We start from the raw sequence: 127,338 nt of genomic DNA on the forward strand, positions 1-127,338 counted from the left end.
AGAAGTCTTAAATTAATTTTTAAATTTTGTTTTGGTTATTTGATACTTTCACTGATATATTTTTAAATTTTTTAATGTTTATTTATTTTTTAGAGAAAGAGAGACAGATCATGAGTTGGGGGCAGGGGTGGGCAGAGAGAAAGAGGGAGATACAGAATCCGAAGCAGGCTCCAGGCTCTGAGCTGTCAGCACAGAGCCCCATGCGGGGCTTGAACCCAGGAGCCCTGACGTCGTGACCTGAGCCGAAGTCAGATGCTTAACCGACTGAGCCACCCAGGCACCCATCACTGATATTTTTATAAAATATTTTACTCAGTATTTTTCCTTGTTTTGGCGGGAATATTGATTCAAATAGCCTAGTAGGCCATATCACCACAAATTAAAGTCATCAATAAAAGTAAAAAAAAAAATATTTTCAATGTTAAATTTGCAAAAGCATTAAGGAGTTTAGAGCTGGGTATATCTGGCACATTGATACCCACCCCCTTCACCTGCCTCCACCCACTCTCCCCATTATTTTAATTATAGCATCTGATTTACATGGGACTGACCAGCCAACTTGAACCATGTACACAAGGTTCAAATAGAGTTTTTGGAGTTGAAATCCCCATGTGGAATGTTAAAAACTCAATGGCTCTTGATTACCAGATATTTGATACTTGAATATCTCTGCTCCATAGCAAAACATTCCTTAACTGGATATCAAAATAAATCTCCAAATGTGTCCTAGATATATTTTGCTTGATGATTAAAACCTTTCAAAGACCGAAATATGACAAAATGCATGAGGTAATTATAACAGAAAGATTAATAAAATGAATGTGTATCTTAAGCCATAAATATCAAAGAAAATGAGGATCCTCTTCTCAAAAGTACATAGTGCATAGTTAAAATATTAGTCAATGAACAGGAATGGAAAACAATCCCAGTTTTCCTATGAGTACAATGTGAAGTTGTAATATTTGCATGTCCTGTTTCTTTCTCATTAAGTTCTTCCTCTAAGACAATTTACAAAAGAAATTCTTTGTACATGATGTCTCCTTCATGGACTCTTAAAAGTATTGGCATTATGGACACAAAATGTGCAGTGAAACATTCCTTTGTTTTTTACATAGTTCCATGGGAAGGAACTTATGCAAATTACAGTCACAGACAAAACATATCCTGATGACATCATGATTTCCAACTGAAAACTTTCCAACTCTAGAAGAAAAAAATGTTTCTTCCAACCTTACCCTCCCCCACTAGTGGCAACAGGCACATCCAGCTGTTGTTTTCACAGAAGGGAGTCTGTCGAAGCACCACCCTATTGTTGCTGGTCTCATCCTTCAGCAAATTTGCAGAATGCTAAAATCGGTTCCTCATGTTATGGTCAAGGCTGGAGTTCTTTGTTCTGTAACTCCTTTCTGATTAAGATTTTCAAGAAGTTATTAAAAATAATAAACAAAGAAATCAGAGCAAATGTTATTAAGGGATACACATAGTCTTGCTTGCCATCCTGACCAAATACTAAACAGTTGCAAGCTGTTATAAAAATGAATGTATAATTAAAATCATAAGCCAAAGAAATTAAAACCTTTAAGAATTTCATCATAATAAGATATATCAATTCAAAACAAGATTTTAAACTGATTTTGGTGGGGAAGTTGAAAATGTCATACTTTCTAGCTTCATCATTATGGTTCAAGCAGAAATCATTTTGGCCAATGCAGATTAAAAATAGTAAATGCAAGTAGTGTCTTCTTAGAGGGAAATATCCCTACTAGTGCTATCATTATTATAGTGCCTGGTATCAAATCATTACATTTCAGCCCAAATCCTGGAGAAATTAGTTGAGGTAAAAAAAAAAAAAATGTTTTCTGATCATATGACCAGGTATTTGGTACCATACCTTCCCAGGGACAAAAGAAGTTTCTGAACCCCCAGAGCAGAGGCCACAAGTGCCTAACACAGTGTCTGGTAATATAGTTTTGCAATACATGCCATTACATAGATAAATCATGCACCCTAATTTGAATGTGTAGGATTTTTGAAGAAATAGATACAATGTAGGTATATGTTATACCATACTAATGTTTTTTGAGTAAATGAAACTTTAATCCAAAATAATGAGTCTGTTGTGAAAAGATATTTTTTACTAAACATATATCATATAGCAATTAATTGGACTAAAATTCAGGAAAGGAATTCCTATTCCAAGCCCCTTACTAGGCCCATCGCTTTAATAAACAGTCATAAAAACTTCCTCTCAACCTGTTGGAAATTAATTAGGAAGATGATGGATGGAAATGCTAAGACAAATAAATCAAAACAAGGCTAAGCCTCTGATGTGCTTTTGGACCTCTTGTCAATTCTCTGAACTTTTGCTTGGTTTCTTTTTCTGTACAATTAGAGAGTTAGACTTGAACTGTTTGTTTTCCAATTCCTTTAGCCCAAGTGTCTGACAGAAATGCTCTGATGGTGGAGCTTCTAGGACTCAAGTGGAGCCCCCTCTCAGCACTGGCTGTGAGGCCAGCTTCTCTGGGTCAGGGCTGAGGACTCCTCAGAACACAAACAATGCACCAGGCAAGGAAAAGAGATTCAAACATTTATAATTTTAGAGAAAAAGAAGGAAGAGGTGGAGAGAAAGGAAAAAATGCACTAGTTCATGCCTAGCTCCAAGTTTAAAATGCCTCAAGTTTACTTTTTTACAGTATTTTGAAAAATGGTTGACAATTTTTCATTGTCACTTTTTACATGTTTTTGGTTTGTTTGTTTTTCATAAAATAGAACCAGGGGATTTTTATCTTCTCACAATTGTAGTAGTTTCTCTATATTCATCCTAGGAGGTGGCTGTGATACCACTACTTGATGCCAACCAGTATCTATTTCTCCCTCTTCCTTTCTAGTAAAACGGTGATTTTTTTTTCAGGCTGGCAATGTGCCCAGTTGAAACTAATTACTTACCCAGACTCTCTAGCATGTTGATATGGTCCATGTGTCAGAATTCTGGCCAATGACATGAAAGCAGAATACTAGGTGGGAATTTCAGGAAAGCTATTGATTTCTTGATTTAAAAAATACTTATTTGCCTTTGATTTGCTGAATAAATTATTGGCACACATCCTTTGCCCTCCACCCTTGTTACTTATTTCTGCATGGAACATGGGCATGATACTAGAGGCACATCAGCCATTTTGCAACCATGAGAACAAGACTCATAAAGTCCAGAAGACAGAGAAATGGAAAGAGCCTGAGTCCCAAAAGGCATTGTGGCACTACCATATTAGCCTTGTTCTAAGTGAGTAAAAAATAAACCCTAATTATTTAAGCCAAACTCAGTTCTTAACTGATATAGAATTCAAGCTTTTCTTCCAACCATCCCCCAGCCCTCTCCCAAATCCTTGGGGTACATGAAATAGCATCATCAAAGCCAATGGTTAACAACTTTTGGGTTACATGAATCAAAGCCAGTAACGAAGATGACAACACTCAGCCTTATATGGAAGGGATTCAAAGCTGAGTGAAGCAGAGATTCACAAAAACAAAGGGACTAGGGGTGCATTGTGGGAGAAGGTGGTGGTGGGTCAGAGACCAACACACAATTGTGTGAGGTACTGCATAAGAGACCGTGGCAGAGTGTCTATAGAGATTGGGCATTAAGAACTATAGCTGGTAGAGAAGCACTGAAAGTAGCTATGAGCACATCTGTAGGCAAGGGAGTAAATGGATGACTCAGAGGAACTTACATGAATATCAGTAGAGCAGACTGCTTGAGGAATAGCTGAAAAGCAACAATGGAAGCACTTTCAGTAACATAACGAATCAGGGAAATGATGGAAACCTCCAATTATTACAGACTCAGACCTATTCCTAGGCTCTTAATAACATAAGTTTAAGATTCTCATATGATTATGCAAATTGAGTTTTGAGTTAGGAAAATAGGGGGTATGTGTCTCAAAGAAGACTATATTCGACTGATCAAATTAAAGGAATGTGACATGTCATGAACCCTAAAGGAGACTGTTTTATATTAGACTCACAAATGTAACACATAATTACTCCTATTTGCAAAGGAAATGTAGCTTTCTTATTTCACTTTAATTAATCTAATCCTCATCTTGCTGTCTCATGCAGCCTCACTGGCAGTCAACAGTAGGAGATGGGAAGGATAAGAGAAGCTTCCATTTACAAATGAATGAGATCTCAAAATCTTCACATTTAAACAGTTTAATGTTCTTCAATCTCTGGTGTGAGGTTGTGGAGAGGGAAGGGTTCCCATGTGACCACATAGAAGCACAGAATAGAAGGTCTTCAATTTATGTGTGCTTTCCTTTCTCTGTCAAGGAATAGCTACACTGATCTGGTAGGTAGATCAATATTCACTGGTGAGCAACTAGTTCTGTCTGGCCATTTGGGTAATCTACTTGATTTTGGTAAGGCAATCTTACCAGTCTGCTGTCTTTGAGTCTGGCCTTAGACCAGCCTACCTACTCACTAAGGAGTCCCTTTAGTCAAAAGCATTAAGAGCAACAAGGGATGAACCTAAAATCTGTGTTTGAACTCAGGGTTCCGGAAATTCTCATGTGTTCTGATACTTACCTGAGACCAATGTATTGTCTTTGAAGACTCAGACATTGACACTGTCAGAACCTAAGACAACATTTGAGTGACTGAAGCACAATATCCATACTTAAGAACAAGTTTAGACCATGTAGAAAACTTGTGAAACGGAGCCAGAAGCCTTGATACAAAGTCTCCAGCTATGGAAATCTTTTATCCAAGCAAAGTGAATCAGGTCCAAACAAAAAGGCAGAGGGAGGGCAAATTTGCTCTCTCTACTTGAGTTGAGATAGCCATCTTCTCCTGTATTCAGACATCTGTACTCTGGGTTCTCAGGCTTTGACTCAGACCAGAACTTACAGCATCAGCTGCCACCACTCCCCACTTTCCCCAACCCCATCCATCTTTGGCCTTTGGACTTACACTTACATCATTTGCTTTCTTGGATGGGACTTCCTGGTCTCTATAACCACATAAGCCAATTCCTATAATCTCTCTCTCTCTTTATTTCATATATGATATGTAATATATAATATAATATATATAAATATACATACATACAGTAGTTTCACATTTTCTCTTTTCTTATGTGATTATTTTTGCTTAATTATTACAATTACTAAGAGGGTTGTGTTAAAATCTCCAAATATGATTTTAGATTTGTCTTCATCTCCCTTTCTATCTATTAGTTATTACTTCATGTTTGTCAAAACTCTGGTTTTAGGCACATACACATTTAAATTAATTCTCCCGATCTACTCACCCTTGTGATGGATCTTATATAGCCATTCAGCTTTAATATGAATAGTATTTGCATGGCATATAATTTTTCAAGCTCTGTGTGCCTTTTCATTAAAATGTATCTTTTGGAAACAGTATATAGTTGGGTCTTGCCGCTTTATACAGATTGACACTCTTTGCCTTTAATTAGAAAACTTAGCTCATTTACACTTAGTGCAATTATTGATATGATTAGTTCTAGATTTGCCATTTTGTGACTTTTTTTCCTTTTTTTCTCATATTGTTGTTTGGTTGTTATTATTGCTCATCCATTTCTTTTTGCCTGCCTTCTTTTGAGTTAATTGTTTTTAGTATTCCCTTTTTATTTCTCTATTGGCTTTTCAGTATATCTCTTTCAGTTTTTTCTTTTTTAGTGGTTGCTTTAGGAATTACAATGTCTATCTTCAAGTTATTTCAAACTCTGTAGAGTCAGTAGTGAACTATTACATGTAAAAATATATAGGAAACTTATAACAATGTAATTCAATTATCACCCCATGTTCTTTGTGTTTTTTGGGTATATACATACATACATATATATAATCTTCAAAATTGATTTAATTTTTGCTTTATATGGTAACAAATCTTTTAAAGCAGTTGTACTCCACCAAGGGCAATTTACCTCCCAGGAGACATTTCACAATATCTACAGACATTTTTTATTTTCACAACTGTGAAAGAGTACTGTTGACAACCCGTGGATAGAGGCCAAGGATATTGCTAAAAAGTTTATAATGTACAGGACAGTCCCTCAAAACAAAGACATATCCAAAGACATATTGCAAAACATCTAGCATGTGAAGGCAATAAAGTTTAAACATATAGAGCTTACTTCAGTAGCTTAGGTTTCCAGCTAATTAAGGACATTTCTTTACTGTATTCAACATTCCTCCAAATACAGCATTTATATTCAAACCTGGAGCGTTAAACTCTCTAATCTTATAGTAGGTACTTATTAGCTGATGATCGATCACTGAGTTTGTTGAGTGAATTAATTGTGGTGTGTGGTTCCACACGAGGAATTTAAAGACAATTGGAACGAAACCAGAGTTCTGAAGAGGAGAGTCTCACCCACCATTTGTCTTCTTCTTCTTCTTTCTTCCTGGTGTTCCAAATACATCTAGTAATCATTGTTGGGGTTATTTTCATGTACAAGGAGAAGAAGAGGAGGACATTTTTAAAAATCTATCAAATTATGTTTGCATATTAAATAAATCCTAAGAGTTTAAACCTTTTTGAATAAGATTATTATACATTTCTTAAAGTGTAATCTGGTTTCTTTTTTCAAATAATCTCTTTCAGTTTTATTGGACACTGATAAAATGATAATAGTCAAATTTGTCTAAGAGCACAGGATTTCAAGCTAAACCCAGGTGTGAATCTCTAGATTTATTACTTCCTAAATTTACTACCTATCCCTCTTCCAAGCCTCATTTATTATCATTTTTTAAATCTGTAAAATGGAGACAATACCTATCTCTCAAGGCAGTTGAGAAACACTTTGCACCTAGTCTAGCAAAAAACATTTAGAGTGTCCAAGGCTTTGTTTCATCTTGGGAAACTAGTTTGTCGGCTCACCAGCTTGGCCCTTGTGCCTGGAGAATACATCCCTGGTAAACTGGAGTCAGCTGAGCTATCTATTATGGGCGACAACCCTCATGTCTCTGTGGACACTGATCAGCACTACTGAGATAAGTTCCAGATGCACCCTGTCACAGATCACTCATTTCAAGCAAGCCTATGGAAAGGCAGGGAAATGGTGAAGGGTGGCCACTGAACTCTTTCACCATCTTCCCAGGGAAATGCTATGAATTCATTCTTGGAAGAAGCTGAGTAAGCTGCAACCTGTAGCAAGTCAACTCCTTATCCAGATGTCACAGAGGCCTGCAGCTCACAGACTTTCTGAAGACCATAGGGGAACAAAGGCTTTAAGTCCAGACAGTAGGCCTTCTCTTTTACAGCCTCAAAGTTGACAGCAGTACTAACGTCACTTTCATACCAGCTTCAAAAATTGACCAGAGGGGACTTCTTTAGTCCTGGGAGAACCATCAAATCAAGACACACTTGCACACACACACACTTGCACACACACACACACACTGTCTCTCTCTCAAACAAATGGCATATCTTCCACCTCGTACATTGACTGCCACAGCTGCCTTCCCGACAGGGTATTCAATCACACAAATGTCTTCTGTTTGAAGGCTGTTTCCACCTCCAGTCAGGCAGGTTGTTTTCAGCACATCTGACAAAATAGGCCAGATCTGCACAGCAATGTTTGAGAGGAAGTGCAACAAAAGACATCCAGCTGTGCTGAATTAAAAGGTCTTCATTCATCACCTTCCATCAGTCCAAAAGCAAAAGGAGGCTGACGTTATTTGTAAGAAATTTAAGGGTGTTATTATTCACCTGTAATTAAAAAGAATGGTTTGATTTGGCTTACAGCCTGGAGGAGAATGAATACTTGTATTTTGCCAGGTTATGAATTTTTCCAAGTACTGAATAGGCTCTGAGAATGAGGCAATGAGATGGAGAAACTTCTTAAGGTAGAATTTTCCTGTATTCACTTGTCACTTGCTTTTTTTTTTTTTTTTTTTTAATCCAGCGTTTCTTTACCTTTGCTCTTCTGCTTTGGAGAAGTGTTCCCAGAGAATAGAAATCCAGGGGATTTTGAGTCCATCAACATTAGGAAGTTCATGTAGAAGGTTTTAGATATCCCAAAGAGATGGTATGTGGAAACTTACTACAGAGGCACAAAGTTGCATTTCTCGGATACCCTACATATTCAGGAAAGATAGAGAAATGAGGCTTTCTATGGTGTACAGTAAACAAATATACATGGTAAGAAAACTAGAGATGGTTTTAAAATATTAAAATATTTCATGCATCCAGAGGCACATGTATTTCTCAAGCATGTTAGCGTGGTCTGACAGGCCTATGTTTTGGGGGTGAGGGGAGGGGGGAGGTTCCCAATTACATGCTGGGAAACTTAAACATTTTCAGTAACAATTATAAGTTTTTGTACTTTCAGAGAATTCATATGGTTTTATTCTGATATCACTAAGTCTAAAAACAAAATTTTCCTTAGGACTGCCAAAATTGTTGTTGGAGGTTAATAGAGAGTAGGTGGCCCGAAGGCAGGTCTTGGCCAGCATGAGCAGCACATGAAGACAGCATTGGGCCAGGACCTGGGAGCCCAGCAATTTGGGGCTTCACTGTATCCCACCATGCTGAGCAGTGCAGGAAAGGAAAGGATAGGGCAGCTGAAATTTAAGCTGCTTGGATGCCCTATATAATATTTGGTATTTTGAAAACACTTTACACTTGCCAGTAAGTAAATCCAGATGGAATTCAAATAAGTTTAGCCAATATTATTATCCTGGCTTGCTGATGTGGAGAGTCAGGTCTGATTGATTTGCCCAAGGACTTTCAATTCCTACAGAGCCACCATACAGCTTTTTACCGCTTCCTGTATATCCAGTGGGCCAAAGAGAGTCCTGGAAGAAAACAGAGACTTTCACATTTCCTGTTCTTGGCTCAACCCAGCAGGTCACAAAAGCTTCTGAACAAAGGAAAAATGTCCATCCTTATAACTTGGCTGGCTCCTCTTTCAGTACTTTCTTACAAAGCAACCATGGTCAGTTTTTTCAGACCTACTGCCTAATTTCTGTTAGGCCATTTTTATTAGGCTCAGGATATTCTCCTGAATAGTTATGAAAAACAACTTTCCCCAGCTTACTCATAAGAAAGAAAGCTATCTGGGATCCGGATAGCTGGAACCCAGAACAGAACATATACAATTTTAAGTTTGCATTGATGTATTCTCATTTCTAAGCAAAACCTAAATTATTGTTAAAAATCTCTCCTTTTTCTAGGATGGACATTACACGTTTATTCACTGGGTAAGTTTCCCAACTTTTACTGATGAAAAAAAATCACCTCATTTGGGCGGTTAAATACACACACACACACACAAAACAAACAAACAAACAACAACAGAACAGACTCCCCAGCCCCACTCAGACTTGCTAAGTGAGAAACTCTTGGGAAGCTGCATGGGAAATTATAATATCAAAGACTGTGGGATCTCATGTAGTCTCAATTCAAATCTCGCCTCTGCTACTTAGTAGCTGTGTGACCTTGGACAAGAGGCTTATCCTCTCTGCACTTCTCATCTCTTCATAATGAAATGTGAAATGTGAACCTGCTCTTTGAGAAACCTCCCATTAAAAGGCAGTTTAGTAAAAAAAGGGTTCAGCAGAGGAAATCTAGGAGGAGCCAAAGATAGTCTTTAGATCGGTCTATTTCCAAAAAACTGGGTGATGTTAAAAAAATTTACCTACCTTTATTTAGATTCATCCAAGCTCTAAAACTGTGAGAATGAAACTATGATTTTGAAAACAAGGATACATTCTCAGACTGCATTTAGATACCTGAAAAGAAGTGGCCATCCACTCTAATCACACCAAAATCTGAGTACAGTTTAGGAAGAAGAAATTATAAATAAGCCACTCTAGCATTCTATGTTATTCAAGCTTCAAATATGCTCAGTCTTAAATACAAACTTATTAACCTACCAACAGCGGGACTTTATGAGATGTTTTAAGTAGCTCATTCCTAAATAGCTTACCAAATTACCTAAAAGACTTTTGTTTCATACAAAAAGAATATGCTACTCCAATGAATGACAAAATTGTCTTAATTTGAAAACCCTTCTCATAAAGGACATGCTCAAGAAGACACAGGCAGGATCTTGATCTTGACTAATCAGTGGAAACATTGGGGAAATGTATCAAAATGAATAATAGAGCCAGGGTACATAAATAATGAGTACATTTCTTAACTACTTCGCTAAAACTGGTTGCTGACAAGCCAGATGGCACAAGTCATTAGTGCCTTTTGGCTTTGGTGTCTCTGCTAACTAACTCAGGAATGGGAACTCAGGACTGGAACAGCACCTCTATTGTTAGGGCCCCTCAAAGCGGAATACACTAAAAGGCCCTCCTGTAGCTGAGGAACAATGACTTAAAATTCTTTTGTTATTCTGCAATGCCTCAAAATTCGTTAAGTCTTGTCCTCTATCACCCTAAGGCACTTTGGGGACTTAATTAAGTTATTGTTTGCAGACATGGGATAAATTCAGTCACATCACAAAAGAAACAAATTCGGTTCCAAATGTTATACATACTTCCCTCTCAACTGTAAAGCAAGATTCGAGACCTATCTGAAAACAGTAACGTAATTGTGGGTTTCTTTCTAAATGAAAGGGCCAGAATAATGTATTAAAAACAAAAACAGGAAAGTATAAACTATTAATTTTATTATGGAACTTGTTTACTAAACTCTGATGGTCTTTTTAAGTGTAAATATAATTGGTGCTTTCACATATTTGTTTACAAAATATCAGTCACTTTAGGTGGAATAAAGTGAAATGCTAAAGATAAATCAGGACATTGCTGCTCAGGTCATTATGAAGCCTCTGCCGTTATACTAAGCCCTGATCCCCTGGGTGTCCTTCACTGGCGGTCAGTGAAGATTGTGCTGCTAGAAAAAAGCTCCAAAAAAACCTCTAAAATGGATCAAATCACTAAATGATTATAAAGTTTTTGCTCCTTTTATTGAGTTAGTAATAAAATCTATCACTTATTTGAGAGAGGTCATTATTTGTGTCTTGAAAAATTCCATGCCATGGTTAGAGCTTATGTAATGAACAAATCCGGAGCAATGTGGGACTTTGTAATATGAAGTGATTCTTGGGTCAGTACAGGTCTCATGAATCCCAGACTATTCTTTTCCTGTTCTCTCTCTTGGCTCCAAAGGCAGGTCAAAGCAATAGCAAATAGTGCCTCCTACCCAGAGCTGGCACTACACGTGTCCTGCAAAGTTCATTGGAAAACATAGCCAACACAGCCAATGGTGGCTAAGCTCCTGATAGTCTGTGAATGAAGACCATTTTTGTATCCTATGCCTGCTCATAGTTAGTCACATATAGAACACCTGACACCATGTTGATATTTTGACTAAGGGCTACATTGTTCTTGCAGTTTTCTTGAGCTATCCCAGTCCTCTTGGCCGATGTTATCTGAACTGAAGCTCTCAAGACACATCTATGTTTGCATAGTCCTCTGCCTTTACTGAGGCCTACTCCTTTGCTTAAGGCCCACCACCTCTATGGAAATCTATGGAAATTAATACTTGCCAAAGGAAATGTTCCTTACTATAAGCTGCAGTGGTCTTTAATGGTGATATTTTCATAGGCCTGAGCCTGAATCCTAACTCCACGTGGAAACCCAGCCACACTCCACAACATAGGCCATAGCACATTATTCACATTGAAGGTACACAGAGTGTCCTAGTAAAATGCAAGGCTCAAAGTCCTGACTCTACCCCAGGTCTCTCCATATGTATTTTTATCTACAAATTATATGCCTTGTCTTCTGTTTCACAAGCTTCCTAAGGAGTCTTGCCAAGGAATATGCCAAGATGAGGGTAAAAGTGGCATAATACAAAGCAGCCTTCTCATCTCTCTAGGGTTTGTACCCATTGTGAAATAAAACAAAAGTGTCAGCAGATGAAGACCCAAACTCTCATATTATGAATGGTAAGTTGGAAGATATTACTTGATGGGGTAGAGCTAGCTTTCAGTTTGGCTGCTTTGGTCTTGGAAAACGTACCCAAAGGAAATTTTGAATTTGAATAGCAAACATACTTTCCCAGGTCATTTTGTTTCTCTGGACCTGATAGAGAAAGGAGAAGCAAGAAACTACCTCTGCCACCATTTGCAGCCCCATCTGACTGAGAAGCAGTGTTCAAAGGCCAGTGCCCAACATACAGGTAATTCCTTTGACCACCCTGGGAAGAAAAATGGCAGGCTGGGGGACTAGAGAGCTAGGAGTGTTATACAAATGGACATCACTCCATATGGATAGAACATTAGGCATCAACATAAAGTATTTCTTTTATTTATTTATTTATTCATTCATTCATTCATTCATTCATTCATTCATTTAGAGATAGAGAGAACTCAAACAGATTTATTTATTTTGAGAAAGACAGAGAGAGCACAAACAGGGGAGGGATAGAGAGAGAGGGAGACATTGAATCCTAAGCAGGCTGCAGGTTGTCAGTGTAGAGCCCGACTACAACTGTAAGATCATGACTTGAGATGAAATCAAGAGTTAGGCACTTAACCAACTGAGCCACCCAGGTGCACCAAAGAGTGAAGTATTTCTGCCCAAATACTCAAAGACCCATTAAAAAAAGTGTTTCTTTCCTTCTGATAATCAGAGAATCAATTCTGTAATCTATTTTAATTTTACATTTTGCAGGGCTTCTAAGAAGCTTAAAGCTAAGTGTATTTGCTCAATTATAATAGTTTCTCTGCTTTATTTATTTGTATTTAAATGCAAATAATGCATTAAATAAATTCAGAATCCTTCCTTTATTTTATAAAATGTAAGCCTTCTACCTTTCAAGGAATTATAAGACTGTTCTACTCTTAGTTACCAATCAAGTGATTTACCACGATGGCACATTACAAGACAACCCTTCAGGACCATGAGTGCTTTGCCAATACAAACATAGTTCACTGATTTTACAAAAAATATTGTAGACAAGTCCTAAAAGTAAACAGGTGCATACATTTTTTGAAATTCAGACCTTGTGTTTCATTAAGGGGGGCTACAGATGAAGAGAAAGTCAGGATAATCAATAATTACAAAGTAAAAGTGAAATCAGTTTCAGAAGTGTTTTCTGACATGAAATATAAACAAAGTTTTTTTGGAGAGGATGGGAAAAAAAAAGATTAATTAAAGGTAGAAATCTCTTTCATCATAGGCCAGTTTTTTTACACACCATTAAGCTCATTCTTTTTCAAGAATGGTTCAAAATTATTTGACTAAAATCAGTAATAAAAATGGAATGAAAAGGAAATAGTCTTGGAATAAGTATATTTTATTTAAGTCCTTTGTATTGATCAAATGTCAGTGTGGATAGCAATATTTAGTCTTTATAAAGCTCTTCACAGCTTGATCCACTGACACCACAGTTTTCTTAATTTCCTGACCAACGGCATTGTATGGCCAACAGCTCGTGCCTTTAACCCAGCAGATGCTTTTGTGTCTCAGTTGTATTCATCATACAGGCAGCGTCCAGGATTGTGTTTTCCTTCACACCCTTCTCCCACATGCAGAAACTTCCTTCAGAAGACAAAGGGAGTGTGCATAAAAACACACCACAGGGTGTGGATGAGTTTAATAAACACAGTCTCCCGTGTATAAAGAGCCTAACTCTTTCCTAGTACGGTAGGATTACACAACAGCCACTGAAGTAATTTGAAATGGTTCCTATAAGACCAAAATCCACAGCCAAAGGAATCACATAATCATAGAATATTGAACTTGGATGGAATCAGTACAGTGTATCAAAGCCGAGTAATATATGGGTGCTTTTAAAGGAAAAAGTTATTTAAGCTCGCACTCCCCCCCCCATGTTTATTTAAACCATTTTTGTTATAAAATTACTTAAATATGTAGAACCAGAAATCAAAGTATAAACTTATCATATATCTAGCTTCTTCAACTCCCAATTGGGACAGATACCACTAAGTTTAAGTGTCAATGTAGGTAAGTGCCATATAAGTTGTAATGAACTTTCAAGGCGAAAATCATGCCAAAGTGTCAGCATGTTTTCATGTGGCTCCACCTCCACCATTTACTGACTGTGTCACTTGAAACAGGTTACTTAGCCAATCTGTGCCTCATCTATAATAGTAGAATCGACCATATAGGTTATAAAATTAAGTAAAATAATAAAAATGTAACAGGGCATACCATAAAGTTAGTGTTCAGTAAATGATCATGATCATTTGTTTTCAAAACCATATAGTCACCAAAATTCAAAGCTTATTTAACTTAATGATATGATTTTTTAATGAATATATATATATATATATATATATATATATATATATATATATATAGTGAGAGTAAGTTCACAGACCATTTTTTGAACAGAATGATATTAAGAACTTCAAGAATGTGTTCTCTAGTTCAGAATAACCAGACTTCATAAATAATTAACTCTGCCAGTTTGCAATTTTAAAACCAAATTTAATAAGGTGACACTCTGAAGTTATTCTGTCACTGCAAGATAAGGTATTATCATGTTATTGAAATCTGCATTAAATGCATTGTTTAGTTTAACCATTTCTCTAATGAAGAAGTAGATTATACACTACTGGTACTACCTTTAGGACCAAGGAAAATCGAAAATCTCTGATAGATTTTTCAATTAGAGTTTGGTAGCCTGAAACTATCAGCCATATCAATATCCGAGACCTTGAAAAATCACAAAGAAGAAGTTTAGAGGAGCCCAGGTGGCTAAGTCAGTTGAATGTCTGGCTTCAGCTCAGGTCATGATCTAGGGGGTCAGAGTTCGAGCCCTGCATCAGGCTCTGTGCTGACAGCTTGGAGCCTGGAGCCTGCTTCGGATCTGTGTCTCCCTCTCTCTCTGCCCCTCCCTAGGTCGTTCTCTCTCTCTCTCTCTCTCTCTCTCAAAAATAAATAAAAACATTAAAGAAAACTTTTTTTAATTAAAAATAAAAAGAAATTAAGAAGTTTGGTTCCTTTCCAAAGTTCTTTGTTCTCTATGAAAGTGTGAAAAATCTGCACATCACAAAAAGAAATAGCAATTTGATAGGTGTGTCCCAAAATAATCAGGTTGCTTTCATGGTGGTGAAGAAAACATTCTCAATTATCACAAAAGTGGTAACTGCACGGTTTTAATTATACTTATTTCTGTGTCTAATATCTTCCCTTGTTAAAATTTATTATGTGTGAAAATAAACATACATGTCAGATAGACATCACAACTAACATTATCTCAGATCTGTAAAGAATATATTTCAGAGGACAGAATTTTCTCTATTATTTGTGTGGGACCTTAAAACCAATTTGAAAGCTAATATGAACCCAGTACTTTTTCCTGCATTCAGATACATAAAGCATTCCTTACATTTTTAGAAGTTTCCATCATGTCAAGTAGTTGTATTACAGTGTTCAGATTTATAAATAGATGTTTTAAATTAATAACGATATGCATATAGGATTCTCACATCAAAGGTTCTCAATAAAATCTTTCCCTAGCTACTTAGACATATATATGATTTAAATTTTGAAAGCATTTTTCATATTTTCAATCAGTGACACGTGCAACTGATTTTTTAAAATCCTTTCTAAGCACCAACTAAGAATACAAAACAAAGAAAATACAAACCCAAAAACCTCTATGCGGGGATGGGGGTGTGGGAGGATATTGTAGTATGTAAAAGATGAATTAGGAGGCAAACCTTTGAAAGAAAAAACTTTTTAGGCTAGTGGAATTGATGTGTATAGAATGGGCTGTTAACTAGATGCATTTAGTTGCAGTTGAACTACTCAAACAGGAATGAGAGGAGATAGAGCTTATACTTTAGGAATCTTCATATAGTATCCATCTCTTTAAACATATCAGTATTTTTCATTTCATAGACTTCTTTCTCTTTCACATACAGTACCAGTTAGAATTTACTGTGTAACAAACCACCCCACAACTTTGTCAATTTAAGCAACGACATTTATTTAGCTCGAATATCAGTTGGTCAGCAGTTGGAGCTGTGTTCAGCCTGATGGCCTTTGGGTGTGGCCCAGGCTGACAGCTGTTAGCTCAGCTTCTTCAAGGACCTTGGCTGGAACAGCCTGGAGTCTCTTGATGCATGGTTTCTTATCCTCTAGCAGGCCAGACTGATTGTGCACGGGGTGCAATTTTAAGCTCAGTGCGAGAGATCCCTAATATGCAAATGATTTTTAAGACTCTATTTGCTGCTGTTCCATTGACCAAGGCTGGGCACAAGGCCAGTTTACATTCAATAGAGTGAAGAAAGGCTTCACTTTTTAGTGAGAAGACCTGAACATATTTGTCACTATTTTGCTATTTATCATATCCATAATATTTCTTAACTCATGTCCTTTCAATTTAGTGCCTAAATATCTCTGAAATTCATCCATTTCTCTCTTAAGCAACATTCCTCAAGGTCAGCTACCATTATCTTTTATTGGACTACTGCAGCAGCTTTCTAAGTGACTCCCTTCAACTATGCTTACTGCCTTCCAAGAAGGCAGCCAAGCAATCTTTTTTAAAACCTAGAAAGTATTTGAATAAGAATATCCAATTAGCCAGTGAAAGTCTTTTCATTGCATCAACTTAAAACTCAAGTCTTCACCAGGCCTATTAGGTTCTCCATGGTATAGTTCACACACCTTCAGTCTGTGTGGCCTCCCATGAGAGTGAATAAAAACATGTACAATGACAGGAGGGTGCCTGACCTGGCCATATCTGAAAGCTTCTATCAATAAAGGAAGTTTGGACTGGGTTTGAGTAAGAAGTGACTAGAATGAGTTGGGAAAAGGGGATGAATATTTATATAAGTTGCAATTTCACATTAAAAAAATTTTTTTTCAGTGTTTGTTTATTTTAGAGACAGAGAGAGACAGAGTGAGAGCCAGGGGAGGGGCAAAAAGAGAGGGAGACACACAATCTGAAGCAGGCTTCAGGCTCTGAGCTGTCAGCACAGAGCCCAATGTGAGGCTCAAACTCATGAACCGTGAGATCATGACCCAAGCTGAAGTTGGACACTTAACCAACTGAGCCACCCAGGCGCCCCTCACATTGATTTATATGATTGGTTAATTGTTAAAAGCTGAGATGACATCTGTTTTTCTCACCACTAAGTCCTTGGTGCCTATCAAAATGACTGGTTTAGAAACGTTAAGACAAGATTAACTTTCAGATACCTAAACAGAGACTAAATTTTGGACTTATTATGAAATCACAATATTTCAGAATGACACTTTACCAATGTTTGAAGCCATTATTTTTAGGGTCTATGACATATGTTTCTGGGCTTTATATCAGGAATAAGAAAATTTGGGTTCTAGGATTAGTTCAGCCATTACCCATCTGTTAAATATTCTTGGTCTCAGTTTCCTCATCGGTAGGGTGAGAAAGAATGTGTACATAGTATCTATCTTTCCAATTCTTTAATTATGTGATACTATGATTCTGAGACTTGAAATAAGCAGAAAATTTTAGCATAAGGATAACCTCCTTTCAGAAGTGAATGTATTATACATTTATTTATCTGAATTTGCTTTGGACTTATGATGTGTCTTCAATTTAAGTAGCCAGAGGATCTAATTATATATAAAAATCAAATTGCTCAAAATGTTAAACGTAGAGACTTTTGAAAAACCCAGAGAAAATAAAAAAATAAAACACAGAAGAATAAACATATAATATGTAAACAATAGAATGAAATTAAATAGCAATAGCAATCTCCTCATCGCAGCTAATAGAGTAACTGTCCTAAATTTGTGGACTACTTAGATGCCTCATATTGAGAAACATGCTGAATTTCCAAAAATTTTAACACATGGGACCTGCTTATGAAGCATCTGGAAAATCCCAAAATCAAAACATGCACTTCAGCAGGACAATTTCAAAAGAGTATAACCCAGAGGCTATGCCCCCCAAGCTGAGTGTGGCAGGAAATAGTTGGGCCCCCACATGTCAGGACAAAATTTCTGCAGCACTTCTCAATAGGACATTTAAAAAGAGAAAAGCAAATAGGCAACACAGCAGTAGGTATTTTTTAATATATTTCAGATTTTACTCAAACAAAAACAACATATGGGATTCTGAAGTAATTCACAATTCATTATAATGAATCAAATAAGAGATTTTGAACCTCTTGAACCCAAAGTAATAGATTTTATTCTCATGATTTTGTGAGGCTTCTGAGGTAAATCCTAGTTTATTGAGAAATGTATCTGACCTAGGACATCAGAAAAACAGAGTCCAAATTCAGCTATGTGATGTGACCTTAATCTCTCAATCTGCAATGTATATGAAAATAGGGCAAAAGAATGGCCTCTGGAGGTTGACTGCTGGTTTTTAATCCCAGCTCCTCCTCAGGAAAAAAAATATATTAAATATCTTGGCATTTGATAAATGAAGTGTCATGTATTTTGTAGGGTAGCCACTAAGAATAGAAAGTTACAAATTCCAACTAAAGGGTGGGAAAAAATGCAGTAACAGAAATAACACAATTATAAATAAAGCAGGGAAAAGATTAATAAACAATATACAACAAGTTGTACAAATAGCAAAAAAAGGTGGCAAAAGTTAACCCAAAATATATCAGTAATTATATTAAGTATAAATGAGCCATATGTTATAATTAAAAGGCAAAGATAAACTAGATTAAAATACAATACTTTTTTTAAATGTACATATAAAAACAGAAATACAGAGGATAAAAATTTTAAAGTTTGTGGGGCACCTGAGTGGCTCAGTCAGTTAAGCATCCAATTTCGGCTCAGGTCATAATCTCGCAGTGTGTAGGTTCAAGCCACGCATCAGGATCTGTGCTGACAGCTCAGAGCCTGGAGCCTGTTTTGGATTCTATGTCTCCCTCACTCTCTGTGCCTCCCCAACTCACACTCTGTCTCTCTCTGTCTCTCAAAAATAAATAAACATTGAAAAAGAAATTTTTTAATAAAAATAACATACAATTGGCCAACTTCTTGAAAGATTAATCAAGTAAAACAAAAGAAGACACAAAATAATCAGTATCAGTAATATAAAAATGGACCATAATTATTACTGATATGTGTATTTCCTCTGTCTAGAACACTCTTCTCAAAATATCCAAAAGGCCAACCTTCTCACCTCTTTCAAGTCTTTGCTCATATGTCTGCTTTTCAGTTACACTGACCCAAATCAGCCTCTTAAGGTTGGAACACTGCCCACCCAGCAACTCCTCTAACCTACTCTCTACTTAGTTTTCCCCATAAAATGTATCAGGCTCTAAAAGATTATATGATTTACAATTTATTATGTTGGTTGTTTATAGTCAATCTCTCCTTGCTACTAAATCAACTCAGTAAGAGTTGAGGCCTTTGCTTTCCCTATGATGTATCCCATGTACGTAGAATAGTTCCCAGCCCATGGTAGGCACTCAATAAATATTTGCTGAATGAATGAATGTGTGTGAAAGTTCACCTTTTGGGGAAACACATGAGTATAAGAGCTTTGAGAAATTTTTGTTGCCCAAATAATAATTGACTTAACTTCATGATGTATGGAATTGCAGATAATTTTGGAAATATTCATGCAAAAATATTCACAAAAATAGTTTATAAAAATAAACAACATTGACATTTATAGTCTTTTCTTTAATTTTTATTTGTTAAGTTTATTTATTTATTTTTATAAAGAGACAGAGACAGTGAGCAGGAGGGAGACAGAGAGAGATGGAGAGAGAATCCTAAGCAGGATCTATGCTCAGTGGAGAGCCTGACGCAAGGCATGAACCCACAAACCATGAGATCATGACCTGAGCCAAATCAAGAGTTGGATGTTTAACCAACTGAGCCATCCAGGCACCCTGACATTTTATTCCTTTAATTTAACTCCAATATAAAAATGAAACTTATGGAAGAAGACAACTTTTGCCTAAGGGACTGTGACATATATCAATGAGCAGCCCTGTTTCAGAATTCCATGCTATCAACAACAGAGGAAGGTGGTTCAGGATGTGTACAACCAAAGATGTTATACATGTGCCTAGTGCTGAATTCTCAAAAGATTGCTCCAAGTGTCCCAAAATAAATGGTATCTGATAAGTTCTAAATTAGTAGGTGATAAGTAATTGACTCCATCAATATGGTATTTCCAGAAGATTCTCTAGATAATTGCTATAATAAGTATATTAGATTTGTGTCCTCTAACCAGCCAACAGGAAAAATGTTCTCATAAATTTTTGCCCAGGTGTTGCACATGTTTTATTTGTTTGCTTGAATACACACACACACACACACACACACACACACATGCAAACACACACACACGTACACATATAAATATTCATGTTATATATATATATATATATATGTATGTGTGTATATATATAATATTCATGTCAAATTACATTATGAAATGTAAGTATAAAAAATAAATTTAAATGGGACAACCTACTTTAATTTTAAACAAGTGTTTGAATCTCATCCCAAGTTTGGAGAAGTGGGGACAAAGCTGGCAGTGATTACTTGGTCACACCACTTGCAGTGTGGCAGCGAGTGCCTAAGTCCTCCCAGCACATGTGCTGCCACTCAGGCACTGCTCTGCTGTACCCTGTCTTAAGATTCTGCAAAAAGTCCAAGCATCTTGATCTTATTCATTTTTTCTGCTTCTAACAGCTGTAACAATTAGAGATGCCCTAATGGCTGAATCAGAACATTTCCCAGTCAACAAAGCAAACAATGGTGTAGCAATTCAACTAGAAAACTTTTTGGTCTGAAGTATGTTCTTTTCTAGTTCAAGCATCTGGGAAAGGTACTGATAATATTGAATTGAGGGAAACCATAAGCCAGTAGGAACTTTAAGAACTGACATATCAATCAACGTCTCTATAGGACTCTAACAGAGGTAGGGTTTTTCATTCTACATGTTTCTCAAAGTTAATCATAGTTTTAATTAACTTAGAAATGAAATATGTTACTAAGTGATGTAGGGAGATAAAAAGTAAATAAAATATGTATTCTCTACCATTAGCATATGTTTAGAATCTAGTTTGAGAGAAAGAACATGGACATATTTTTTAAAAGACAGCATCCGAGTAATAGTTTCTAAATAAATCTAGAGGTAATCAACAGAGAGACAACAAAATGGACTAGACTGTTTTGGGCAGGATTTAGATTGGAAAGGAGGCAGCAATAAGAAAGATATTCCATGTAAGGTGTGGATAAAGTGGCAGAGGAAGGATAGGCAGGCTGGGATCTGACTGCTATAAGGGGCTGGTGCCATGGGGATTAGAATCATGTACTCTCAGGCTTAGAGGAATTATAGAATTCTGCCAGAAGTTGCTTTGTTTATGTTGTATATGCACATATATACCAATTTTAGCTGACCCCTCCTAATAGTATGTTGATCTCATTTTGCCTATCTCCAGCTAAAGGTCTGATTAGCAACTTCCAGGCCCAGATTCCCACCAAACCCTTTAAACCATAATCACAGCCCCAGAGTAAAAAATATCAGTGCCTTCTACTAATCATGGGTCCCAGAATTCCACACTTATTTTTTAACTCATAAAATAGAAAACAAATGTTCATTAAACAATGAGTTTGATCTAACCAGCATAAAAAGGAATGGAGGGAAAGGCAGCCCAGTGTTGTGGTTTGTAACCTGGACTCTGGAGCCAGACTTCTTAGATCCAGAACACTGGATCTCCTACTTCGTGGAGGCCTGACACTGGGCAAATCTATACCCCAATGCTTTCATCTGTAAAATGGAGATAATAATGATACCTCAAAGCATGATTCTGAGCATTAGATTAATTAATACTTCTAAAGCATTTTGAGCAAAGCCCCATATAAGTGGTCATACTACTAATATTAATAACATTAGTTTCATTACTGAGTAAGCTGAGAAAATAGTCATGTGACTTATACAAAAAAACACAAGACTCATACCTTAGGAACATTTTTAGTTTTTAGAATTTATGATGTTAGTTTTGTTTGCCAAAAGTAATTACTTTAACATGAATCCTCACCATATGGCAACAAATAGCTAGAACTCAGGGAGACCCTCAGCTCACTAAAAAGTCAGAAAACTTTTTAGTGGCTTATCGGGGGGAATGAGACTCTGGTCATTGTCATATAGATCTGGTCAGTAGAGGGTACAGTGTTCTCAGAGGTTGTATGGATTCCTAAGACCATTAGGCACTTGGAATTTGAAGATGTTCTTTTTACTACCTTAAACTTTGGGGAAAAAAGAAAAAAACTAGAGGACAGGGGGCAGGAGGATGGGGCAGAGTAGGAAGACCAGAGGCTCGCTTCATCCCATAAACACAACTAGATAACTATCAAATCCTCTTAAATATCTCAGAAATCAACCTGAAGACTGACAGAACAAACTCCACAACTAAAGGAAAGGAAGAAGCCACATTGAAAAAGGTAAGAAGTGCAGAGACAGAGTTTAGGGGAGAAAGTGATCACAGCTGCTGTGGAAGAGAGGAAGCCGTGGTTGCAGAGAAAGGCAAGAGAAACAGGAGTACACCAGCGAATGCACGAGGAGAATGTTCCCCCAAAGCCATTGGCTTGGAAAATCAGAGGGACTGAATTTTGTGAGTTCTTGCTACCAACAGTGTTTAAAGCCTAGAGTTTTAAAAGTCAGTGGGCTTGGCTAAGATAGAGCTCAGAGGGCATTGCATCTGTTCCTGAAGAGAAGGCAGGCAAACAACCTGAAACAGTGTGGAAACAGCAATCTGAAGCATGGCTGGGAACACAGTGGGGAGATTATTCACTTTTATCCAAGCACATACCTAAGAGGTAGAGTTAACAGAGATACCTCTCCAGGAACAAAGATTCTGGCAGATGCCATTTCCCTCTCCCTCCCCTCAGCATAAACACAGAGCCACCTGCAGGGGTGCAATGCTAACACTGGCTGCCTAACTTGCTTATACCAATCCCCACTTTTGCTGTGCTTTGGTGGGACTGCCCCTCTCAGTTAAGCTTGCTTTAGTGCTAGTGCAGCAGGCCCCTCCTCCAGAATACCAGCACAAACCCTACACTCACCATGTCTCCCAAGAGACTCCCAGAGTTCTGCAGGGCCTCAGATATCTTGGAAGTAATGTCAGGTCTAATTTCACAAGCAGACCAGAGCCTACCTAGTCAAAACTTGCCACATTCTGGCCAAGGACCAAACACTGCCTATAGGCAAAGAGAGCCTCTACTGACAACTGGCCTGGAGGATAGACCAGCCAGAACACAACAGCAGAACACATGCAGCACACACTGAAGACATTCCCTAAAGCACCAGGCCCTAGGCACTACATGGCCTCTTCTTCATAAGGTCATTACTTTCAGGAGGAGAAGACATAACTGGCTTCTCTAACACACAGAAGAATGCAGAGAGTTAGACAAAATGTGAAGAAAGAGGAATTTATCCCAAATGAAAAAACAAGATAAGGCCACAGCCAGAAATCTAATTGACACAGATATAAGTAACATGCCTGATGGATAATTTAAAGCAACAACCATAAGGCTACTCACTGGGCTTATGAAAAGAATGGAAGACATCAGTGAGGACCCTTCCCACAGAGATAAAAGAGTTAAAAAAGAATCAATCCGAGATGAAGACCACAATAAATGAGATTAGAAACACACTTGATGCAACGAACAGCAAGCTGTAAGAAGCAGAGGAATGAATTAATGACTAGAAGACCAAGTAATGGAAAACAATGAAGCTGAACAATAGAGATTAAAGAAGAATTATGCAACAAGAAAATAGACTTAGGGAGCTCAGTGATGCCATCAAATGTAATAACATTCGTATTATAGGAGTCCCAGAAGATGAGGAGAGATAAAAGGGGGCATAAAATTTATTTCAAGAAATAATAGCTGAAAACTTTCCTAACCTGGGAAAGGAAACAGAAACCCAGATCCAGGAGGAACAGAGAACTCTCATCAAAATCAATAAAAGCAGGCACACACCAAGACGTATTGTAATTAAATCTGCAAAATATAATGGTAAGGAAAAACATTAAAAACAGCGAGACAAAAGCAGTCATTCACTTACAAGGGAAAACCCATAAGGTTAGTTGGAGATTTTTCAACAGAAACTTGGCAAGACAGAAGAGAGTGGCATATTCAAAGTGTTGAATGGGAAAAATCTGTTCAATTTTACTCCATCCAGCAAGAATACTCTATCTAGCAGAGCTATCATTCAGAATAGAAGGAGAGATAAAGTTTCCCAGACAAATAAAAACTAAACCACTAAACCACTAAACCAATTCTGCAAGCAATATTAAACGGGACTCTTTGAGTGGAAAGGAGAGACCAAAAGTGACAGTAAAAAGGCAGCAAACACAAAAGTAGTAAAAACGAATATTTCTGTAAAAATCAGTCAAGGAGCTCACACACGCATGAAGGATATAGAATATAATAATATATACCTAATGTGGGGAGAGAAGAGAAAAGAATGGGTTCAAACTTGAATGATCATCAAATTAATATAGACTGTTAATTTCAGGAGAGGTTATATACAAATCTACTGGTAACCATATATCAAAACCCAGTAATAAACATGCAAAGAATAAAGAGAAAGAAACACAAATATGTCACTAAAGAAAATCAGTAAAACATGAAAGAGAGAAAGACAAGAAAGAATCAAAAAATGTCTCCGGAAGAAACCACAAAACAAGTAATAAAATGGGAATAAATACGTATCTATCAATAATAACTTTGAATATAAACAAACTACACACTCCATTCAAAAGGCATAGGGTAACAAAATGGATAAAAAAACCCCAAAACTTATTTATATGTTGCCTACAAGAGATTCATTTTAGACTTAAAGACACTTGCAGATTAAAAGTGAGGGGATGGAGAAACATTTATCATGCAAATGGAGGTCAAAAGAAAGTTGGAATAGGAATACTTATATCAGACAAATTGGAATTTAAAGCAAAGACTGTAATAAGACAAAAAGAAGGGCACTACATAATAATAAAGGAGACAATCCAACAAGAAAATATAGCAATTTTAAATATTTATGCACCCAACACAGAAGTACCCAAATATATAAAATAATTATTAACAAACATAAAAGAACTAATTGATAATAACCCAATAATACTAGGGGACTTTAACACTCCACTTACATCAGTGGACAGATTGTCTGAATAGAAAAATAAACAGGGAAACAATGGTTTTGAATGACACACTTAATGGACTTTACAGATATGTTCAAAGCATTTCTTCCCAAAACAGTGGAATACACAACCTTTTCAAGTGCAGATAGAACATTCTCCAGAAAAGATCACTTAGTTACAAAACAGACCTCAACAAATAGAAAAAGACTGAAGTCATACCATATAACTTTTCTGGTCACTACACTATAAAACCAGAAGTCAAGTACAAGAAAAAAATCTGGAAAGACCACAAATACATGGAGGTTAAGTAACATGCTACTAAATAATAGAAGTGTCAACCATGAAATCAAAGAAGAAATTTAAAAAAAATAAATGGAAACAAAAGAAAATGAAAAAGCAGCAGTCCAAACCTTTGGGACACAATAAAAGCAGTTCTAAGAGGGAAGTTTATAGCAATACTGGCCTACCTCAAGAAGCAAGAAAAATACCAAATAAACAACTTAGCCTTACAGTTAAAGGAGCTACGAAAATAACAACAAATGAAGCCTGAAGCCAGAAGAAGGAAACATATAATAGAGATTAAAGCAGAAATAAATGATATAGAAACTAAACAAATATATAATAATAATAGAACAGGAGCTGGTTCATTGAAAGAAATTAATAAAATTGATTAAAACCTCTAGCCAGATTTATCAAAAAGCAAAGAGAAAGGGCTCAAATAAATAAAATCACAAATGATAAAGGAGAAATAACAATCAACACTATAGAAATACAAACAAATATAAGAGAATATTATGAAAAATTATATGGCAACAAATTGGACAACCTATAAGAAATGGATAAATTCTTAGAAACGTATAAATTACCAAAACTGAAACAGGAAGAAACATACAACTTGAATAGACCAATAACTAGCAATGACAGTGGGTGTGTAATCAAAAAACTTGCAAGGAACAAAAGTCCAAGACCAGATGACCTCCCAAGGAGAACTCTACCAAACATTTAAAGAAGAGTTAGTACCTATTCTTCTCAAGCTATTTCCAAAAAATAGAAAAGAAAGGAAAGCTTTCAAATTCATTCTATGAGGCCAGCATTACCAAAACCAGATAAAGGCACTACTAAAAAAGAGAACTATAGACCCATATCTCTGATGAATATAGATACAAAAATTATCAATAAAATGCCAGCAAACTAGGGAACTTGGGTGGTTCAGTCCGTTGAGTGTCTAACTTTGGCTCAGGTCATGATCTGGTGGTTTGTGAGTTCGGGCCCCACATCGGGCTCACTGCTGTCAGATTGTCAGTGCAGGGCCTGCTCTGGATCCTCTGTCCTACTCTCTGTGCCCCACTCCCCCCAACTTGTGCTTTCCCAAAAGTAATTAAATATTTTTTATTTATTTATATTTTTTTAATGTTTATTTTTCAGACAGAGAGAGACAGAGCATGAGCAGGGAAAGGGCAGAGAGAGAGGGAGACACAGAATGTGAAGCAGGCTCCAGGCTCTCAGCTGTCAGCACAGAGCCCGACATGGGGCTCGAACTCACAGACTGTGAGATCATGACCTGAGCCGAAGGCGGACACTTAACCGACTGAGCTACCCAGGCACCCCTTAAATATTTAAAAAAAAAAAAAAAAAAAAAAAAAAAAACAAAAACAAAAAAACACTAAAATTACTGTGGTTAAATAAATAAATAAATAAATAAATAAAATGCTGACAAACTGAATCCAACAATGCGTTAAAAAAATCATTAATCGGGACGCCTGGGTGGCGCAGTCGGTTAAGCGTCCGACTTCAGCCAGGTCACGATCTCGCGGTCCGTGAGTTCGAGCCCCGCGTTGGGCTCTGGGCTGATGGCTCAGAGCCTGGAGCCTGTTTCCGATTCTGTGTCTCCCTCTCTCTCTGCCCCTCCCCCATTCATGCTCTGTCTCTCTCTCTGTCCCAAAAATAAATAAATGTTGAAAAAAAAAATTAAAAAAAAAAAATCATTAATCATGATCAAATAGGATTTATTCCTGGGTTACCAGGGTCATTCAATATTTGCAAATCAAACAATGTAACACATCATATTAATAAAAGAAAGGATAAGAACTATATGATCATTTTGATAGATGCTGAAAAAGCATTTAACAAAGTGTATAGCATTCATTCATAATAAAAACCCTCAAAAAAGTAGATTGAGAGGGAACATACTTCAATGTAATAAAGGCTATATATGAAAGTTCCACAGCTAGTATCATCTTATTTGAGGAAAAACTCAGCTTTTCCTCTATGGTCAGGAGCAAGACAGGGATGTCTACTCTCACCACTTTCATTCAGCATAGTACTGGAAGTTCTAGCTATAGCAATCAGACAACAACAACAACAAAATCAAAGGCATAAGTAAATTGCAAGGCAATGATAAATAAATTGGCAAGGAAGAAGTAAAACTTTCACTATTTGCAGAGAACATGATACATTATATAGAAAACCTGAAGGACTCCACCAAAAAACTGCTAGAACTGATAAACAAATTAGGTAACGTCACAGGATACAAAATCAATGCACAGAAATCTGTTGCATTTGTATACACCAATAATGAGGCAGAAGAAAGAGAAATTAAGGAATTAATCCTGTTTACAATTGGACCAAAAACAATAAGATACCTAGGAATAAACCTAATTGAAGAGGTGACAGACCTATATTCTTAAAGCAATAAAACACTGACGAAAGAAATTCAAGATGACACAAAGACATGGAAAGACATTATATGCTCTTGAATGGAAGAACAAATATTGTTAAAATGTTTATACTACCCAAAGCAATCTATACATTTAATGCAATCCCTGTCAAAATACTACCAGCATTTTTCAGAGTTAGAACAAACAATCCTAAAACTTGTGTGGAACCATAAAGGATCCCGAATAGTCAAAGCAACCCTAAAAAAAAAAGCTAGAAGCATCACAACTTTGGACTTTCAAGTTATATTACAAAACTTTAGTAATCAAAACAAGATGGTACTGGCACAAAAATAGACACGTAGATCAGTAGAACAGAATAGAAAACTCAGAAAGAAACTCACATTCATAAAGTCAATCTTCAACAAAGCAAGAAAGAATATCCAATGGGAAAAATAAACAAATAATCCAACTAAAAAATGGGCAGAAGACACAAATAGAAATTTTTTCATAGAAGACATACAGACCATCAATAGACACGTGAAAAGATGCTCAACATCACTCATCATCAGGAAAATGCAAATCAAACCTACAATGCAATATCACTTCACACTGGTCAGAACGACTAAAATCAGTAACACAAGAAACAACAGGTGTTGGAGAGGATATGGAGAAAGGGAAATGCTTACGTAGCGGTGGGGAGAATGCAAAATGGTGCAGCCACTCTGGAAAATATTATGGAGGTTCTTCAAAAAGTTGAATAGAGAACTACCCTACAATCCAGCAATTGCACTGCTAGGTATTTATCCAGAGAATACATAAATAATTCAAAGGGATACATTCACCTTGATGTTTATAGCAGCATTATTTACAATAGCCAAACTATGGAAACAGCTCAAGTGACTTTCGACTGATGAATGGACAAAGATGTGATATATATGATACACACACACACACACACACACACACACACACACACACACAATGGAATATTACTCAGCCATAAAAAGAATGAAACCTTGTCATTTGCAATGACATGGATGAAGCCAGAGAGTATTATTCTCAGTGAAACAAGTCGGTCAGAGAAAGACAAATACTACGTTATTTCACTCATATGTGAAATTAAAGAAACAAAACAAATAAGCAAAGGGGAGAAAAAGAGAGAGAGGCAAATCAAGAAACAGACTCTTAACTGTAGAGAACAAGTTGATGGTTACCAGAGGGGAGGGGCATGAGGGGATGGGTGAAATAGGTATGGGGATTAAGGAATGCACTTGTCATGATGAGCACTGGGTGATGTACGGAAGCGTTAAATTACTATATTGTGCACCTGAAACTAATGTTACACTGTATGTTAACTAACTAGCATCAAAATAAAAACTTAAAAAAATTAGAGGGGACTGTTTCTGACTTTCCAAACTGAAAATCCACTGAAAGGTGGAGAAGATTTCTCTCCAATGCATTTTGGAGTTAAGTGTCATGCTCAGGTTGTGGAGAGACTGCTATTGTCCACCAGATATCTGTGATTTTCTTCCATCATGTGCTGTTGTCATGGAGAAGCAGCTCTCCAGTAAGGAACTACACTTTCCAACACCTTTTATATTGGGTAGACCCCTGACACTCAGTTTCAGTGAGTGAAGAGTGAGCCAAAGTAATATTTTTTTAAAAAAAATTCTGCCATTAGATTCTCCATTCTTTCTTCTCCTCTCTGCAGGCTAGATTTGAGGCTGAGAATAGCCACCAAAACCAAGTGTTTCCTAAGCCTGGTCCCTACATGCTGTAGGGAGGAGAGCCCATGCTGCCTCTTAGACCTGATAGGAGTGGGAAATAAATTTCTATTCTGTTTAGCCACAAAAAATCTGGGCTTTATTTGTTTCAGTAGCTAGCATTACATTGCTAATAAAGGGGTATAAATTAGAGAGAAGTTCTTGCCCAGTAGCAATCATGGTCAAGCCACCAGGAATAACTCGACATCTGACCCACAGCCTTAAACAATAAACATGTAGATGTCTCATTAGACAGTACGATGAGAGAGTATCAGACTACTGTGAAAAATTACCAAGAAGTCAGACTTCCAAAATGACCCAAAGCCTTCCAAAGTGACCCAAAACTACAAATCTTCCAAGAAACTATTAAATGTTCATGAATTAAAGTATTTTCCAGACCAGTGAGGTTCAGATAACCCTTGAGTAAATATCTAAATGTCTGGGTGCTTATTTAAAAACAAAATAAATCTCTAATCCTTTGGAGGCCTTGATATTAACAATGACTATTACTATAGTGGTTATGGGATGAAATCATCTATAACTAGAGGAGTTATGAAGCAGTAGCTATAAAATTTCTTAGTAGAAAGGGAAGTTGTTGGGTCCTCCTCAGGCCACTTTCTCTTTGTAATTATTTCTAAATCATTACCTTATGTCAACCGTCACTACAGCAGAAACCCAATTCTCCATGACTTTTAAAAGAGATATAGAAGAGTAACTGCCAAAAACAATGATTGCGCTTGAGAGAGAGAGAGAGAGTGAATATCTGTTTTTAGTCAGAGAAAATGTTTATGTAAAGGAAAAAGACTATAAGAATTTAATAGATTTAGTACTATAATAAAGGATGATTATATAAGACTGATGTCTGCGAAATCCAGTAAAAACATGCAGTCCGCTTTCCTTAGGAGACCCTGTCTCCATATAAATGCTTGGTAAAAAGTCAAACCACTTGAAAGGAAGGATTTTACTGTCCTCTGTGAAATCAGCTTTATGAGCCATTTGCTCAGCTTGTCCTGTGTCCTGTCAGGTGTGTCTCATGTTTACCATACTTGTCAGCATTTGTTCCCACCTTTCACTCAGTTGTACCTTTTAATGCACTGACAGCTTCCTTCATCAAATTTAATGGCCTCTTTCAGACAAAGGGATAATTGACTAATCAGATCTTCTTATTTGCAATAACCCTGAGGAACGAATTTCCCTCAGACAGTTAAAAGCATGTCCCAGGCCTATAAATGATGGCAATGCAGAAGTCATCAGGTACTTGTCATTCCCATGGAACAGAGGACTGCACACAGGGGTGACCTTTTGTTGAAAAATTCCACTACAAGCCCTCCGCTCCTAACCTTCCCCTTGTTGTTTCTTAACTAATGCAAATTGCTTATTACTTTGCAAGTTAAAAATTAGTATTTTTCTTGAAGACTATCCTAAGATTTAATTATTATAATGTAAAAAGGCAACAATCTTAAAATATTTTGCCAGTGGATGCATTGACAAATATTTCAAACTTAAGCTCTATATTTTATTTCTAGAGAACAAGAAAAGCTCTAATTTCCTGTCAATGGAACATAGAATCAGACCTCTACCATTGTATCGAGTGGCCATTTGTTGTTTTACATTCCCTAGTTCTGCCAACAACCTCTCAAATGTGTCTTAGAGGAATCGCACCCCTTCCCCCACTCTCCATCCATAGAATTCACATAAAATTGACACTGTTGCGTTTCAAGGAGGGGCTGAGCAAAGTGCTATAGCTCTCTATTGATCAATATTAGTTAGCGCAGCACTTTCCAGTCTTTGTTCATGGTATGGGCCACAAAAACAAAGAAAAAAATATTGTTAGAGTGCACGTTGAGATAAAAGAATGGAGCAAATCTAAGCCAGAGTTGACTAGCCCGGGTCTCTGCCTGACTGTACTCCAAGACAGAAGGGACTTGATACCCCAGTGCATATACAACATATTCAAGGCATGCCAGTATTATTATAGTAGCCAGTGTGCTTGGGCATACCAGTTGAAGCTCTAGGTTAAGGCAGGCATTCACCAAACAAATTGGGCCAATTTGATGATGAAATTTGATTCCAGTTTTGGCTATCTTTAACAGTCTCTATTTTCCTATACACGGGCTGATAATGGTATGAGCCTGGCAAAGACAAGACTACTCGGATATGACTGAAGATGAGGATCCATGGGCGTGTATTTGTGCATACAGTGAAAGACCTCCCCCTGAACATTTCATCTCTAAGAGTCAATAAAAGCCATTTTGCACTTACGCCACTTTCTGTGATATACAATTGAAGCTCTAAATTCTGTTACATACAGATAACCTCTGTATGTACTATAGTATACTGCAACTTATTTTTCATCTGTTGTCTCCTCCACTGGACTGTTAATTTGTTGAGAATAAGAACTGTGTATTAGTTAGATTCGTACGCCGAGCAAAGCACATGGTCCATATGATGAGGTACTCCATCAGGATATATGTGTGTTAAAATGAATACAAGAATGCATGTTTTTAATTAAAAAACTATGAATGAAATGGAATCAAGATGTGTCCTGTTGTAATCCATACACCTCTGAATGGCTTTATAAGCAAAGCCTTAAGAATTTGGGCACCTTGGAATATAACACGTGGAGGAAAAGAAAATGAGTTAAATGACTTCACTTAAAAATTGTATTTTCTGGGGTGCTTGGTGGCTCAGTCAGTGAAGCATTGGACTCTTGATTTCTGCTCAGGTCATGATCTCATGGTTCGTGAGTTCAAGCCCCACATCAGGCTCTGAGCTGACAGTGCGAAGCCTGCTCGGGATTCTCTGTCTCCCTCTGTCTCTGCCCTGCCCTCTATCTCTCAAAAATAAATAAATAAACACTAAAAAATTGTATTTGCCAAATTTATTTTTCGGTAGTTCAAAGCTGTAAACACCCCATTCAAGTCAAATGGCCTTAAGGTTCAAGGAAACAAATAAGTAACAGAAACAGAAATCCTAAAATCCTTATCCTTCAGTTCTGTTCTCTGGTAGTTACTTATTCTAGCTCCTTTCCCTAAATTATACAATCTAATTGCTTCCTTTTCTCCCCCATCTCCTGAAAGAGAAATCAGTTCTTATTCCCAAGTCATGAAAGTGAAGGCAGGTGGGCAGGATAACCACAACAAACCAGGGTACAAATCAAGCCTGTTGCATTTGATTTTTAGACCTTCCCCTCAGCAAATCTCTAAGACTGATCTGTCATAAAATTATCCTTAGGTTCGCTTTGGCGATTTTGAAGTTTATTCAAAGGGAAATTAGGAGAAATTAGACCTGACTTTCTTTCACAAAAAATAGGCTGAAGCTCCACTGAGAATTGGGAACTGGGGTCAGACTGGAAGACTCACGCCATTTTTCGTGAAGCAGGATTTTATTCACAGTGCTCTATGTTAACTGGACAGCAGGTTAACGGGAAAAGGAGAAAGATAGGAGATAACTTTTTTCTTTTGTTTCTTTCTTTTTTAAAAAAAATATGGAACACTCCACGAATTTGCGTGTAGTCCTTGCACAGGGGCCACACTAACCTCTGTATTGTTCTAATTTTAGCATATGTGCTGCCAAAGCCAGCACAAGGTTACCTTTCAACATTTCTCTCTGCAGGGAGAATCATAAGCTGAGCCCTGTAATTTTTTTTTTTTCCCTAGACCTGCACCATACATTCCCTGAGTTGTCTTAGAGTGGTCCCCGCTGGAAAACCATTTAAAGCCCTTAGGTTTCAAGGCTTCAGTAAAGGTGTGTCAAGCCCTGGACTCTGTCACCCTCTAGTCATCCCCTTGAAAAGAGAATCTCATGCTGAGTTAGCTAATGAGTAAGTCTCTGCTTTAATTTTTTTTTAATGTTTTCATTTTATTTATTTTTGAGAGAGAGAGAGAGATGGAGTGTGAGCGGGGGAGGGGCAGAGAGAGAGAGAGAAAGACACAGAATCTGAAGAGGCTCCAGGCTCTGAGCCTTCAGCATAGAGCCCAACGCAGGCTCACAAGCCGTGAGATCATGACCCGAGCCGAAGTTGGATGCTCAACCGACCAAGCCACCCAGGCGCCCCGAGTAAGTCTCTGCTTTAATCGAAGAAACCACAAGGAAGGCCTGCTTCCCGCTCTATCTAGGCAGAATACCACGGGCATCACCGTGAAATGGATATTAAGTAGGCCGTGAAAAACTCTAACTTCTGTCTCTTCCATATCAAACTAGATAAAATACCTTCCTTTCATCCTTCTTTTAAAGTCTTTTAACCTCTGGATACATATCAGTAAAACAAGGGTGTGCCTCAAAGTCTACTTTTTGTACAATTCAGTGATTCTATAGCACTGATATAAAGGAGTGGCAAACGTCTGAGACTATGCTGTATGTCAGTTATTTCTGGAATGTTGACAAGCCTTCTGGTTGAGGTTCATTTGGATGCTATACATCCGTGTGTCTACTACCATGAGACATATGTTCCTGTTATGAGCATGAAGTAGTGATGGAACCAAGGAAAAAGTACTCAATTGTACTAACTTACACATATTAAAAGCCTAATCACCTAATTAATATAGAATTTATTTGTCAATCCTGGTAGAACATCTCCCAACCTCTCACTAAATTATCTTTGTATACTATGAAATTAAAGGAATTAATCAAAGCCTAGGACTAACCATCAAATATTTGCCAGATTATAAGAGCAATTTCTACTCATTGTAAGCTTGATAGAACTAGAGTGAACAATAATAGTAATATGTCCACTCATATGGAAATGACAATACTATTAAAAAGAAGAGATTAAAAAGAAATTAAGAGAGGAGCGCCTGGGTGGCTCAGTGTGTTAAGTGTCCAACTCCTGATTTTGGCTGAGATCATGATTTCACGGTTTGTGGGATTGGATCCCGCCCCATGTCAGACTCTGTGCTGACAGTGTGGAGTCTGATTTTCTCTCCTCCTCTCTTTTCCCCACCCCAGCTCATTCTCTCTCTCTCTCTCTCTCTCTCAGAAAGAAAGAGAGATTAAATGAGAGAGAATGAAATGAAAAAAGATCACAAAGAAACAAAGAATTCAATATTCAAAATGGGAAAGGAGAGACCCTTCAATAAATGGTGTTGGGAAAACTGAATAGCCACATGCAGAAAAATGAAACTGGACCACTTTTTACACTATACACAAAAAGCAACTCAAAATGGATTAAAGGTTGGAAACCAATTTGACAATAAATTTCATATTAAAAAATGGATTAAAGGCTTAAACATAAGACCTGAAACTAAAACTTCTAGAAGAAAACATAAGGGGTAACTTCCATGATATCAGTCTTGGCAGTGATTTTTTAGATATGGTACCAAAAGCAAAGGCAACAAAAGCAAAAATAAATAAGTGGGATTACATCAAACTTAAAAGTTTATGTGCAGCAAAGAAAATCATCAACAAAATGAAGAGGGGATGGTGGGGAGAGGGGAGATGTTGGTCAGAGAATATAAACTTCCAGTTTTAAGATGACTGAGTTCTGGGGATCTAATGTACAGCATGGTGACTATCTCTAATAATATTGTGTTATATACTTGAAAGTTGCTGAGAGTTAATCTTAAATGTTCTCAGCATAAAAATGAAGGAGTAATTATGTAAAGTGATGCAAGTGTTAGCTAATGCTGTGACAATAATTATTTTGTCATATACGTTTATCAAATCAACACATTGTACACCTTAAACTTATACAATGTTGTAGGTCAACAGTATCTCTATAAAGATGGAAAAAAACCCAAAATGCAATATTCAAATAAAATGAATATTGGAGACAAATTTGTTTTGAAAAAATTGAATTAATGACATGGAAGACAAAATTGAAAAGCCTTCTAATATACAGAGGAAAAATTTTTTAATTTTGAAGATTCAAAGGAAAAATTCTCAAGCATCTGGAAGAAATAAGATAACAAGCTATCAACACAGAAACAAAAATTGGTGGAGAGTCATACAATTTATCCGAGAGACAATCCAGTTTAAACTGGAAACTCTCCATAAGTCTCAAGGTGCAGCAGAATTGGGTAACTTTAGAAGTAAAGTGAAGGGTGTGATATTAAAATAAGGTGAAAGATGGAAGAAAGGCATTTAAGGAGCAGTTAGATCCCTAAAGCCAAAGTACATTCTCCTACTCTATGACTTCAGGTGGCTACTCTTTCTGAAGAAATTCAAGTTTTATTGTCTGGAGAAGATAAAAGAGTAATTATCTGGAAAGGAAGATTCCACACATGGTTAAACTTTAAGTACCCAATGAAAATAAGGAATTTACCCGGCATGCAAACCATTATTAGCTCTCCTAGATCACCCTATACTGAAGTTTGAGGCTGGCAATCTCATCCATATGTCTAATACTTCCAATCACTTTTTTTTATTCCTTCTTAATCATGACCAGAGATCCCAGAACTTCCATATGAGAAAAGCTTCTCTTATATGAGATAGAGATTAAACCAACCAAAAGGAATAAAAAAAAAAAAATTTGGAATGAATGGACACTAATCTGACATATTTTTAAAAGATAGCACTTTAAAAAGAAATCATCATTGGTATCAGCAGAGCAGTAAGACAATAAAGCATAGTCATGAAGCAAGATGTACATCCTCAAAAAAAAAAAATTTAAAGAACAGAACAAGCTCTTAAAATGTAAAGCATGATAGGAAAAAAATATTTTGAAATAAAATATATAAACAAAATAAAATAAATTTTAAAATTTAAAAATAAAAAAATACCATAAAGTTAAGGAAATTAGCCCCAGCATATAGAGCAGAAGAACACAGAGATGAAAAATAGGAGAGGAAGATAAGAAAATTGGAAGACCATTCTAGGAGATTCAACACCTGAACAATACGGGTTGCAAAGAGGGCAAAGGAATATAGAAAAATGGAGTGATGAGATTAATAAAATAATTAAAGGTAATACCACAGGATTGAAAGACATGAGTTTCTGAATGGAAGGGTCTATTTAGTACCCAACACAGTGTAAGAAAGCAGACCCACAGTAAGGCACATTACTGTAACATCGTGCAAAAATGCAGACAAAGAGAAAAACTTAATAGCTTCTGGAATAAAAGGTAAAACAAAAGCAAAAGCAAACAAACATCAGGTTGCATACAAAGAATTAGGAATCAAAATGGCTTCACCCTCTAACATCACCGCTGGGAACTAACAACACAGCAATGCTTTCAAAATGCTGAAGAAAAATTATTTCCAATCCAGATTCCTATACTCATCCAAAATAACAAGCGAATACAGGAAGATTACAATAGACACATTTTGAGACATAAATTATCTTTGAAAAGTTATCCTCACCTCTTGCTCCCAGAAAGCATTGGCAAGATGCTCTACCAAAATGAAGTTGACCATGAAAGAGAAAGCATGAGCAATAGTAAACATGGTCCAACACAGGAAGAGAGGTGAGGGAAGAGAATGCCCTGGATACAGACTATAAAGGGAGCAACCAGTCCAGATTGCATGGGAAAGCTATCCTCTTTTTACATGTGCCAACATTCAGGCAAGTAAAAGTCAATATTCCTCTTTGTTATTGATGAGATTCATATTAGCGATGGTCTATATCTGAGATTAAATGGTAGAGAATAAAGAATGGTCTTTATGTGTATGGTGTGTATGGTTGCAATGATTCCCGCTATCTCTTTTAAACAACAGTTAGGCAGAATCTTTTGATCCCCAAAGATTATAACACATAAGAAAACACAAATATTTCCACGGAATGAAATTTTCTTACATAGCACATTTCATCAAATTTAAGAAACTTTCAATTGCAATTTGCAATTTATATTAGCAGGAAGGACAAACAACAAAGACTGAGAATCTAATTAATAATACACACATACAGCTGAGTCACCAAATTGCTACATCCTCACTAAAGGTTAAATGAAAAGTAAACCCATCATATGGGGAGATAGCAGGAAACTAGCATGTCTCAAACTTGACACTACTCGGAGAGAGAAAAATAATCTCTTCCTGGAATTTGAACCATAAGCTAATATTCACACAAATTTGTGGAGTCAATTCACATTCTCGATGTAGTTCAACAAAACAGAAGAGTTTTAACTTAGATAATTTAATTTGGAGTAGTCTCTGGTTGGTAGGATTTCAGATGACTGGCAGAAGCAAATACAAATCCTCTAGAAGGACTCAGTTTTGAAAACCTTTGATTCTAAGATGCATCCTAATTGCACATTTAAAAAAAAAAAGGAAAAGAATATGTGCCTTAGAATCCATGACATAATGTATGTAAATACTTATAAATGCACAGAATGTCTCGGAAAGCATGCCCAAGAAGGCGAAAATGATTCCATCTGGTGAGAAGAATGAAATAGTTTACTTAGGAGAAGGGGAATGTAGATAGTTATTCTTATCTTTTCCCCTTTATTAGTACTCTCTGATGCTTTCACAAATTGCCATAAAATTCAAAGTTTAAAGCAAAATAGGTTTATAACCTTGCAATTCTGTAGGTCAGAAGTCTGACAAAGGTCTCACTGAGCTAAGAGCAAGGTGAGCAGAAGGCTACATACCTTTCTGCATACCTTTCTGCAAGCTCTAGGGGAGAATCTATGTCCTTGCCTTTTCCAGCTTCCAAAGGCCACATGTCTTCCTTGGCTTGCAGTCCCCTTTCTCCATCTAGCAACACAATGTCTCTCTAATCTTCCATCTGTTTTCATGTCTCTCTCTATCTGTAGCTGGGAAATGCTCTCCAATTTAAGGATTAGATTAGATTTGGCTCATCCAAATAATACAGGATAATCTCCCCATCTCAGGGTCCTTAACCCTAGTCACATCTGCAAAGTCTTTTATTTTATTTTATTTTATTTTATTTTATTTTATTTTATTTTATTTTATTTTATTTTATTTTTTGGTAAGGTAATGTATTGTATTCACAGGTTCTGGAGATAAGAATGTGAACTTTTCTTTTTTTCTCTTCTCTTTTTTTTTTTTTTGAAAGGGGGTCATTCTGCCTACTTTGTTGTTTCTTTTCAATTATGTAATGTGTGGTGTATTACATACTCAAGATTGAAAAAATTTACATTCCCCCAAAAAGAAATTATAAATGCCCTCTAATCTTGCAATTCCAGTTCTAGTATTTTACAGATATATTAGCGATGCAAAAAAGGGTGGTATGTACAAGGTTATTCACTGCAAAATTATAATATCAAAAGATTAAAAACAAGCTAAGTATACACCCATGGAATAGTGAAATAAATTGTACCTACATACAAAATGAAATTCTATGCAGCCATCTAAAAGAATGAAGAAACTTATTATGTAGTACTGAAATGGAACAATCTACAAAGTTAATTGTTAAGTAAAAAAGGCAAGTCACAGAAATAGTACATGTGCCACTGTGTGTGTGTGTGTGTGTGTGTGTGTGTGTGTGTGTGTCATATGTACAAAAATGTATGCCTTTATACACTTGCTTATATGGTCACAAATTATGTCTGAAAAGATACACAGGAGGGGCACCTGGATGACTCAGTCAATTAAGCCTCAAACTCTTGATTTTGACTTAGGTCATGAGATCAAGCCCCAAGTTCAACACTGCACTGGGTGTGAAGCCTGCTTAAGAATCTCTCTTCCTCTCCCTCTACCTCTCCCCCTTAAAAAAAAAAAAAAATAAGAAAATGATAACAATGGTTACTTCTGAGAGGGAAAACCTAGATCCAGAAGACAGTAATATAAGGAAGGTTCTTCACCGTGGTACCATGGTACACATTTTTGTTTTTCTGTTTTTTTAAAAATATTTATTTATTTGTTGAGAGAGAGACAGAGCGTGAGCAGGGGAGGGGAAGAGAGAGAGGGAAACACAGAATCTAAAGTAGGCTCCAGGCTCTGAGTATCAGCACAGAGCCGGACATGGGGCTCGAACTCAACAAAGTCTAAGGTCATGACATGAGCTGTAGTCGGATGCTTAGCCGACTGAGCCACCCAGGTGCCCCAATGCATTTAAATAATTTGCCTGAGTATACACAGGTAGATAGAGCTAGAGATTCTTACCCAGTTCCAAGTCCAAATACTATAATTTTCCTTCTTGAATCAATCTCCTATTTATTGTCATTTTAAATGTATGTTTCTCTTGCCATCTGTCTTCTCTCTTTTTTCTAATGGAGATTTTTTTTTATGTATTCATTTTTTCATTCTATAGACCCTGATTTGGGTACCCAGCCTCTTCTGATAATCCCTCCGTTATCTCTTAGCTGTTACTAAGATTTATTTCCTATTAGAAAAGCAGAGGCAAAAGTCAGAGGGCTTCTGTGTTGCATACTGGCTATTTCTGGAGGAAAATGATAATAGAGCTCCTTTGTAATGCATTTCACATCTGTTTGTAGAAGTGAAATTGTAATAATTCTTGTTTTTGAGTGGGCTTTCTTTCAACAAATGGTGTGGTTCTTTCTGTTTCTCCTTTTCTGAGTTTTAATAACCACATCTTTCAGGAGACCAATGTAGAAAGAATTATGCTCCAGCCTCCATTTCCCTGTCTAATGCCAACCCCTTGTCTTTTCTTCAGCTCTGCAGAAAATGAGAAGTCCTAAATATTTGACTAAATCCTGAAGTCTCAAATATCTCCACATAAAGAATATACACAGTAAGGGATACCTGGGTGGCTCAGTCAGTTAAGCATCCAACTCTTGGTTTCAGCTCAGGTCACGATTGAGCCCTGCGTCAGGGTCTGTGCTGACAGCATGGAGCCTATTTGGGATTCTCTCTCTCTCCCTCTCTCTTTCTCTCTCTCTCTCTCTCTGCCCCTCCCCTGCCCCTCTCTCTCAAAATAAAAAAGAATATACACAATGAGGGATGGATGATGGATGGACAGGATACATGGATGAATGGATGGATGGGTGGGTGGATGTATAGATTTGGTATACACTCAAACTACTTTTGACCATTCTCAAAAATGAGGCTATTTATGTAATCTAGCAACTACAAATATTGAGTACCAACATAAAAAATATTGTAAATTAAATTTTCTTTTCCTTCAAGTGTGGGAATGGCTCCTGAATATATTGTGATAAATGACATGGAAATAAGATATATTAAGCCATGGGTTCTATTTTCAGTGTGCTATGTGCATGGAAATTTTTCACTATAGGAAGTAATCTTACCAACATAACTAAAATTAAATATGTAGATGAAACTATGAGTCAGTTTGGCTCTATATGCACTGTTTTTTCTGTTTGGATGAAATGTTCCTTCCATTAAAGCAAAGAGACAAGAATCTCTTTTTCAAGGCATGCTTTGAAAATTATTTCCTCAACAGCTTGGTACAGGTGTTAACAGGAAAAAGAACATTGCTGGAAGCAATTCTCAAGTGAACAAATGAAGGTGTAACAGGACTCTTGGTAAAATATGATCTTGATCCAGAGGCAGGAAGGGACCTATGAATCATCAGAACTACAGTGGAGAAAATTAGATTTTGCTCATTAAGTTGCTGAAAAGTGGCATCATCAGATAGGCCAGTCTACAATGCTAACACATTCACAGCTCTCCCATTATAAAATATATAAATTTTTTTCTCATGTATTTGTGGTACCAAACTTTAGCTAACATCAGCAAACTTTATTATAAATTTTCATCCATTTACAGTAACAACTGAAAGCAATTGAAGTTTTAGAAAAACCATATGCAATTGTGAAATGACGCATCAGAGAATTCAACATCTAAATGATGTTAATTATATTTAGTGTGGTTTTCTCAAGAAGCTGGGATAGGGAGGGTTCTAAATATAAACATAAAAATAGATGTTTATGTTTTGGGGGTTTTCTGTAGTGAAAAACAATGGAAATCAGTATAGCATCTCTGATACACACAAGTGTGACATTAAAATTAATAAACCTGATGAAATTTGCAGTATTTGGCCACTTTTTACCTGCAAAAAAAGGGAATTTCTACAGAATCTTAATATATCCTACAGAGAAATTTACAAATTTAGAAAATGATATACGTACCAACTTCTGAAAAAACTAGATGACTTATTTCCATATTTGGTGGAAATTGTATATCATCTCTCTTGCACCCAACACCCATGGAGGCACTAGATGGGGACAAATCTGTCATTCTATGACAAGACAGGATAAGAGTTGTAGGCATTTTACCAATTCTAAGACAAAGAGTCATGGATACAAATAGAAGGAAGAAAGGGAATAAGAAAAACAGAAGAAAAGAGTTTCTATGAAAATAACTGCATCTTACAATAGATATAGATATTTATGTTTATAACCATATGAAGGGAAGAGCTCATAGATAGTGGTGATACTAAGATTTAAAGGAAACTCCGGGGGAAAATCAAAAACTTTGAAAAAATTGGGGAACATTCAGTATCAAACCTGGACTTCTGGACAGTGATTCTTTTTAAACTTCTCTGCTAGTTCCTAAAGGATTTTAGGTTTATGATTTAAGGTCATTATTTCTTTACAAGCTTCATGAGATTAAAATATTATGGAGCTCAAGAAATAGCGGGCCTGGGGATAAGTGAATGCACTCGCACCCCAGTTCAGGTGGGAGAGTACCTGGATGTTGTGACCCATTTTACAGGAACACGAGGAAATATGGAATTCTTAGGTCAAGTAATTATTAAACTTAGATAAACTAAATGTATGTCTGTGCTAAATCAACTGTTGCATTAGATTTGAATGTAGGGAAATGAAAAAAGTTACTAAAAAAAGAAAAAAATTAAAAATAAGTTTTTTATGGGGGCTCCTGGTGGCTCAGTTGACTGAGCGTCTAACTTCAGCTCTGGTCATGATCTCATGGTCTGTGAGTTTGAGCCCCGCATTGGGTTCTGTGCTGGCAGCTCAGAGCCTGAACCTGCTTCAGATTCTGTGTCTCCCTCTCTCTCTACCCTCCCCTGTTCGCACTTTGTCTCTCTCTCTCTCTCTCTCTCTCTCTCTCTCTCTCAAAAACAAACGGTAAAAAAAAAAAAAAAAAAAAAAAAAAAAAAAAACCTGTTTTTTAAGTTTTTTTTTTTTAATTTTCTCTTCAAAAATTGCCCTTTATTTGACTTTCACAATAAGATAACTTGACCTGGTATGAAATACCAAAGTTCTCTGGCATCTGAATTTCAGAAGAACTATGCCCAAAACACTTCCTTCATAGAATTGTATGAAAATATAAAATAATAATTTGTTTAAAAAATGCTTGTCTGTCTTTAATTTCCTGTCATAGATTTTATCTAGGGTTTTGCCATTTTTGTTTCAATCAGAAAGAAGATCCCTCTCTGAAAATAGTCCTGTATTAATAAGGATCTGAGTTCTAAACAAATATAAATCATAGAGACCTTTTGATAGCTAACTGTAAGACAAAAATAAAAGTCTCCCTTATGATGTATCTCTTCCCTTTTACAAAGCTTAAATTGGATAAAAGGGTTTATTTAACTTAGAGGTTCCGTAACATTTTCTTCTCTCTTCTTTTTCTAATTTATAACCCTGCCCTGAAAATCTGGCTGCTCAACTTGCTATTTTTAATGTGAAGGAAACGAAACAAAAGCCCTTACAGTACTGCTCAAATATCTAAAATATTAAACAAAAGTCTATTGACACAGAAAAATGACCAAACAACTGCTAATGATTTTCCTATAATTTCCGTATTTTTATCCTATTTTTCCTAAAACACTAGCCAAATTCCAGGGGATGTTTTGGTTTTCTCACTCTGGCCCCCTAAACCCATCCTAAACATGCAGCTGTGGCTCATTTGCAGGAGTGTCCACACAGCCTAACCAGCACTGAGCACGGGCACTCCTTCCATGACTTTTCTGGAACTGGTTTAACCAACATATGAAAATGAAGTCCTCTTGAGGTGGTTGTAAGAGAACAGGATGGTGGTAGTTTGAAATGGAAAAGAAATCGTATTCAAGTGGGCAATTGCATGAGACAAAATAGCAAAATAATCTCCTTATTTCTGTCCAGCTGGGTTTATTATTGGCTGACAAAGGAAATAGTCTGCCCTGTTAGTCTAGTCAAACACATAATGAGGGGAAATCATATTTTCATTCTTAGAGTCAAAAGGTAATCATGCTATAGTCTTAAAATGGGCACCAAGTTACCTTGATTTGGCAGATATATATAATCTCTCATGTTTCTAATTAAGAAATTTCAGTAGGCTCTTGCTTTGAAGCTAACTCTCTTTCCTTCCTTCAAGTGTCTTACGTGCAATGTCTAAATATATTCTTTTCTGCTATTCTACTCAGGAATATTAAATGTTTCTCTCTGTGGATAATGTTCCATAGAGAAACATATATGAAAACGTATCAGAAACAAAAAACAAAACACAGAAGCAATGTATATGATACTTTGAAATGCAGGCCATTGTCACACTACCTTTATCTAAGTGTGGACTAGAACTCTCTGTACATTGTTTTGGCTATATTGCTCTTGGGCTGAATCGCTCTTTTCAGCACGTTGAACGTAATGGAGAAGAGGAAGTGCATAAAAACCAAGAGTATGAGCACAATACTACCCTCAGCCCCAGCCCTTGTAATCCAACAGTAACAGAGTCACATTAATAGTGTCTTGGGCTATATAGCAGGACAGGTCTCCAGTACAGCTTTTATGACCTATGTTTGCAAGTCTGTGGATTATAGTCATGTTAATGGCAAACACTTGGTGCCCTCAGAGAAATTTCACATTAATAAAACCTACAAAGCACAGTTCTGTTCCTTTGAAGTTGTTACTAAACATGTAATATTAGCTTGTGAAGCATTAGATGAGGAAATGAGCTCGATAAGGACTCTTGCAGTAATAGCTCTAAATTGATTATTTCCTTCCCAAAATAAACTTGCCAGGAGCCCTGTGGGCTTACTTCCGAAGACTTGTGCTGCTCAGGAACCTTATCACGAGGGAACGAACAGCAAAAACAGAGACACACTGTGATAAGGCACATTCACTAAATATTAATACATTTATAAATTCAGCCTTTTCTAAATGAGCCTAAGACCCCATGAGTGTTGCCATGAATTAAATATTCATTAACTGCATTCTAAACATGGGAAGAGGAAAGAACAATGTCTTTTAATGTTATTATGTTAAATAGCCAAACACAATAAATCCCTAGTTAAGTATAAAGGAAAGCAAATTCAGCCTGTGTGTACTGTAGTATAAAAAATTTCATATAGAGAAGCCATATAAGAAGAAACATAAAGAGCAATCTTTCAAAAGACATCCAAAGAGCACATCCTTGAATTTAATACTAGTTTATTTAGGTGTCATTGCTCTGCCTCTTGTTTGAAATCGGAGGCAAAAAGTCACATTCACTATTAAAAATACGTTTTAAAAACTCTTTTTCTTATCTTTTGGGCGCATATCTATATAAAATGTAAATATTCCTTTAAAATAAAAAAAGAAAAAAGCCTATTCAGGAAAGAGCATTTTCTGCATTCCTTGAGCTTCTTCAATCAGTATTAGCCACAAAAGAAAGAATTCAGAACTGGGAATTTTTGTGGTTTGGGTTTCTATAAAGAAAAGGCCCCTTCTTACCCAGAATCACTACGCAATAAGGTTAGCTCTGTTTAAGTACATTGTTGCTACAATTGTTTACAGATTAATGTACAAATACTTATTTCTATAATTCAGATTGCCTGATTTTCCAACTAAATTTGTAGTTCCTGCCATATTTATTCTGGTTCAGAATTAAATCCAATTTGCTATTAGGACATTTAGAGAATTGTTACTCTAGTAAAAGAACAGAGTTGAGACCACTGGAATAATTATCACTCTTTTCTCTTCTCAGAAAATGTATTTGGAGAAGTCTAGAAACATTATTTTAATGATGAAAAACCATGTTCAAATAAAGTGAACCTAAATCTTAACCCCCAAAATTCTCATTTGAAAGACCAACAATTACCATGGCTTTCTCTTTACGTTGTAGTTTGACGAAGACTTGAGGTCAAAGCCATGTTTTTCTTGCACTGTGTCATTTTGAAATTCTTTCTGTAGCCTTTAAAACATATAAGTGACCAAGGCAGTATTTACTGATTTTGCTATTGTATTAGCTTGCATACGCAGAGGTTCTTTTTGTCTGTCTTACTGGCTCGCGCTTATGCGCTCCTTGACACACTCCTACTTCCCAGAAGCCTCCCAAATGACCACTGCCAGATCTTTCCATCAAAGAAATTCACTATGTGACTCCTAAGCTAGAGTCCATGGAGATGATTCCGAGAGTGGCAAATGCTTGAGCTCCAAGGGCCTCTGGAGGATTTTGGAGTTGGATAATTATTTGTTGTCAAAAAACCACAGTATGTGTTGTAGGATTATCAGCAGCATCGCTAGATGTCATAGCACTGTCACCACCACCCAATCCTGGCAATCAGAACACCTGCGGATATTGCCAAATGGGAGGCAAAATCTACCCAGGTGAAGGACCAGCTGTGGCCCAGGGCTCTCTTTCAAAGGGCAAAGTACACTTGCCAACCGATCTCGAAGATGGTCTCCAAAATAGAAAGCATGTCCCCTTACTAGAAAGCCTCCATCAATAATCATTTTGTGGGGAATACATAAAAGTATCCTGAGCAGCATAATATGTAGGAAATCATCTATACAAACCCATGCTACAATCTGATATTTAATTCAAATAATTGTAGGTTAAATCTTGCCAGTAATGGGACTCCTTAGCAAATGTAGCTGTTCCTCCTAATATCTTGGAGGTGGTCAAGGTTATATTATCATCCTCACTTTATGGATGTGGAAAATTAAGTGTTTAGCCCAATTAGCACAGCCAGTAAGTGAAAAAACAGGTATTAAAAGAATTTCTTTTTGTAAATGTTTATTTTTGAGAGAGAGAGAGAGAGAAAGGGATGGAGAGAGAGAGATGAGTGCAAGCTGGTGAGGGGCAGAGAGAGAAGGAGACACAGAATCCGAAGCAGGCTCCAGGCTCTGAGCTGTCAGCACAGCACAGATGCGGGGCTCAAACTCACAAACCGTGAGATCATGACCTTAGCTGGAGTCAGACGCTTAACCAACTCAACCACCCAGGTGCCCCTAAAACCCAGAATTTCTAAGAGTCAATTCAACTCTTTCTAGATTGTCTAGCAAGCAGCAGACATCAAATTTACCTTCATGAGAGTATTCATTTAACAAATATTAACTCAACACCTATTATGTGCCAGTTCACTACTATCAGTGCGTAAAACAGACTAAAATTCCTATCTCCATGAAGCTTTCATTCTTTTTTTTTTTTATTTTTTTTTTTTTAATTTTTTTTTTTCAACGTTTATTTATTTTTGGGACAGAGAGAGACAGAGCATGAATGGGGGAGGGGCAGAAAGAGAGGAAGACACAGAATCGGAAACAGGCTCCGAGCCATCCGCCCAGAGCCTGACGCGGGGCTCGAACTCGCGGACCGCGAGATCGTGACCTGGCTGAAGTCGGACGCTTAACCGACTGCGCCACCCAGGCGCCCCCATGAAGCTTTCATTCTAATGTATAAAAGAAAATAAATACGTAAAATGTAGAGTACGTTAGGCTGTAATAAGCACTCAGTAGAAAAATAAACCAGAAAGAGGAATAAAAGCTATGAAACTTAGATAGGGTGGTCGAGAAATGTGGGGTGATCAAGAAACGTGTCATGGACAAAGTCACGTTGAATATCCATGGAAAGAACTTTCCAGGCAAAGGGAAAAGCAGGGATAGAAGTGAAGGACAGTCCTGGCAAAGAGAAAAAAGCAAGCACAAAGTTGTGCGACAGGACTGTGAGGCTGCCATTGGAACAGGGAGCCAGTAGTAGAGCGATCAGAGAAGAGCAGTGGTGCAAGGCACAACTGATGACCCCGGATGACCCCCATATGACCCCCGGATGACCCCGGGGGGGGGGGGCGCCATTTGCAAAAGACCAGTCAAGAGGACGCAGTGGCGCGCACAGCCCTCTGAGCAGTTGATGAACTCGCAGCCTCTTTTGCTACAGACCTTGTTATTTCTACATTATTCTTAATTAGAATGTCTGAATGCTACTCTGTGAGAAATGTTTTAATCAGACCACTTAAATTGACATTTAATTCTGAAATCCTGGTAAACGGAGTTGTCCTTTTTTCCCACCATACTGTTTCCTTGAAAATTCATTTCTAGTGTAATACTATCATTTTAAAAACTCCCTGGAATTAATATTTTGATGAACTAACTTTCAAATATGTGCTATTCATATTATTTTTATCCCTCGAATTTCATCTGTATGTGTCCTTGTTGAATGATAAATTTCTTGTCTGTATTCTGGTCCTGTAGGTTCCATTCGCCTAAAGTTTCTGACGTGGATGATATTCATAATACCTCACAATTTAATATCATTTGTTAAATTCATTTATGTGCTGCCTTATCTTCCTTCAACTTATTCTGATAATAATTTTGCATAATCTAGTCTCTATAAATAGTTCTCCATATTCTCTTGAAACAGCTTCCACTAGTCATTCTATTTTAAAGTATCATGAGCCTTAGTTAATATTAATCAACATGATCTCATTTTTATATGCTATTTCCAGAAAAGTTTGAACGTATAGTACAAATGGAATGTTGCAAGGAGCTATCCCATACTTTTCTAAAATGCATATGCAGAAAGACTTTAGGAAAGAGAAACTCAGAGAACTAATCTGGAACCTAAAAACGAATATAATCCTTACTTCTCACTATTGTTCGACTTAAATTTACTTAACTAGCTAATTATAGTTAATATTTCATATTATGAAAGAAAGTGGAGAATTTTTATCTTCCTTGGGAGATCACAATATTTGCTTTGAAAAAGTACTTGAAAACCCCACTTGGAATTGAGGGTAAGAATTCCAGGGAATCTTCAAGTAGCAAAATGATTTCTGGGCTGCTTTGTTTAAACCGAATAAAGAAAATGATTCTGCAAGGGGAAGGAAAGAGAGAGAAATGATAAATGGAAGTTGAGGAGCCTGTATAATAGAAAACAACAGTGAGCTGAGCTGAGGAACCAGTGAAATCCACCACAGGGCTGCCAATCTAGTAACATCTTTTATCTCTTTAATGAAGGGTTCTTGAACATTTTAACATGAGCCAGGACTATTCTAAGTTTGGTTATTTAGTAATGAGCAACTAAATAAACACCCTCCTCAAGGAGCTTTCACTCTTTTGAGGAATTCAGACAATAAACTAAACAAATATATGTAGATAGATACAGGCAGACGACATAAATGGCAGATAGGTTATAGTGACATTAGATATAAGAAAAATGCTAAGAGTTACATTTAAGCCCCAAGGATAGGATAATATAGGGTCAAGTTTGGCAAACATAAACAAGTTTTTTTTAGGAAAGATCTCTCTGAGAAAATTACATTTTAGAAAAAAGATGCAGGGGGTGAGGGAGACAGGATGAAGGTATATGAGGAAGAGACTTTCAAGCAGGGAAAGCAGAAGTGTAAAGGTTCCCAAGACAGAATGTGCCTGGTGTGTGTGTCAGGAGGCATGAGAAGGCTGAAACTGCTACAACAGAGCAAAGGGGTCAGAGGGGTAATGAGGGGCCAGATCACTTAGGAGCACTTTGGGATGCAAAGCCATGGAGGGTTTGGGGTAGAGGAGTGACAAAGTCCACATTAAATTTTTAGGAGTTGTTCTATATGCTGTGTTGAGAATAAACTAAAGCAAACCAAGGACAGAACTAAAGAGGCCAACTAGAAATCTATTGAATGATACAAGTGAAACGTGATGGTAGCTTAGACCAGTTGGGAAGCATTGTATATGGTGGGATGTGGTCAGGTTATGGACCTATTTTGAAGTTAAAGGTCCAATGATTTGCTAATAAATTGAACAAGAACTAAGTGGAAAAAAAATACCATTAAAATTCTAGGGTTTTTGTTTAGAACAATTGGAAGATGGAATAGTTTTAACTTAGATGAGAAACATAAGAGAAGCAGATCTGGGTGAAGGAATAGTCAGTTTTAGACTTGCTAATTTTGAGATATACATTATCTATCTAAGTGCAAAACCCCAAGTAGATTGTTAGATATACACAAGATTGCCATTTAGAGAAGAGGTTCAGATGGAAGATATGAAACATTGGGATTAATCATGTATACATGGTCTTAAAAGCCATGAGAATAAATGATATTTCCAAGAGATGAAGAATAGATGGGCCTAGATGGTACTGTGGGGCACTCTAACATTAAGAGGCTGAAGAGATGGGAGAGAAAGGAAACGAGTCCAAGGAGGAATGGCCAGTGAGGTGGGAAGAAAACCAAGAGAATGTGATGTTCTGGAAACCAAAAAGGAGCCAGCAGCATAAAATGAGGATAGAGAAATTGGAGTTGAATTTTAGCCAAATGGAGGTCATTTGAGACCTTAACAAAAGCAGTTATGATGAAGGGTTAGGGATAAAAGCATAAATAGAATAATTTCAAAAGAAAATAAGAGGAGGGAAATGGAAGAGAGTGAAAATAGACAAATGAGTCATTTTGCTATAAAAAGAAAGACGGAAATATTGCAATAGCTGAAGGGAAGGGGATTTTGATAATATCTGTGTTTTTACAAGATGAGAGAAATAAGGGAATATATATGCTTATTGGTAAAGATCTAGTAGAAAGAGAAAGCAATGATGATGTTTAATAGAAAGGAGATCGTTTTCTGAAATTTTCTGAGTCTTAGTAGCTTAAAGGTGATGAGATCTGTTGTAGAAGTAGGATTGCTGACTTCTCTGCGATATGACAGCTCATTCAGAGTGACAGAGAGAAGGCCAGTGTATGGAAGGCAGAGCCAGGTAGAAAGGAAGAACCGTGATGGGGGCCATAGACCTCTCCTGATTATTTCAGTTGTAAAGGGAATGGAAGGAGGGAAGCAAAGTCATCAGCAGAGCATGAAGCAGGGGAAAGGAAGGGGTGCTAGAAAGAGAGAAGAAAGCATGAAATCATCATCTAGCAAAATGGGAAAGTAAAAAGGGTTGGGGAAATATACCAAGATTGCTGGGCAACTCTAAGAGCTGAGGAGGGTAGCCACAAATTAAGTGAGACAAGTTATCATGGCTGAAATTTTCTCCAGCCGCTTTCAGCCATGTAGGAATAGTTTAAACTTGGATTCAGTTGTAAATGGAATGGTGGCTTCACAAAGCAAATACTAAGATGTGAAGAAGGTTGAGGCTTTAGGCAAGAGAATGTTTACAATCACGGGCTATGGAATTTTACCTGAGTAAAGAGAAAACTGGGATTTGGTGAAGGATATTGTATAATGAGAAAGTGGTAAGGTCAATGGATTTTTATTTCCCAGTGAAGCCTGAAGACTATTTCTTGAGTCACATTCTGAAAGGCAGTAAAACCAAAAAGATAGAAAGAGGTGGTCAGACAGTGGAATGCATGATAATGAGATGATGGAGGTGTTTACATTATTAGGAACAAGATCTGGGGTATGTCTGGGGAGAAAGTAGCTGATATAGACTAGAGACGGTACCATTGGAGGTCAGGAATCTAAGAGGCATTTGGAAGGGTCCTCTATGTGTGTTTTCAAACCCCAACAATTATGATAGGAATGGCATCAGTGAGAGTGACAGTGGGCCAGTGATTAAGGAATGAGTGAGAGGGAGTTTGGAAGCAGTGAATAACTATGTCAAAGGAGTGGTATATACTAATAGCATAAGAGATAAATCTGGGGAGGGGCATGAGAGGTAGGAGTTATGGAGTCTGTAAATAATGAGGAACAGGGAGGAAGACATTTATCCCTCCTCCGGGCCCAGTGGTATGAAAGGTGTTGACAAAAATCATCTACTACTTGAGAGTCTACTGAGTGTGGTGATTAGATTATCCATTGGAATATGTTCTTTATTTTTTTTTTAATGTTTATTTATTTTTGAGAGAGAGAGAGAGTGAGGGAGGGGTAGAGAGAGAGGGAGACACAGAATCCGAAGCAGGCTCCAGGCTCTGAGCTGTCAACACAGAGCCTGATGCAGGACTCGAACCCAAGAACTGGGAGATCATGACCTGAGCTGAAGTCAGATGCTCAACTGACTGAGCCACCCAGGCACGCCAAGGTAACTTCATTTAAAAAGTAAAAAGTTACCAGTTCGCCTACAGGTGCTGAGGCAGACCTGAGGAAAACCTTAAATTTAAGAAATGTCAATGAATTGGAGATTGACTATTTTGTGAACAAGCTTCTGGTGAGTTAATCTAGCAGCAGAATTCCCAAACCAGATTGGGTGCTGTTACAAGTCTATTTCACCCTTGAGGGTCATGGGTCCCTCCACAGACATTACATCAACTTCCTTATTCTGAGGAACTTCAAAAAGTGTGCGACCTCTGAAAAGTACATAAGTTTTATGGATGATATATGAGCACACCAAACACCCCCCACCCCCACCCCCACACATGCTGCATATCCTAATTGCCTTTGGTTTCTTCTAGTACTTCTGCTGACTCAATGTATATGACCAGTTTTTCAATGTTTGAATCTCTCATCACATAGACTGTCCTTTTAATAGTTGATCCTTGCCAAAGATGCTTAGCAGATCTAAAAGGTCCTTTGGTTGTACACAAACTGCAACCAAGCTCAGTACCACATGCCAAGAATCAAAAGCCAGGTCAAAACCCACCATCATTATTGCAGGATGGCCACGCCCCTGCACTATATATGTATGTCTTCTTTACCTTTCAGATTATCCACTGTAGAAAGATAAGGGGCAGAGAAAAAAGAAAAGCATCCAGGAATGCTGTTAGAAAACGCCGGGGGCTAGAATGACAGTTATGTCTGGCTGCAATGCATTTTTCTAGTATGAAATTGCATATAAAATTACTATGTCAAACGCAGTGTTTGCCCTTTCCTTCCTAGGTTTACAGCATTTATAAATTCATATTCAGAACCTAAGCTTATCTTCGGAAAGTGACTAGAATGTCTGGTTTTATAGGAAATTTTTAGCCTTTTAATCTTATGTATAAATGCCATTAACAAGTCCCTTCCAGGGCAAAATCTTCTACCCAATAGGTCAAGTGTCATGGCCAGATTGAGCTACTCCCTGTTACCATAGAATTACGTATTGATGACCTACTGAAGTCTCAAGATACCACCCTTTCTGAGGTTATATTCAGTTTAAAAATGAGAATTTGTGACAGAAAATTCCCAATGCTCTCTCTTACCCTTGGACCCTACCCAACCCTTGATTTCATCCTATATTTATTTTTTTAGATTTATTATTTTATTTATTTATTTATTTATTATTTATTTTATTATTTATTCTTGAGAGAAAGAGAGAGTGTGTGCAAGAGGGGAGGTGGCAGAGAAAGAGGGGCACAGAACATCTGAAGTGGGCTCTGTGCCGGCAGCAGTGAGCCTGATGAGGGGCTCGAACTCAGGAACCGCGAGATCATGACCTGAGCTGAAGTCAGACACTCAATCAACGAAGCTATCCAGGTGCCCCTAATCTTACATTTAAAGAATTGACGCACCTGGGTGGCTCAGTCAGCTGAGCGTCCGACTTGGGCTCAGGTCATCATCTTGCCGTTCGTGAGTTCGAGCCTCGCATCAGGCTCTCTGCTGTCAGCACAGGGCCCGTTTCAGATCCTCCGTCCCTCTCTGTCTGCCCCTCCCCTGCACTCTCTGTCTCTCAAAACTAAATATACTTTAAAAAAGAAAGAAGGAAAGAAAGAAACTATTTCTTCTTCAAGTGTTATACCCCTTTCTCTACGTAAGAGTTCCCAAGATTTTTCCTCACAAAAGTCAGGTGTCTTCAACCAGTGAAGCAGACAATACCACTGGCCAGGAACATGGCTTCCTCAACAGAGTAACAAGGTGCCACTACCTCAGGCTCCCTGGAACTTTGGGCAGGTGAAGATGAGCACCAAAGAAATGCAATAATGAGTGACTGCTTCTTTCAATGAGACACCCCTCATTACTCTGTCTGCCTGCAGGGCAAATCAGTGACAGTCTAATTATGCAAGTAGTATATGGTAGCTAATGTGGCCTGAATGTCAACTTGTTAGCTACCCTCTGTTGATCTTCCAAAGATGGAAGGGGAAGTGCAAGAGAAAGAGGAAGGGAGAGGGACAGAGAAAGAGAAAGCAAGAGTTTCTTTGTTATTTGGGGGAAAATACCTTTTAGTAAGCCAAGGACTGTTACTTGTGTATCATTATACAAGTATTATTACTTCAATGATAGTATATAAGTATTGAGAATAAGTTGGTTATCAAAAAAATTCAATAAGTCCAACATTTCATGTAAAAATTATCTTGTTTTAATCAGGGCCACCCTAAGCCAAACAACCATGCTCATTATTGTGGGTCTTTTGCAAGGGCTCCATATCTACCTACAACTCCCACCTTCGATGTCTTCTTCCCAGACTCCTCTACCTTGCCTCGGTGAGAAGCCCATACTGTCAGATAGCCCGTGAGCTCTCTTGCCATCCTCATCTAGTTCTGCATACTCTCTTCTCCTAGTTTCAGAATTTAGCTGTTGATGTTATCCATTCAAGAGCAAACCTCCCACACCTTCAAATTAATGATAGATGATTCTGTGCTAATGGGTTAAAGTTATGGCTAGGAGAGTCTCAGTTCATTTACATATAAACAAGTAGATTTTAACTGTAACTACTTATCACAATGAATGTCAATCCAACTAGATGTATCCTTACCTTTTTAAACAAACATTTTGTAATGCTGCTTTACTGTTTAAAAATTAAACTCATCGGGGAGCCTGGGTGGATCAGTCAGTTAAGCATCCGACTTCAGCTCAGGTCATGATCTCACGGTTCGTGGGTTCAAGCCCCGCATCTGTGCTGTGCTGACAGCTCAGAGCCTGGATCCTGCTGCAGATTCTGTGTCTCCCTCTCTCTCTGCCCCTCCCCGGCTCACACTCTGTCTCTCTCTCTCTCTCAAAAATAAATAAACATTAAAAAAAATTTAAAAAAAATTAAACTCATAGGCAACAAAACTACCTACACATAAAAGAGTATACACTCCATTAAGTATAATATAAAGAAAATAAAAGAGAGTCATTTATCTAAAAACAGAACTTTTCTCTATGCAAAACTGTGTACTCTAGAAGACACACTGAAGCAGTCAGCTGTTTGCCGTCTGCGTGGGATCACGATGACTGGGGCATCTGTAACTACTGGCCACAGATGGTTTGCTGCTAATGACATTCTTCAATATGGTGAACAACTTTAGTAAAGTTTCAAATAAAACAGAGTTCAGTCTTTGATTTACACAATTGTTGCTGTTGCAGACACACCCGAGAGACCTCCAGTTAGTCATGTCCTTCTGTAACTGCTTCCCCTTGAATGAGGAAGGAATCTGTGAGAATCTATTGCTTCTTACCAATAGATTCAACAGAGGCAACAAGATATCAACATTGTGATTACGTCACACCAGGTGGCAACCATGAAGGGATTTCCTGGATATAATCAGGAGTGCCTGGCTGGCTCAGTCAGAAGAGCACTGGACTCTTATCTTGGGGTCATGGGTTAGAGCCCCATGTTGGGTGTAGCAATTACTTAAAAAAAAATCCTTGATCAGTTGATTTTTAGTTCATCAAAAGAGGAATTGAGCCAGTCCGACCTCATCTGGGAGCCCTTTACGTGAGAATATAGATATGGGAAAGACTCAAGCGGGTATCCTCTTCGTTGCTAGCCTCGAATCAGGAAGCTACTGTGACTTCTGCAGCTGCAGGGATATGAATTCTGCCACCAGCCATGTGCACTTGGAGGAGGATGCAATCCCTAGTGGAGACTGTATCCCAGGTTGACATCTTAATTGCAGCCTTGTGAGACCCTGAGCAGAGGATTTTGCTAAATGTGCCCAGACTACTGACCCATGACCCACAGAAACTGTGAGATAATAAATACATGTTTGAAGCTACTAAGTGTATAGCAATTTGTTATGCAGCAATAAAAAATAAATGCAGGTATATTTTTCATATATTCAATGTAAAGTAAAAACATGTGAAAATTATTTATGTATATCTGCTAAAACAGGTGTACATTCAGATCATTACAGTGTTTTCACCTGGAGTTATATCCAATGGGAATTTAAATGTCAATTGGACCATATGAGGATTCTTCCACAGATAGATAATCCCTCTCTCCGCAGGATGTCTAGTACTCCTGGACCGCACCCACTAGCTGCCTATGGTAACCCACCAATCACTAAAACTTTCCAGCTTCCCACTTTGGAGACTTTATCTCCCTAGGTAAGACCCAGTGACCTTTAAGACATTAACACAGTCTTTACTACTGAAGCAAAAGTTCTAATCCTAATTTTTAAGCAAGATTCTTCTATTTTTTGAGGGGAGGGAGGAGTAGAATGGGGAAGTATTCAAGACAACTTTAAGAAACTGATAAAAGCACTAGAGCCCTTTCTCTAGGGGAACAAAAAAAAAATGAACACATAAAAGAACATCAAATTTTTACATATGATTTTGGGTCTTTTAAAGGACATCTGTGAGTTTTTATGAGCTCATGCTCCTTACCCTAAAGGTGGAGTTTTCAGGGACAGAATAAGAAGAAAGTAAGGAATGGCAAAAAAAGATGGGGGAAGTTTCTTTGAAAATGAAGGATTTAGAGTCTATGTTCTTAAAGAACTGCCACCAGCTAATAAAGTTTCCTTTTTCTGGCTGCTTTGCCTCCAGGGAATGATCTGAGAAACTGAGGAAGCTTGAGAAGATTCTTCAAGATAATGAAAGAGTAATTACAATCATCTCTGTTTTACCAAAAGTTTAATTAAAAACAGTTACAGAGAAAACATGTGTTTCTTATCTTTGTGTTGTTTTGTAATCAGCTACAAAAATGAGAAAGTAGCAGCTCAGAAAATCAATGAAAGAGGAATATTTTAAAGAAAGCAATTTGAAATGCAAAGAAAAATCTTTGGTGCATAATCAAGAACACAAAAGGGAAAACAATGAAAATAAACATTAACATTTTTAGAGACCTTGCTTTTTTGTAGCTCATGAATATTTTGTTGCATGTTTACCCCTAATTCTTCACTCATTTAAATGATCCAACTTTGACTGCAGTGATATTTGTTCATTATAAATCAAGGAAACTAGACTTTTTTCTGCCATATGTATTGTAATTGTCTCCCTAAAAAATATAAGTTGTACTTACTAGGTTGACAATTTTTTGCACTAGTCAGAAATTTATTTTGTTTGATGAATGGCTTAGTTTGGATTCTCATGGACACTTTAAAAATTCTGGGTTCAGGGACAGTTAAGAAGTCCTTTCTTGCTTTAAAATAATAAACAAGGTTATTGTTTTCTTCTAGACTTTTTGTGTTTTTATTTTAGATGTTTAAATATTTGGTATAGGAGAAAAATAAAGATCCAGATCTATTTAATTTTTTCTGAATATTTAGTCACTTTATTATAAATTAAATCTCCATAGGTGTTTGGTACTGCTCCTGGATAGTGTTCTGTTGCTGTCTATTTATTCAAAAGGACTAAAAATTTTAATTTTTGTTGCTTTATTATATATGCTTTAGAAACAGTAAGGCTGGTTCATCAGTATTAATTCTTTTCTTCAGAATTCTCTTGAATATACTTGCTTGTCAATTTCTCCAGCTGAGTTTTACATTAGATTATCAGTAACAATATCATATAGGTGTTATGTTAATAATTGGGATTATATTAAATTTATAAATAACTTGAGGTATACTGATATCTTCATAATATTGATTCTTCCTACTCAAGAATAGAGAGTATCTTTGTATTAATTTCAATTACCCATTATGTCTCTTTGAAAAGTTTTTACCTTTATTTCATGTAGGTATTACACATCTCATATTTAGCATATTCTAGATATTTTCTGTTTGAGGTTGAAATGTAAAGGGAAAATTCCTCTACTTTGTCTACTATGCTCTTGTTTGAATATAAAATCTATTTTCTTAATTTACTATTTCAAAAATTCCTGCCTCTCTGAAATTTCCTAGTGACTGATTATTTAACCCATTCTCATAGATTTTCTTGGTTAATCCAGTCTTGTAATCTGGAAATAATGATATCTTACTATATACCTATATCTATATCTAATCTATCAAACAAGTTAAAATGGTAGTTCTTTTAGTGAATGAGCATTAATTATTAGCTTTCCTTTTGAGGCAAAGCTATTTTTTGTATATTAAAACTATGCCCATTATATTTTTAAATCAGTATATCTAATTCAATAAAATAATACTTTTTGACATCTATTGACACATTTTTCTCTTTTTCTTTATTAATATAATGCACTGTTATAAACAATTGCTGTGAAAACAGCTTTGTTTGATAACATCAGTTTTAGATGAGCACATTTTAATTATTAGTCATTTAATAAACATTGTGTTCTACAAGAAAGTTAACTCAGAGAAATGTCAGTTATAGAGTTGGCCCTCACAGGCAGGTTCAGCATCATGCATTCATTGAGAATGTAAGTTCAAGTGCTCCAGAACCATCCATGCTCACTTCAGGTGCTGTTTGTGTCTCCAGTTCTTTGACTGCATATTTGCATGTTTTAATAGTAGATTCAAAATAAATAATGACAGCACAGTAATTATAAAAATGAATTATAAAAATGAGTTTTATAATTATAAAAATTATAAAAATGAAGCATAATTGCTTAAATTGTGTCATTCTATGTAAACACTTAGCATTTTTGTGTTTAAAATTTAAAACAATGAAACAGTATGAACTGCAAAGTGTAATCTTTATTAGTACAAATATATGAAATACTCTTCTGAGTTTAAATATCTTTAAACTGTTCATTCCTTTATTTTTAACTAGTGGGGTGTGGTTTTTTTTGTTTGTTTGTTTTTGTTTTGTTTTGTTTTTTGCTTTTAATAGCTTTACTGAGGTATAATTTCCACAACATAAAAATCACCCATTTTAGCGTGACTTTAAGCATCTGACTTCAGCTCGGGTCTTGATCTCACAGTTCGTGAGTTTGAGCCTCTCATTGGGTTCTCCGCTTTCAACACAGAGCCGGCCTCAGATCCTGTTTCCCTCTCTCTCTCTGACCCTCTGCTCACGCACTCTCTTTTTCTCTCAAAAATAAACATTAAAAAAAATCACCCGTTTTAAGCAAACAATGTTTTTAAAGGAATTTAAAGAGTTGTTAATGATGTTGTAATAGTGATGTAACAGGACAGATGGTAAGCTACTCTTATGGTGAACGTAACATAATGTGTAAACTTGTCAAATCACTAAGTTGCACACCTGAAACTAATGTAACATTGTGTTACAAAAATAAATAAATAGATAGGTAGATAAAATAGAAAAAATATTAAAAAAAATAAAGAGTTACGTAACCATCACCACAATTGAGTTTCAGAACATTTCCATCACCCCTAAAAGATCTCTTGTGCCCATTTGCAATAAATTCCCTTTCTCACCCTCAATCCCAGGTAACCATTGTTCTGTTTTTCAACTATATAAATTTGCCATTTCCGGACTTTTCATTCAAGGGAATTATACACTATGTATTAGTTTGCATCTGGCTTCTTTCATTTAGCATAATGTTTTTGAGGTACATCCATGTTGTAACATGTTATCAGCACATGGCTCTTTCTTGATGTCAAATAATATTCCATGTAAGGATTCCAAATAATATTCCACATTTTGTTAATCCACTCACCAGGTGATGAGCATTAGATTGTTTCCATCATGTGGCTGTTATGCATTTGTGTACAAGTCTTTGGATGTACAAGTCTTTTCATTTCTCTTGTAGATATACCTGGGAGTGGGGTTTCCAAATCATATGGTAAATTTATGTTTCACTTTTTAAGGAACTGTGTTGTTTGTTTTCAAAATATGAATAAATCATAAAAATAAAATCAGGATGTGACTTAGTAGTTGCTTAAATTTTAGCTTTTACAGATGTTTTGTTTTCACTATAATTCATCTATTAGTTACCAAACCATTGTTTACAGAATTATTTTATAAGACTATAATTAAAAGTCCAAGGTTGAAATTGCTCTGTAACTATGAAACTATTAAATTAATTGTGCTTTTGTCCTCTTTTATACTTTAAAAAAAAGTTTATTTATTTATTTTGAGAGAGAGAGAGCACGAACAGGGGAGGGGCAGAAAGAGTGGGAGAAAGAGGGAATCCCAAACAGTCTCCACGCTGTCAGAGTGGAGGCCAAGGTGGGGCTCAAACTCATGAACCATGAGATCATGACCTGAGTCAAAACCAAGAGTTTGACACTTAACTGACTGGGCCACCCAGGTGCCCCTGTCCTTTTTTATACTTTATGATTCCTTTAGTTTTGGGTTTTGTTTCCTTCTATTTTTCTTTCTTCTTTTTTTTTTTATTTTATCTTTGTTTTAATTACTTTGTTTTAATTTTTAAAAATATTTTAAGCTGTTGTGGTTATATATATGTGGTTCAATTTAAAACTCTGTCCATTACCATTTAGTTCATTTTATGAAATTCACTAAAAGTAATATTATTAAATAGAGAAGGGGGTGTGAAAAAGTGCTTTACTTTAGATGCCAAATATGTTAGGTAAATTCGGCAAACACAAGTAATTATTTGAGGATCAAAAGCCATTTGTTCCAAGGCACCTCTTCTACTCTTTGCAGACTTTGACCACCACCAGTCTCTCTTAATGAAAAGGAAACCAGAGAACTATTAGGAGTCATGCAACATATTGGGGGGGGGGGGGGATGGGGGGAATGGCATTTTAGAAGGTAAGAAAGATTGAGTGAAAAAAGGATGTGTGAAGGGAAATGCCAGCTTAAGGAGATGAATCTGGTAGAAGTCACTGCCCGGCCCCCAGGGAGTGAAGGCAGCGGACAGCTTCTAGCTGCTGACACCTGACAGTCTTCTTCAGCTGCAGAGACCTGCCTTAGCCACCATCACTCCTATTTGGGAGCAGCTGCTGTGATGTCTGAGTGAGGACGAAATATAAAGGCCTGATTTTCAAGCCAACAGGGACAAAGGCCCAACCATTTTGACCCAAAAGGGGACACTGGCCGGATGGCAATTTTGACCCAGGGGCCCCCTGCCCTCCCCGTATGTAACAGCATATCACTGTTACGCTTCTTCCTCTGCCCAATTCTATGTCTCCTACCTTCCTTTAATCCACACATGGAACCTGAACTAAATGGGGTACGGTGGGTGCATAAGTGGGAGAGGCATGACACAAAAGTGGCAGGACACTACCTTGATGCAGCAGTCAGCAGAAAATGGAAGTAGCTTGGCTAAATCGAGGATGATTATGTTGAAAGACCTAGTGTACAGCTGGTTGTATTAGGATAAGTGATACATACTTGCTACAATCAATGAACCTCTAGAACTCTCTTAATTTGATCTTAATGGCAAGGATAGTATAAAAGTGACTCAAAGGATAGCGCCCATATATTTTTCCTAAAAATGAATAACCAAAACGCTACTTGGGAAAGCATCATGTCAGGGTATAGGAGTACTTAAGAAAGGGAAAAGGATGGTGTAAAGACAGAGTGAGTATTAGAAAACACTAAAAGATAGCATTAAGTGTAAATAATTGTTCTAACAGTATTACATGAGAATGCACTTTTTAATAATATTTGAAAGAAATGTAACTGAGCCATCACATACCTTAAATAAGAAGCTGAATACAAAATCATAGGTTATATTATGAAAAGGATGTGGCAGGAGAGAACAGTATGTCTATAACATGAAATTATAACTCATAAACCTTCAAGCTGAATAATAAAATACAGAATTATATAAATCAAAAACTGGTTTTAAAAAAGGGAAAATAATATCAGTAGCAGGACACTCCATCATACCTCTCAGTCCTTGTTAAATCAAGCAAAGCAAAAATGAATAAAGATATGGACAGAGAATCGGGATGCTTTGGACAATAACAGAAAGCAGAACTCCAAACAGCATAAAAATCAGGGAAAATATTTCTTTTTTTTTTTTTCTTGGTCTTTCGAAAGAGGAAGTTTGAAAGAAATGCAGTGGCTCTGATGTCAGAAGAGACCAAGGTATCTTTAATCTTCTACTCTGGAGTTTTCCCTGTGGCTAACTGCCCTCCTGGCTGCAAGATTAAAATCATACTTTTCATCCACACATGCAGACATGGCAATGTCCTGGGGAAGGAAAGGGATAATTAATTCCTTATTCACCTCTCTCTCTCCCACTCTCTCTCTCTCTCTCTCTGTCTTTTGACTACAATAATCTTTAATAATCAAAATACCAACAGCAGATTTCTCTTCAACTTGATCACTCCATGAGCAGACATAATTGTACTATTATACAATGAAAATAAATTAAGTATTCTGCTAATGGAGTTAGGAAAATGAAACAAAATGAACTGAAGAAAACGAGACTAGAATTAATAAAATGGAAGAAGAAAATACTGATTTTTTAAAACTTCAAAACAATAGAATTGATAAATAATCCTCATAGATATTTTTGCTAGAAATCAAACCAATAATAGATAAAACTATTAGTGTAATAAAAATATACTAATACACAAAATTAGAAATAAAAATGGAGATATAACTGGGCTGTAGAGCATTTTTAAAGTATAAGAAGTATGTAGCAAAATACATATAATGAAAAAAATACAGAAAAAAATCATTTCCTATTATTCTACTTGCAATTATCATTTAAAAAACACAACAGCAAAAGTTCTAGTGCAACAGGAACTCTTATAAACTACAGCGAAATGGGGAAAATGGTATAATCACTTTGGAAATCTGGGATATGTGTTAAAGCTGAACATATACATTCCGAGCAACTCCAGTCCTAAGTACAGCGCTAACAAAAATCTATATACCAAAATACAGATAAAGTATGTTCATAGCAACATTGTTTGTGGTAGTCCAAAACTGAAAACAATCCAAATGCCACCTACTATAGAATGAATAAATGCTGGTTTATACATAAAATGAAATTCTATACAACAATTTAAAAGAACAAACTATAGCTAAACCCAACAAGAAGTTAGAAATATAATGCTTAATAAAAGAAGCCAGACACAGAAGCATGCTCCATGATTCCAGCTATATGATGTTCAAAATTAGGCAATCTAGTTTATAGTAATAAAAACTGGACTAGTATTCACCTACAGGGAACGACCAGAAGGGAGCCTGGGAGAGGCATGTTCTCTATCCTTATCTGGATGGACATTACGCGACGATGCATATTTTTGGTAGAAATTCATTGAGCTGTACATTTATTATTTTACACATTTCTCCACATATGTTAGACTTCAATAAAAAAAATTACTTAAAACATTTACAAATGACTTGGTTTCAAAATCTTCCACCACTTACTTCATGTGTTGCCCTGGGCAGGATATTTAACCTCTTCAAGCCTCAGTTTCCCCATCTCTGGGATAATAATTGCTCCCTCTTCATATGGTTGTTGTGGGGAGTAAATAAGATCATTTATGTAAAATGCTCAGCACAATGTTTGACATCTAGTGAACCTTGAATAATTGATGGTATAATTGAGAATTATTAACCTTTTATTTACAGATCCTATAAGCAGAACATGGCAACATATTACTAAAGAACTTAAATGACTTAAATGTGTTCAGAAATTACATTAGATAATATACAGATAGATGTTTATAGATGATATTTAATGTTTATAAAAAATTGAGGAATGTAAAGGAAGCCTTGGAATTTTACAGATGTTAATATTTCCTATTATTAAATAACACATTGAGTCTATTATTTGACTGAGGTATCAATGACATATAACACTAAGTTACAGGAATACAACATGATTCCATTTATTCGAATATATATTATGAAGTGATCACCCCAGTAAGTCTAGTTAATATACATTACCATATGTAACCATACGTTCTTTTTTCTTTTGATAAAATCTTTTAAAATTTACTCTCTTAACTTCAAAATATATAATACAGTATTATTAACTAGAGTCACCACATTGTATACTTCACTCTCATTGGAATATTATTTTAATAAAGATTTCAAATAGCCTTTTTCAGGAAGTAAGACAAAATTATTCTCAAATTCATTGAAATGGATGGAAATAACCAATCTATGGTTGTGTGTGACTGGAACCCAGCACAAGAATTATATTTGTGATTATTTTCCTGTTTTGCCGTGCCTAGCCCCACTCCCCAGTAAATAATTTTCCAAGTGAGAAGGAAAGAATGTAAAGATGTAGTTCTAACTGGTGAGATCACATGATCACTTCTGTTGCCCAAGTTCAGATGAAACAGAAACTGTATATTGAGATAAGCATTTGGAAATCTGGCCTTCCAAAAATAAAAATCAGATTCTGGCAAAATATAGAAGTTGAAGGGGGGAACTTTTGGACAACCTCAATATCGATATCTACAAATCATTATCAAGATTTTAAAAATAATCTCATATGTGAAGGAAATCTGTTTCCAAGTACAATTACAATTTATAATGGTAAAAACTTAAAGGCAACCTAAAGGTTCAAAAATAGGGGATTTAGTTTAGTGAACTGTTGTAATCTTTATAATACTGTAATCAACATGATTAATTAAATTATTTTACAATCAACATTATTGGGGCACCTGGGTGGCTCAGTCGGTTAAGCATCCGACTCCTGATTTTGGCTCGGGTCACGATCTCGTGGTTGTGAGATCCAACCGCACGTTGGACTCTGCACTGACAGCATGAAGCTTCCTTGGGATTCTCTCTCTCCCTCTCTCCCTGCCTCACTCCCACTTGCTCGTGCACATGCACTCTGTCTCACTCTCTCCAAATAAAAAAAAATAAACTTCAAAAAGAAATAACAAATAAAATAAAGTCAGCATTATTTACTAAACTAAAGAATTTAATGACATGAAAACACTGCTGACATGCTACTCAATAAACAAAATTAACAAATTCTAGATATGAAAGTATATATTTTGTAAATACATGAAAAAATAGAAAGATAGAGGCTACGACATAATATAGTAAAATCCTTAAAAGTAGTTATTTGTGTGGTGATGGAAGTATGAGGACAGTTTTATTTGTGTTTTTTTTTTTTACTATTTTCTGAAGTGAACTTGTATTCCTGTATTAAGGAGAAAATTATAAAATGCTTTTTTTCTTTTTTTTAAATTTATTATTGTTTTCTTTTTATTTTGAGAGAGAGATAGCAAGCCAGTGGGGGAAGGGCAGAGAAAGACAGAGAGAGACAGAATCCCAAGCAGACTGCACAATGTCAACACAGAACCTGATTTGGGGTTCGAAGCCATGAACTGTGAGATCATGACCTGAGCTGAAATCAAGAGTCGGACCCTTAACTGACTGAGCCACCCAGGTACCCCTAAAATGCTATTTTCCTAATAAAAAGCAGAAAGTGAGGAAGACCACAGAACAACATCAGGTGTTTGCCAGATTGATATCCATTGTGAAGTCTGGTCTTTCCCTTCTTACCATACTTAACTGGTCAAGTCATTTAACTTCTCTGTTTTTATAAATGTAAAATGACAAGATCATTACATTAGTTTCTAAGAACAGAATAAATAATACTGTCTTTAAAGTTTTACATATTGAGAGGCACCTGGGTGGCTCAGTCGGTTGAGCGTCGGACTTCGACTCAGGTCATAATCTCATGGTTTGTGGGTTCAAGCGCAATGTTGGGCTCTGTGCTGACAGCTCGGAGCCTGAAGCCTGCTTCAGATTCAGATTCCATGTCTCCCTCTCTCTCTGCCCTTCCCCTGCTCGTGCTCTCTCTCTCAAATATAAATAAACATTAAAAAAAATAACTTAAAAGTTTTACATATTGAAATTAGCAAAAGGAAGCCAAATGAGACAAATGTGTTGTGAAAGAACTGCAAGGAAAAATAAAGTTATAAAAAAACACTATAACTCATTTTTTTAAAATGACTTTGGGGTCTTGTCTGAGATAAAACTGCAAGCCAATGGCAGAACTGCAATAAAGTCCTTGTATTATTAACAATAATCAATATTTAAATAATTATTTTAATGGGAATGTAATTACAACTTATTTTCAAAAGTTACTACTTTTTTTTATTATTTTTTTAATATTCACTTTTTCAACTAGTTTCTCAACAAGTATTTCAGTGCCTAATACATGCCCGGTTCTAGCTTGTACATTGAGTCTGCAGTGATGAGTGAGTTGAGAGCTCTCAGAGGATAAGTAATGGGGCACCAAGTCAAACACAGCGGGTTCTCCTGAACATTCTCTCACATCATAGTGTAAGTCACAGACACTGGTGCCCACAGTTCTTTGGTGCAGCAAATGGAAAATAAGCAGAGAGGTTCTAGGAGACTGGGCACTGGCCATAGTCTATTATCTGGCTTAACACTTAAGGATTAACACTAAAACTTGCATGACAAATTGACTTTAATCTTAATCTTAATCTTAAAGATCCCCCAAATCTGATTGTTTGATTTATTTGATACCCATTTTTAAATTTCTGTTTTCTTAAGCAAGTAAAGTCTACACTAAATCTTAACGTGTATCTTTAGCATGAAATTGGTTATTTATTAATAATATCAAATTTTTTGCTATCCAGGTCAGATCATCAAAAAATTCTAAAGTCATCTTCCTGAATTCTTTTTCCTTTACTAACCAAGCCTTCAAAAGTGCAGAAGAGCATCCTTCTTTGGCTTTTTAAATTTAGGACATGTTATGAGATGATCTTGTGTTTTGACTGTTCATTCTTATTTTGTAAATAAAAGGGAAATATAAATTGTATTCAGCTATAATAATTGTTAATTTATCCATTCCAAAAAGTCTTTAGAGAATAAATTACTTAAAATTATGAAACTGTGTTAATTAGCATTACAATATTCTACTGAAATATTTCTCTATTATCTCTTATGAGCCTTCCCCAACACACATGACCACTGCCCCCAAAGTAGTATAACAAGAACAAGTAATTACTACTTGGTTTTCTAAAACCTACTATAAACCTCATATATTTTTCAACAACTGTTACTCACTGGAGAATTAGTGGAATTAATAAAACAAAATTTAGGCTATGGAATATTATATCTTCAATGGGAGTTACTATTTTTGTTATGCTGAATGGACTTTTTTTTTTTTTTTTTTTTTTTGCCAACATGCTTTTTATTTGCCCAATAGTGGTATTACTATATCAGCTTTCTTGGGGAAATATTTTGTATGTTTTCTCACTTTTTACTGCTTTTTTTTAAATTCTTGACTTTTTTGGTGAATTATATATACAAAGAGGCTTAGAAAATACAAATAAAATATATAACTTAAATAATGAAAAAGTCACTTATAAATTCATCAGTCTGAGGAGTGTAATGTAACCAATACCTTAGAGAGCCCTGTGCTATCCTTCATGATAACATTGTCCCCAATTGCCACCAACATTGAAGTCTGTATCAATCCTTCCCCTGCTCTTTACAGATTTAGGACACATGTAAGTATCCTCATACAGCCTAGTATTTTTTAATTTTATATAAAAGGATTCATATTTACATTTTCAAGAAAATTACTTTTTTCCCATAATATCATACCATAGATATTTACCCGATGTTAATTTAACTTAAACCCAATGTTAAGGTTAATTTACCCAATGTTAATAAGACGGTCATCTTATCGATATTCCAAAATTTACTTATCCATTCTACTAACAATGGGTTTAGAGGTGCTTTTCAGAATTTTGCTACCATGAAAAATGCTGCCATGAAATCATTTGATCGCACAGTGTAGTAACTAAGTATCTAAGACTGACCCATAGTAGGTGGCATTTGGACAAAAGGGCTTCTAGGTAGCTTATAGGTATTGTCTAAATGCAAACTAACGCCTTAGTTTCCTATTACTGCTGTAAAAAATTCGCACTTAGTGGCTTCAAACAATATGATTTATTATCTTATATTTTTGCAAGTCATGAGTTCAAAATTGATCTCAGTAACCTAAAATCAAGGTGTTAGCAGAAGTGTGTTCCTTTGTAAAGAATAGAGTGAGGGATCCATTTTCTTGCCATTTCCAGCTTCTAGAGGCTGCCCACATTCCTTGGTTGATGGCTTGCTTCCTTTTTCAAAGCCTGCAATGGCCAGTTGAGTCTTTCTCACATCAAATCACTCTGACACTCTCATTCTCCTGCCTCCCTCTTCCGTAGTTAAGACCCTGTGATTATATTGGGCCCACCAGAATAATCCAGGATAATCTCCCTATTTTAAGGTTATCTGATTAACAACCTAATCTGCTACCTTAATTCCCCTTTGACTTGCAACATAACATATCCACAAGTCTGGGATGATCACCTGAACAAATTTAGGACATTATTCTGCTAACTGTGGAAAATTCCTGAAAGAATTATGGATACAGCAGTAGCATGTGAACTTCAATAAGACTCATAGAAAACCTTCAGTGCTGTCAAGAGAATAGAATTAATGAAAGTGAAACCGTGTCCCATAGGGTTAATGATGTGAAGAGCAACAGAAAATTTAAAGATTGTTTTTCAGGAGCCCATATCCCCCTAATCAACTATTGTCCCATTTCAAAAAAAATTTTTTTAATATTTATTTATTATTGAGAGACAGAAAGACAAAGAGCGTGAGCAGGGGAGGAGCAGAGAGAGAGGGGGAGACACAGAATCAAAAGCAGGCTCCAGGCTCTGAGCTGTCAGTACAGAACCCAATGCAGGGCTCGAACTCATGAACTGTGAGATCATGACCTGAGCTGAAGTCAGACCCTTAACCGACTGAGCCACTTAGGTGCCCCACTATTGTCCCTTTTCAGACTTGACTAACAAATCCACTAAGCTCCAGGTCTCCACAGAGGCCTGGACTGACACAAATAAAGGTTACTGGTATGGTTCCAGCCTATGAGCAACAAGGTCCTACATTACTTCCCTGAGACAATGAGCCACAGAGACCATCCAGTTTACACCAGCTCTCAGAGTATGTACATAGCCCCTCTCCTTGTCCTACAGATGACCTTCTGATGTCAGAGGCAGAATTTTACCTCATTATACTGCTAAGTCTCCACCTCAAGATAAACACAGGATATATGCTACCTATACGTTTGTTAAATGTATATGCTCTCTTTCCTCATCAATAGTCAACTTTTCCCACCCTTTTCATCCATATGTATGTAATCCCAGTCCCTGTGATTATAAAAACTTGTTCTCATCTCACTTGGGTGAGACAGATTTGAGCCAGCTTCCTGTCTCCTCATTTGGCTGCTTCTTGAATAAACCCTTTCCTTGCTGCATACTTAATGTCTCAGTGGTTGGCTTTGCTGCATGTTGGGCAAACACATGGGTTCAGTTACAAAAACATTACCAGTTTAGACACTGAGACCATTCAAAATGAAAAGAAACATCTGGGCTCCCAACTTTTCAGTAGGCAAGAGACAGGCTTAGAAAACTACTCAGTGGTAAACAAGGGACTTTCTTGTGGAAAAAGAAAGTTACCTTGGATGGGAAAGTCAAGAACCCAGAAGACATATGGATCCCAGGGAACAAAACTGAGCTTTAGTAAGAAGCATTCTTTGCATCCAGAGTACAAAGCCCTGACAACACGTGCTCAGCCAGACTTCAGAGGTTCTATGGCCCTGTGACTGCTAGGTGCCTATTTCTCCCTATCTGAAACAGGAGTGTCTATTGATTGTCTTGTTCCTGTTTCACCCACCACTTCATATTAGGTGAACAGGTAAGAAGATAACAGTCTTTAATTTATAGATCTCAAGATCAAGAGGAGCTACATCTAAGATTTGCCAGGTTCTGGACCTGATGCAATTCACAAAATCATAAACTTCAAGTTTGATGAGACTTTGGGGACTTGAGGTAGGTGTATTTTGCACATGGGAGGTGTGAGGTTCACTGGGACCAGAAGGTAGAGTGGGGTAGATTGCTACAGGAATGGTCCCCAAGCGCCACACTTCCCAGTTTCCACATTCTTGTATATTTCTCTCCTATATTGTGCTGAGATACATGAATTGTTTTGGTCAATGGATATCACCAAATGTAACATACATAGAAGCATGATAAGCAATTGCATATTAGGATTTGCACTCCTAAAAGCTGCTGTCATCATGTGAGAATGTCTTTTCTAGCTTTCTTAGGGATGAAAAATTACATAGAAAAGTTCAAGCGTTCAGCCTACCCCCAGTCATCCCTCAGCTAAATGCAACCAGATAGGTGAGATTAATCAAGACTCAGCCAATTATAGAACTATGAGAAATTTATTAAGTTTTTGCCTTTTTAAATGACTATCACAGGGTGTTTGTGATATAGCTATAACAACTGATACAGGTATACCTGCAACTTTTAAAAATCTGTCACTATTTCTTCACAATTTATTCAATGAGATCACTTTCCTTGGTCTTAGATAAAAATTCTACTGGGTCCATGGCTTTTCACCATTTTCTTGGATAATGAACAGTCACACAGTGTCATTTCAGAAGATAAAGTTTTACTCCAAAGTATTAATCAGAATTGTGAATTTGACTTAATGAAAGTCTTCCTTAAGGCAAGGGAAACAAAAGCAAACCTGAACTATTGGGACCTCATCAAGATAAAAAGCTTGTGCACAGCAAAGGAAGCAATGAACAAAATTGTGAGGCAGCCTACAGAATGGGAGAAGATATTTGAAAATGACATATCTAATAAAGGGTTAGTATCCAAAATCTATAGAGAACTTATCAAACTCAACACCAAAAAAACAAATAACTCAGTTAAGAAATGAGCAGACGACATTAACAGACATTTTTCCAAAGAAGACATCTAGATGGCTAACAGGCACAGGAAAAGCTACTCAACATCACTCATCATCAGGGAAATACAAATCAAAACCGCAATGAAATGTCACCTCACACTAGTCAGAATGGCTAAAATTAACAACTCAAGAAACAATAAGCATTGGTGAGGATGCAGAGAAAGGAAAGCCCTCTTACACTGTTGGTAGGGATGCAACAGTAGGCAACAGTATGAAGCTGTTTGCTTCTCCAAGACCAGCAGAAGAATCTTTCTAGTATGTGTTGGCAAGACAGAGTGATCTAATCAGGAGATGACATCGCCTTTGCCATCTTATATTGGTGAGAAGCGAGCCACAGGTTCTGTCCACACTCAAGGGGAGGGTATGATACAGAGCATAGCATTGGGATCAACTTGTGTTATGTCTACCACAACATCTTACATTAAATTCATTCTTGAACATTGCATGATTTCTGAAGCTACAGAAAATGATACTTTTTAAATTATTTTCTTGTTACAAATATAGAAAAATACCATAATTTCTTTGTGTGTGTATAGAACTTGTATTATGTGAAATTACTATATTCACTTATTAATTCTAGTAATTTTTTTGTAGATTTCATAATAGTTTCTTTGTAAGCAATCATGTCATCTGAGAATAATAATAATTTTACTTCTTTTCCTATTGTTATGGCTTTTCTTTCTTTTCTTGCCCTACTGTACTTTTTAGAACATTTACTGCAATGTGGAATGGAAGTGGTGAGAATGGACCCTTGACCTCTTCCTGATTCTTGGGGAAAAGAACAAATAACTTTCTTTGTTCTTTTTGTTGTACTTTTCAACATTAAGTATATGTTATATGTGGTATGGTTTTTGTTATTTGTTTGTTCTCACAAGTGCCCTTTATAAGGTTGGGGAAGCTCCTTTACCTCCTTCCCTTGTTGACTAAATTGTTTTTATTATAAAACAAGTTTTTTTACTGTAAAATTGTTATTGAATTTTGTCAAAGCTTTTTTCTGCTCATTCTGAATGGAACAGTGACAAAATTTCCTTGCTAAAATCTATTCAACCTATTCATGAGCTACATAAATAATTGTTTTCAGCTATTAAGTTGGGAGCGGATAATTATGCAGTCATAGATAATTGGACGGTTTGGGTACAAGAACATAGGTGCCATCATAAAACCCAAAATATCTGTCCTTGGCTTTGGGGCATGCTATATGAATACTGGAGCTTAGTGTTTCAGGAGAAGCAAATTTAGTGTGTTCCAGAAACTAAAGAAAACCCAGTGTGGTCACGGCAGAGTGGGGTGGTAGGGAGATGGGATTGGAGATGGTGCTGGAGAGGTAAGCAAGGGCCAGATCATACAAGGAATTTGAGTCAATGTGGAGTTTGGATTCTATTCTTCTCTTAATGGAAAGCCATCAGAAAAGTTTCCCAGTGAACAGAGAACTGATGTGATCTAACTGAAGTTTTGAAAAAGACACTATTAAAGACCCTCCATATAAATAATTAGTTATAAGTAGACAAACGGAGACTAACTAGAAGGCAGTTTCATGTAATACAAGTAGAAGATGATGGAGTCTTGGACTCCAAGGAGGAAGAGATATCAAATGGGAACTTTATTTTAGGGGAGTTGAAGATATAATTTCCTGCATTCTTTCTGTTGTTTCTCTATTACTCAGTGTTCTCATTAGGAATGTCCACACAAGTAAACTCTTTAAGACCTCATTAACTGGGGGTACCTGAAGGGCTCAGTCAATTAGGCTTCCGACTTCGGCTCAGGTCATGATCTCATGGCTCGTGAGTTTGAGCCCTGCATCAGGCTCTGTGCTGACAGTTCAGAGCCTGGAGCCTGCTTCAGATTCTGTGTCTCCCTCTGTCTCTGCCCCTCCCCCCACTGTGTTCCCTCTCTCTCTCTCAAAAATAAGCAAACATTAAAAAAGAAAATACGACCTCATTAACTGGCCACCATGTTTCCACTTTTTCCTTGCCTAACAGAAAACTCATTGCCAAATTACTGGTTCAAACTTGGAGGTTATAGCATGTATATCTGTGTACTATGTTCCCCATCACTCTCACCCATTTCTTCTTTCTATCCTTGTTTTCTCTTCCTTGATTTCTTATTTTGCATTAGACTGTCCATGTTTCTAAATGGCTTCAAAATTTGTATGGGATCAAGAGTTATGTAAATATATGTATTAAGTAACTCCACATGAGTCAAGACACCAAGGTTGTTTTAATCTTTGGTTAGGAAGTATGAGAGAGAGACTGGACAGAGATTGGCATGGGCTAGGCTGGGCCCAATTGTTTGCCACCTGTTTTCTTGAAATGGCCCCAAGCATGGGAAATTAACAGCCCTTCTCACATGGAGACAGCTTTGTAGCAAGACAGCTCTAGGCCTGGCAGTAGTCATAAGTTCCTATCTTAATGTAGCTTCTCACCATTATTCCTTAACCTTCTATAAACCCTGTTAAAAATTAGATCTGGCCTCAGTATGTGGGAAATTACAGAAAAGGGGATTATCCCAAGGAATAGCAGTGTTTGTTTCTCCAAGACCAAGGGGATGGTCACTCTGGTGATTAATGATGGAAGGCAGTTTTTCCAGGAAAATATCAGACCCACAAGAGGAGCTAGTTGACTACCTGGAAAAATAGTAAGGCAAGATGGCAGGAACACAGCAAGTCAGTAGTCTGTTTTTGCACACAGATAAAGCCACAGCCTGAGGAATTCCAGCTGAGAGACATTTTGTAGGGGTTAAGCTCTGAAAATAAAACTGGAAGATGTTTAGATAATACTAATTTCGATTAGACACAAAGAATAAAGACTAGAGAAGGAAAAGGGAGCCAGGAGGAAATTGAGGAAGAGGAAGAAGAAGTGGAGGAGAAAGAGGGGAAGGAAGAGAGAGAGGCAGGTGTAAAACCATCCCTACTTACCAATTCCACCCCTCTGTATAAGCCCTGTTCTCATTTCTAAATGTTTCTGTGTGGATATTTTTTCCCTGTATATTTTTTCCCAAATGAATGCCAGCCTAGATATTTCAGAATGAATTATGACTCTTTGTGCATTTAATTCCACAACCCTGCCCTTTTGATTTATAAGTGAGAAACATAGACCTATTTAGAAGAGGATGACATGATCACTCCACCCCAAGGTCATTGTTATTTTTTGAAGAGGCAGCCTTTGATATAAACAAATTTGTAGCAAAGCACAGATACTTTCATGTGCCAGATCCAATGTAGTAATTTAATAGCTATGAGATTATTTAAATAAATACAGTCTGCAAAAATAGCATTATAAGGCCATTAGTTTCAGCATTTACTTAGAAAGTAACATCGATTCTGACAGAAACAATGATCTGGGATTTGTTTGAAAATTATATTCTCCTTCATGGGAAAAAGTTTTTCCTAGTGCCTGCTATAAGCAAAGGAAAAGACATAAGAATCAATGATGATTTTCCCATTAATATTACAAATATTCCACAAAAATATACCACATTATTTCTGTATAGTTATGCCTATATTTTTCCTTCTTTAACAGACAGCCCTTTTTCTTCAAAGAAAACTTCATATTCCAGCACTATCATGACAAGATCTTTATAAAATTTTCAGCCCCAATTGGATTGCTTTTTTTTCTCCTGAGCAGCATACAATCCTTAGACCTCACTAGAGGACTTAATTATGTACTTTTTCATAGTGTTTACTGTTTATATGAGTTTGTTACTTCTTCCCCCAGGGTTATCGGAAGGTCTGTGATGGTGATACCTGGGTCTTAACAGGTCTTACTGACCTATGTTGAACATAAGCTTATTTGTTATTATAAGAATGAAATGCTATTTTTTAAAGTTTTTTTTAATCTGGAATATCAATGTATATATTTCATTGTTAAAAATAAATAAAAGCTGTCATTGACACCAACGTACTCAAAGTCACTTGACCAGCCCCTTTCCCCAAAACAGCAATAATAGTGACATGTACTACTTGGTTAAGTGCTCATGATGCTGCCCACTGTTTAGCACTTCATATAGGTGAGCTCATTCAGTCCTCGGAGCAACCCATGAGGTGGTCACTGCTAAAATTTTTGTTATTAGTCACATTTGGAAATTTGTGTGATAATCAGGCAATTTTAAAATTAATTTCTAGTGATAAGTAACTTCAACATAAACTGTAGTACCCGGATATCAGGGTGGCATCCCTTCCCTAGGTGGAGAGTAGGATGACCTGACAGGATGGCCCTAAACAGAAAGCCAAAAGCTGACAAGTGACACATATGAAATAGAAGAAAGACATATCTAAAATCTAATGGTTAATGACAACAGGAAGAGAAGCCCTGATACATAAGCAACATGAGAGAAAGTCTTATTACCAAAGAGAGTGGAATATTCAGCCTATTTCTATGCACCACTGTTGGTTCCTACAGTGGAATGGCTTTGCCATTCAATACTTATTATCAGTTAGTAATTTATGAGAAGTGAGTGAGTAACAAAAAAAGGTTGAAGGAATCTATTTAATATTTAAAAATTTTTAATAACAAAAGCATGTTTAAAGAAATGGAAGTCACGTGATAGGAAAAGACAGTATCAAGACACTGATGCCAAGCAGAACATGTTCAGAAAAGAGACAAGGAATTACTACTAAGCATTCCTGGAATGGAAGGGCATGGGAGACAACGGAGAAAAGACACATCTGTGGCAAAGTTAAAAGCTGGAGTCGAAAGCCAGACTACGCAGGATCAAATTACTCTAGGACTCACTGCCAACACTATCTTGTGCAAGTTCCTTAACTTCTGCAGGCCTCTCTGTTTTCTCATTCATAAAATGGGAACCATTAAAATACCTACCTCGTAAGGTTTCTGTGAAAGGTAAATACGTATAAATTTCTATAACAACATCTAAAACAGAGTAAGTGCTACATGTTACCTGTTATTTAAATCATCTCACAGTTTTTAAATGTAACCATATTTTCATATAAAAAGTGCGTAAAGATATATTGAGACCATCTTCAAATACTAAATAATATAGGAATCTTAAGTTGGTTTTTGCCTGAAATTTCCTAAAGGTTTAAGATTAGCTATGAAATTTTACCCTTCTCCAAAATAATAAAATAAATAAAACAAAGTTTTTTCACTATTTTTAAGATTCCTTTAAACAAATACTATCCTTTCCTTTCCTAATGAATAGATTTTAAAAGGTGAAAATACAAGTTTTAAGCAGGTTTACTGACCAGCTGCCTAACTTTGGCTACGTGGGGACCTTGGCTGGTAGCACAGCCTGAAATAAATCGCTAATACTCCAGATCTTAGTTGCCATGGGTGTTTGAAGAGGTCCCTATGCTTTCTCAAGACCTTTTCATGACAGTGTTTAATGTTTTTCATTCCCTAACATTCATTCAAATGCCAGAAGAAGGAGCCAGATTTTAGCAGTGGTCTTAGCTGGGGTTCCATAACAAATACCACAGATTGGGTGTCTTAAACAACACCAATTTATTTTCTCACAGTTTTGGAAGCTGGAAATTGAAGACCAGGGTGCCAGCATGGTCAGGTTCTGCTGAGGGTTCTCTCCAGATGGCATGTGTCCTTGCAAACAATCTGGTGTTAGTGTCTCTTTTTATAAAGGTACTAATCTCATGACTTCATCTAACCCTATGAATCTGGAGTGGTGAACACATTCAGTCCCTACAGGGATAAATCGAGCAGAGATTAGGAGTATTGAAATTATGTATGATACTGACCTTATGTATGTCTACTGTGGTAGATACAGCTTAGTCCTTTTATGTCACTATTCTAAGAAAGATTGTGTAATTATCTGACTCTATGTAGTAATATTTGATAGAAAGGAACATAGAAATCCTATATTAAAAATCTAAACAGATCAGAAAAGCAAATCCTAAAAATGTACTAGGGTCTATCTTTACAGAGATTATTTTGGAAAATATTTCATGTATGTGTACAATAACGTACACTTATGTGTTCAATTTTAGAGTTAAAAACTGCAAGTGCTATCTATATATGCCCTTTGAAAAGTTATAAAGGAATTTAATGAACTTAGCTAAATACTGCTCTTCCAAGTCACTTACAAATTCAAATTACATGAAGTCAAAAAAAACCTTTTAAAAAATGAAAATATTTAAACATTTAAAATGTTAACATTTAAAATATTTCACTTTAGAAAGAACATGAGAAATCATGTTGATTGACTATTTATTTAACATGTCGCAGTGATTTAAAAAATGCATATCAACCTCACGTCATGCAAATCACAAGGATTCTAGGATCTTTAAGCATCATGCGTATTATGAGTTAGAGCCAAATTTCCTTTTATAGGAACACATTTCTCAATTCATAACGGAAATAAATGAAAGAATGTAGTCTAATACAGGCAGAGTAATTTTACACACAAGTTTTCCAATAATCCCTCTAATATAAAACATGGAGTTAACATATAGCTGGAAGCAATCAAGTCACTGTGGTGTCATACAGTGGTTCCTGAATGTCAACTCATTAAGCCAGTGCCAATTCGGAAAAGACTTCTCATCAGTATGCATACAAATAAGAAACGTGGACAATGAATGTACTGAGTTATCACAAGGCTAAGTATATTCAGTTGGAACAACATATCGGTAACAACTAAATATATTCAGTGTATTCTGAGGTTATGATTGATGATTTTAAAAAATCATCAATGACTTAGTTCTATGAAGGACTTCAAATTACTTTGAAGTTCTCAAGACATGTGAAATACAAAGTTATGGGAATCATTGGTATCACAGAAAGTGCAAGTGGTTTGGTTGTCGTGTACGACTGGATTCAAATCTCAACTCTATTACCCATGATTTGGATGACTTTGGGTTAATAATTTAACAACTCCGATCCTTAATTTTATCACCCCAAAATGGGGTCGTTAGTGACTATTTAGAAAGTCCTTTTAAGGATCAGGTGAAATTATATGTCAAATGCTTTTACCATGAGTCTGTCAGCAGTCACTTAACCAACCAAGGCTACTATTGTTGTAGTGTTGGTTGGGTGGAAGTAATGGTAGCAGAGATAGAAGTATTAACAGTCATGCCTTTTTTATTATTGTTGTGGGGGAAAAAAAAGCAAAACTTTTTTGTTGCTAATCACATAGAGAATTCCAGAAACAAAACCTGCATATAACATTCTTTCTCAATAATGTACTTCTCTTTGTCAGTTAATGCTATGGCCAGTCACTGCTGCACACATGAATGCATTGTGACTTCTGATTAACTCTTTCCAAATAAGTTCAGCTCATATCAAGAGATTAAGCTAACTCATATGTGATTAAGCTAAAACATGTGTGATGTTGGTTTCTGCTCTCTGTGCAGTTTTAAACTGTTAAACCCACACCAGCTGCTTTCATAAACCAGCAATTCTAATCATCCAGTATCACTCCTCGAGGCACATTAGATTATAGAAAGAATGCGATAAACCAACACGAATTTTAGGTTTTCAGCAGATTTATTTCAATTTCTAATCAAACTCATTCCCAGCGTTTTCCCTGACCACTCTTGGGCAAAGAGATTTAGAGTAAAGAAAATTGAATTCAGAGAATGAACAGATGAAGATTTTGTGCTGACAATCCCAAACCATCTCCTTTTGTTTCTAGTTATCCACAACAGAGCTCCTCAAAATGATAGCCTCATCATCTTGATAATTTAAATGCCTTTTAAAAAACCACCTGTCCCTCAATTCAAAATATAAACATGACAAAAGATCAAGGAGCTATCTTACAACTTGAACATTTATTGAGATTCCTTATGAAGAAAAATAATTTGATTCTGGAGATAGGGGCAATAATATACACTATTATAAGAATTCATCCAAAAATAATAAGACTTAAATAATACTTACTATGCTGTAAGCACTATTTTCCAAGAGTTTAACGTGTATTAACTCATTTAAAGCACCCAGTAATTCTGACAAATGAATGATCTTCTTATACCCCTTTTTCAGATAAGAAAACCAAAGCATAGGAAGTTAAATGTCTTAAGATGGTAAGTGGTAAAGCCAAGGCTCAAATCTATCTGTTCGATTCCTTGACGCCTCACTCTTAATGCTCTCATCTTTATAATGGTTTAAAAACTATAAAAACCAAGATTGACGGTCAAAGATTATTTTAATACAAAAGATACCTAAGTGATTATAAGCTCATTTTACTTTTTGTATATTGACAAGATAGCTAGAAATTCACAGCATTATCAGTCCCACTAATAGTTGTTACAACAAAACCACTCCTTAATAAAGTAACTTGAGCTTATCTTAAAATTTCCGCTTTTTATTTTATTCCTTCCCTGTCTTCACTCTATTCTTCCCTATCTTTTCAAAAGAGTCTTCAAGTGTCTGTTTCCAATTTCTTCTGTGTTCCTACTCTGACTTGTCTTCTTGTGTTTGCTGGTTTGCAATCGCTATTGATGTATTGGTTGTGTTATTTTTTTCTGGAGTAATAGAAAATAATAAAATTTTATTTCACTCTATTCTTAGTCTGTTTCGTTGTCCTTCCTTCAGTTTGTTCCAATCATCCCCCTTTCATCGAGCATTTATTTAATTAGCTTAGATTTACTGGTGAATCTTAGAACACCTAAATGAATAACCCAGGTCATCATCCCTCAAGAAATACAAGATACTAACAGAAGAAAATACCCTTTCTTTGCTAATTTCCTTATTCACTCCAACCCCAAGCTCTGCTCTTACCCCAGTCCTAACCCCACCTCATGGAATACACTAACCAGAGCTTCACCTATCTTTTAAGTACAAATACAGGAAAAAAGAAATAATTTCTGGTTTTGTATTGCCATTTTAGCCCGAATATTTGAAGATGTCTCACTAATGCATGCACTTGACTCAGGTTAAAAACACTCTGGTTTAATGTATACAATATTCAAGGGAAAATTAACCAAGGAAAATTTTCAATTCAAAGAAGGGCCACGTATCTGTAATATGTAGCTCACATGAGGATGGACATGTTTAAATGAGAAAATGCCAAATATTCCCTTACGATATAAAGTGACAGTGTGCAAAAGCATTTACTGATTTTCCTCTGTTAAATTCATTATCTTACATAATGGTCTTTCCAGGTAAATCAGCAGAGGGACGTAAAATTGCATAAATTTGTTCACCAGGTTGTAAACGTGCCAGAGTAGCTGTTTTTCAGGTATCTGAGTTGACCCAAAAGCTGAATGCTCATTTGTGTTGGTAAGTAATAAAATACTCAAGCCCGGACCTCACTCTGGTCAGGTGCCAAACTAATTATCTATTACCTGATATTATCCAGGAGTGCTCTTTACATACTTCTGATGCAAGAAGGTAAAGTACTTAATCCTTCCTCCAAGTACACTAATCCACAATCAGCCTAGATAAAAATAAAACTGAATAATGGCCATAATTTTAAAGCAAATCACCACATAAGTTCACCAACAAGTCTTGAGGCATTGCTAGTGACCAAGTGGAATGTTGGTAGTGTCATTTCTTACACTTGGAAGCAATCTACGGAAAGAGAGGAGGGAACAAAACAATAAGATTAGCTGATCCAGCAATATGATTACTGACAAAAGAAGAAAGCAGCTCTTTTTTATGTTGTGTTCTTTCTTTGTTATATAAAAAAAAAAAAAAAAAAAAGAATAGTTCAAGCTTACATAGTTGGGAGTGAGAGAACCAGGAAGACATTTGAATCATGTGACTTATTACATCGCTTTTTTTCAACGCGCATTCCAATAAATAGCTGGGTTTTTTATACCACACTGAACACTGCTATGTTTAAGCCATTATAAAATCACTGACTTGAGCTATGAAAACTGCCATAATAAGAAATTCTAAGCTGGGTATCTATTTATTACAAATAGTAGTAATGCAAAAGGAAGAAATTCTAAAGAGATCCACTTAAACCTGCTATTTATTTGCTTACTTATTAATGAAGAAATATGAGTGATATCTCTTTTCTTTTTTAAATTTAATAATCTTGCAGGCAAAAGTAAATACTGGAGATATACTACAAGTTACATTTAGTAGATTTCAAGGCAGTACTATGAGAGGCTTTGTGATGCTTGGGTTATATGTAGTGAATAAGCCTTGAAAAAAGACATCAATCAGGTCCTGTATGGATGTGTCATAGTCAAAGCTCCTCATGGACCATATGAGGTGCTTGCAGTACATGAATTTTACATCTTCCTAAATTAAACATCCTGTTTTATTTTCAATACAAAATATTTTGTGTTGTTTCTATTGTACAAGTACTACTTGATTTCTCATTCTTTATTTTTTAATCTCTTACACACGTATTGATTTAATCCTAAACACCAAGTAATATTACATAATACTGAAGAACTCTAGGCTTGCAAGTAATCCTTCTAATGATTCAGTTGAACTGGAGACTTGGATAGTAAAAATAGACTGAAAGGCATTAAGAAATTGATACATAAATTCATCACCGATGTAACCAATTTACTCAGCTAGGTGATGTCTAGGGATGAAAAATAATATATAAGATTGACCTTACTTTTGTGTTGTGAGTTTTTGTCATATTTCAATTAGTAGTAATCATGCTTCACATAAACGTCATTGGCTACCATACCACCACTGCACAAAACTACGTGTCATTTTTAATGTAGTTTTTATTGGTACAAATTTTCGTCTAGAATGGCAGCAAGAAAGGAGTGCATACCACTCCAAGTAAATGAATAAATCCTAGCTAATCATTTTTAAAATAAAATATGAGTCATATTTAAATTTAAACTCAATTTGTATAATATAGAGACACTGTTGAAGATACATGTTGGGGAATTGATTGTAGATGGCTTATGAAAAAAAAGTTGTAATAATCCACTTCTAAAAACAGCAGAAAATCATAATGTGATATTATAATGTGATAACATTTTGTGATAATGCTTCAGGATGTAAATTTCAGTTATAAATTAATCGATTCATTCAGTATTTACTGAATATCACCTCTCCTTCAGACACTACGGCTAAGCCCTGAGTCTGCAACAGTGATTCAAGCCCAGTGGACTACGAAAGTAAATTTATGTCTACAGTCAGTAGAAAAATGACCTAAGAAACATAGACAGTGACTACACTTATTGTGGTGAGTCCTGAGTAATGTCAAATCACTATGTTGTACATCTGAAACTAATATAACATTGAATGTCAACTATACTTTAATAATTTGTTTTTAACTAAGTGCAAGAGAGTTGGAGTCAGGAAAGAGGAAATATCTGGTTAGAGGCATCAGCCTTTCCTGGAGGAGGGAACATTGAAATCAAAACATGAAAGATGGTTAAGATTTCAACAGATAATTAGAGAGAGGAAGACTTTCTCTGGGAGTTATAATTAACAGTATGTGCAAAGACAGAAGGTAAGAATTCAGGAAATACATAGGGAATTCTCTTGTAGTATTGTGTCTAGGCTCGTACTATCATTTATACCCTTCAGATGTGATTCTGGGTTGAGCGATTTCTATGCAGTTAGGAAATTTGGGAAGGTCCTTCATTTCTTCTTCTTTGAAAATTATTTTCTCAGTGAATTTTTCTCCTCATCCTCACAAATATATCATCCAGGACCAATTCCATTCCTGCCCTGCTCCAATCTATTTTCATAGCAGCAGTCAGACATCTTTTATAAATGCAAGTACAAACATCTCTCTTCTCTGTTTGGAACTTATCGATGTTTTCCTTTTTCAAAGTTCCTGAAATAAACAAAATAAAATCTAACAAAGTTTTATCTGACTCAGATCTGCTGAAAAGGTTCTTCCTAAAAACTAAATTTGCCACGCTAGTTAGCATCATTCAGGTACCAGCGAAATGTCGGTTTCTCAATTATTTCTTTCCTGACTCATTGAATCTAAATGGGCTTTCTTTTCATTCTCTCTTGTGGTACCCAATCCTTCTTCTTCCCTTTGCTTATTACAATTTGCATATTCATTAATATGTTTACTTGTACGACGACTCTCATCACCCGTTCCAGTATCTCCTACCCAGCTAGACTAAAAGTTCCATTAGAAAAGACATCAATCTACATCTGTTTCACCACTGCAGACCCATTACTCATGTTGTGTCTGAAGAAAAGAGGGGACACAGTGGTTAAGTATGCCTAATTATTTTACAACTGAAATTCACATCCTGAAACATAGTAATAAAAATACATAATACTTTTCTTACAGTGGCTTATTATGACTCCTGTTTTCATTGAAATATGAGTCAGGATTTTTACTCTACAATTAAGAAGAGAAAATATTCCTTGATTGTCAAACTTTAAATTTTACGAGTTGATTTGATTAGTGATGCTCTTTCTATATTCAGCTTACTTTCTCAAGCATCTGGGAATCCAGCAGTAAATTTCTAAAATTATAATAATGCATTTCCTTCTTCATCCCTGGAAAGTTATAGAAAATAAACACACACACACACACACGCGCACACACACACACACACACACACACACCACAACTATGTAATTATAAAAGTTGACATTCCACTTGAATCTTAGCCCTCTTACCTAATATGAAGGAGGCCACCATAGGGTTGAAAATGAGAATAGAGTGAAGAAAATAAATGCTAAAATTCTATTTCCAGTTTTGTTCATATAGCATAGCAAAGTGGAGTTTCCAAATATTTCTCCTATCTCACATCTTCATCTACAGCATGACCTTTATTTTAACCAAAAGGTGGGGTCTATGAATCACCTTGAATATACGTAGACTTCATACTGAGGCATAGGATATAAGCTGCATAACTTCTGAGGCTCAGTCAGAAAAGGTTGTCCTTATTTGTACCTTGTTAGCTGGAACTCTTGCACTTTGACTCTTGATCCAGAATGCCCACTGTGGCTGCCATGTTATTAAAAAGCCAAACCACTTGGAGAGACCAAGGGTAGTCTCTCTGGTTGGCAGCCCCAGTTTCAAGTTCTCCTTGTACAGGGAGCAGATATTCAAATAAACAAGAGATGATTCCAATAGATAATCCCAATAAATGATTCCAGCCTCTATTCCTCCAGGCAGCTCCAGCCTTTCAGTCTTCCCAGCTGAGGTCCCAGACATCATGGGGCAAAGTCAAGCCTGCAATGTTGTCCCTTTTCCAAATTCCTCACTCACAGAATCCAAGAGCATAATAAAATGTTTGCTGTCTTATATTGCTAAATTAGGAATTGTTTGTCAGAAAGAAAAGCCATGACATATAGCCTAATTGTTTCATTCACAAACAAACAAGTCTAGATACCACAAGCAAACCCACTGCTAGTAAAGGGACAAGATGGTTGTTTTATATTCATAGGTGGATCGATAAATAGGGCAAGTAATCCAACTAGGCAAAACTGCAAACTCCAAGGCTGAAGAGAAGAAGGACACAGGAATTAGTAGTCGTGTTCAGGCAATGTTCCAATTAGGAGAGAGGGGCCGCTGAACTAATCAAGTCAGAGCGATTCTGAACAGCCAGCCAGTTGCTGAGGAGCAGGCTCTGACAAAGGGAAGGTTTAGCGTTCAGGTTTGCTTCTATTCTGTAAGAACTCTCTGAGCAGTTTGCCAGGAAGCTCTAGAGATGCAGAACTAGGATCAGAACTTCAGGTCTTATTATCTCAGTCTCTGTCTCTGTCTCTGTTTCTGTCTCTGTCTCTGTGTTTATATCTCTGTCTCTGAGTCTATCTCTCTGCGTCCATCGCTGTCTCTGTGTCTGTCTCTGTTGTCTGTCTCCGTGTGTATCTCTTTGTCTTCGTGTCTAATCCCATCCCTTTTTGAATCGCTTGGCTGGATTTTTACAAATTTTCAAAAAACCAGCTTTTGGTTTCCTTTATTACTCTATTTTTTTTAATTTCTTTCGTATGTAATTGATTTCTGTTTTATATTTCGTATATCCTTTCTTCTACTCACTCTGTTTAATTTTCTCTTCTTTTTCCAGATCCTTTTTTTGGAAGCTTAGGTCACTGGGAAGAAGTGCTTCTGCTTCAATTAGGATTACTTGAATTGGAGGCGCCACAGTGGCACAAGCAGTTAAGTGACCGACTCTTGATCTCGGCTCCGGTCATGATCTCGGGGTTCATGAGATGGAGCCTTGAGTCGGACTTTGTACTGACAGTGTGGAACCTGGTTCAGACTCTCTCTCTCCCTCTCTCTGTCTCTCCTGCCCCTCCCTGCTCTCTCTAAATAAATAATAAATAAATTTTTAAAAAGAAATACTTGAATTGCTTTTCCCCTGTCATTTTTTTAATTTTTAAGAGAAAAAAAATCTATAAAATAAGATAATAAAAGAAAAACTGAAGTCAGTAACATGATACAATTATGAGCTCATCTATACTGTATTTATGCAGAGTTTTTGACCATCACTTGAACTTTAAATACATGGTTCTATATATAACTGAGATAAAACATGTTTTTCTAAGTTACATCTTCAAAAATAAGACAATGATTAATAGCTACAGGAAAGATAGACAAAAATAAACAATTCTGGCATTTTCAGAAAAGACCCTTGTGCTTTCATTTTCAAAATCCACCATGACTGCAAACTTGCCAAGTGGCACCCTTCCTGAGTCCAGCAAGACATGCTGTTTGCTCAAAGCCACCGTCCATTTTTAAGGCATTGATGTGCTGGGATAACTATTGAGGCGAAAAAAATATCTGGTTTAGCATTTTATTCATCCTTTATTAAGCATCAGTTATGTACATGGCACTACACAAGGCATGGTATGAATTACAAAATTAAAAATTGTCCTTCCTCATGATGTTAGAAAGGTGGCTACGATGTAACCAGAGGGAAGTAAGTAGAAAGGGAAATTCTTTCTGGGGCTGAGTATTAATTATTTACGAAGGAAAAGGGTTTTAAACTGAACTTTCATTCATTTGTTGACAATGATTGAACAGCCACTTGCTAAAACCAAGCACTGAGGTAAGGTTGCAGTACACAGTGTTTTGATTTGCTATAGAAGAAATGGAAGGCAAGCCAGTCCCAGGGAAGCGTGTCCCCTCTCTGAGAGCTTCTTCACTGCTTCGTTTTGTACCCAATGTAGAGGGAAAAAATGTAAATGTATCATTTCCAGGCCTTCTACCTTTATCACTCCCTTCTCTCTGTTCTACTCACTTCTGCTTGGACAGATTCACCTTTTCCTGTGTTCTCAAAATGAAAATCTATATTCTGATTTCCCTGAACTCTAGACCTCCAAGATTCGTCTTCCTTTCTAAGACTCTCCGCAGGCATACCTTGTTTTATTTGTGCTTCACCTTAACATTCTTCACAGATACTGCGTGGCAACCCTGTTTGGAATAAGTCTATAGACTCCACTTTCCCAACCATTTGCTCACTTTGTGTCTCTGTGTCACGTTTTAGTAATTCTCACAATACTCAAACTTTTTCATTATTGTTATATCTGTTACTGTGATCTGTGATCAGTGATCTTTGATGTGACTATTGTAACTATTTTGCAATGCCACAAACCTTGCCCATATAAGATGGAAAACTTAATCAACAATACTACATGTGTTCTGACTGCTCCACCAACCAGCTTTTTCCCAATCTTGTCTCTCTCCTCGGGCCTCCCTATTCCCTGAGATACAACAATATTGAAATTAGACCAGGTAATAAGCCTACAATGGCCTCTAAGTGTCAAGCAAAAGGAAGAGTTGTACATCTCTCACTTTAAATTAAAAGGTAGAAATGATTAACCTCAGCAAAGAGGGCATGGCAAGCCTAAAGCTAAGCCTCTTGTTCCAGTTAGCAAAGTTGTGACGGCAAAGGAAAAGTTCTTGAGGGAAATCAAAAGTGCTATTCTAGTGAATATATGAATAATAAGGAAACAAAATACAGCCTCACTGCTGATATGGAGAAATTTTAGTGGTCTGGGTAGATTAGCCATCATGCTCCCTTAAGGCAAAATTTAATCCAGAGCAAGGCCCCAATCTCTTCAATTCTATGAAGGCTGAGAGAGGTGAAGAAGATACACAAGAACAGTTTGAAGCTAGAAGAAGTTAGTTCATGAGGTTTAAGGAAGGAGCCCATCTCTACAACATAAAAGTGCAAGATGAAGCAGCAAATGCTGATATGGGAGTTGCCGCGAGTTATTCAGAAGATCTGGCTAAGAGCCTTAATGAAAGTGGCCATGCTAAACAGATTTTCAATGCAGACAAGACAGCCTTCTTTCCATTGAAAGATGCATCTATAACTTTCATAGCTAAAGAGAAGTCAATGCTTGGCTTCAAAGCTTCAAAGGACAGGCTAACTCTTTTGTTAGAAGCTAATGCAGCTGGGACTTTAAAAATTGAAATAAGTGCTCATTTCTCTCTCTGAAAATCCTAGGGCCCTGAAGAATTATGGTAAATCTACTCTGCCTATGTTCTATTAATGGAATAACAAAGCCTGGATGACAGCACATCTGTTTACAATACATTTTACTGAATATTTTAAACCTACTGCTGAGACCTACTTCTCAGAAAAAAAAATTTCTTTCAAAATATCACTGCTCATTGACAAGGCACCTGGTCACCCAAGAGCTCTGATGGAAATGTACAAGGTTCATATTGTTTTCATGCCTGCTAACACAACATCCATTCTACACCCCATGGATCAGGAGTCATTTTGACTTTAAAATCTTAAATTTCAGGACTGGTAGGGAAGATGGCGGCGTAGGAGGACGCTGGGCTCACCGCGCGTCCTGCTGATCACTTAGATTCCACCTACACCGGCCTAAATAACCCAGAAAACCACCAGAGGATTAGCAGAACGGAGTCGCCAGAGCCAAGCGCAGACGAGAGGCCCACGGAAGAGGGTAGGAAGGGCGGCGAGGCGGTGCGCGCTCCACGGACTGGCGGGAGGGAGCCGGGGAGGAGGGGCGGCTCGCCGGGCAACCAGAGCCCCCGAGTCTGGCTTGCAAAAAGCGGAGGGGCCTGACGGACTGTGTTCCGACAGCAAGCGCGACTTAGCGTCTGGGAGGTCATAAGCTAACAGCTCTGCTCAGAAAGCGGGAAGGCTGGAGGACAAAGGGAAGGAGAGCTGCTGAGCCCCTGGACGACAGAGCTCAGTTTGGTGGGGAACAAAGGTGCTCGCCAGCGCCATCTTCCCTGCCCATCCCCCAGCCAAAATCCCAAAGAGAACCAGTTCCTGCCAGGGAACTTGCTCGCTCCGCGCAAACACCCAACTCTGCGCTTCTGCGGAGCCAAACCTCCGGCAGCGGATCTGACTCCCTCCTGCTGCCACAGGGCCCCTCCTGAAGAGGATCACCTAAGGAGAAGCAAGCTAAGCCTGCCCCTCCTGCCCCTGTGCACCTTGCCTACCCACCCCAGCTAAGACGCCAGATCCCCAGCATCACAAGCCTGGCAGTGTGCAAGTAGCCCAGACAGGCCACCCCACCCCACAGTGAATCCCGCCCATAGGAGAGGGGAAGAGAAGGCACGCACCAGTCTGACTGTGGACACAGCGGTGGGCTCGGGGCAGACATCAGGTCTGACTGCGGCTCCGCCCACCAACTCCAGTTATACACCACAGCACAGGGGAAGTGCCCTGCAGGTCCTCACCACGCCAGGGACTATCCAAAATGACCAAGCGGAAGAATTCCCCTCAGAAGAATCTCCAGGAAATAACAACAGCTAATGAGCTGATCAAAAAGGATTTAAATAATATAACAGAAAGTGAATTTAGAATAATAGTCATAAAATTAATCGCTGGGCTTGAAAACAGTATAGCTGACAGCAGAGAATCTCTTGCTACAGAGATCAAGGGACTAAGGAACAGTCACGAGGAGCTGAAAAACACTTTAAACGAAATGCATAACAAAATGGAAACCACCACGGCTCGGATTGAAGAGGCAGAGGAGAGAATAGGTGAACTAGAAGATAAAGTTATGGAAAAAGAGGAAGCTGAGAAAAAGAGAGATAAAAAAATCCAGGAGTATGAGGGGAAAATTAGAGAACTAAGTGATACACTAAAAAGAAATAATATACGCATAATTGGTATCCCAGAGGAGGAAGAGAGAGGGAAAGGTGCTGAAGGGGTACTTGAAGAAATTATAGCTGAGAACTTCCCTGAACTGGGGAAGGAAAAAGGCATTGAAATCCAAGAGGCACAGAGAACTCCCTTCAGACGTAACTTGAATCGATCTTCTGCACGACATATCATAGTGAAACTGGCAAAATACAAGGATAAAGAGAAAATTCTGAAAGCAGCAAGGGGTAAACGTGCCCTCACATATAAAGGGAGACCTATAAGACTCGTGACTGATCTCTCTTTTGAAACTTGGCAGGCCAGAAAGAATTGGCACGAGATTTTCAGTGTGCTAGACAGAAAAAATATGCAGCCGAGAATCCTTTATCCAGCAAGTCTGTCATTTAGAATCGAAGGAGAGATAAAGGTCTTCCCAAACAAACAAAAACTGAAGGAATTTGTCACCACTAAACCAGCCCTACAAGAGATCCTAAGGGGGACCCTGTGAGACAAAGTACCAGAGACATCACTACAAGCATAAAACATACAGACATCACAATGACTCTAAACCCATATCTTTCTATAATAACACTGAATGTAAATGGATTAAATGCGCCAACCAAAAGACATAGGGTATCAGAATGGATAAAAAAACAAGACCCATCTATTTGCTGTCTACAAGAGACTCATTTTAGACCTGAGGACACCTTTAGATTGAGAGTGAGGGGATGGAGATCTATTTATCATGCTACTGGAAGCCAAAAGAAAGCTGGAGTAGCCATCCTTATATCAGACAAACTAGACTTTAAATTAAAGGCTGTAACAAGAGATGAAGAAGGACATTATATAATAGTGACAGGGTCTATCCATCAGGAAGAGCTAACAATTATAAATGTCTATGCGCCGAATACCGGAGCGCCCAAATATATAAAACAATTACTCATAAACATAAGCAACCTTATTGAGAAGAATGTGGTCATTGCAGGGGACTTTAACACCCCACTTACAGAAATGGATAGATCATCTAGACACACGGTCAATAAAGAAACAAGGGCCCTGAATGAGACATTGGATCAGATGGACTTGACAGATATATTTAGAACTCTGCATCCCAAAGCAACAGAATATACTTTCTTCTCGAGTGCACATGGAACATTCTCCAAGATAGATCATATACTGGGTCACAAAACAGCCCTTCATAAGTTTACAAGAATTGAAATCATACCATGCATACTTTCAGACCACAATGCGATGAAGCTTGAAATCAACCACAGAAAAAAGTCTGGAAAACCTCCAAAAGCATGGAGGTTAAAGAACACCCTACTCACGAATGAGTGGGTCAACCAGGCAATTAGAGAAGAAATTAAAAAATATATGGAAACAAACGAAAATGAAAATACAACAATCCAAACGCTTTGGGACGCAGCGAAGGCAGTCCTGAGAGGAAAATACATTGCAATCCAGGCCTATCTCAAGAAACAAGAAAAATCCCAAATACAAAATCTAACAGCACACCTAAAGGAAATAGAAGCAGAACAGCAAAGGCAGCCCAAACCCAGCAGAAGAAGAGAAATAATAAAGATCAGAGCAGAAATAAACAATATAGAATCTAAAAAAACTGTAGAGCAGATCAATGAAACCAAGAGTTGGTTTTTTGAAAAAATAAACAAAATTGACAAACCTCTAGCCAGGCTTCTCAAAAAGAAAAGGGAGATGACCCAAATAGATAAAATCATGAATGAAAATGGAATGATTACAACCAATCCCTCAGAGATACAAACAATTATCAGGGAATACTATGAGAAATTATATGCCAACAAATTGGACAACCTGGAAGAAATGGACAAATTCCTGAACACCCACACTCTTCCAAAACTCAATCAGGAGGACATAGAAAGCTTGAACAGACCCATCACCAGCGAAGAAATTGAATCGGTTATCAAAAATCTCCCAACAAATAAGAGTCCAGGACCAGATGGCTTCCCAGGGGAGTTCTACCAGACGTTTAAAGCAGAGATAATACCTATCCTTCTCAAGCTATTCCAAGAAATAGAAAGGGAAGGAAAACTTCCAGACTCATTCTATGAAGCCAGTATTACTTTGATTCCTAAACCAGACAGAGACCCAGTAAAAAAAGAGAACTACAGGCCAATATCCCTGATGAATATGGATGCAAAAATTCTCAATAAGATACTAGCAAATCGAATTCAACGGCATATAAAAAGAATTATTCACCATGATCAAGTGGGATTCATTCCTGGGATGCAGGGCTGGTTCAACATTCGCAAATCAATCAACGTGATACATCACATTAACAAAAAAAAAGAGAAGAACCATATGATCCTGTCAATCGATGCAGAAAAGGCCTTTGACAAAATCCAGCACCCTTTCTTAATAAAAACCCTTGAGAAAGTCGGGATAGAAGGAACATACTTAAAGATCATAAAAGCCATTTATGAAAAGCCCACAGCTAACATCATCCTCAACGGGGAAAAACTGAGAGCTTTTTCCCTGAGATCAGGAACACGACAGGGATGCCCACTCTCACCGCTGTTGTTTAACATAGTGCTGGAAGTTCTAGCATCAGCAATCAGACTACAAAAGGAAATCAAAGGCGTCAAAATTGGCAAAGATGAAGTCAAGCTTTCGCTCTTTGCAGATGACATGATATTATACATGGAAAATCCGATAGACTCCACCAAAAGTCTGCTAGAACTGATACATGAATTCAGCAAAGTTGCAGGATACAAAATCAATGTACAGAAATCAGTTGCATTCTTATACACTAACAATGAAGCAACAGAAAGACAAATAAAGAAACTGATCCCATTCACAATTGCACCAAGAAGCATAAAATACCTAGGAATAAATCTAACCAAAGATGTAAAGGATCTGTATGCTGAAAACTATAGAAAGCTTATGAAAGTAATTGAAGAAGATTTAAAGAAATGGAAAGACATTCCCTGCTCATGGATTGGAAGAATAAATATTGTCAAAATGTCAATACTACCCAAAGCTATCTACACATTCAATGCAATCCCAATCAAAATTGCACCAGCATTCTTCTCGAAACTAGAACAAGCAATCCTAAAATTCATATGGAACCACAAAAGGCCCCGAATAGCCAAAGTAATTTTGAAGAAGAAGACCAAAGCAGGAGGCATCACAATCCCAGACTTTAGCCTCTACTACAAAGCTGTCATCATCAAGACAGCATGGTATTGGCAGAAAAACAGACACATAGACCAATGGAATAGAATAGAAACCCCAGAACTAGACCCACAAACGTATGGCCAACTCATCTTTGACAAAGCAGGAAAGAATATCCAATGGAAAAAAGACAGTGTCTTTAACAAATGGTGCTGGGAGAACTGGACAGCAACATGCAGAAGGTTGAAACTAGACCACTTTCTCACACCATTCACAAAAATAAACTCAAAATGGATAAAGGACCTGAATGTGAGACAGAAACCATCAAAACCTTAGAGGAGAAAGCAGGAAAAGACCTCTCTGACCTCAGCCGTAGCAATCTCTTACTCGACACATCCCCAAAGGCAAGGGAATTAAAAGCAAAAGTGAATTACTGGGACCTTATGAAGATAAAAAGCTTCTGCACAGCAAAGGAAACAACCAACAAAACTAAAAGGCAACCAACGGAATGGGAAAAGATATTTGCAAATGACATATCGGACAAAGGGCTAGTATCCAAAATCTATAAAGAGCTCACCAAACTCCACACCCGAAAAGCAAATAACCCAGTGAAGAAATGGGCAGAAAACATGAATAGACACTTCTCTAAAGAAGACATCCGGATGGCCAACAGGCACATGAAAAGATGTTCAGCGTCGCTCCTTATCAGGGAAATACAAATCAAAACCACACTCAGGTATCACCTCACGCCAGTCAGAGTGGCCAAAATGAACAAATCAGGAGACTATAGATGCTGGAGAGGATGTGGAGAAACGGGAACCCTCTTGCACTGTTGGTGGGAATGCAAATTGGTGCAGCCGCTCTGGAAAGCAGTGTGGAGGTTCCTCAGAAAATTAAAAATAGACCTACCCTATGACCCAGCAATAGCACTGCTAGGAATTTATCCAAGGGACACAGGAGTACTGATGCATAGGGGCACTTGTACCCCAATGTTCATAGCAGCACTCTCAACAATAGCCAAATTATGGAAAGACCCTAAATGTCCATCAACTGATGAATGGATAAAGAAATTGTGGTTTATATACACAATGGAGTACTACGTGGCAATGAGAAAAAATGAAATATGGCCTTTTGTAGCAACGTGGATGGAACTGGAGAGTGTGATGCTAAGTGAAATAAGCCATACAGAGAAAGACAGATACCATATGGTTTCACTCTTATGTGGATCCTGAGAAACTTAAGAGAAACCCATGGGGGAGGGGAACAAAAAAAAAAAAAAAAAAAGAGGTCAGAGTGGGAGAGAGCCAAAGCATAAGATGCTGTTGAGAACCCAGAACAAACTAAGGGTTGATGGGGGGTGGGAGGGAGGAGAGGGTGGGTGATGGGTACTGAGGAGGGCACCTTTTAGGATGAGCACTGGGTGTTGTATGGAAACCAATTTGACAATAAATTTCATATATAAATAAAAAAAAATAAAAATAAAATAAAAATAAAAAATCTTAAATTTCATAATGCAATAGCTGGCATAGATGGTGAATCTTCTGATGGATCTGGGCAAAGGAAAAGGAAAAACTTCTGGAAAGGACTCAGGATTCTAGATATCATTAAGAACATTCATGATTTATGGGAATAGGTCAAAATGTCAACATTACAGAAATTTAGAAGAAGCTGATTCCAGACCTCCTGGGTGACTTTGAGGCGTTCAAGACCTCAGTGGAGGAAGTGACTGCAGATGTGGTGGAAACAGCAACAGAACTAGAATTCAAAATGGAGCCTGAAGATGTGACTGACTTGCTGAAATCTCATGATAAAACTTGAACAGATGAGATTTGCTGCTTGGAGATGAGCAAAGAAAGTGGTTTCTGTGATGGAGTCTACACCTCCTGAAGTTACTGTGAAAATTATCGACATAACAAAAAAGGATTTAGATTATTACATGAACTTAGTTGACAAAGCAGCAGCAGGGTTTGAGAAGACGGACTTCAAATTTGAAAACAGTTCTATTGTGGGTAAAATGTTATTAAACAGTATCACATTGTATGGAAAAATAAATCCAGAAGGGAAGAGCTAAGCAATGTGGGAAACTTCACTGTTGCTTTATTTTAAGACACCCCAGCTTTCAGCCACCACCCCCCTGATCAGTCAAGAGCCATCAACATCAAGGCAGGATCCTCCATCAGCAAAAGCATTATGATTCACTGAAAGCTCAGATGATGGTTAGCATTTTTTAGTCACAAAATATGTTTTAATGAAGTTATGCATATTTTTTTAGACATAATGTCATTACACACTTAAAATGGACTATAGTGTAAACATAACTTTCATATTCACTAGGAAACCAAAAAAGTTATTTGACTCACTTTATTGTAATGTTTACTTTATTGCAGTAGGCCACAACAAACCCACATTATCTCCAAGGTATGTCTGTGCTTCTTACTTTATAGTTATTCCAAACCCAAACTGCCCTCAATCTTCATTTTTTTTATTGTATCCTTACCACCCCTCATTTTATAATACACCCACATATGCATGCAGATTCATTTGCTTCCTGCTTATCATGTGCTTCCTATTTCAGTTAATGGCATCAAGTTCCACTCTGTCACTCAGAGTAGTAACATCAGACTCATTTGGGGTTCTTTCCTTGACTTCATCATCTATCCAATTGGTCATCAAATTCTGAATATTCCACTTCATCTGATTGTTCTATCACTACTGTGTTAGTTCAGAAAACTGCCATCTTACTATTACAATAAATTTTTTGTTCTTTTTCATGCAAATATATTCTCTTTGAGCTCAGTCCATCCTCAAGGGCAGCAGTCATAGACTTTTCCATAAGGGGCTAGAGTATGTTAGGTTTTGCAGGCCATAGGTCTCTCCCTCAACTACTCAATTCTGCTGATGGAGTACGAAAATGGAGATACACAATATACAAATTAATGGGCATGACAATGTTCCAATAAGACTTTATTTACAAATACAGATGACATGACAGATTTGGCTCAATAGGTGTGGTTTGCAGACTCCTGCAGTAGGAGTTTGTCCTAAAAACTGAATCTAATAATAGCCCTTAATATTTTCTGTTGAGTTTATCTTACCTACAGGAATATTTCCCAACGATAAGTTCCCGGCAGTCATATGGGATTGTAAACATGACAAATGCAAAGTTATCTGCACTATATTAAACATGCAGTCAGAATCACATTCAATTTTCAGGTGAGTTTTTTGCATGGATTCTATCTTCATGTATATTAACTTGCACTTTAGTAGCAACAAATAAAGGGATAAATAAGCAATGAATAATTTGTCATTAGCTGCTATTGTAATAATGGTTTAAAGTTATTATGGAATGATGTTTTTTTAATTAACCATTGTATTTTTTATTCATCATTATTTTTTTAACGTTTATTTATTATTGAGAGACAGAGAGAGACAGAGCATGAGCATAGGAGGGACAGAGAGACAAGGAAACACAGAATCTGAAGCAGGCTCCAAGCTCTGAGCTGTCATTACAGAGCCTGACGTGGGGCTCGAACTCACAAACCGTGAGATTGTGACCTGAGCCGAAGCTGGACTCTTAACCGACTGAGCCACCCAGGCGCCCCATTAATCATTATTCTTAAAGCTTTTCACCCACTCAGGTTGAGACATGGTTCATGGAAAGCACAAAATGCAGCCAAGACAAGACCAAGTATTTGTTCAGTTTAATCTTTTGAAGTTCATTTTAAGTACAAAAATTGTGAAAGATATACCTTTCATCTGTAAGAGTCAGGTTGTGTTGACAGGAAAAAATGGTATGCAGATTTATGATGCTTTGACATTTGGGTCCTTGCTGATCCTGACAAGACTGCGTCTCCCAGGGTTACCTCATTCCTAGAGATAGCAAGTGACTCCCCTGAGTTGTGGCTTTTATGTGCAAGCAGACCAATGCCGAGATCACACCCAACTACACCTTCTTAATCAGCCTCTTACAGGTTGAACCACATTGCCTCTGCCCTAATATCACCTCTGGGCCAAGTTCCAAGCAACTAGGGGCAATCCCTACACCCCAGAGCCTGATGAAATTATTCCAAAAAGCCACTCCCAAATCTGTTTAGCTTGTGTACCCTGCCTTGCCCATTTCTTCCATGAAAACAACAATTAAGACTTTTGCCCATGCTTTCCCCTTGCTCCTCTGCCTCCTGACTGACTTTCCCCATGTGGCATCCCACATGCCTCCTGTTTCTAAGGATCTGTGAGTATATAATTTTCTTTCATAACTATCATTTCACATCTCTGTGTCTTACCATACCTGATTGAAATAAATCCTGAGTACATCTGAGAACAAGGTTCCAGAGGTCAAACTTGGGACCTGATCATAGAGTCTTTACTCTGTCTCCCAAGGTGGCAGGTTCCCTTTTCAAGTCCCACCTGACCCTTTCCAGGCAGTTCTAGTGCCTCTGAAAACTACTTCCCAAGCAAAAGAGAAGGAATAAGTACAGTTGATTGGGGAATGCTGTCTGGTTGGGCACTGCTTTGAGTGATTTGGAGCAGGTCAACTTTAACCAAAAAGAGACACGTTTTCTGTGGTTTTCAAAGCAAAGCAGATTTTCTCTTTTCCACACAGATACACATAGATTTCAGTCCCTTCCATATCTTGGAGGCTTGTTTTGGCTCACAAATCCCTCTCACAATTCTCATTTGCTTAATTGATCAGTCTACCTCTCTCTCACATACACACACACACACACACACACACACACACACACACCCCAAATTTATGAATATCAAGATGAAAACAAAATAAATTGCCCTTGGGTTTGAGTTGCGGGTCCTCTAAAGTGTGGGACATGGGGCAGAATCCTTCTTACGTGGGACTCAGGGAAGTATTAAACCTATTAGGTATTAAATCTTATAACAAATATATACCATTTAAGACAATATAGTATTGCTAAAATAATGGAACTCTGCCCCAAACCCAGAAACAGACCAAGGCATTTATAAAAAAAAAATATGATGTTTGACAGAGAAATAATAAAAATCGAGTATGAAAAGTTTCAATAAATGGTCCCAGGACAGTTGCTTATTTCCACAGAAAGAGCCACACAATGTCCTAGACCTAAGTTCTACAACTTGTCCCGTGTTTCTTCTGCCACCTTTTATTGATCAAAGCAAGTCACAAGGCCAACCCAGTTCAACACAGTGAAGAAACAGGCTCCAGCTTTTGAGAGAGGAGCAGCAACACCATATGACAAAGTGATATGGGCAGACAGAGACATGGATCGTTAAGTGGAGAGTTGCCAGATTTATCAAATAAAAATACAGGAACTCTAGTTGAATTTGAATTTTAGAAACAATTTTGACTTAGTATAAGCAGGTCCCAAATATTGCATAGGATACACATGCACTAAAAAAATTCATTGTTTATCTCTTCCAAATTTGACCAGGTGTCCTGTATTTTATCTTGCAGCACTAATTAATTGTCATTATTAAAATGTTGACCACAAACATGGACTTTTAATTTATATAAAACAGTCATAGCTTAACTTCAGAAATCTTGGCCAATAAATGTTGCTAAAAATATATGTATGAAGAAACATTTTAAAGTGTAGGGGTTTAGAGCTCTTCACAAATACTAACAGCTTATCCATAAAGTGGCAAGACCAGAAAAGCGATTTTTATTTAGCTGTTTTGTTATCTTTAGATGCATGATTCCTCCATTCATCAGTTGACTAAATGTACAAGTCAGATTTACCAACCGATTTACATTCATTTTCCTTCTCACGTCTGTCCCCAGCGCACTGAGAGAATGAAGAACTATCCATCTAGTCATTACAGTATTGCAATGGTGGATAGATAGTTCCACTGTCCCTCAGCTTTCATCTTCCAGGACCTGTTCTGATCTCTCCACCAGTGGAAAACTGCAGTGACCGACCAGAAGAAAGTTCCTCAGCAGGTTACACAGGAGACGCTCAGTGGAGCACAACAGCTTTCCGGGAATACATGATAGATTTTATAATATTTCTAAAGAATCTTAATCTGGCAAGAATAGTACTATCTAATATTTATTTTTATCTCTGATTTCTGTACCTCTGACCTCTAGTCATAGTTTTACTGAATTCCTTCAGGGTGCATAACTGTGCACTGGGCTTGGGATACATGAGACCCTTATCCTTAAGGAATACTATTTAGTACATGAGAAAAACAGAAATATAAATATATAAAAATAAAAGCATGGAAGTCATTTTTCTAACAGCCGAAGAAAAGAGAGGGCTATTATCCAAAAAGCGTTAGTGAAATAAGGGAATCATGAACTGAGTTTAATGGACGGGATCGTGGGACAGACTGAGCAGAAAGAAGAAAACTGTGGCAGAGTCTACTGGTTGTTCTACAGGATCCAGTATCCCCCCCCCCCTTTTTTTTTTACCTTAGTTTAGAATCTTCTTGGGGCACCTGGGTGGCTCAGGCAGTTAATCATCCCACTCTTGATTTCCACTCAGGTCATGATTCCAGAGTTGTGGGACTGAGCCTGTGTCAGGCTCCACGCTGAGCCTGCTTAAGATTCTCTCTCTCTCTCTCTCTCTCTCTCTCTCTCTCTCTCTCTTTCTCTCTTTTAAATAAAAAAATTAAAAAAATTTTTTTAATTAAAAAGATAAAAATAAAAAAGAATCCTTAGAGTGTGGCGGTCACCTGGAATACGGACTACATTACCCAGACCCCATTGCAGTTGTGGGCTTGTCGTTAAGTGTTTAGCCAATAGAATGTAAATGAAAACTTGTGTGCAATTTCCTGAAAACGTCCTTAAGGAGGAGAGCAGGGCTGCCTTTCTTCAGCCTTTCCTTGCTGGCTGGAATGCTGACAAGGGCGGCAGCAAGAATAGCCCTCTGGAAACGTGAGGTACAATGCTGAAGGTGGTGGAGAAGCAAGACCTACCAAAGGAGCCTCGTCTGGGACACCACACAGTGCCACAGTGCTCACCCTAAGAGCTTACCTACAGATTTCATTTTCATGACTGAACATTTCTCCTGTTGAAGCCCCTGTTGGCGATATTCTACAAAATAAAATAGTAACTACTCATAACGGATACCTAATTTAATGGCAAAATCAACTGCTTAATAGGAAATCAAAACTATGGATACCAGAATATATTTCCAAAAAGGAGTGATCTTGTAATGCTATTAGAAGCTTGTTATCCCCCAGGGCCATTCAGGCAGGTTTCCAATTGAAGACCAAGGCAATGAGGAAAATATTTGAGACCAACTCTAAATGAGCCTGTCGTTGAAGAGATTTATTTTCAAGAAGAGATCATAGGGTCAAAAAAGAAAAATAAGGATCATTTGCATTGAAATAGCTCTAGCCAGTTCCTACCAAATTGGGCTGAAAATAAGTGCAAGTTGAAGTTGTTGTGAAATTAAATATAATTTCTGGCCAATCTCTCTTAGCTCTTAAAGATCGCTGCTATTGATTTGTAGAATAGCCAGCAAAACATCTCACATGGTGCCCATTTTCTGGAATATCAATCTGAACAAGGATAAAATAACTAACTAACTTAGAGTACTTTTAACAAAACCTAATTTCTTAAAATTTTAACTTGGCTTCACCACCCCACACCCCCCCCCCCCCAAATAACCAAGCACAGAATAAACATAGAAAATTGAGCATTACTTAGCAGTTTGAAATATTTATTTCAAACACAATTGATTGAAAGAAATTTCTATTACCATTTCCAAGCCATTAATAGAATCCTCCAAATAATTCTATAAAGCATAGAATAGATATTCCTTACTTAATCTTTTTATTCTTTTTGATTTCTTGCTTTTAAACTTGCATTAATGCATTAGACTGGTGTTTTAAACTTCTTAGATAGTATCATTTTTTTTTTCTTTAAGTTCTACCTATATCTTTCCACAAAGAATTTCAAAGGCAGTTGTGAACTTCTAATAACATACTTTATGTTATAACTTTTATATTCAGGAAAGGTAGACATTTCTGTGGCTCACCTTTTGGAGACCTTCCACAAGAGAGGCCAGTTCTGGCAAACCATATGACAGAGTGGAGTTGAAAATGGCCTTCACGCTTTCCATGCTCAGTAAGCAAGGTAAGCCACACCAACTCCATTATGACCAGGACAGTGGCCACTCTCACTTAGTTCCACAGAAGCGATGAAAGATGTTGAAAACAGATCCACAAAATAAACTCTGCTGTAGGTATATGATTCAAATATTCCAATCTTGATATGAAGTCTCTTATTAAAATCTGTTGGCCAGGGCGCCTGGGTGGCTCAGTCAGTTAAGTGTCTGACTTCGGCTCAGGTCATGATCTCACAGTTTGTGAGTTCAAGCCCTGCGTCGGGCTCTGTGCTCTCAGTTCAGAGCCTGGAGCCTGCTTCAGATTCTGTGCCTCTCTCTCTCTTTCTGCTCCTCCCCCACTCATGCTCTGTCTCTCAAAAAAATGAATAAACATTAAAAAAATATTAAAAATAAAATAAAATCTGTTCAGCCAAATGTTTGTTTCAAAGGGTGACGAGGCAAAATAATAAACTAGATAGACAACTAGAAGACCCTAAAAAGTTCGAATACCTACATATTATTTATATATCTATTTGTATAACACTAGCCACACCACTATCTGTAATACAACATCCCTGCTTTTTTACATCTCAACTCACTCAAGTCAGTCTTGAGTGAGGATCATCAATGATGAGTTAATTAAGAAATACACCAGAGATTTATCAGCCCTTGTTTAACATGACCTTTCTGTAACCTCTGACAATGATGAATACTTCCCACCTCCAGAAAATTCTCTGCGCTCTTGGCTTCTGTAGCACTATTTGCTCTTGTTTTACCTCTCACCTCTCTGAGCAATCCTTCTAAGTCTACTTGGCTGCCAGTCCCTGAAGTGTTAATGTTCCCTAGGATCTTGGTCATGGTATTTCCTTACACAACACATTCCCGTGGCTCATGTACTATTCAACTGTTAAAGGATCCCGATTCTATAATATTATGAACCTCAGAACACTCCCATGATTCATTGCTATAATATACGTCGTATTCTGGATTTTCTTTCACTAGAATACTCCAAAGAAAAAAATCTGTCCCAGGGTACTTATTTCCTAAATATCTCCCCTCTCTCACCTCATCTTCATCCGGCCAAAAAATTTTATTTATTCTACAGGCTAAATATCCTTCATATTTACAATTTTCTCTTAATCTCCATTTCCACTAATTCTTACTGAGCGGTCAGCTGGACCACTGCAAATATCAAAAGAGAAACAAGAAGAAACCATCTGAATAGATTTATTGCTTTTAATTTCATCCCATTTGCATTTTACAACAGCTTATGTGGTTCTACTAAAATATTTAATATAGCCACTTTTCTATGCAAAATGGCATTCCTTCACCTATAAGATCAACATCCATATCTTTAGCAGGTATGAGAAGCCATCGTACTCTGCACACCTTCACTTTTAAGCTCATCTGCCGCTTTCCACACATTCACCCAAGCTTCAGCCTCTTCAAACACTTACATTCACTCCATGTGCTTTGAACTTTCTTACCTCTGTGGCTTTGTTCATGCTGATTTTGCTAACTGGAAAATTCCTCCCTTCTTTTCTTGCTTGGAAAAGTTATCTTTTAAGATTCACACAATATCCTTTCTCCTGAGGCCTTGTCCTGTGCAGTATTTGATATCCTTTTTCTTGAAATCCTCTGCATTTTGTGTATGTTTTCATTACAGCAAATTACACAATGGCTTGTAAGAATTTCTTTACATGTACATGTTTGCCTTTCAAGGGAAAGGAACCATGTCCTATTCTTTTTTTTTTTTTTTTTTTTTTTGACCAACACCAGGCACAGTGCCTGGTGCTCAAAAGATGTTTGTTTTATTCGTATTAGGCATTAAAGGGAGTATATGGATAAAAGACATATGGTCTTTGATTTCAAGGGAATACGTTAAAAATCTAAAGATTTATCATGGAAAAAATATTTATGGATTTTCTTTTATTCCACCAGAGAGTAAAACAAATAAAATTTCCAAAGAAGCAAATTTTTGTTTAATAAAATAATGTATTCACTTATTCTTGGAGTTATCCAACAAACAAACAGGAAGTCCCAAGAGTTACTGAGTTTCCTGTTACTGGATTCAGGCTGAAACAATATGGCCTAATCAAACAGAAGATGGGTTATATTCAATACTTGTATTGGATGAGGGTTTAGACCTTCACAAGTCTGATGTTACTCTGTGAGAAAAAAGAGATATGTTTTGAATGATTTTGAAATAATCTCTGGAGGAAATAAGATTACTTGGTATCTCTGCTTTAACTTTGTGCTTCAAATGCTAATTTTAAAGTAAGTTCAGCATTGATAATAAGAGTTCACTGAAATATTATAATTCCACAATATTCTGGGAATGCATAACTAGAGACATTGTACTGGAGTTATTTGGGAGGAAAGCAACAAATATTTAACTGATTTAGGGTACTTAGAAAAGATGGACATATGAGTCAGATAAATGGAAGGTCAAAAAGCACCTTTGTTACCAATAAAGATAAACTTTGTTAAATGATAAGTCACATTCTTCTGCGGGTGTAATAAATAACTCCTGCATTAAAAATATTCTCCCCTCCCCCAACAAAAGTGCAGGCTTTTCCTGTTGGGCTGCCAGAGAGTGGAAAGCAAAGCAGCAGAAATATTGGGAAGACCCAGAAAACATGGAGCCAACTTGGCTTTGTTTCTTCTCTATTTTCAATAATCAATGGAGGGCAGTGAATGAGGAGGTGAAAAGAAGCTAGAAATGCTTCTTTTACAGATTCCTCAGCAAAGATTAGAGGAGTTTTCTTCTTCTTCATGAAGAATGAAGAATAAGATGGTTTTATTATACTCGCAAGAGGAATGTCATTTTTCAGTTGCCTTTTATGCTACAATTGACTTTACATGTCAGAAAACACAATCTTGCTCAGTCCTGAAGACTAACCTCTTTCTTCAGAATGACTTGTTTTACTGTTTACTCATGCACCCATGCATTCAACAAACATTTGTTAAATGCCAACCATGCTCCTGGTTCTTTTGTGTCAGTGATCAAAGACAAATAGGAGCGCCTGGATGGCTCAGTCTGTTAAGCATCCAACTTCGGTTCAGGTCATGAATGGTTCGTGAGTTCGAGCCCAGCATTGGGCCCTGTGCTCACACCTCATAGCCCAGGGCCTGCTTCAGATTCTGTGTCTCCCTCTCTCTCTGCCCTCTCTCTCTCATGCTCTGTCTCTCTCTCTGTCTCTCCATCTCTCAAAAATAAATAAATGTTAAGAGAATTTTTTAAAAAAAGACAAATAAGCCTCTATGTCATTGAAGCGCTCTAGCTGGAGAAATGGCCTATTAACTGAGAAGGAGTAGGAGGAGGACAAGAAGGAGGAGAAGTGATACACAAGATATTCAGAGGAATATTATATTGTGAACCCAAAAGTGAAGGAGAAATTAATTACTGGAAAAAAGGAAAAGGGATATGGTGATTGAAAATGCCCAGGATGAAGTGGAGTCCTGATGCAGGCTTTGGATGATGAATAGGCACTTACTAGGAGAAAGTGGGTAGGAACAAAGATATCCCTGAAAAAAGAATGCCCATGGGCAAAGGTACAGACATTTGCCTATACAGAGCTTCGTAAAGCATTAAACTGAAATGAAAGTATGGCACAACTTTTGATATATAAAATAAATATATTTGATATATATAAAATACACATGGGCACCTGAATGGCTCAGTCAGTTGAGGGTCCAACTCTTGATTTTGGCTCAGGTCACGATCTCACAGTTCGTGAGTTGGAGCCTTGCCTCAAGCTCTGCCCTGACAGCATGGGATTTGCTTGGAATTCTCTCTCTTCCTCTCTCTCTGTCCCTCCCCCACTTGCACGTGCACGCAATCTCTCTCAAAATAAACAAAAAATAATAAAATACATAAAATATTTTCACATTTAACTTATGTTTATTAAAGCAAGGAACTTTGGGATAGTTTGATATGGTTACAAGGACCTAGAAGTGAGACATTTTGAACTAGTTAATAATAACCAAATGATTTAGGGATTTATCCATTAACCATTAATAAGTGCACTCTGGATCCCTCATCTTTGGTTGATTTCCAACAGTCATATCTCAGAGGTCTTGGCACTTGATGTCCGAATTTAAGAATTTATGTCTATAATATAAAGACCAAAAATATTTTGCTTCTGGGTCATTAAAATTTTTAGAATAATAAGCCATTCCCTTGCAGTCTCTCTATTTGGTAGAATGCCATTCAGGAATGTGTTCCCTATCTGAATTCTTAGGGGAAATAAAGCAGTGCTCTTATTAAGGAAATCCATTTCCTCCAAAAGGATAAAGTATGACAAGGACTGTTTTTCCAATTTAATGTAAATTTCATAACATCAGCAGTGTACCGCAAACTGCCGAATGGAGAGGCTCTCACGCCATACCCACAGAATATACAGGCTCAGAAAAGACAGAAATTACATTCACTTCAGCACAGGCACATCCTCCATACAGCTTTTTAAGATCTACCATGGTGAATCTATTCCTATCTCTTGAAGTCAGTCTATTAGATACCTTCTTTCAGAACAGCTAAAATGATGAGAGTTTGTTCTTTCTCCTTCCTCCCTCCCTCTTCGCTCTTTCCTTCCTTCTTTCTTTTCTTTTCTTTTCTTTCTTTCTTTCTTTCTTTCTTTCTTTCTTTCTTTCTTTCTTTCTTTCTCTTCACAGATACAGCACCAGTAATTGAAAAGCCTAACCTGCAAAACTGACAATTCAACTTATCTAGGACTATCTCTAAGTACAAGGTCCACATTATCTCAGCCTGCATCCTGTGTAATTATAGTATTTGGCTGGCACTGCTGAACAGGGGCTGAAATCCATCAGGTTCTAGTTAATCTGCCTTGAGTAACCACAGCTGGTTGGCCGGAAGAAAATGATTATGAAATAAAGTTGTTGTGTCTTAATAATAAAGATAACTGATATGCAGGACAGGATGGCTCTGAAGTTAACCTTTTCCTATATATGAAGACTGTATAATGTGAGGGAAGAGGAGTTACTTCCGTAAAGTCTTTTCTATTTTGTATTTTGTGTCTCCTTTCTTTTCACCTTATCTCATTTCCCACCAGTCCTGAATTTTCATTTCTCTTCAGTGAACCACATAGATTAACCCTTTGGATGTTTTCCAAACAGACAAAACTAGAAATTTATTGGGCATGAGATCAGCTTCCTTCTTTTTAATTAGTCTTCCAACTTAATCTTGTCTTCTTTTATTAAGAATCAGTTTATCTTGCTAAGGCTGAGACTGTGAGTTATTCACACTCCAGACAGGATGACGATGAATTTACATGGTGATATTAGATTAGATTAGTATGTCTAATGATAGGTGGCATGGTACAAGCTGTACATTCAACACTTAAAACAGGCTTATAGAGTTGGATAAAACTCCCCATCATCATCTATACAGCATGAACAACTCAGCACTCTTCCAATTCAATAATGTTGACTACTTCCAACAATAAAAGATGGTCATAAAATTGTTTATCCAGAAATTGTGGAAAGGCACAGATGGTGATAGGGTGGTTAAGAGCACAGGACCCACAGTCATATCCAGCTCTGCCATCATTAGCTGTGTGGCCTTGGGCAAATTACTTAACCTCTCTGTGCCTAAGCATTCTCTCAAATTTAAAATGGAAATGATAATATTAATAGCTGCCTTATGTGATTACCATGGGAATTAAATGAGTTAACAGATCTAAAGCACTTACAACCATGCCAGGCATTTAATAAGCATGCTAAGTGTTCATTGTTGATAATATTAAAACAGCTGAAGAAACAGGACTGACTGGATAGAGATCCTGTTGTGTAGTCAGTAAGTACAGCTTGCAAGGTCTTTAGCTCTAAATTCTTGTGTTTGATACTTGACTTCAGGCTATTAACATTTAACCAGAGGCTCATAAATAAGATGAACTATGGTTAAACCCATCATGTTAATGTGTCTACTTATAAGAAAATAAAACTGCACATAAAAATGGTATGCCATGGATTTCGTTTGGCAGAGTAGGATGAGAACAAAAAAGGACGAGGGAATAATTTGCTACAGGCCAGTGGGTCTGGACACGGTGGCTTGCAGCCTCTTCCTTATCCCACTGTTACCATTGCCCTTACAGCACTGGGCCAGGATGACTATGGACACGACCCCTGCAAAGGAACTCATTTTAGTTTCTGGGTTTCCAAGTTCACTTTGGCATTCATGCCTTGGCTACCGCACTGACTCTTCTTTCTTCATAATTACATCTCTAATGTAAGTGCATCCAGCAACGATCCTTAATTACATCCTCTTAATTACATACCTACTGCATATGCATGCCAACTCCTCTTTGTCAATGTTTAGTCAACTGGTTAATACTAAACTAAACAAATACATAGGCACATAAGAAAATCATCAGTGGGGGGCTTTCGGGTCAAAAGATATGCTGAGGAATATGTATTTAAAATAATTTCTCTTAATTTTTTTTGCGGTCTTTTAAGTGTTAGGAATTGCTTTTTAATCATGTTACAGTACCTCTTTTTCATTTTTACATATCTTTTCTGAATGTCGAAAAGATTACAAGGGAAAAAGTTTGAGGACAGACTCTAGACGTCCATTGTGTGTGTGTTTATAAGACATCATATATACATTTATGTATTTTTGTTGATCTTGCAATATCTTCCTTTATTTTAGCTGAATATAATATATAAAAGTCAAAACATGTCAAAACACATAGATCCTCTTCAAATAAAAAAAAAAGTAAGCCATCTACTCAAGAATCATTTTCATGTGTTTTATAATCTAAACTGAATTTCTACCTAATTACCAATTTCTCACCATAGTAAATCTGCACAGGTCTTATTAATGCCAAGGAAACATATTCAAGTGTCCTAATAGATAATTTAAGAATAGATGTATTTTGAAAAAGAACAACCACTGTCAATTGAAAAAAAGAAAAACTTTCTTTGTTAAAGTCTGATACAGAGGGCACGGGAAAGGATGGGGGGAGCACCTGTATTTTCAGTTTTTGAGAAGAAACTGCTTTCCAGGCATCATCTTTTTAGGTGGAGTTCATAGTGGGGGATTTTAAGATCTTTTTTTGCTCCCAAAGTGTACCTCTAGATATGAGACTATATATAATCAAAACACTTTAGTAAAACATTAAGAAGTCAAACTCTTTTAAACATATCATTATGAAAATAGAATTTTCATAAGATCTCACTTTCTGAGGTTTTTATTTTTTTTTAAAGCAGTGGTCTTTTTTTTTTCTTTAATAATATTCAGTGCTGCTTGTGTTTCCATTCCTGTAGTGAGCTTCCTAACATCTGTTTTCCATTTTTCTTTAATTTCCACTCATGACCTTTGGCCTATTCTCTGTGTTTGGAAAAAAACAGGAATTAAAGTTGACATTATCTCTATGCCTTCTCCAAACTGAATAAATTCACATTCTTAGCCTGCCTTATATCTAACTACAGGCTTTCTGACCACAAAAGCAATTTGTCTACCTATTGTTTAGGAAGATGTTTCATAATGTTCAAAATAGAAATAAGCAACCCCAGAGTCAACCAGAATATTGTTCTAGATTTGTGGCCACTGTGGAGAATTGCTCTGGCCTAGTCCACTGTTCTAGAAAATTCCCAAAGCACAATAGAATATGAATGTCTTTTTATAATTATAGCACTTAGTCTCTTGCATGAGACTAAAGAATGTGATACTAATATGGTATGAGAATTATGTCATGCACATTTAAAAACATTAGGCAAATGAGGAGGTATTCAATGATAATGCTTAAGAAGCTAAAGTATTCACCAAAAGCAACGATGAATTAACCAAAGAATATTATACCGATGCAGACTATGCATTATAACACAGAAAGCCTGAGCTATATAGAACCCAGAGTTGACAAATATTCTCAGTAGGTGGGTGAGCAGGTGACGGATTATCCAAGGAATCCCACATTTTTTTAAATGATGCTGAATGTAGTGTAATACGCACTTCTATATTTCCTTCTTCTAATCGAATTACAATTTACATACAAAAAAGTACATAGAGCTTTTGTACACAACTTGGTGAATTTTTCCATGTGTATATATTTGTGTTCCATGCCCTCTTAAGCATGCCTAAAGAAGATTAAGTTTCCTTGCTATCTGAGGCTCAGAAACGATTGTGTTAAAATATTATAATGCCTTCAAGGTCTAATGATGTCTCTAGAATCTTTGCCCTTACATTAAAAGAAGGTTGCGCTTTATCTTATTTTGGTTCTTTTTGTCTCCTGTAGATTTTCTGTCTCCTTTTTGTTTTTAACTTAGTTATCTTCATGTGCCTGGACCTAATGTCAGGTCAAATAAGATGTTCAACAAATGTTTATAGTAATGAATTGGATATTGGACATACATGCTTGTGGGAATTACATGTGTAGTGAAAGTCAACGATGTTGAGTATTTTTGTCCTAAGAAACCAATACAGTAAAACCTTGGATTGTTAGTAACTTGCTCTGTGAGTGTTCCACAAGACAAACAAATTTTCTAATAAATTTTAACTTGATAAATGAGCCATGCCTTGCCATACAAGTAGTTTGTGGCACTGAATGCCACATGATCACAACTGAGCCAATGGTTCTTGAAATTTACTTTGATATACAAGTGCTTTGGATTGAAGCGTGTTTCTGGAATGAATTATGCTCACAAACCAAGGTTTACTGTATCAGGAATGCTAATGAGTTTTTAGAGATTGCAAAATATCTTGCTTATCCAAACTGGGTAAAACTTGCCACATTAATATTTGTTGAGTTCTATTGACAGTAGAGTTACTCGTGCTACTGACTGAGAACTTGAGCTTCAAAAACGCTAGAAGAACCCAACAGAGGCAACAAGATGATTGCTTTAGAATGGCTATAGTCACATTACAGAATGAGACAAATCCTATGAAAAAGTATTCAACAAACAGCCTGCCTCAGCAGTATGGAGGTTACGTACAGACTTTGTTTTATGTGTTTGAAAGCTTCAGAGGCATTTAGCTTTACTATATTCAGAACTGGCAAAGGTTATGCTACACAATCTTGAAGAGTTTCTTTGATTTTTTTACAACACAAATGCTCAATTAGGAAGGGTTGAAAAGAATGACCACAATAGTTAGGAAGGTTTGTCACATAAAGCATGAAGCCCCAAAACTCTAAGCTGCTACTCTAAGGGGCCCATGTCACCCTCCTCTTCACCCCAGTGTGTGTTGCTCATGTGAATGTTATGGAGACAGAAAAGGATGAATAACTACTGAACTTTGGTTTTCAGTTTAGTAAAGATAATCTTACAGAGGATTTATAAGAAGTTCAAGAAAAGCGGAATTCCTTTGGGGCCCTTGGGTGGCTCAGTTGGTTAAGGGTCCAACTCTTGATCTCAGCTCAGGTCATGATCTCGAGGTTTGTGAGTTCAAGCCCTGTGTTGGGCTCTTCACTGACAGCTCAGAGCCTAGAGCCTGTTTTGGATTCTGTCTCTCTCTCTCTTTCTCTCTCTCTCTCTCTGCCCCTCCCCCACCTACACTCTGTGTGTCTTTCAAAAATAAATAGACGTGTAAAAGAAGCAGAATTCCCTGAGAGGCAGCAACCACAGATAATCAGATCAATAACTGTTACCCAAAACTCGCTATAGAAAGAGAATCATGCTATTGGCCAAGACGGGCAACTTCGGGCTGCCTGCCAGGCATGCTCCATGCCCAAGCCAGCCCTGCCTCAACCTGTAAGGCCACTTCGCTAGACACGGAACTCACGGAAATCTCAGGTTTCTATTCCTGTTGGCATTCGCAACTGGTTTTACCAGTTTTCTTTAAAGGGCGAATTTTCTACTTCTCTACATAAAATGATTTTTATACAGATTTTGCTGTGTGTTTCAACAGCAAGCAACACATTGCCCTTAGAGAAGCATACTGTCTCCTAGAGGGTAGCATATAGAAATCTCTGGGAATAAAAAAGAGAGCCTAAAATAAAAAGACAAAACTTACGATTTCTCTTAGTTTTATACTATAGGATCAATTTTATTAATTATGTACTTATAACATTGCCTGGGTCTCTGGATCTTTCTCTCCAAAGGCCCCTTATGCAGTTCTTTGAACTCACGATTAAAAAAAAAAAAAATCTACTAATGCTTTTCTATCCTTTTAGAACAGTAAGAAAGTAACCAAAATGTTTTCTGTGAGCTAGATAAGCATGTAAATAAATCATAAAAAGCTAGCTATTTCTGTTCAGCATCATGCTTGAAAATGAGTAATTTATTTTTGGTTGATTTTATATTTTTTCTCTGGAAGGTCATAAGAGGGACCATCAAAGTAATAAAAGGCTTTCTTTTTCCTTCTTGACACCAGAACCATGAATTATAAGGCCATTTGTACAAACTTTTATTTAAGTGTGATTAAGTCCATTTTAGTATTCTGAATACATGACCCTTCACTCTCCCAAGTCTTCTTAGTTTCTTTTTGACTATGTCTTATTCTCTGCTACAAAGTTTGTGTATCCGGTCTTTATTCCCACTTTCTCAAAAAAAAAAAAATTAGTCTTGGCATAGCACAGGCACACTTTCAATATCTATTTCCTCCTCTTTCTTAAAATAAAGGTTCAAAAACAATTCCAAAAGAGCCAGTGATCTCTTGATTCTCTGAACACTTACGGCACTTTGTTGAACAATCCTCCAACAGTAACTATTACTTGTATTAGTCCCAGTTTATGCATCTCCCCGGATCAGACCATTCTCATCTGCACCCTTTGCCACTCTCGCCTCTGCCACTCACCCTGCTTCCCCACAGTTGAAAGTCTGGACACCTTGCCTCAACATCGCCTCATCTTCCAGCAACATGGCCGCCTGCACACCTGGACAGTTGGAGTCAAACAATCCCTAGCACCTAAGTCCTACACAGTGGGGCTCATGGAGACCCCAGCTGATCTGGGAGCTGCACACACAGGCAAGGGAACAGGACTTGGACGTGCAAGGAATTCAAGACAAAGGGGGAGGGGGGCAGGTAGGAAAGGAGAAGGGCCAGCAAATAAATTCTCTCAGTTCTACCTTCCCTCATGACTTTTCCAGTGCACAATGCCCCTTCTCCAAAGCCACCCTGTTTATGCAGTCTTTTCTTGTTAAGCTTTGACCAGCATAGTAATGGAATATTTGTATATACTTTCCCTCGTTCTCTGACTCACATCCATTTTTCCCTCTCTCTTTGCTTCCCTTGGGATTATATCCCTCCAAGAAAACATTAGCACAGAAGCTTCACCACAGGCTGTGTTTTCTGGAGAAGTGGCACTTAGGTGCAATTTTTACTAAATTATATCTAGATATAATTGTATAAGGATAAAGAGTCATTATCCTTCATCCCACCTGGTATCATACAAAATACCTAGCAGGTGCTAAATACTTACATACTTACATCTTTTGCTGGAAGATCAACTAGATTTGAAAAAAAATTGAAAGCAGTATATCTAAATATCTAATAGACACTTCAAAACAGAAGCTTGTCTTTTATCATTTATTTTGATAAAAAGTCTAAACATTTGCATTATAGCATGACTTATCAGGCAGTCCCCATAAAATAGGTTACATTTAAAAGTATCTTTGGGGGCGCCTGGGTGGCGCAGTCGGTTAAGCGTCCGACTTCAGCCAGGTCACGATCTCACGGTCCGTGAGTTCGAGCCCCGCGTCAGGCTCTGGGCTGATGGCTCGGAGCCTGGAGCCTGTTTCCCATTCTGTGTCTCCCTCTCTCTCTGCCCCTCCCCCGTTCATGCTCTGTCTCTGTCTGTCCCATAAATAAATAAAAACGTTGAAAAAAAATTAAAAAAAAAATAAAAATAAAAGTATCTTTGACCTATTTTCAGAATGAGAGAAATAATATTTGTAATTTCAGAACAGTAACATCTATTTTTATAATCTCCATTCTCAACCCTTGGCTGTTACTAAATTTTCCATGCCACTTCTCCCCAACTGTGAAAGTGTTGAACTAGAATTAAATGATTGCAAGGAATTTGTGAATCTACATAAAGAATCTTTTTTTAGAGTTTGTTTTCTTTTTTTTTTTTTTCAACTGGGATCTCAATCATCAACATCTGTCCCCATGTATGCCAAAATACAAATTCCTTCACCGCATGCTACTTCTCATTCCATGCATGTGACTTATGCTAGTTCTCAAAAAAAAAAAAAAAAAAAAAAAAGATATTGGCAAAGTTCTTTTTTTATTCAAACATGTTTACTTAAATATCTCTTTAACCCTGGTTTTCAGTTTACTCTTTCAAAGATGGAAACTGAGATTCAGGGATTGCTCAAGACCACACAGCCTAGAGTGGCAATATTAGGACATAAAGATCTTAAATTCTGAAAGTTGCCTTTTTATCAGGCCTGATAAGATCCCATTTAGATACGTGGTAGCTCTTTCAGAAGTAACTGTTGCCGATGTAGTTCTGGGCGACCACCTCTTTTCTCAGCAGACGGTAGATTCCGACAGTAGACAATAGATGTCCTACAGAGTCAAGACACTATCAGACCTTTAGATTTTTAAAGACACCATAAGAACACTCAATAAATGAGTAAGAAACAGGAGTCAAGAGTTATCTGCTCTGTCATTACAATGAATCTCCTGAGAGTTTTCCCACGATGCTGCTCCATAATGGACAGTAAAAGAGAGGATCTCGCATTATATGTGTAATGCAAACACAACAGGTAAATTCAGATAGCACATTAGAGAATTGATAATAATAACACCATACACAAATTCACTAAAACATTGGGTGGAAATTCATTTGATGGAAATTCATTTCCATATAACTCCACACTTGTGTCACATCAGTGGTAATCCCAATGTATTTATGTTAGTTGAGGAATTTTCTACCAATTCACTCTCTTCACATACCTGAAAGACCAGAGAGCACACATCAAGGGCATGATGACTGGGAATAGGGGGAAAATTCTTACTATAGATGCCTTAAAAGTCAGATATCAATTTAAGTCCATTCAGAACATAAAGAGTATTGAAGATATTTTTGGAACAGGAGAAAAATAATCTTGGAGCTTCAATCAGGAAGACTTCGGTTGTGGTGTGTATTAGGAAGAGCAGGAGTCAGGAGATGATCTGAGATCCTACTGCATTGGTCCATACAACATGGACTAGAGGTATGAAACAGATGCAAGGGACAGCAGAGTATATAGAAGCTCTGGGACTTGGTTCTTCTCTTTTTCCACTCGCTACGTAAGACTCCAGAGTCCCAAATGGCTCCCACCTATCCCCCCATTGTTCCAAACTAAGGTGAGAGGAGGAAGCCGTGCAAGCTGCTGGCGACGGTGCTCACTATTCCCAAGAGCCACATCTGCAGCCCCTTATGTGGAGTTGAACTCAATCCCGTTTGAGCAACAATTGCTCTAGGCAAGATGGAGAATTCTGACTTTTTCTAATGAAAGAGCTAACTGTAAATTCTAGATTTTAGAATCCTAAATCTGAACCTTAAACTAAAGCTCATACTCCAAAAAAAAAAAAAAAATTGTAAATGATCCCAAGCTTAATAATAGTGTAGAGATAGATACTTGCACTGAATTTGGTTATGTGTGTTGTTTATTTGGAGTGGGGGTGTGCACACGTGCACACTGCATCTGCTTGTGCATTGGTTAAAGTTCAATCTATTCTTCTTATTTCCCACCCCATTTTTTAAAGCGTTTATTTATTTTTGAGAAAGAGAGAGAGCTCAAATGGGGGAGGGGCAGACAGGGGAACACAGGATCTGAAGCGGGCTCTGTGCTGGCAGCAGCTAGCCAGACACGGCCGAACGCGCCGGGAGACCATGACCTGAGCCAAAGTCAAACGCTCAACCGACTGAACCACCCAGTTTCCCCTCCCATACCATTTCTTAATAAAAAATGCCAAAATGACATTTTAAAATAATTTTCAGATTTTATGTTATAAACTTATTAAATAAGCTCATAATGACTTTTCGTCATCTCTTCTAATTCTCAGTAGCTAGAGTCTCCATTACAATAATCTTTCCCCTCTGCTGCTTAAATCTTGGTTTATTTCATAGACGCTGGCAACATCGAAGTGTAACTAATGGGCCATAAGACAATTTTAACACCTTCATGGGCTAATTACTAAAATGGCCTTTATTTAATTCTCTAAGAACTGATCTCTGAGAAAATTACAACCTGGTGACAACATGAACGGAAAGCTCAATGCTAAGCCTCATGTGACAGACTAGCAAATAGTGTTTGCTTGGCTGATCTTAATAAATCTGAATCAAATTAATACTTATCCGGTTCAATTATTATAGCATTTGTTTAAAAACTTTTTTCTTCCTGTGAAATTGAATAGTTTAACTGAATGTTTCCAACCCAAAGAAAACACTTTTATTATATTAGTCACTGATCAATTTCTTAAGAAAACTACTTGGTAGAGGCTGACTTTTAGGGAAAAAACTGGCATATTTAATAGTTCCTATATAACCGAAGAAAGCTTAATATGCCATCGACTTCTGGATCAGGATACAAAACCTAGCAGAGATAAATAAATATTAATAATGCCTTCTCATTCTTCACATACAAACTGAGAAAGGGAGAACTTCTAAATGAAAATACGGACTTAATAAACTAAATTTTTCTAATGCAAAGTGATTCCTACCCTTCAGAAATAGGTCATACTTCCCACTAACCAAGGATTACTGAAATAAGAAGCCTAGTTTCACCTGCCTTCCCACAAATATTTTGATTCAAGAGAACATTAATTTTCCTTTTTCTTAAATTGAAGTATCCTTGACACACAGTGCTGCATCAGTGTACGACATAGTGATTCAATAACTCTGTGTGTTATTCTGCGCTTACCACAAGTGTGGCTACATTTGTCACCATCCATGCAATTATACTACCGCTGACTATATTCCCTATGTTGTACCTGTCATCCCCACGACTTATTCATTCCATAACTACACTCTTGTGTGTCCCACTACCCTCTCACCCATTGTGACCACTCCCCTCCCTCCCCACCCCTCTGGCAACCACCACTTTGTTTTTCAGATTCCACATACAAGTGAAGTCCTACAGTATTTGTCTTTCTCTGTCTGAGTTATCTCACTTAGCAGAGTGGTCTCTAGATCCATCCATGTTGTAGCAAATGACAAGATCTCATTCTTGCTGAGTAATATTCCATTGTATATATATACCACATTTTCTTTATCCAACCATCTATCAATGAACACTGAAGTTCCTTGTATAACTGATTCTTTTTTGTGTCAGGAGAAACTTCGTCTTTCAGACCATCTCCAGCCGCCATAAACGACTTGAAAAAGAAGAAAAGTCAAGACAAACCCAATCACTTAATAGCAATGTTTGGGATTACATAATCAAAGTAATCTGCTCTCTAATTATGAATTCAAAATTTTATCAGAAACCACATTATTCTAAACTAGTTAAATAGATAATAGCCTCTTTGATCTGTAGTTACTTTGAGACTATAATGATCTGTTGTTTATTTTTAATATTTAAAACTTGAAACAAAAGCCAGATATAGTTTTAAACTGCTTTTACTTCTTTTACAATAATCATAGTATGTGATCTCTTAAGCCCACATTAGAAATATACCAAATGTTTACAGATATAATCTGTCCTTGTACACAAAGCCTTCACCAATGTATCGGGATAACTAAATATTTTAGCTCACCGTTAGACTGTAAACAGAGAACTTACAAATTCTCTACTGGAAAAACCTGCACATCTATTTCAAGTCTGCTTAACTTGAGGTGCTAGAAAATTCTCTAGGACGATCACCTCAGGTTCACTGGAAATATGAGGCAAAGGTGAGGTTCATCAAGGTAGTGAGTCATCCTTGACTATATTCAACAACAGGGACACAACTAAACACATTCAACTCATTCACACCTGTGGAGAACTGCCTTTTTTTTTTTTTAACATTTATTTATTTTTGAGAGACAGAGAGAGACAGAGCATGAGTGGGGGAGGGGCAGAGACAGAGGGAGACAGAATCCGAAGCAGAGCCTAGGCTCCAAGCTGTCAGCACAGAGCCTGACGCAGGGCTCCAACTCACGGAGTGCGAGATCATGACCTGAGCTGAGGTCGGACACTTAAACTGACTGAGCCACCCAGATGCTCCTGGAAGACTGCCTTTTGTGGGATTCTTAATATGCATTTACTGCATTCTTTGGGAGTAGTCATTACAACTATAGAAGTCAGGAAAGAATAGAATGGATAAGACTCACAAACAATGTCAAAGGTAAGTCCGTCAGTAAAGCATATTAAAGGTGGATTAAATGGTTTGCCTGGGTGGCTCAGTATGTCAAACGTCTGACTCTTGATTTCAGCTCAAGTCATGATCTCACAGTCCATGAGTTGGAGCCCCATGTCCACCTTCATGATGACAGCGTGGAGTCTGCTTGGAATTCTCTCTCTCTCTCTCTCTCTCTCTGTCTCTGCCTTTCCCCTGCTCTCTCTCTCAAGATAAATAAATAAGCTTAACAAAAAATGAAGTTGGATTAAATAAATGGAATATATGGTGTTTAATATAGGCAAAAACAATGAAGCAAATGACTTTGATTTTTAGATGGAAATGAATAGGCAAACCAAGAAACCTTAAATATTCATAAGTTACGGTTCATGCCACTTTGAACAGACAGCTATGGTATCTCGGGTACAGCCACCAATCCGTTCCCCAGTTGTACTCTGCTTGCAGAACGGAAAGAAAAGCTCTAGCTGTATAGTGAGGTGCAACTGTGGCCAGATTCTAGCCAGCACCCTTGGTCTGGCATGTCTCTGGTACAAAAGTGTGCTTTGGCTTAAGGCAACTTTCACCTGCCCAGCCCCTTGACTCTCCTTCCTGTATTAGTTTCCTATAGCCATAAAAAAGTGCCACACATGTAGTGGCTTAAAACAACACAAATTTATCACCTGACAGTACTGTAGGTTAGAAGTCTGGCATGAATTTCACAGGGGAAAACTCATGGTGTTCATTGGATGGCATTCTTTTCCAAAGGCCCGGAGGAAAATCCATTCCTGTGTCTTTTCTAGCTTCTTGAGTCCACTAGCCTTCCCTAGCTAGTGGTTTCCATTTTCATCTTCAGAGTCAGCAAGAAACATCACATCTATCTGACCCTAACTTCCTCCTCACGTCTCTCTCTGTAGCCAGGAAATGTTCTCTAATATTTAAGTATACTTGTGATTAGATTAGGTTCATCTAGAGAATCCAGAATAACCTCCCCACCTCATGGTCCTTAACACAATCACATCTGCAAAATCTCTTTTTCCAAGTAAGACAACATAGTCACAGGTTCAGGGGATTAGAACATGAACATCTTGGTTGGCGGGGGGGTGGGGGTAGGGGGGCACTATTCTGGCCATAACTCACCTTGTTCTTGTAACTGCACTCTTAGCAGGGAAGCCCAGAGCATGTGAATGTGACATAACCCAGGACTTGGGTGATATGGGCTTTCTACCTGCTTGCTCCCTATCATAAGCGTGTTAATCTATTCAGTCCCCTTTCCTTTGCTACTGCTGTAAATTTGAAATCTATTTAATACACTTTGTCATTCAAACATCTTCATTTAGTTTGTCGGTGTTTCATGAGCTCTGAAATGATCTGTCTGGGAGTGTACCTGAAGGTACTGAATCAAGGTAATTCCCCAAGCAACAGGAATTTAGTCTTGGCTGGTCCCCATATGAAACCTCCCAAACCCTACAACTCCATATATGTATCATACCTGGGACTAATCGCAAATGAGAAAATAAATTATTGGTCATTTGTCTTTCCTGGAATAAATCAAGGGTACTTCTAAAAGAATACAAGACTGAATCAATCAAAAAGAAACATAGAAAGCTGAGCAGTAAGAGGTAGTTATAAAAGGGGAAATGGTTAGTTCACTAGAAACTAGAAACCAGAAGCAGCATACTGCTTGGGTTGCTAGGAATGATAACTTTAATCTATGCCTGGAGTAGAAATTGAAGTTCAAAGAGGGAAGTAGTTTGTGGTAGACAAGACAGGCCAGCCGCAAAGTAGGAATAGTCTGGAACTAGAAGATAATTCTGACATTTTAGGCGTGCAGGCCAAAAAAGCCTGATTGAGGCATATTCTGGGCCTGAATGATAAGATAAAGTTCTCTGTGCTCAGGTTTTTATTCTTATTTTTTTAGGCTGGGCCCCGTACCTATTTTTGGCACCCATCATTTGCCTATCTACATTAGTTCAACAAACGTTTCCTTGGCACTTGTTAGGTGCTAGATTGCCTAAGTGAGGCTTAAGCTAATGACTGTATCATCTCGAGTCTTGTGGGATCCAGCCCCTCCAGGTTCTCACATCAGCCTTCCTTCCCCTTCCTCAACCACAATGTCTCCTGTCTGCAGTTCAAACACCCCAAGTGATTTCCTCCCTCAGGGTCTTTGCTGTTGCTTCCTCCACAACACTCTATTCAGATTATTTCCTAGTTAGCCATTCCCTGTGTTAGGGGTCTGTTCAACTACCTCCTCAGAGGGGTCTTCTATGGCCACCTCACCTGGTTACCATCCCCCACCCTCACCCCAGCAATGCTCTGTGCTATGTCTTTTTCGTTAGCACCTATCATGATTTGCAATCACCTTGTTGTTTGCTTGGAGTTTTAAAATCTGTTTCTTTGTTTCTGTTTACTAAAATGTGAACTTGGGGTGCCTGGGTGGCTCAGTCGGTTAACCGTCCGACTTTGGCTCAAGTCATGATCGCATGGTTCATGAGTTCAAGCCCTGCATGGGGCTCTGTGCTGACAGCTCAGAGCCTGGAACCTGCTGCAGATTCTGTGTCTCCCTCTCTTTCTGCCCCTCCTCCCGCTCACACTCTGTCTCTCACTTTCTCTCAAAAATAGAAATAAACATAAATGTAAAAAAAAAAAAGAAAAAAATGTGAACTTCACGCTGGGATTTTGCCTGTGTTGTCACTGCTGCATCACCAGTTTGTAGCCCTCAGTGTTTTGCACACTTTAGATAAAATTTGAATGACTAAATTAATGAATAGATGGTAGAACTTATAATTCTACTTATTTATGAGATATGTACAAAACTAAAAATTGTCGTCTCTAATAGCATATGTTCATGGCTCCCAAACAGTGTGCCAAAGCATAGCAGGGCCCCTCACTTAACACAGAGAGGTGATCCTGGGTATTTTAAATGTTTGAGGAAATTATGGCAATACTCAACAGGCATTAATTAGACACCATAAGAATTTTTACATCAAAGTGTTTCACAGTTTCAATGTTAGATCACACTACATTTTTTTAATGATGGCCTTAGTGAAAGGCTGGGTTATCTGTGGCGGCTGTGATGAAAAGCAAGTACCATGCAAAAGTTAGTGTGGAACAGGAAATGAAGTTGGCAGTATCCAATCTGATTCTAAGATTTGAGAAGCTGTACAGTGCTCATGAGGTAAGTAATTCTGGTTATTAAAATTTGAAGTCTCGAGTAGCCATAAGCAGAAAGAAGCAGGTGAAATTTATTTTAATGATATATCTTATTCAACCCAATATGTCTAAATTATTACTCTTTTCACATGTAATCAATATAAAAATCTTAAGGTAATATTTTAAATTATTTTCCGCATCCCAAGTCTTCACTTTCTACCAGCCACACTTCAGGTGCCAAACGGCCACATATGACCATTGCTGGTCTACAGCCATGAAATTTTCAAGCGGGAGGCCCGTTCCACCACAAAACTCTTATCTGTTAATTTTTTTACTCTGAAAGAAGAAAACCTGTAGCCAGATCCTATGTCAGGTAGCCAATAATTGAGCACAACTTAAAAGAGAAGCTAAGAAGATAAAATAGTTTGCATTTATTATAAAATAACAGTCTGTCAATGTTTCATTCTTATTCATCTGATGTAATGGCATTCTTTTAATGAGATAATTTGTTTCAAGCACTTACACAGTACCTGGCATGAAGTAAATTCTGGATAAGTATTCTGGATAAACAATGAGCATCATTATTAATACTAATGGGGATATACCAGCTTATCAATATCCATGAATGTGATGAAGAAGAAAGAAAGCAGAAGAATACAAAGTACCCGTTGATTACTTTTAAGACTCTTTCTGGTAGACACTGGCCAAATAATTACATCAGAATAAATTTGTAAATTCAATGTAGAAAGTGAGTGGTAAATTAAGCACTTCTTAAAGCTTTTAAAACCTTTCAAGTTTCTGAAACGTATTACATTATTCAGGTCTGAGTGTCTTAAATACAAGTCTAAAATATATCTTTACTATTTTGATCAAGACTACTCAACCAGGAATTTTTAGGAGTTTGTTATTATTCATACGTCTCTCATTTTTGTTTAGCTTAGGGGGAAAAAGATCGGTGCTAATGTTTTATTTCTACATTCTCTATTAGGAAATCCTTTTGTTACCCTGTCCGTGTTCCTTCCCACTTAGGCAGGAATGTGGCAAATGTGACCATCCTTACCCTGGTTAAGGCAGAGTTAAGCATTCCCTTCAAGCATGAATTAATGCTAACCTTTGTAAGGATGTATTTAACCTCTTAAAAATCCTGCTAGTTTCTGAAATATTCATTGTACTGAAATCAATAAATCACTGAAATCCCCACTGGGAGGGAAACTTCCTGAGGTCTCAAAGGCCAAGCCAGAGTGGAACCAGTAAACATCAGTTTCTCACAGACATGCAATTAGAACATCTGTTTGTGTCTTCTATGCCTATTAAGATGTTTACTCTGTTAATTGTAGGCATAACATGGGTATCCATCACTATTTTTGTTTTCACTCCCACTATAGGAATTCAATAACAGAGCTTTAACCAGGGCCAGCTACCTTGCCGGTCAATTAGCAACTTGTCTTTTTAAAGAGAGTATAAGAAATGAACATTGTCAGAAGCAAATAATGAGTGATGAAAGACAATCGTGAGAAAAAATCGTGAAAGTTGTAGTACAGACAAATGTATTTCACCAGTGGATATTTAAGTGGTTCTGAAGTTTCATGTTTGGGTTGATTATATCAAAAATAGCCACCTCTGGGACCCAGGGATAGATTTTGAACTTCTACGAGCATTTTTAAATGCTACATTCGTTAGCTTTGCCAGCTGTGCTATTGATTTACCAGCAAAGGTTTTCTGCATGAATAGGTAGTAATCTACTGTTTCTTCAATCTTAGAATATTGAGAGAAATGGAGACAGCATATAACAAAAGAAGTTACTGAAAATTATTAATTAAATTTTTGTAATTTCTCTACCTTTTAAAATTATACTAGATAAATGTAACAATCATGAATTTATAAAATAAAAACATCTGAAAATTCTCAGGTGTGGGTGAAACTTAGTAATATAGTTCACAGACAGTGTTCTAATGGTGTCATAACCCTTAAGGGATATTTAGCACACCAAAATTTGGGTTTCGATTGTCTATATAATTGTATATATGCATAAAATAAGCATTTCATATAAATTTTACTCTGTATTTACCCAGTAACCTTAACTTGTTCCCATTCACAAAAATGATTATATAACAGTAAACATCTATATAAAATCTTAAAAACATATTTGACATTTAATTGACATAATGTCTCTCTGTCAAATAATCATTCTAATATTCTAATAAGGAATAAAAATATAGCATTAATTTCACCTTCCTCTCCATTAAATATTTTTGATCATTCTGAATGTTGACAATTGCCTGAATAATAACAATAAAGCAGAAAGCAAGAAATTGGGAATATTTAGCAACTGGCTTCCTCACCGGGTCCAGCACTGTCCCTGACATATACCAGCTGGTTAAGGAACGTATTTCTAGACCATGCAGAAAAGAGGAAATTAAAAAGAACCTAATACTCACGTGAAATTGAATTCAAGATGGACTTCACATCCACTATTTAAGTTGAAATCTCTGAACTTCCTCAAAGGTAAGCACAACCAAAGTAAAAACTCATTTGCTGAATGTTCTGCCTAAAATGATATTTTTCAAACATCTGGAAACACTCTTTTGCCTCTCTTCTAAAACCTTAAGAATTACACATTGCTGAAGCTTGATGAAGAAATTGTATTTCAGTGACTGTGGAATAGATATTCTCCACGTTGGAACAGGGCTTTTCCAGTTCATAGAATGCCCTGGGCTTTTCATGGCTAAGAGGTATATTTTAATAAGGTTCATGGAAACCCCCCTTACCACACTTACCTTAGCTCTCGGAATCAATTCTGCCATCAGCTTCCACACAGCTTCAGAGTCATTTTATCTATCCATTGTCGCTGAACTCAAGTGGCCTCAGTACTTTCAAGACCCGCATTAATCTTGTGTCCTTATTAATATAATGTATTCTGTTTCTAAGTTAAGCCAGGATGGTAAATTCATTGGGGATTTGGATCCATGTTAGAATGATTGCTACATACCCCTGTTGCCCTTATCTCAATCTCAGATGGGGCCGAAAGAAAACATGCATTTGTATATATTGGTTTTGTTCATGTTGTGGCATTCAGCGATTAGGAAAACAGAAAAGGGATACTTAATAGCCTGTGATTTCAATACTCATAGTCTTAGCCACTATGCCATCCAGCCTCTTCACCATAAAAAATCCAACACCTACTTTAAATACCCACTAAGGAGCATTTTTATTAGAACTATGACCAGAAAAAAAGTGAGATTTCTCTAAACGAGGGACTCCTTACAATAATATTGTGAAAAAAACCTCCACAAAAGTTTGTGTGGTCTTTCAAAATCTGGAATGTGAACTTCAGGAAAAATTTATGCAATGTTTAAAATGAAGTGTATAATTTGGTTTTATGATCAAAATTAATATGCACATATTTATGTGTTTCTGAGATATAAATCAAACTTAGTGCAGTAGATTTTCTTGATGCAAACCTACAGATAAAGCTACATGCCTCAGAGAACACACCAGACTATACAGCTGTGCAACTGAATTATGAATTATATAACCAAGTACATTTATCATGAAAATTGACCAGATTTCCTGCAGGCTAATCCAATATGGTTTTGATAACCAAAATAAAAGATAAAACATGTCTAATTCCCATAATTCACATTACCATAACCTAAACTTAACCAAAACTCAGCAATTTTGGAAGCATTAATTTATGTAATGATCATTATACTGAAGTTAAATACCAAGGTAATAACTTATTAAATGAGTCACAAAATTTCCCAAACCATCTCTGACATATGTGGGGCTAAGTTCTATGAAATTCAACCAAATTCAACCAAAGTCAACAACAGCAATAACAAATAGGGATGGGAAGAAGGGGAGTGTTGTTTATTCTTTAAGCCTTGTGTTTTTTACAAAAGAAGCACCTAGACCAATTTTTTTTTAAGTTTATTTATTTATTTCAAGAGAGAGAAGGAGAGTGTGAGTGGGAAAGGGGCAGAGAGAGAGGGAGACAGAGAGAATCCCAAGCAGGCTCCGAACTGTAAGCGCAGAGCCTGATGCAGGGCTCGAACTCACGATCTGAGGCGAGATCAAGAGTTGGACGCTTAACCAGCTGAGCCACCCAGGAGCCCCTAGACTGATTATTTTAAATCACAGAGTAACAAAATATCAGGATTGAAAGGGGAAAGAATTATATCTGGTCAGGGACATAGCTAAAAACACAACAATAACAATGTAGGGTTTGGAGGTTATTGTATAAATCTGATGATCATCCACAAGGAGAAACTCAAATCAAAACGCAAGCTTGTAGGTCAGATTTTCTCTCAATAATTCTCTGCACATTTTCACACCCTTTAGGGCACTGTATGCACCTGCAGTGCGCCACGGCCTGGACACAGAACTTCTGCTGTGTGCCTTGTCACACAGTAACATTTTCTGTTTCTTTTCGGGTCGCCTAAATGACATCATAAGTATCTTAGGGACAAAAACGTATATACCTTATTTCCTCTGTTGCTAACATCTAGTGTACAGTTGTTGTTCTATAATTAGTTTTTGAATTATACTAAATCCAGCATGATATCTTTAAGCACAAGGGAAATCTGTTTCACTTTGTTTCTTGCATTATACATTTATACACCAAGGGAAAATGTGTGCGCGTGTGTATAAATTTACATATATACATATATATAATATATTCATTATATATAATAATATATAACTGCATATATATCATTATCCATAAATTATATATGTGTCTATTACACTGCTCTGTCATTAAACTCTCAAGGTTTCATTCTTAAATAGTGGCTTATTATAAAGAAATTATGCCAAATTATTGATAAATATTTTGGCATTGCACACGAGCTCAGACATAAAAGTTCATGATTTAAATCCCAGACCCCATATCAAAAAATATTTCGAAAGTCTCCTCCCTACTAACTCTGCCTTCCCAGCAACCTTCTTCCTGCAGTGTATGGGGAGGTCCCCAAGGCACTCAAGAACCGCTTGGGAAGGAGCTACAGCTATACTTTTTGCAATGATGGAGGGTGGAATAACAATGAAAAAAAAAAAAAGTAAATCGAACGGAAAGGTAAGCATATAAGCTCTCATTAAAAATAAAAACTTGGGGGGCGCCTGGGTGGCTCAGTCAGTTAAGCGGCCGACTTCGGCTCAGGTCATGATCTCGCGGTCCGTGAGTTCCAGCCCCGCGTCGTGCTCTGTGCTGACAGCTCAGAGCCTGGAGCCTGTTTCAGATTCTGTGTCTCCCTCTCTCTCTGACCCTCCCCCATTCATGCTCTGTCTCTGTCTGTCTCAAAAATGAATAAACGTTAAAAAAATTAAAAAAAAAATAAAAATAAAAACTTGGATGCCAGGGTTCCTCAGGTGGTTGATTCCTCAGGTGGTTGATTCCTCGGGTGGTTGAGCGTCCGACTTCAGCTCATGTCGTGATCTCCCCCATTCATGCTCTGTCTCTGTCTGTCTCAAAAATGAATAAACGTTAAAAAAATTAAAAAAAAAAATAAAAATAAAAACTTGGATGCCAGGGTTCCTCAGGTGGTTGATTCCTCAGGTGGTTGATTCCTCGGGTGGTTGAGCATCTGACTTCAGCTCATGTCGTGATCTCGTGATTCGTGAGTTCAAGCCCCGCCTTGGGCTCAGTGCTGACAGCTCAGAGCCTGGAGCCTGCTTCAGATTCTGTATCTCCCCCACACCCTCTCTGCTCCTCCCCTGCTCATGCTCTCTCTCTCTCTCTCTCTCTCTCTCTCAAAATTAAATGAAGTTAAAAAAAAATAAAAATAAATAAGAAAATAAAAACTTGGATGCCTGGGTGGGTCAGGAGGTTGAGCATCCGACTTTGGCTCAGGTTGTGATCTTGCGGTTTGTGAGTTTGAGCCCCGCGTTGGGCTTGCTGTTGTCAGCATGAAGCCTCTTTCAGAACCCCCCCCCCGCCCCCCGCCGCCCTTTCCCTGCTCACACTCTCTGTCTTTCGTGAAAAAAAATAAACATTTAAAAATAAATAAATTAATTAAAAATAAAATCTGAATTACAGAGTCAAATGAACCACAGTTTGAATAGAATGTGAGATGGATGGTCAGCTCGTGTACTAACCCTGGCTCAATTGCGAAGGAAACATGGTATGATTTAAGATTGCAAACTAGCTAAAGGGAAATGACTGAGTTGTATTTGCTAGAACTCTGGAGAGTAATCTGTATTCTTATAGTGTATTGATGCTATGTAAGATGCTGTTTGATATAACTGATCATGAGTGTCTAAACCAAAAGTTTTCCAAAGTCACTTCCTTCTTGTAGTGTAAATATAACTCAGCCGTAAGCATTTAACTAGAAAGAATTAATTACACAGGTGATTTTGTATTTTTTTCTCGACGGTATTTTATCTTGATCCTATTTCTTTTCTTTATACACTGTACCACCATATAACCAAGATAAAGCATACTGCTTTACAACAGAAAGGCTTTCCCCTCAGGACTTTGGAGTACAGCACACTGCTCACTGCCAGTAACATTTAGCTCTCTGGAGTCACTGAACCTAAAGGAAGGTCAGGGCCATTTTCCTTTAGTCAAAAATAGCAGCTCACTTCTCTAAGTGTCCTGTGGGAAACTAGAAAACAAGAAAAGGCAAAACACTGGCCATTTCAGTCAATACTATATGGTAGAAAACATACAAGAGATAAGCATTTTGTGCTATGGTAATTTATACCTGGAATAAAATTTAATTTGCTTTTTCAATATACTCTCTGTCTGCCTTAAATGGCACACAAATCTTTCTTTGGTAGCACAGAGCCACTTACTACCATCCCACAAACATTTATAATGGATCCAAATCTTCTGAAGGAATACTTTATGACATGGCCACACACACACACACACACACACACACACACACGATTCAATGAATACAAAAACTTGCATTTTTTAACAATTTTAAACACTGAACTTTATTCAAATAAAAATAACCACAAGAGGTTTGTTTACGGTTAAAGAGGTGTGTTCATTTAAAAGATAAAACCAATGAAGAAAACTTCCGAGTCTTCAATCACAGTCTTTCCATAATGTTGCTGATCATTCTCAAGCTTCGTTTCTGCACCAGAAAGCCACACCAGATTGCTAACTTTCTGACAAATTGAAGAAAGTAGCAGTTTTATCGTTCTCTGTCTAAATTCTCCACTGACTACTGAGAGACTTCCTTGGTTAATTCGAGTAGAAATGTTTTTACTGGTTCATTTTTACTTTACTTTGTTAGGGAAAGATTAAAACAGATAAAATATGAATAGAGGCACCAAAATATTAACTATTTAAACTATTACTGTGGCAATCACTTGTACCAATTTTCTAGAACACTCTTGATTCTATAGTTCCCATAGAGGTAGTTGTAATGTTTTACAATGTATATCCCAATTTTTGATTCTGAACAGTCATACTATCTCCCACTTCCTGATAGTGTTAAAAAACTTCTGCATTGGGGTGCCTTGGTGGCTCAGTCGGTTAAGCGGCCGACTTCGGCTCAGGTCATGATCTCGCGATCCGTGAGTTCGAGCCCCGCGTCGGGCTCGGTGCTGACAGCGCAGAGCCTGGAGCCTGTTTCAGATTCTATGTCTCCCTCTTCCTCTGACCCTCCCCTGTTTATTTTTGAGACAGGGAGAGACAGAGCATGAACGGGGGAGGGTCAGAGAGAGGGAGACACAGAATCTGAAACAGGCTCCAAGCTCTGAGCTGTCAGCACAGAGCCCAACGGGGGGGCTCAAACTCATGGACTGCGAGATCACGACCTGAGGCGAAGTCGGCCAACTTCAGCCGGGTCACGATCTCGCGGTCCGTGAGTTCGAGCCCCGCGTCGGGCTCTGGGCTGATGGCTCGGAGCCTGGAGCCTGTTTCAGATTCTGTGTCTCCCTCTCTCTGACCCTCCCCCATTCATGCTCTGTCTCTGTCTCAAAAATAAATAAACGTTAAAAAAAAAAAAAAACTTCTGCATCACATTTCCAAAACAATAAAGGTAACTTTTTCAATGACTAAGTAGTTTTTGTATATATGTCCTTATGCCCTTTAAAAGGAGATTTTACGGGCATCTGGGTGGCTTGATAGGTTAAGCATCTGACTTCGGCTCAGGTCATGATCTCATAGTTCGTGAGTTCAAGCCCCATGTTGGGCTCTGTGCTGACAGCTCAGAGCCTAGAGCCTGCTTCAGATTCTGTGTCTCCCTCTCTCTCTCTGCCCCTCCCTGTCTCGTGCTCTCTCTCTTTTTCTTTCAAGAATAAATATTCAAAAGGGAGAGAGAGAGATTTTAAATAGCTTTTAAAGATCACTGTCAGGAGAAAAAATGTCCCATAGTAGTTTTGTGATCTATCAGAATTTCACACTGGGAAGATTTGTGTTAGTCAGTGGTATTTGCATGGCATCCCATCAAAGAAAAGACTGTTCTTGCAGAAAGCGGTCTGGGTAATTCATCTGGCCACCCCGACCTCACAAGGCCAGTGCTCCAAGCACTAAAGCCACAACAATACTTGAGCACAAGGAAAAGCCAGTGGATGTCAGTAAGGCCGTCTCAGTCACTCCATAGTCATCAAATGGAGACTGGATGTCTGCTTAAAGTAACCACGTTTCATTTCCCTAAGGGCCTACAGTTGCCCTGCTTCAGAAGAACTCGGTGTGTCACTGAGGGGACCTCGGATTAGGAACGGTCAGCCATGCAAACCCTGAGAACTGCAGAGAAAATAAGGGATTGTCATCTAAATGCTTATGACGTAAGGATTACCACAAACACCATCTCAACACCTACTCAGGCAGTCCTCCCTGTGACCTCCAGCAGCCCAGACGGGACCCACCTAGGAAGTCCCTAGGTGACTAAAACCCTAATCTTCAAGTTTAATCCATGCTAAGTAAT

At 37.3% G+C, this 127,338-nt stretch overlaps 1 long non-coding RNA gene and 1 other non-coding gene across 2 annotated transcripts; both read right to left on the reverse strand.

Annotated features, from left to right (window-relative positions):
- Nucleotides 1–5,862: 5,862 nt before the first annotated feature.
- LOC147581777 (uncharacterized) lies at nt 5,863–121,221 on the reverse strand. The gene is made up of 2 exons (XR_015250240.1): nt 120,895–121,221; nt 5,863–8,819 (listed from the first exon to the last, which is right to left on the reverse strand). It is a non-coding gene; the product is annotated as an uncharacterized LOC147581777 (long non-coding RNA).
- Nucleotides 32,974–33,077, reverse strand: LOC112859144 (U6 spliceosomal RNA). Its single transcript, XR_003223461.2, has one exon. It is a non-coding gene; the product is annotated as a U6 spliceosomal RNA (small nuclear RNA).
- Nucleotides 121,222–127,338: the final 6,117 nt, after the last annotated feature.

This window comes from Puma concolor, chromosome B1, assembly GCF_028749965.1.
Source record: "Puma concolor isolate L17-30 chromosome B1, mPumCon1.1.hap2, whole genome shotgun sequence".
Classification (NCBI taxonomy): domain Eukaryota; kingdom Metazoa; phylum Chordata; class Mammalia; order Carnivora; family Felidae; genus Puma; species Puma concolor.